Source organism: Chaetodon trifascialis, chromosome 1 (genome assembly GCF_039877785.1).
Source record: "Chaetodon trifascialis isolate fChaTrf1 chromosome 1, fChaTrf1.hap1, whole genome shotgun sequence".
In the NCBI taxonomy this organism is placed as follows: domain Eukaryota; kingdom Metazoa; phylum Chordata; class Actinopteri; order Chaetodontiformes; family Chaetodontidae; genus Chaetodon; species Chaetodon trifascialis.
In genome coordinates this window covers 26,499,189-26,608,251 of record NC_092056.1, presented here as the reverse complement: position 1 = coordinate 26,608,251, position 109,063 = coordinate 26,499,189, and the positions used below count along the sequence as shown (strand labels likewise).

The window sequence follows — 109,063 nt, the reverse complement described above, 5'->3', positions numbered from 1 at the left end:
ATTGACCTTCATGATGGACATTAGAAGAAGCTCTCAGAGCTGAACCTCAAGCTCCAGCAGCTGCTCAGCTCTCTGCTTTCAAATGTGAAATCATTGAAAGTGAAATTAAAGTTGTGGAAGCTCAACTGGAAAGTGGAAACACTGAACATGTTCCTCTTCTGTAAGAAGAAAAGCTGTTGAGACATCTGAATATGCTGCTGAGTGAAAAGTCCTTCAGGCGTTTGGTGATGAGTTTCAGGACATGGAAAGTAAATAAAAGAAACTGAACATGTTTGCTACGTCATTTAATGTGGAACCAGCTGAAGTTCCTGAGAACCAACATGAAATTACTGAGCAGCAGAGCAACAACCTTCTACTCTGAGCAGCTCTTTTCAAAAGTGACTCTTGCAAAGATTCAATTCTGCATCATCATCATCATCATCATCATCATCATCATCATCATCATCATCATCACAACGATCTGACGCCTCGCCAAAGAGAAGCAGCTCCAGTTGTTGCAGAGGTTAGTGTGATATATGTGTTCAATAATTTAATGTGGTCAGTGGTGCCACTAAGGGCGGCCAGGCCACCCCGATCGGTAGATGGAGTTGCCCCAAGTTTACAAGTAGGAGCTCCGACTTTGAGTGGCATTCCATTGTGCTTTTTTTTAGTAGGGAGCTGGAAATTATCAAGTTCCGAGTTGCCTGGAATGCACCGTTCGACTCCCCCTGCCCAAAAATACCAGATCCATCCCCTCAGGCTACTGCCTAGCTAGTATATTGACTTTGATGTGTAACTTCGGTGGAGTGCCTCTTTAAGCACACCACAGCACCCCCGTAGTTATGCCTAACCCATGGATGCAACTGGTGGCAGAAGGGTTAAGTCAGTCCAGGAGGCACAGCTATTCCTCATATAATTCCCTCCTCAGTAGTATTGAGAAGAGCATTTCTTGAAGCAGTTTGAGCGAGTTCCACAAGCTCTCTTTGCTGTTTTATTCTAATAAATAAACAAAGAACATACCATTGGGAATCTTTCAGTTTGAGTTGTCTAAGTAAAGTCTGCATGTTCTTCCCGTGCATGCATGGGTTCTCTCCAGGCACTCCGGCTTCCTCCCAATGCTCATTAGGTTAATTGGTGACTCTAAAATTGTGACTGTGAGTGTGAATGGTTGTTGACAGCTGGGATAGGCTCCAGCCTCCCTTCCTCTTTCTCATTCAGTCTCATTATATTGTAACTGACTTTAAGTGCTTTGGCAGTGTGATCATTGTCCTTCAATGAGTGGGGAGGGACATTTACCTCTGAACAGGCCAACCTTTGATCTCTATAAATAAGACTTGTGTAACAGGGAGTAAAATGCTGCTGCATTGTCAGCTTTAGATCCAATATTAACAAGCTGCAGCGAGGCTTCCCTGCCCTCCACACAGAGGTATTGTTTTATTTTGCTACGTTTTGGTTGTTTAGCTTGTTATTGTAGTCTCCTTCAGATGCATTTTAGTTCAACTATATCAATTTAGGTTCATTTTGATTAAGCTCAGTTTACTTAGTTCCAGCTCATTTTAATCAGGTTTGCTTAATTGTATTTTATTTATACATCTTCAGGAATCTTGAAGTGTTTCATGAGCTCAATTGTGATATTTTGTTCGGTCTCATTAAACTGAACTGAATGACAGAATAATAGCAGTGATACCATGTTAGCCCTTTACGGCTGTGGATGTAGTTTTTTGTTCTGTTTCGAACACAGTGCTGGCCAGCATTATTTGTCTGAAAATTCAATGTTTTGAGATGACTGAGTAAAGTCAGAGGTAGAGAAAGAGGAAATTTTGTTGCAAAAACCACCACTGCTCTGCACACTTTGAGCTTCAAGTGACTGTTGTGGAGATGAGTTTAGACTCATGACAAACGAACTGTGTCTGTGTCGAACATAATTCATCACCACGCACATTCTTATTTCCAGCAGATCAGATTTTCTCCGTCTGTTTTGCACACAAGGTTGTAAAGCATTGCCCTTCAGAGAATTCAGAGCCACACACATCCATTTTAAACCCTCAGATTCTGTTTGAACGGGACATTTGCTGTCATTTCCTCTGTGACACATACGGCTGTTTTGAAAGATTCCCTTCCTGTCTCAGAGTTTGGTAGCAGTATTCTGTCTGTGTCTGAGGTATACTGGCTTGAAATCAATGCACTCTTACTTTTTACAGCTGCATGTTGTTTGGAAGACTTTGTCTGTCAGGCTGAAACTGAAAAATTGTGACTTCATATGCTCTCTATGATACAGGACAAAATGAAGACAGACTATTCTTTGGAGAAGAGCGCCACACGAAGAGCCTCCTTTGTAAGTACAGAATAAACAGCAGCTTCCACCAGAAGCCTCCTGACCTCTTCACATGTTGCTTTCACTGCCTGACATCTTTTCCTCATCCATTGTTTCTGCTGCATCCTGTGTTTCTGTTTTGAATGTGTTTGATCCGCTTACTGAAAAAAGGCTCTCTCTCTCTCTCTGTGACTCTCCCGACCCTCTCTGTTCCTTCCTCTCCTTTCTATGTTCAACCCTGCCCTTCTGTCTCATTCTCTTGCTCTGTCTCTTTTGATCTATGACTCTGAAGGAGGATGGCTGCCGATGGCGAGCTGCATCTGTGACCTCCACTGTAGAAAATACTGATTTGGACAACAGCAGAACGGACAACAGCAAAACAGCCAAACCTTCCCTGTTTGAAAAATACCACCAGAGCCTTCAGACCCTCAAACCCTTTCGCTGCTCCTCATCACAGTTAGTGTCACTGATCACATGCTTAGTCTGTTTTGATGCACTTACAGTCAATATCGGCAACATTTCCAGACAAATACTGTACTTGGCTTGTGGTTACTACATATTTTAGCTATTGCAGAGCTTATTTTGGGTGATATTTCTGTGTCTAGGTCCCACCCTGTGGACAATGCAGGCTTCCTGTCCTTCACAACCTTTGTCTGGATGACCCCCATGATGTGGGACATGTTCAGGGATAAGCTGGACATCAGCTCTCTCGCCCTGTCTCCTTTTGATGTAGCTGAGACGAGCGGAGACAGGTCTGACACTCTTTGACAGGACAGACAGTTTTGAAAAGGATTTATGAAATGCTCTGGAGCTATGACAAATGTGTGCACTGCATCGAATGAGTGTTTTCACTTTAGTGATTCATTCACAAGGCTGACAGTGTTGACTCTGGTTGTGTGTGCTGTGCAGGCTCCACAGACTCTGGGAGGAAGAAGTGGCAAAGGTGGGCCTGGAGAAGGCCTCTTTGGTTCGAGTGATCTTGCGCTTTCAAAGAACCAGGCTGATTTTGTCAGTCATTGTCGGTGTCCTTGCCATGTTGGCGGCATTTCTAGGCCCGGTAATTTTATCTGAATTTTCATATCAACTGCATCAGTGCTTCCTCTATTGGCTGAATCCAATCAATTGTCCTTCATTGTAAATGTGGAGGGAGAAGCATTCAAAACCTTCATTAAATAAAAGTATTACCAGCAAAATATGCTTCAGATAAAAGGTCAAAGAACTCATTATGCTGTGACTGATATATTATTATATATGACATTCTTACATTTATAATATTAATTTAGTAAAGTGACATGTTACTACTGCAGCTGGTCAAGGTGGAGCTGCTTTTTCAGTAGCTACTTATTACTGCATGCAGTTCAGCAGGTTAGTCTATAGGTTCCCAACCAAGGGCTCAGGGGTCTTTGAAAGGGTCGCAGGATAAATGTGAGGGGCCGTGAGATGATTGATGGGGTCTGAAACCAAAAATCCAAAAGGAAATTCTGCTACACAAAGCAGTTTTCATGCTTTTTTTGACCTCTCTCTGCTGTAACTCATTGGTTAAATATTAGCTTCTTAGTTAAATATTCAATATTTTGTCGCCCCCGAGTCTAAAACATGTATTTAAATTAAACTGTGTGATAAGTTAATAGGTGAAATGTCATTTGGGGGGGTGTGCTGTTATCTCATAGACATCTGAGGCATGATAAGATGCACCAACAGGGCACTCTAAGCAACTACCTAAAAGCTGTAGTTAGAGCTGAATCATTGTGATAGTGTGATAGTAATGTCTAATCTTTATGATGCGATTACACATTAGCATGCCAGGCTTACCATCCCTCTTGCTCACCCCATCTTTCCCTATACTGTCATACTGTGCACAAGCCTGAATGACACCTGACTGCCATCAGCATCGCTGATTTGCTGGAACAGTGTTGTGTGGCCTGTTCCAAGCAGGTTTCTTATTTACAGATCCAGGGTGGTGCACAAAAGTCCAATTTATTTATAGTTTTTCAGTGCACAGACAGCGGACTGTGAGGAGACGATAGCTAAATGTCCAAATTCAGCAAATATCAACAGTCTTTCTACAGAATGACTCTCTATTTTCTAGCTTTTTCTGCCAAAAGCTAGAAAATGTTTCATAGGGCACAATGTATTTTTCTAAATGTGTGAAAAATTGTATGTCCTGTATGTTTCTTATCTGCCAAAAGAAAATCTATTCATCAGGTCTCCTCACCTTTAAGTACACTATATGAGTGATTTTTCACACATTCAGAAAAATACATTGTGCCCTATGAAACATTTTCTAGCTTTCGGCACTTTTGAAAGTATTTATTTCGAAGCGGTTCTTCCCACACTTACTTAGGTGTCACAAATGGTAAATTTACAGTTTTTGACAGTAAGCCAGGTATCACAATTGATATCTTCATGGGAAGTTTCACAAAAAGTTTTAGCACTAATAAACCTTTGCAAAGGACAGAGAAAAACTGTACGTGACTCACACCCTGCTGTAGTTGGTGGCCAGTTGGTGTATATTCATGCATGCTTTTGTTAGCGGTAGAAGAGCACAAATGCTGTTATTTTGTCAGGCTTATAAACTTCTCTGTCCTCTCAGGCTGTTATAGTCTATGAGATCCTGAACTACGTGGATCACCCAGGGATGTCCAAAGTGTCCCATGGTATTGGTCTGGCCTTCGCTTTGTTCTCCACAGAGTTCAGCAAAGCCTTCCTAATATCTTTGCTTTGGGCACTGAACCTGCGAACTGCTGTCAGGCTGAAGGGCGCCTTCTCCTCAATGGCCTTTGAGAAAGTGATCTCTCTGCGGATGCACAGCGGCATTTCAATGGGAGAGGTAAAGACTGGGTCACATACTGTACTGCAGATACTATATTCCTATAACAAAAACTTAAAGATATGAATTATATTATATCTAAAATTTAATAAACTGTGCTTAAACTCCATCCACTGAACCAGCTTAACTGTCGTCACACTGAATTTGAGGACTCGGATTGAATAGAGTTGTTATTTTACTTTTATACTGGGAGTAGTAATACTAGTTCTAGTACTAGTAGTCATAGTAGTAGCTTGTACATACCAAACCTGTCTTGTTAGGTCACAGACTCTGGCTTTTAGTTGAGGCAACTTGTCGTGGCAATGCAGTCTTTGCAAATATGAAATCCAGTCTTTCTCTCCCTCTCTCTTCCCTCCAGATGATTAATGTTTTGACCAATGACGGCCACAAGTTATTCGAGGCAGTACTGTTTGGGAGCTTTTTGCTGTCTGCACCGGTCCTCTTGGTTGTGTGTATAATCTACTCCTGCTTCGTTCTGGGCTACACCGCACTGACTGGAGTCTCCATCTACCTCATCTTCGTCCCTGTGCAGGTCTAATAAGTATACTGAATTATTCAGAGTGGTCGCATAGAGGCCATGACATTTTATTTTTTATTTTTACCATGTTATACAATCAACATCCAAATTAATTCATTTCCAACAAGCCTTTGTTCACTAACCAATACTACCAACACTATGTTGTCAAAGGGCATGTGCACATGCAGGCTGAGGGGGCCGGGGTGCTTTGTCTGATAAGCTACGAGCAGGCAAATGTTTAATGCTTTCCATGTTAAATACAGGGTATTTTCTTGAACTTGTTTAACCACAAATATGATATTTGTTCTTTTGCAACTTGTTGTCCATTACCACCAATATTAATATTGTTTTCTCTGCTTTCAGTTTTTCTTAGCCAAGCTCATTAATAAATTCAAATGGAAGGCCATCGAGATAACAGACAACCGTGTTCGCACAATGAATGAGATTCTTAGCAGCATCAAACTTATCAAGATGTACGCCTGGGAAGACTCCTTTGACAAGAAGATTGAAGGTATGAAGTTCACTGGCTGCATGCTGACTGTCTCCTCCTGTGAGAAGTTTTTTTTTATTTGTCTTGTATATCAGATGTCAAGGGTGTCATTTATGCTGTCCCCTTGGTGAAAACACAAAACCAATTTTGAAAGATGTGTACGCCACCTTCCATGTTTCCTCTGGAGATGCTGGAAATGGGCAACATGGAGGGTGAAGATGTTTCATTAAAACAATGTGTTTTCCACACTGGCTTCCACACTAAGACCACTGCTTAAGACACTAATTTACATGTCCAGATGATTAGGATTTATATAGGAAAGACAGGCATGTGTCTGGACACACAGTTGTAGAAATCACAATTTAAAAATAATAAAGAACATTTTCTAGCCTGTACCTTTACCATAAACTTGTGGAGTGAACTCCAGACGGCTTTATGCATTTAATGAGACTCTGGAACTTCAACTGTCTAAACCTACATTTAAATGCTTTTAAGAGAAATTATATATGATAAATATTTCCATAGAGTATAGTACAGTCTTCCAGGTGTTTTTGAATAGACACATTCCCCTAGTTGCTACAGTGGACAGCTCCAGCTGGAGGGGTCTGAAAAGAGTTTTGAAATCAACACATTTACCTGGAGAAGTAAAGATAAACTCTTCTTCTAATATAGGATATTGTCTTTCCTGCAGGCTTGAGGTCAAAAGAGATAACACAACTGCGATGGGCCAGTTACATCCAGAATATAAACATCAGCATCACCAGCATCATCCCCACTATTGCCACCACCATCACCTTCATCATACACACTGTGTTGGCCTTAAGTCTCAACACAGCTGATGTGAGTACCACAGCAGTGCAGCACATACAGCACAAGAACTTAAGCCATCATGCGCAGTGTGACTTGACTGTTTATATGTGCATTGAAAAAGGACATATAACCTTGTCGTTGTTGTGTGTTGTGGGGTAGTGAGCATTCTTCTTTGTTATGACCAGGCCTTTACCACCATCGCCATCTTCAACTCCTTGAGGTTCTGTCTGGCTCTGATGCCCCTGTCTGTTAAAGCCTTGGCTGAGGCTGCTGTGTCAGTTAAACGCCTGAGGGTATACTCCTCTCCTTGTATTTTTACTTCATGGCATTTTCTTCTATCTCTGTTTGTGTTCAGGGTTTGTCAGTCCAACTTGAAATTCCAGCATTTATTGCTGCTGTAGATCTCAAATTCTTATGAAGGCCATATGCTGCTGTTTCAGAAAATACTGCTGATCCAGAATCCAGAGCCCTACCTGATGCACAAGGAGGACAGTGACTCAGCCATTGTGATGAAAAACGCGACACTTTCCTGGACCAAACCAGACAGCCAGCCAGACTCACCACCCAGCACAGCCAATGGGATGAACGAGCACAAAGTGGACGACATTTCCCGGAATGAGAAGACTGAAACTTTGCCAACCCTGAGAAACATCACGTTCACACTCCCTAAGGTGTGCTTTACTACACAGATTACAGATTAATGACTATATAAAGTGAAGCTTATACTGTGTGTGTTATTTCCTCAAGGGCAAGCTGCTTGGTGTCTGTGGGAACGTGGGGAGTGGGAAGACATCACTGATTTCCAGCATTTTGGAACAGGTTGGCTTCTCTCTTGCCTTACACCATGCGTGCAAGTCTCTCACATTACGTCTGCCATTTATATTGGCCTCTCTATGTATTCTTGTTTTGTTTTTTTTCAATGATTGTATCTCTCATCATGATTTAACTGATGCCCTGTAACATGCAGCACTTCTCATGGCTGTCTGCTAATTTTTGTTTCAGATGCACCTTCTGCAGGGCTCCGTCACAGCCAATGGGACATTTGCCTATGTTTCCCAGCAGGCCTGGATATTCCACGGAACTGTTCAAGAAAACATCCTGATGGGTGAACCATTCAACAAGGACAAGTAAGTAATCACAGAAATGATTATCATGGGATACTGCAGATAGAAGTCCCCTCTGAATACGGAAACAATAAGATGTGTTGCTTACTAACGGGATATGTGATGTTTATATGTTACCACTATCGCTTTTTATTGCAGTGATTCAAACGCAATAAAACAAGGTTTTGATAGATCTTGAATGTGAGATAAGATATTTCACGAGACAAATGTTTAACTTAGAGAAAGATCCTCTTGTCTTTGTGAATTTGCATATGGCAAGATTGTCAAATAAGAGCAGAGGTCATCTGTTATCTGACAAATTTATGATGGGAGGCCTGTCTGTGCTGATAGAGAAGGCAACAGCGAGACTGCTGGCCTGTGCGCAGTATTTTTATGAGTCATGTCAGCAGAGAAATGAGAAATGCTACATTTCTGAGCTTTGTATGTTCTTGTCAACTCTCATTAATTCTCATGAAGTACCAGGGAGAGTACAGCCTGAGCAAAACAATTAAAAGCATTATTAAGGTGCTTATTTTAATTAGGCAGTACATAATGAAAAGTAGTAAGTATGTAAAAACAACAGTGACCTCTTCATATGATTACAGTATCTATCAGTATACAGTATATTAACATTCATAAGCCTCTGGGCACAGATGGTTATATTTTCTGAGAGCAGAATCATGTTTAATCTCTTGATGTATTTAAGACAGACATTGTTCCAATATTATACACCATCATTTTCTTGTTTTTATTATTAAGTAAACTGAATTAACCAAATCATGTCATCAAAATGGCTCTGTTGAAAGCACTATTCATGGTACTGTCCCCTGACTGTCCAGAAACTCTGTCTTTCTCCACAGATACAACAGAGTTGTGGATGTCTGTAGCCTCAGACCTGACCTGTCAATCCTCCCATTTGGTGATCAGACTGAGGTTGGAGCTATGGACTCTTTCTTTTTCTATGCTTCTTAATCATTTCTTGTGTAGTGTAACTTTAAATACTAATGCCCTCAGCTTTCTGCTGTTTGGTTGGCAGATTGGAGAGCGAGGGTTAAATCTGTCAGGGGGGCAGAAGCAGAGAATCAGCCTGGCCAGAGCTGTCTATTCCAATAAGGACATCTTCCTCCTTGACGATCCGCTATCTGCTGTCGATGCCCACGTGGGAAAACACATTTTTGAAGAATGCATTAAGAAGGAGCTCCAAGGAAAATCGGTCATACTGGTTACACACCAGCTGCAGGTGGGAAGATGGACACTGTTTTATTATTTAGCAGATAATGAATTTATTAAACTTGACTTTCATCAATCACATGTGCAAACTCCTTTATACATTTAATACAACTTTTAACATTCATAGTAGCACATTTAGAATCATTTTATCATGGGAAACCCCAAAGTAAAAGTAGACCCTCACGCACCAGGAAGTGGTATCTGATTGCTGCTGCTAGTATTATCTTAATCATAAATTATGAGCAGTATTTCTATCTCTAATTTAATTACCAGCATCTGTCAAATGCCATAAATGTATGTGGACATGTGACTGCTGTTTAGACTGTGTTGCTTTGACCGCTGGCCACAATGCTGGGATGTTGATGTGGTTGTGCTCATGTGTGTCTGTCAGTATCTGGAGTTCTGTGATAACATCTTGGTTCTGGAGGATGGTGAGGTGCTGGAGGCTGGAGACCACGAGGCCCTGACAAAAGCCAACGGACGTTATGCTCAGCTCATCGGAAACTACAAGATAGAACAGTCTAAAGTAAAAAAAACAAACAAACACATAAACTACAGTACATAAGTCAGATGTACTGTAGCTCTGCTCATTTATTGTTTTATAATCTCAAAAACAATATAAAACATGGTTGTCTCATCGTTTCAGTTATAACAGGTGAAAGAACATGTCTTTTGCAAGGGCCCAAGTTAATGGTTCATCATCTACTGTAGGAGTTTCAGTGTCAGCAGTATCACTGTGTTTTTGCTTACCATTTACAGACTGCGACAGAGGAGGAAGAAAAGCCGCCCCAAGACCTGGCCCAGCTGAAGGAGGTTGAGCTAAGAGATTTAGGAGACATTGGCATAGTGAACCCAGGTAAGAAAACCAAGGAAAAAAGGTTTGTTTGTAATGATCCAAAATCCCTTACACAGGATCGTTTATGATGTCTCAGTTGAAACTAAGGCTGGAGTTTATTCTTGAGTTTCGTACAAACCAGGAAGATGTGTAGCACATTCTGCCAAACCTGGTGGAAAAAGCAGGTACATAGAGGGAAAGTGGATGGGCTGTAGCATGTAGTTCTGCTGTTTTTTAATTATCTGTCGAGCAAAGTTTGACAGACTTGTAAAAGAGCCTGATAAAACATAATAATACAATAAAAAAAGATCAGTGTGTACAAGGCTTCGCGATACAGTAACAGAGCAACAAACCAGTGGCGGCTCCTAACAAATTTCTCAGGGGGGGCAACTGTTGTGATGATGGCTAACATGACCCATTCAATGATTAAAATAATAAGAAATAAAAGTCAGATAGCTAACTTTACAGTGTTACATTGTATTGTTTAATATGGTTTTCCTGTTCAACCACTAGATGGCAAAACCAGACATGAATTGTACATACTGTACAGTATTTCTGTAAAGCTATATCAAGTTAAATGTCTCAAATACAATAAATTAGGTTTCACAATAAAACACTTCCACCATGGCCATCAACAGATACATTGTCATCTACTATTTTGCCCATGAAATCACTGTTAGCACAGTCTACAATTTATAAGCACCATGGATGCCATAGCAATAATCAAATCAAATTATACTATCATCAAAACTAGAATTAATCAAATCTTAACAGAACATGTTCAGTATATACAGTATTGGGCTGGCAATATGCAATCAATACAACTATTTACAATTCAACATTTGGAGAGCACAACATAACACAACTCACCATTTAATGAAATGATGGAGTTGCAGTTGCTAGCCATGTCGATCTTGCTCTCGCGCGAGAGTCTCCTTATAGAAGGAGCACGCACCAGTGCGTATGAATGTCTGCTGCGAAATGTTTAAATCCGGACAGTCGGGTCCCAAATCCTTCACCCTTTTCTTGTCCATATCCGACCAACGAAAAAATTGAGTCTCGCGTAGAGAAACAATCGAGTTTTCCTTCACCACAGTCGCCATCCTTCCTTCACATTATCCACTAGTCATCTTTTCTCTTCCCTCGAAGTATAGCTGTGGCGCGAATGCTTGCTGATGGACGTCATCGAATTGATGAATTGTCCAATCACGCTCACTTTAAAAAACTGGAAAACAATGCCATTGGTCTGGGCGCACAGAGGTGCGAGGTAGAAGCGAATTTTCATGCGCCAAAGAAAAGCTGTCTCTGCTCTTAAACAATAAAAAAAGTTTGCTAGCTCTGACGCAGTATTACCGGCGCCCTTGAGGAGGAGGGCTTTATATTGAATGGCAAACCGTAATTCCAGCCAAAAGTCTGACACACTTAATGGTTGCTGGCAGTGTGGTGGCTACCACACCATTGCACAAGTAAAAACGCGATGTAATTTTGTTTATTAATTTCGTATTTGTTAGGTTTGATTGATTCATGGTTGATCTTGGTAGATATATAAAAGACTCAATATTTCACGGGAGGGGCGGCACCCTAGCGCCCTCTATTGACCAGCTGCCACTGCAACAAACCTATAAGTCTGACTATCACTATAGTAGCACTTCAACATTTTCTTCATTATAGTCTACAATAGAGAGATGGTGGATTTCTTTCTGTTGTTTTATTCACATTTCTTCCAACTGTTTGTGCTTCCTTTCAGCATTTGACATGTCAGATGAAAGGAACGATCAAATCACAGCTGACCAAATATGTAAGTCTACAAAACTCATTCAGTTGTAATCCTGATGCTGGTACAGGGCCCACCAGTTCAGCTGTAATAGATCCTGTATCTGCAAGGAGGTTGAGCTCATATATGTTCATGTGGGAGTCTAAAAGCTTCAGCAGAAGTGATTGTTGGATGGCTGAACTGCACTGGAAACCCCCTCCCAACCAAGCCCTTCCCACAATGGAACTGGGGAGGGGCTGTGTCATTCAATTTGTTTAATTTTACATACTGATGTGACATTCACACCCGCTCACCACAGTGAATGGCCAGGTGTGTGGAGGTGAGAAAGTAAGCTTCAACTTCTCTCTCAAGATCTCTATTTTCATTCTCTACACAGCTATTTACTTCATGCTTACAACAAACAAGTGCAGTGCAATAGATTCCTTCCATGAGAGAAAACGTGAGCTCATATTTTAACCATGATCACATCTCACCCTCTTGTGCGATGGTGAGCTTTTCACTTTGCTCCGAGTGTGACTGTTTGTCTGGTGTCATATAAATAATTACTGTAGCGGATTTAAAATAACATATTTAGATTCTTCTGTGGTTAAGTGAATTTGCGACACTTTGCATTTACGCTATTGTGGATGTGGAAAGAGTTTGGGCGATTGGATCTTCAGTGTATAGCTGGTGAACATTTACACCTGTATCACATGATGGCACAACCAAGTCAGTCCGGTCACAGGCTGGTGCTAATGGAGGTCACTTTAATGCACTATGATTCTAGAAAATTCTTTTCTTCCCTTTCAGCTACTGTCAGTGATCAGCTGGTCAGTCAGGAGACCTCCACAGAAGGCGCCATCTCCTGGAGGGTCTACCACCAATATATCCTGGCAGTTGGAGGTCTGATACAGCACACATGCATGCATGCATGCATTTTCACAATTCTAAGCAATAATACATAATTCGCAAGCGCCCAACTTGGCTGATGATGTTTGGTATGACTGTGCAGGGTACATCATCGCCTTCTTCACCATGCTGAACATCATCCTGTTAGTCGGATCCACCGCCTTCAGCAACTGGTGGCTCAGTTTCTGGCTGGGGCAGGGTAATGGGGTGAGAAGCATATCTCTCTCTCTCTCACACACACACACACAGTCATGTTTGCATCACGTCAGAGGACATTACATTGATTTACATCCATTTCCAGGAGACTTACCCTAACTGTAACCCTGACTTTAAAGATCAAGTGTGTAGGGCTTCAGAGGATCTATTGGCAGACATGGGATTTAATGTGTTTTCGTTATGTTAGATAAGATAGAACTTTAGTGATCCCACACTGGGGAAGTTTAGATGTTACAGTTGTAATAAAGATGTTAATAGCAAGAAAAGAGACAATAAAATGGGTACAAAATAAAAATTAACTACATTTGTACATTGATACAAGAAGAGTCTAAAAATAGCATTGCCTTGAGTATTTGAATTGCACATAGAAGATATAGATAGTAAAAATATTTTCTGTTACACAGATTTATAGTAGCTATTAGAATGAACTCTTTATATCTACAGAGTTGCACAGCCATGTCTCTACGGTAACCCTGAATGGACAAATCAAAGACTGGCTTTAACGAGCACCTTTCACATTTTACACATTTTTAGCAGCCACCGTTGGGGAGAATGAAGAGGCCGGTGTTCAGTTGGTTGCACTCTGCAGCTTCACTGTCAGATGCCACTAAACCCCACAGACTGGAGCTCCATCTAAACCTAACCTAATCCCAAGTCTACACCCCAAAAATTCATGATTTACATTATAAGACCTTGTGTTTTGTCCCCAAAAGGAACATATGTCCCCAAAATGTGGCTGCATGGACACATTTATGGCTCCATGATATGAGTAATACATGTCCGCACACACACATGCAACTTATTACCAGCCCTGGTTGGTGTGTGAGTGTGTTCTTGGTGGCAGACATGTTGTTTGGACAACCTGAGAGCAGCAAATAGTTCTCTGTGCACAGTCTGCATTCCCACTGAGCTATAAGGTTGCAATATTTGCAAATGCATGGAAATAATTTATCCATCCATCCATTATCTATACCGCCTATCCCTTTCGGGGTTGCGGGGGGCTGGAGCCTATCCCAGCTACAATGGGCGAGAGGCGGGGTACACCCTGAACCGGTCGCCAGCCGATTGCAGGGCCGGAAATAATTTATTTCTCTGTTTTTTTCCCCAAGACTTCACCGATGGCCAACATCTCAGACAACCCGGACCTGCACTTCTACCAGCTTGTTTATGGCATGTTGATGGTCGTCATGGTGCTACTTGCAATCATCAAATGCTTCCTCTACACTGGGGTCACTTTAAATGCTGCCTGCAAATTCCACAACCGCATGTTCAAGAATGTAATGTGACATGGCTGACCTAAAGCCTTCTATATACCACCAAACATTCATACTTTACACGACATGCTACTGTCGCTGTCAATGAGCCACTGATAATGCAGAAGTTTTTGTGTTCCTTTCTCAGATTATCTCCAGTCCCATGAGTTTCTTCGACACGACGCCAACTGGCCGCATTCTCAACCGCTTCGCCAAAGACCAAGAGGAGGTGGATAGTGTGCTCCCCATCCACATGGACCCTTTCTTACAATTTTGTCTGATGGTCACCTTCACCATTATCATCATCTCAGCGGTCTTCCCCGCAATGCTCATCGCTGTGGCTGTTATGGGAGCTTTGTTCACCCTCATTCTCTTGTGAGTTAACACAATAAGTCTAAATGTGATAAAATAGATTTCTACAGGGACTGCTGGAAAATAGGATTGAAGCAATTAATGTTCTGGTATCATTGTCAGTTGTATTGATACACGCTAAGTGAATTTAGTAATATTGTGTAATTTGCAAGAACCAGATTTTCACTGTTGCACATTTTAAGATTTTAATACGTGCAACATTTTCTGTGAATCTAATAATATAAAAAAAAGTTTTTACTTTTACTCTGAATATCTGCTGTGATTCCTCTGCAGTATCTTTCAGAGGAGTATCCGTCACATGAAAAAGATGGAGAACATCAGTCGCTCTCCTTGCATCTCCCTCACCACCTCTACTCTGCAGGGCCTCAGCACTATCCATGCCTACAACACAAGAGACAGCCAAATAAAACGGTGAGAGCCCAGACTTCCTCAACATGAAATACTGCTCTTTGTTCACTGACCTTTCAGGCTTGCTTAGAATGTATGCTCGCCTTCAGTTTCTCTCTGCTTTACATTCATGCAGTGAGACGCAGCAGGTGGTGTTTTTGTCGCAGTGGCGGGTGATTTTGTTCATGAAACCTGACCTGTCCTTTGTTATATTGTAGGTTTAAGTCACTGAATGACATCAACTCGAACCACTTTTTTCTGTTTCACTGTGGCACACGTTGGCTCTCTTTCTGGCTGGACTTCATGGCAGCGGCCATGACCTTGTTGGTGGCTCTGTTTGTAGTGCTCGGTGATGATAATGTCATCAGTCCATCTTTGAAAGGCCTGGCACTATCCTACACCATACAGGTAACTATGGATGGCAAATGAATGAACAGTTTGTTTATATATTTGAAAAGACATGCTCTGAGCAATTGCAGCATGTGTGTTTACAGACTGTGTTTCTTTGTTGTCTAGTTGACAGGCATGCTTCAGTATGTAGTGAGGCAGTCGACGGAGGTGGAGGCGAGGTTCAACTCGGTGGAGCGGCTGCAGGAATACATTAAGGTCCGATTCTAGACTTCTCTGCCTCAGAAAAATAATGACACAGGTTTCCTGGCTACTGCCACCAATCCATCCATTGAGACTGTCCATTAAACTGCTCAGGAGGAGCACCTGATAAGGAGGCCAAAAACTTCCACTCTGCAGTTAATTATAATCTGACACCTCTCCTATCTGCTCACTCAAAGCAGTTATTTATTGTGTACAGGATTGTGAGTCTGAGGCTCCCAGACACATCAAGGGAGCTCAAATCCCAGAAGACTGGCCAAAGAACGGAGCCATCACCTTCAAGGACTATAAGATGAGATACAGGGAGAATACACCCATCGTCCTGAATGGGCTCAGTTTCACCATCCAAGCTAGAGAGAAGCTGGGCATTGTGGGAAGGACAGGCTCTGGTAAGACCCTGACTCAGGTACAGGCAGAGATTAGTTTAAATCAGAAAATTGAATAAATTAAGTTTTAGAATGACTGACTGAAGAAACTATGACTAATTGTAGAAGTATTAGTCATAATTTTAGTTGCAGTCTGATATTCAACTACAGACTGACCAGGATTAGTTGAATATGTAAAATTACATCATAAACATACATGCAGTACAGTAAATCACTCAACCTACAGTCTATAGTGATTATAATGTGAATGATCGAAAACATGGTTTGCAGCAATATCCTCAGATGAAGTGTGTAAATAAAAAAGATTACAAGGCACTATTTTAATCCACGACTGTAGGGTGCTTGGTGAAACCCTGCCTCTGTAAACCATAAGGTTTACAATTCTTAGGTACTCTATGCTTCGTGTGTGCAGGGAAGTCCTCGTTAGGGGTGGCTCTGTTCAGGATGGTGGAGCCAGCAGAGGGAAACATCGTGATAGACGGGGTGGACATCATGGCCATTGGTCTGCATGATCTGCGCAGCAAATTGTCCATCATCCCCCAGGATCCTGTGCTATTTATTGGCACAGTCAGGTAACCTTATCTTAACTCTAACCCCAGAGATCGTAATGCCTAAACACACACACACATTTCTCATTGCTTTGGGTTAGTCACTGGTTAACTAACTGTGATAATGTGTGTGTTTGCTTGCAGGTACAACCTAGACCCATTCAATAACAACACTGATGAGGACATCTGGATGGCACTGGACAAGACCTACATGAAGGACTCAGTATGTCAGCAGTACAATATGAAGCACAGCTCATTAACAGCTTTTTGTTACAGTGTGCAGTCATTTTGTCTTGGTCTACTTGTTTTCATGATACTTTTCCCAAGAATTTTGACTTCAGCACAATGCTTTGAGACACAATGAAAACTGCTTACGATGCATATCTTGAATTGTAATGTTATCTGAAACCTCTCAGTGGAAGTTGCAGAAGTGTTGCAGCTGCTGAACCCTTATTTTCAAACACAATGTTAACTTTAGCAGTGGTGGAGATCCTTTCCAGAACAATTATCAGCATCGTGTATTTAAAGTATCAGAAAAAAGTACAAAAATACGTGTCACGCAGTTATATCATTAGATTAATATTACTCATGAATCATGTGTAAGTAGCATGTTATTATTTTACATACTCCTTGGTAGTTCTTAAAAAAAATCAAAAAATCTCATTTTCATTAACTGTTCATTCATTCGTTTGTTCATTCATTTGAAAAGCAGCTGCAACACAAGCAAAAATGAAGCAGAGTAAAAAATACAGCATGTACTGCTGAAATGTGAGGGAAGGAGAAGTATAAAGTAGCAAAAAATAAGCTATAAAGTAACGAGTGAAGTACACTTCAGTACAGCACTTGAGTAAAGCTAATGAGTGACATCCATACATTTGTTTTGTCAGATCTCCAAACTGGAAGGGAAACTACAGGCACCAGTGCAGGAGAATGGAGAGAACTTCTCTGTAGGAGAAAGACAGCTGATGTGTATGGCTAGAGCACTACTCCGCAACTCAAAGGTTTGTTGATCCATCCGCGCCTTCTGATGCTTATTCTGGTCTCATCTATAACCACAACTAGCCACATATCGATCTGTTGCAACACAAAACAATGTAACTGCACATTATCTCTCTATTCACATTTGCATCAGTTACCTCACCACCACCATTATCTTTGGCCAAGTTGCTTGTTTTGGTATTTTCACTGTTTTCAGTCGTCTTGTTCAGTTCTACATATAAATTTGTCCAGTTACCCCAAACCCCCTCTACCCTATGTCATCTTACCTCTCCCCCTTTGCAGCCAATCTCTTCGTCTACGCTAACTGTCCCTCCTGTTGTCCAACAGATCATTCTTTTGGATGAGGCGACGGCATCCATCGATGCAGAGACAGACACCTTGATCCAGAGCACCATCAAAGAGGCCTTCCAGGACTGCACCATGCTCACCATCGCCCATCGAATCAACACCGTGATGCATGCAGATCGTATTCTGGTCATGGACCAAGGAGAGGTAACGAACAAACACAAATATGCAGAGATAATGTTTGCGAGGTGCCGAACCCACACTTACAATAAGTGTTCTGTCCAACAGGCAGCAGAGCTGGACAGTCCAGATGTGCTGAAGCAAAGACCAGACTCTCTGTTCTCCTCACTCCTGACTGCTACCAGCACTCTGAGCACCTGAACCACAGAGGCCCCGCGACACCCCAGCACCAATAAGCAGTAGTAGAATAGAGGTTATTCATTCACACAATCATATCTTAAATAGTATTGTCATGTTGAAATCTTCATTCCTTGCATCAAGTGCAAGATGTGTTTATCTCTCCTGTCTGCTGAAACAACCACGTGGAAAATGTTATTTCACAAAGTTCCTCATAGGAGTGGATGTGATTTGTCATGAGTGTTGTATTTATTATTTATTGATTTTCTATGTCTCTATTTTCTATGTGCTACCACTTTGCAGCCTACTTTGCACCCTATGAACTCTTGATCTTGTGTGAATACAGACTACATCTGTAATACCTTTTCAAACAACTGATGCATTTTATCATATTAAGGAGCTGTATTTGAAAATATAACTCATGTAACATAATTAGTGATGGGAATTTGTACGTTTCATTTACACTGTGTGCTTTTCACTGGAATAAATTACATATTTCTTGTTTTTCTTGCCTCTTATAATTTATTGACAATGTCACAATTAGAGCTGAGTACTGCCCATTGCTTATTTTTACAGGCTATAGGGCTGCCTTGCACGAACTGTTTTCTTTTTCTTTACTAATTGACCCACCAACAGGAAATGCTGGTTGAACACCCGACAGCGGCTAATGTTTGATAGATTTGCAAAGTCAGTAATTTTGCTGGAAGATCAGTTCATAGAGGAAGTTTGCTACCATAGTTATGGGCTTTTTGAAAGAGAATTTCACACATATGGCATCAAATCCAGCCAGTATCTTATGAGGAGGAGAGTTTTCTGCTGTGAAATCCTGTTAAAGCATGACATTCCTTTCAACTGTGGTTATTGTGTTTCAGTGGCGAGGTCTCGTCCCCAGCCTGCTCTTTCAATCCCTCCTTTATCTCTCCATTCTCCATCCTCTCACCTTCCATTCGATCGGGATACACAATAAACTTATTAAGATATATAATCCTTTCACATGAAGATATAAGAGCATGACTCACTTTTTGAAAAAGCATGTTAAGAGCTAATCTAATGAGCACTTCACACTCAAGCTTGTTTTTGCCGCATAGAAATCCAACTTAGGAAGAAGGTGGAAAATAACCTGCATTATATATTACTCTATTGCTTCGTTTGAATTGTTTACTCTGTAAGGTTGGTGCAACATGCATGAAGTCCAGTTCAGCATATGACAGAGCAAACAAGAATTTTTAGCTACAGGACTGGGGACTCATTAAACATGGAGGGGGGTTGACAAGGCCATGTTTACCACCAATAGTTCAATCCTGGCTGTATGGTTGAGAAAGTGTCACAAACTGGCCCAGAGTAAGTGACAAAAATGGGAATCACACATGACTGAAGGTCTGACAAATGAAGTTATTGTAAACTGAGACCAAAATAAAATACTTCAGTAAGGTTTTTTCCTGCCACACCAACACTCTGCCTATGGATATCATTGAGAATATTATAGGATACTTCTAAACTGCTAAATATTGCATCATATACATAGAGCATCCATACTGTGAGTGAGAGTCAGATATCTAAAATGCCTGCTGCTCAGTGCAAAAAGAACTGATACTGTCTGGGATACGGAAGAGTTAAGAACAAACTTCGTATCTTAGCATATCCTGATGTAAATTCAAGCCAACATTTCTAAATTGAAATTATTCAATCTCAGATCTGTGGCACTGAGAAGATAATGTACGGATAATGTAAAGGAGTTTCTCAGCCAATCAGAAGCACCCTTTACAAGCGCAGAAGCAATCTCATATGAATTCCAGTAATGTTCACAGTGCATCGATCATCTGAAAGTGATCAGGGTCAGAGAATCGATTACCTAGAAAAAGCTTTTAGAAGGCTGATGAAACTGAAATCTAAATCTGTCTTTTCAATACCAATTTACAGTGAACGTGATGTCAGACAGGTGTGTTTTCTGCATCACATAAATCGTCACATCCAAACTGCAGCAGAGGAAGCATGTTGAGGTTGTGGAAAGACAGCTTTCACTCCACTACCAGCCTGCAGGGGGAGACAGAGTTAAACACCCTAAAACTTAACACAAAACTGTATTTTGTGATTCAAATGCAAGAAAACATCATAAAAAACGAGTGAAACCAACATAATTTGTGGTTTGATGCTGTTCTTCCATATCTGGAGTTCTGGTTTAATATCTCTCCCACTGATTCTTTTAGCCTGTTTGTATCCAGATCTTCAGCTGTCATCTGACTCAAGGACACATGATGGCACCAGAGTTTTTCCTCCTGACAGCCCAGTGAGCGCTGAAGCATTTGAAGGGTTCACTTTCAAAGCACATGGTCTGACACTGTTTCATCTTTTTTCTTTTTATTATTGTTTTCATTCTTTCTATTGTGACAGAAAAAGTAACAGAGAAATGATGGTTCAAGGTTCACAAAACGAGAAGCCTTGTGTTGTAGAAAACATTACCACTGAGTGGAATCGCCTCTGTGTGTTGAAAAGTGCTTTTGGAGGAACACATCAGTCTTTCACAGTGATACTAAATTTGCTGCAATGGTTTTGATTCACAAACGAAACATGCAGAGAAAAAAACTCACTCTTTGTTTTACTGTCCTTCATTGTTTGGCTGTTCAATTCAAAGTAAGCATGCACCCATCAACTTACAATCTCTGTAAAAATGTCAGATTAATCATCGTCAGTGAAAAGCATTTGACACCTTCACATGTGTTTGGGACACACATTACAGAATGATGAAGAGCAGCACGCACTACACTGTATAAACACAAAGTGACTATGTTAGTAAAATTAAAACAAAGAAAGGTGTGGACCCTGCAAAAACCAGTCAAAGGGCTTTCGAGCTGTTGAGTTTCACTTAATTAACATGTGGCCTTCGTGGGGGGTGCTCCAATGCTGCACACCCCCTCCCCTTGGCTGTACCCATGCTGTGGGCCACAACTTACAAAGTTTGAACAGGGAATCTAATGTTTTAATGATGTAGAACAATAGGACATGAGGCAAACAATCATAGCATGCAACAGCATATTAGATAGGATCCTAATCGGTGAAAAAGATAAAAGGGGCACCAGGTTTAATCAGTTTTATGATAGATTTACTGTATAACTACGAAACCACTGGAATAAAAAGACACAGGAACAATTAGCTATTTAATCATTTAGAGGCACGTAGCCTGTAGTGCAGTGCAGTGGAAGGGAACCCTACACTTGGTCACATTTTATTGAACATTGGGCACCACAGAGGGCACTTTCTTTTTTTTAGATCTACCATTGAGACATCCAAGAGCGCACTTACGCTGCATTTTTCTCAAACATCATTGATATGAATCGCTCATATGTGAATAATTCTTTGTGTCCAATGTAAAAAAAAACAAAAAACTTTCCTATTACTAATGGAACATACAGCACTTGCACATAACACCAGCTCATGACTGACTGACAGCACATACATGGTATGGTTTCACCATGAAGCCCTACAGAGTGGTGCTGGTTGTGTCATGCTCAAATCTTCAATCAACAGTGTTGCTGAAGTCAAGAGGATTCATTGCTCCAAACAGATCATTTCAGAGGCCTCAGAAACTTGAACCTGTGACCTTTTAACCACAAGCATTCTTCTTCTTCCTCTTCCTCTTCTTCCTCCAGGCCAGGGGTGAATAAATATCAGTGAATCAGTTACTATACTGGTCTTGTGTTTGGACTGAGATGCTGTTTTGTATTTCTCATCCAGCATTTTTTAATATGATGATCACAGGTTTATACAGAGCTACAGTATGTGAGAACTTTCAATTGAACTATCAGACACCAATTTGAAACGTACAGGTGAAGTCACAGCTACACATCTACGACTGAGAAACGTGCACACATTTACTTAGTAGGCTACAATACATAAAACCACACACGCGCGCGATAAATGAACTCATGCGCGTGACGGATGTGGGACGATCCCAAACGCTGGCTCGCGCGCGCACGCTCCGGTGGGAGGAGTTAACCCGCGCGCTGCTCTGAGTTTGGCAGTTTCCTAAATTTAGCGGGTGAAGATCTGCATGTGGCGGCTCGAGACGCTTTGATAGAAAACTGTCCGTGTTTAGAGAATCGTCGGGAGGATAGAGGGGTAAGTGAGGGACAAACTCATCCGTCTTCATGTGTGAAGAAGTCTGTTTACTGTCTGTCTCCTCTGCTGTGGAGACTGAGAGGGAGGGGAGCCACTACACCTTATTATTATGTTGCGATATTCTCGTTAACACACTGAAATTTGGTCAACAACCTGAAATAATTTCAGAAAATGCTCTGTGCAACTGAACGTACAACCGCTTAATGGTGTTAATTTGTTTTTGTTGTGATTTTGTGGCTCAGTGGCGTTACATGTGAATAACGTTACAGTTCGCGTACTGTACATGCTGTGATATGCCTTCATGGAGAGCTTTATAAAACTTTGATTGACTCTGTAACGCTGTAAAGAAAGCCCCCCCGTAGTTAGCTGTTTTTAGCCGGTTAGCTGGTTTCACCATTTTCTCCTTGGGACTCCTCCACTGCTACATCCTGTCTCTCTGGCTGTAAAGGAACTTGCTGGCTTGAGAACAAACCGTACCGTTAGCCCGCATGTCTTCATTTCTAAGGAGGAGAAACCAGCGGGGCTGCTCCAGATGCATGATACTGAGAAGTGCAAGTCAGGCGCACCGTCATTTTGGAATGCCACAGTACAGTGACTCCATCGCAATACATTCATAAAGGTCACTGAAGCCGAAGCTGGTGGACCACCAAAACTTTGGTTTGTGTCAAAAAAGAAAGAGTTTTACTTCAGAAAGCTGTCAGTGCAGCAGCTCCACAACACCAACCCTATGTCTCCTGGAGGACATGAAAGACTACACATCCTGTAGGAAATTACTACGTGAAGCAGAATTAGAAGAAGTAACACCACAAACAACAAACAAGCTGCCTTCACCAAATATCATCTTTATCTCCTACAATGCTTTGTGCATCAGTGTAAGGGAATCTGTGCAGCACTGGCTTGCTCAGATGTGCATATCATTTGTACCTGGAAAGGGTTGTTGGATGCTGTAGTTGTTCCTCTCGAGGACACTGGCTGCAAAATTATCCCTTCCTGCAGAAATCTCTGTGTGACAAAATTCACTGTCCTCGTTTTGTGTAAAACTACATAAAGATCAGCTGAAGCTTTTAATGCACTAAAAACACTGTAACTTTGAGGATACCTACTTGATTTGTCTAACCCAGACTTGCAATACCTTCAGTATTATCTGAACTTTAAAATACATTTTTGTTTAGAGTGAGGCATGGGGATTTGTCCCCCATCACTTACATTAAAGTCTTTTTAAGAGGGGATCTCTTTGTGGACCACCCATTACAGCAACCACTGAGGCTTTCAAAGTACATATGGGAATGGGAATATTGCTTTAAAACAGCCTTGAAAAAACAGGAACCTACAGTTTGTCTTAATATCCATGCCTCCAAAGGCACAAGTTTTGAATCCTGAATTAATGTGTGAGGTTCATTTTTAGTATAGTCTTTGTGTGATGATTCACAGAGATTAATGTAAATAAGCAGTATGGGATAAAGTTGCAATGATCAAATTTAATCTATGTGACACGTCATCTATCCATCCATCCATTGTCTATACCCGACTATCCAGGGTTGCGGGGGGGCTGGAGCCTATCCCAGCTGTCATCGGGTGAGAGGCGGGGTACACCCTGAACCAGTCGCCATTCGATTGCAAGGCAACATATACAAACAAACAACCATTCATGCTCACACTCACACGTAAGGACAATTTTAGAGTCACCAATTAACCTAATGAGCATGTTTTTGGTCTGTGGGAGGAAGCCGGAGTGCCCGGAGAGAATCCACGCATGCACAGGAAGAACATGCAAACTTCACACAGAAAGGCCCTGCCTGACCCGGGGATTGAACCGGCAACCTTCTTGCAGCACTACCTGCTGCACCACCGTTAACACTTTTCACCAGTGAAATTCAATAAATTCGTGGCCCTCACAGAGCATCTCCCTGTGTCATAGAGCTACATTAAAAGCAGCATGAAGATGGTCTAACTTGCACTTCTTATCTGGTGGGCCGGGGGGGATTCTCTAAAAATTGATCGTTTTGGAATGAATGGCTTTATTTATTCGCCTTTCTTCCATGAAGTACGCTCCTTCTGTGCCTCACAGCTCTCAATTTAGCTGTATTTTTTTAGAGGAGGTTGGTCTCAATGTTGGATTCGAACAACCATGTTAAAAGAGATTTTTGTTTTGGGCTGTGGCTTGCTGTTGTATGACAGGGGTCTCAGCCTGTTGCAGTTAGCCGATAAACCCAAATCTGCATTTTCAAAGAGTCCCTTCAGAATGTTAGGGCTGACATCACTGATGCAGGTTAATGTTTTTTTAATAGTCATGTGAAAAGGTTGTTGCAGTGGAGTCAGGAGGGGAACTCTTACCTTTTATCACTAAACTAATATTACTACACCCTTTGGTCTTTGAACATGAGTAAAAGGAAAACCTGAGACTGAATGGAATTTCTATGGAAAACCCCAGTCACTTAAATAGCTACTGTGTAGACTTGTAAGGGAGTCTAATCTGTAGACCATAATTCCACATAAACCAATACTTTAAACATCTGATTGGCAGGTAAAATGAAAATTGGCTGGCCAGTGAATAGACAGAAAATGTCCTGCTTAGGAGCTAAGACCTGCTGCCTTGTCCCCACTCTTTGTTTTCATATTTCATTAGCAGGGCTAGCAGCATGTAGCATCACCTTCAATTATCTTCCCTGTCAGCCAACTGACAGTGCCTGTCTGCTGGCTTTAGTGATTACAGGCTTCAGGGGACAGGTAATGAGGTCATGGTTACACTGTCACCCTGTCAGACTGCTGAGGCCACAAGGAGCATATGGGATGAAAGAGGTCTTCCATCTCCAGTCAGTTATCTCTTAGCAGGCTTACATCCTGGATGCTAGTCTGGAGCATGTTTACTTTCACTTAGTTGCATTGCAGTGTCATGTGTTGATGTTTCTCCTCTCTTAGAGTCCAGTTCAGTTATCATACTGGATGGCATTAAGGATAAAGGATTTCTATCATGAGCCAATAACACAGCCGGGGTGAACACATTCTAAGTTTGTTGTTGCCCATGGACATTTACTTTATGTAAATGCAAAATGAATATTATTCACTTATTTCTACAGTGTAAAGTGTTTTAATTTCTCTGCAAGTCTGTGATTATGAATTTAATGTTGCTCAGACATGAGTATGAAGCTTAGAGCACCGCTCTGCCAAGTGGAGACCAACAACTGAAAAGGGTTTATCAGGTGGCCAGAAACATTTATTTTATTGCAGGTTTAAAACAATTGCTCCCCTCTCATATACAGATGGCAGGGCTACCACCTAGTAGCATTTTCCCAATGTTGAGTGATGGCTTATGTTGCTCGACTGACATCATAACACATTTCAGCTAAAGGCTGAAGGAGCAAATAATTATTCAGGGTCCTGTCCTGAGATACAGGTTTATAACTTTATCGTATTCTGATAATTTAGTAATCCTGGGTTTAGAATAAAACCTGGAGAATCCTGTGGTCTAAAATTTGAAAATGCATTTAACTTAAAAGGTGGCCAAGTCCCATACACTTAATGACATGAGGACATTTTGTGCTGGGTACTGTAAATTCTTTAAGGTACATCACATACTGTATGTTCACAGTCTTATGCATTGTGGGTACATGCACATAATGTGATCACATTAAAACTGATTATGATGTATGTTTCCAGTGTGTACATTTGAAAGAACATAACTTCCATCTTCCCTTGATAGTTAGCCTATTCACAGATGTGACACAAAGGAACCCAACCCATGGCCATCTCTGCATTATTCTGCATGTAAAAACCATTAACGAGGTTGTGAGCATGAGGATAACAGTGGAAAATATTTTAAACATGCATTAATAGACATTTTATTCCATCAGCCAAAATGAAACAAGACACCCTCCAAAGCCTGGTTGTCATAATTGACAAAGGCTGGCTGGATGTTTGACTTTGTTTCATGAGAAGGACAATCAAAACATCACTGTGTTGTAATGTCATCTCGGTGGAAACATTTCTGGGAGGAACTCTGCCCATTTACTCAAATGCACTCGGTCTTTTTGCTAGAGAAATGCAATTGCATGAGTATAGATTTGTTGCATACCATTTTGTTGCTGGCGAGTGGGTCAGTTTTATTTTTTGGCATAGTGGTTACTGATAGGGCTGAGAGTTTATGAAGTCATGACCTCAGTTTTACAGTAGAAATGGTTAGTGGTGTATTTAAACAATTTCCCCTTGTGGATCAATAAAGTATTTTATTTTATTACGAAACGTGTACATGCAAGTTAGCATGTATGAATGTAAGCTGTCATAGATGTATGTCATACATTTCTTTACTTGACTTATGCTGTTTCTAATACATATAAGAAATATGTGACTGAAATTGCATCCCCTCCAGTGTGATGGCTCTTGTTTGAACAGACATCATTTGCATTGTGACCTGGAAAGGCAGTAAGCAAGTTCAACCAAGGTAAATGTGACAGTCAAGATTTGTAAATACACTATAAGCCTCCAAACAAACAAACAAACAAACATGCCATAAAAGATGCTTCATTTTGAAAAAGGAAGGCAGAGTGGTGCTGGCCATCATGGTAGTGTTTGCTGTTTATGCTCACTATCAGTCTGCCTCACTACTCATCAATTTGAGTTATTGGGGTTTTTTTTTTGTTATTGTTTTTTCTAGATTTTCCCATGAAAGTAATCATAAATGTGATGACTGTGATGAATTGGATAGATGTCTGGATAAGTGTTCAATTAGTCAGCGATAGTGAGGAGGAAAAGCTTCTGATTTCTTCCAAGAAGTGAGAGAGTATCACTTTTGTGACACTTGTGACATTGTAGATGTAGAACTTTCCAGCAGTTGAAATCATTGCTGTATGTATATATAGAACGTACCTTAAGTAGTAGGTATATTTTGTGTTTACATTTTATATATGTTAATCAAACCAGGTTACTGTAATGTTGATCACTGAGGTTTGTTTGATTACAATTTCCTAATCTCTGGTCTGTGTGGGTGGAGCATGCGTAGTTCATCAGTAAGCGCAGTCGACAAATGTTGAGGGTTTTTTTTTTTTATTTAATTGATCGTCAGGACCGGTACGCCTACGTCTAATTAGCTGGCTGATTAAGCGTCACTAGGCTAGTGTAGCTGTAGCAGGCAGGCTAACTAGCGTGTGAATGTTTATTGTGTGTGTGTGTGTGTGTGCAATAAACAAAAAAAGGGAGAAAAAAAAAGAGTCTTGAGTTGTATCCGCCGTACTTTTTCTGATTACTCTTCCAGAGGGGAGTTTATTAAGCTGTAGTAGGTAGTTTAGTAAAAGTCTGGACAGTAGAAATAAAACTTGTAACCAGTAACATTGCTGTCCACCCTGTCAGTTCGGTTCCTTTGTGCGGCTGTATGGAGTCCATGTGTTCTCCAGTGGTATTTCCTTTCCCTCCTAGTTTCCCTAATGATAGAATATTTGGAGCCTTGTGGTAAACAGAAATAGCAACACTTCTGAAGGACAGGCTCCTCTTTTTGCACCACGTGCTGAAGAAATAGAGGCTGCACTGTGTGTATGTGTATGTGTGTGTTTTATTGAGTGGCTATTTCAAGTCCTCCGTGACTGACTGACTGACTGACTGACTGACTGACTGACTGACTTAGCTTTTTCTAGTCAGTTACATGGCCTGCTTGAGGCCAAGCTTTTGCAGGCTGCATGGACACATGCGTTTCTTATCCAGCTGTGGCGATGCCTGGCTAAACCAGTGACATGCTGTATCACACACAGCAGAGAAGATGAGAGGTTTAGCTGGCTCTTGTTGCTGTGGAGGCTTGTTGCGTACTTGTTACCTGTCTGTGCTGATACTAACATCCAGACTGATATGATTATGGAACAGCACAGGGTCATTTTAGTTCTGTCCATGGCACTTAAATCTTCACGCTAAAGTTTTTATGACCCACATGGAAGATCCCTCTGCTATTTGATGTGATTATATACTCATCGTATCAGTTTTGGAAAAATGATTCTTGTATTTTCATTACATCCAGGAATATGGTTTCATTTATCACAGATGGTCTTCATGCAAACACTTATGTGCACTTGTGCCTATGTGTGATGACCCATTTGAAGAGAAAAGCAACGTGTTCTCGATGGGAGAAGTGCTCTTAAGAAGTCAGTAATTGCTTTCATTTAATCTCCAGAATAACAGAACTGGAGCATCCTCCTTTGTCAACTAAAGCATAAAACATAAAGCAGTTACAGCAATTTAAACTTCAGATTTAACTGGCCACTTTGTGGCTATTTTCTGTTTTACTTGAAATCGAAAGTAACAGATTAAGATACTAGGACTTTTTTCAGTATCTCAGAGCCTGAGGAAGTCTGTAATATCGTCTCTCCTGTATCTCCCCTCCAAGTTTGAAGTAGAAGAGGAGTTCCTTTTCCTGTCAGAGGACATGCCAAACTCCTTCAGCTAATATCTGATACCTCTTTGTAAAATCACTTATTTTTCCTTCTCAAATTTGTTGCAGCAGTTCTTGCAAACTCTAACCCAACTGTCTGTCAGCACCAAATCAGTTTTGCTCATAGGGCTTCTTTTTCTGGCTTTACTTGATCCATTTCTTTCCCTGGGGATAACTGTGACTAATAACCACAACCATTCATTTAGGTTTTAATGTTATAAAACTGTAGATTTTTAGTGTCATGTCCTAGCCTAAAATGTTCAGAATTGCATTAGGCAACTCTGGTTTTCCTGATTCAAATTACTTGCAGACAGTGTTGAGGGGTCAGGGGGAATATAAAATAAGTTTTATGTGTATCTTTATGGGGAAGTAAGATTGAAATCATGTTTACTGTGTTGAGCAATACCTTCTAGCAGTGAAGGCTTTGGTTGATGTTCTCTCCTGTCCTCTAGCTGTGGGTTCTGGAAAAGCTCCTAATCTGTTGGACTTGAGGACTCTTCCTGCGGGGTCGCCCCAGTAATCAGGCCTGAGCTGGTCCTTCCAAACCAGCCAAACCTCTGGCTGCCTGCCGTCTGACTGCTTGGCCACACACCCGCACGTTTGAAGCTAAAAATACCGCAGAGGAGCTCAGAAATTACACTCAATAAATACAAAAATCAAATAAAACAATTTCCAAATATTAGCCTTGCAATCGACTTCCCTCCAGTCTTATAAAACTGCCTTTGTTGCTCACAGTAAATAGGTTTCCCTCAGCCCTGCCAACTTAAACAGCAATGTTGGGTCAATGGCAGCGTGGTTTGGCTTAATTAAACTCGGTGTTGATTTGTAGAGACAGGGTCCAGACCAGAGAGTGGTTTGGGTCTGCTCAGAGTCCTGACACTGTTCTTAATGGTGCCAACACTTCATAAATGCTGGCTGTACATGAAGACGCTTCCTGACTACAAGAACAAAATATTATCAAATTGAAAAGGTCCTTGTTGATGATATTACTTTTAGAGCTACTGCAACAGCAGGGTGCAGGCACCGCTCAAATATCCTAAAATAAGAAAGCTAGAAGGCATTTTTTGTTAAATCCAATCTCCCGCTTAATTTTGCTTGGTTTTAACATTGGAAAGATTTTGTAGAATTTTGCATATCTGTAGTGTACTGGCAGTGACATTTTGCTGTGTTCTAGAGAAAAAATTCGGACAGATACATGTGTGATATCGGTCAGCTGTCATTGGTTGTTGTAGTTCTTTTCAGTTGGCGTATATGAGATTGAGATCATTTGTTTCCTGAAAATTTGACTGTAGTAAATTTTGGTCAATAACTATTCATGTATGTCAGCAATAACAAGAGGTACCAATTTGGTGACTACAAATTTATTTCAGCTTGCCTTGCTGTAGCCTGGCTGATCATGGCAATGTTTGTTTCCAACAGAAGCACCAAGTGTGATCTCACACGTGGCTTTCAGCAATTATACATGCTAATCCTAGGAGACCCAGCGGATCCCAGCTGTAATGTTTTCTCTTGCCATCAGTTCAGTGAAAGAGAAATAACAGTAAGCAAATGCACACAGTTATGCACAACTTAAGTTTTATTATTCCTCCACAGAAGAGTCTGGATTTCTGAACTTGTACAACCTTTTAATCAAGGAAAGAAAATGCACATTATAATAAGGTTATGTGTTTAGTTGTGTGTGGCACCTACACTGACTTTTGGGCTGATCCATTAAATGATGCTCAAACACTGAACAACTCTAGGCTTGAATAGTAGATGTTAAAAGTTATTAGTTTCATTCTTGACAAAGAACAGATGCTGTGGTAGAAATAATATCTGTAGAACCTTATCAGTCCACTCCAGCAGCTCCACACTGTCCATCTGTATGCTCAGCCTTATGGGAGTGCGCGCTTTGTTCAGACGTTGCAAGCACCTGCTTCTTACCCTTTTGTTGTTCAGGAGAAATGGTTGCCTTAAGTGTCAAATGCTACAAATTCAAGGCTTAACTTAAAATTTGTGTCTGAACAGCATACCATACAAAATTCAGCCATTTGAAATGTATGCTTTGACGTGTCAGTTATTGGTCTCTTTAATCTACTCACACGCAGCGCCTAAAATGTTGGTGTTAAATGCTTTGGTTGTACACTGACACTTACTGGAAATACCACTTGTAAGGAGCAATTTTTGATACTTCTGTGTACACCACTGATGTGAGATTTATAGAGGATGAATGCATGTGGAAAAACTTGTATAATGTCTCCAGCTGAACTCTACTTGTCCTATACATATAACAACTTCAAAAAGAGACCGCTGTTTACCCAGTAATCACAGAGAGCGATGGCAGTATTGGAGTGTGTGTGTGTGTCTGACCTGGTATTGTGGCGTTGTGGGGACAAAAATCTGTTTACAGTCAGATTGTGGGGACCCACCTGCCTTATGGGGACAAAATGCAGGTCCCCTTAATGTAAATCATTACATTTTAGGGTGCAGACTGAGGATAGGATTAGGGGTTAGGTAAGGTTAGGTTAGGTACAGGGTTAGGAACAGGCAAATAGTGGTTATGGTTAGGGTTTGGGTAAGGCTCCAGGAAATGAATGTAGGTCTATGTAATGTCCCCACAAGTTATAAAAACATGTGTGTGTGTGTGTGTGTGTGTGTGGCCGGGGGGGGGGGGGGGGGGGGCGACAGGGTTAGGGAAAGACCCTGAGGATAGAGGCCTCAGATCTACTTAACATCTCTTCACAACATTAAAAGGATGATATTACTTTGCTGAAAGCACAGAATTTTAATGAGAGAAGGAACAAACAAATGTTAAAGAATTCATTATAATATCATTTAGTAGATCAAAAGACTGGGCTGAAGCTAGAGATACTTCTCAGTCATGAAGTTACTGTATGTGGCTCTGCAAACTCATCTGCAGTGAGCATAAAATAGGAGAGAAGCACAGATTGGCTGTGCAGGCCTTCAATACTGTGTATGTGGTGTTTGTGTGACTGCACTGTATGGTTACTTTCTGATACTGTTGATATTACAGTGTTCATCAGTGTATCATCTTAGTCTTTAGCATTGCTGTCAGTACACCTGCAGCAGAGCAGTGCCTCTCTCACCTGTGGGCTGGAGACAACCAGGGGCCATAGAGACATTGAAGAGGGACACATGAGACCGGGGCAAAGTGGAGTGGAACTAAAGTCGAATGATTCTGTTTTACGTTGATACAAGAAACAAACAGGAGTGCCTTCACGCTAGCAACATACTGTAGGTATGAAGTGGCAGGATCTGCTGCTTCAGAAAGTCTTTTCTCCATTCTGTATTTCCATTTCAGGGTTTTCTTTCTTTTACTTATATTTTCAGTGTTACTAAACATAGAGCCACAGAACTCTCCCAGATGATGTAACAACCCTATAGATTTATGTTAAGGCCACTTTTAATTCTTTCTATTTTGTTTCAGAGAAATCTTGTTTTTTTCCCATCAGTTTTTCATGACATACGGCTCTAAATACTACAATACCCATGAGCCTCAGTTGCCATTGCAATGGAGATAAAGTAAGAGGCACAAATAGAGCTGTTTTGAATTCAAAACATTGTGTTGGTGCACTTGGGAACAAAACAGGTGTTGCCACATTCAACCAAAGGTTAACCCACAATCCAGAAGTGAATTGATAAAACCTGCTACAAACTGATTTTCCTTTGGCCACCTGAGGGCAGCTGAAACAAGGTGTGAACACAAAGGCGACATATCATCACCCTTAAAGTTGATATGGTGGACTTAGTAACAAACAGTTGCTTTTTTGCACATCCAGCAGTTACAGAGCAACATTATTCGTTCATTTGGAGATGTGTTTGTGGTCAGCTGGTGAATGTAAATCCAATAGTCACTCTGTTGTTGGTTGTTGTTGTTGGTTGTTGGTCTCTACCAACTCCTGGTAGACAGGTGATGTTTAGGTGCTCAGCTGTTAATGTTCACCAGCTAACTGCTGTTTGGTGCTGAGCAGGTCGACTGTTTGCGATGCATGCAAAATGTTCCCCAGTTTTGCCTTTTACTTTTTATAAAAAAAAAAACTAGATATTTTCCCAATTCTTCAGCTCTTCCACTGCTTATTCAACTGGGACAATTTAGTGCCCAACCAACTGTGACTCACCTAACACTGTCGATGGGAATAAGTGAATGGGAACCAGGGGCCTCTGAAATAGTTTCTCCCACTTTGCAGCTCTATTCTATCCCGATTCAGGTCAGCGAGATTTTTCAGAACACAAACTGAAATGTACAATTGATACATACATGCCTGTCTCCTACATTGTGTCTTTTATGTCTCAAAACTCGCAGCTTGGGTTAACTTGAACCATCGTAATGTTATTCAAAATAATTTTGTCACATTTGGCTTGTTTTTTGCCAACTTCCACAATATTTTAATGGTTGAAACAATGAAATTGGCTATTTATAGATCTGGTCAGAAATGTTCCTTTTAGAAATATTCACATCTAATTTCTTTTATGAATTCTGCAAGGAAACATGCTGTGTATCCTCAGAATCCATGAGGTTATCAGTGCCTTGGTCATAATTATTTGAAAGGCACATGCTAAATGGCCTTGAAACCTTGTGCTTCAGTCAAAGTACAGTCCTTGCTGCATATGTGAATGTGTTTGGGGATCCTTGACATGGAATATTCAGGGAGCTGTTGTGGTTAAGGTTTTTTATTGTCCCAGCAGAGCTGTAGCCTCTTTTACTTGTTATAGATATTATACTTTACATGCTGCATGATTCCAGTTTGAAAATGAGCCATTCAGGCAAGACAGTGTCACTTCACTTCAGTCTGAGATTAGTTCACCTCAGTATCACAGCTGATGGCTTAGCAGGGAAACATGACTGTGGCAGAGAGCAAAAATGCACGTGTCAGTATTCAAAGTTCAGCTGAAGACCAATTAGTGCTTTTTATGAAAGGAACAGAGAGTATGCAGACACAGCCATATTTTACAGGGCAGCTTGTGTTTCAATCTGTGTTGCAGGCATGACATCAGTGTCTCTGTGTTGAGACAGGAAAATCTTATCCCACTGCCACTGTCATAAAAGCAACACAATAATGAAATGACATCACAGTGGGCCAGTAATTAAATGAGCAGACTGCTGTCTTGGAGCTTTTACTAGGCTGGGAGATTGTGAGTAACAGTGCTGCACGCAGGAGAATAGGGTGTCAGTGAATGCGACCTGAGGCTATGGGCTTGTTGATTAAAATTCACTCATTTATTGTCAAGTCTTTTTGGTAAAAGCACACTTTATTTATATTGCCTTGTCATCATGCCTTGACCTAAATGTGTATATACTCCACACACTCACTTAGACTTTTCTACACTCTCATCTCCTTAAAGTGACTCATAGTTGACACAGTAACGCAGCATCTTAGTTTGCTAACTGACCGGGGGAGTTGGCTGGTATGGCAGATGACAGTTTAAGCCATCTAATCTGCCTGGCCTTCAGCCTGGCATTAAATGGTTGGGCTGCTGGTTGAGGGAGATGAGTTTAATTATTACATTTCAGGCAAAAACTCATTAGCTCAGTGACCTGCCAAGCAGCAGAGGCCAGTGTCGATACTCAGGCTGCATGATACCAGAAGCTAGCCTGTCTGACTGTGGGTGATGAATTAATCACAGTCCGCTCCTGCTGTGCCTGGCAGCAGACAACAGCAGCACATGGTTCCCTTGCTCCTGTCTTGCCATGAAAGGCATGTTCCTGCCTCAGTAAGCCACAGTAAAAGACCAAGTGGAACATTTTAAGATTGGCTTTACTTAAGCTCAGGTTTTGTCATTGTGGGCAGATTTACAAGGAGACTCATTTGCAGCTGTCATTGCTGGTTCGAATGAATGTATTCATTTCTACTTATTCAAAGACTGAGCATTGTCCCGGAGTATCATCTGCATAAGAAAATGTTAATTTCATCGTTCTTTCTGCAACTCTGTTATGTTTTTACATAAATTGTCATTTGTTTTTCCCTACATCAAAGAAAACTCGTATTCACAGCTCCGCATTTGGGGAGGGTCGGCTCATTGAGTGCTACTCTAAACAGGGAAGTGTTAAACACTTCAGCCAGTAAACAAGCCGGCTGATCTCACTCCACCTCCCTCGGGGAGCAGGTCCACCTCGTAGCCTGACTGTTTACCATGTATAAGTTCCCCTAAGAACTTTTAGAAAAACTCCATTTATGAGAACTTCAAAGAATGTCCGGGCTTGCCAGGGGGAGGAAGAATCTTCTATCAGTCCGCCTCGTTATGCCTTGAGCAAGAGAGCCTCTCTCGCTCCCTGCTGATGGATATGATGCAAATAAGATGCTGGAGGAAGAAGGAAAACATTGAGCACAAAAAAGGAAGTAGAGGAGAGCAAGGAGATGAGCAAGGCTGCAGGGGAGATAAAGACATGAATAAGGAATGTGATCTGTGTCATCAGTCCTTAACACTTTTGCAAACAGTGATGAAACAGAAACTCTTTCATCCTCCAGCAAATGACCATGAATCTCACCATGGCTGTTTCCACACTGACAACCAGGATCAGCTCCATAATCTGCCAAACCAAAATGATGTTCAGTCTTGCACATAGTGGTTACTTTATTCTACTGGTAGCAGAAGATTGGGGGGTTACCTAGTAGTGCATGATGGGTAACATCAGCTTGAAGCCTCATTGATTCACTGTTGGAGTGACTGGAGCACAGGTCACAGTGGGGTCAACGCAATTAGAGATGAACCCATGGTCTTTAATGAGGAGGAGGGATGAAAGGGTTGCCAATTACTGTGTGCTGCTTTATACTGAAAACAACCTGATGCTGTTAAGACCCAGCATGATTAACCTTCTACAGCTCTGACTTTGTTTATTCTTTACATGAGAAGACATTGAGGGGGTTAATTAGTGCTCATGATGTTAGAATTTGCTATTTTTAGACTTTTGGTTGACCCCATTCATTGGTGTTTATTGAGGTCAGCAGGCCAGTGTTGGAGTGTTCTGTCACGTCCCCAGGTGTTGTCGGTAAAGAAATGAAGCAGATGCAGTAAGAGGTGAAGTGAAGTGTTTGTATCTTCTCTGTCATCGGTGTTCCTGGGTAGGTGGTTTAGTTAAGTTCAACATTTTGGGAAAAAACACTCATTCACATTCTTGCAGAGTTAAAAGAGGATCGCTATCACTGCCTGGACTGTGCGGTAAATATGAAACTGGAGCCAGCAGCCAGTTAGCTTAGCTTAGTGAAAAACTTGAAGGGGGAAACGGCGTGCTTGGCTCTGTCCAAAACTCACAAAATCTGCCCACCAGAACTTCTAAAGCTCAGTGATTAATATGTTATAGCTAGCTTGTTTCATCTTCACAAAAACTGGATTGTAAAAATGTCCCCCTGCTTACAGCTTAATGAGAACAGTGTTCATGTTGACGTGTGTGGGAGGAGGTGGTTGGGAAGGGAAATTGAATGTATTCTCCTTCCTTCACTGTCAGATAGGTCATGAAACAGGAACTGGTTTGTCAGAGTTAACAGGAAGTTGGCAGTGTGGAGGAGTTTTATCTGTGTCTTAGCTGTGTCCAGTCCTGCAGTCGTCATTCTGTGGTAATGAACACTTGTCATCTGCACTAACATGTGGGGATTTCAAGTCAGAGCATCTGAACATTTCCAAGTCTCAAAAGCTACTTGTTATTTGTAGAAGACAGATGGTTTAACTTTAAGTTACTGTTGGAAGGTTTTGGTTACCACCATGGGGTTGCTCAACAACAGCCAGTATCACTCCCACACGGTACACTTCACTTTTCCTAAGAACTGCCCAGATCAATCATAGGTCATGGTCTTCTAATTTTACCATCTGACGAAATGCATAACAACAGTGGTTATGAAGGGATCCTGTATATTAACAATGTATCAATAAGTCAAGTATCAATATTATAGATATATGCTAATATACAAATTAGTCACAAGATTCAAATGTAGGAATTCTTTTAAAGGAATATGGTTACAGCTTTTTGAGAAGTACACTTGATCAAACTGTTGCAGAGTTCGTTGAGGAGATTGATACTACTCTCATGTCTGTACGGTAAATATGAAGCAAAAGCAAGCAAATGGTTAGCTTAGCATACAGAGGGGGAAACAGTTAGCAGGATCTGTCCAAAGGTCATAAAATCTGCCTACTGGTACCTATAAAGCTCACTAATTAACTTATAATATCGTATTAAAGGACCCGTGTTTAAGAGTCAGGGGGATCAGTTGGCAGAAATGGAGTATAATATTTATTACCTTTGAACTGAGCAAGGCTAGCTGTTTCCCCCTGTTTTCAGTCTTTATGCTGAGATTAGACAACCATCTCCTGGCTCCAATTACATTATAGATTCATACATGACACATATGGGAGTGGTGTTGATCTAATCTAACTCCTGCAGGAAAGCAAAGAAACACAAGTCACTTTTTTAAATTGTAAATATCTTAGAGAGGAGGGAAAGTAATGGCGAAGTAATTGACAGCTATTGTATATCTGCCATCAGAAATACTATTTTTAGCAAAGAGAAAAAGAAAACGCCTCAATTTTCTGCTTATTCAAATCAAATCAAATCACACTTTATTTATATGGCACTTTTCATACTTAAAAGCAACACAAAGTGCCTCACAGAGGCTAAAAACAACATAGAAGAAAACCCAGTCCTCCCGCCCCCATAAATACATTCAGAGACATATAGAGACACACACTCACAGACACGCACGCACGTATGCACACACACACCCGTGCACACACCCATACGTACAAGGCAAGGAATAAGCCACCTTTTGGGGCCATCCACACTGAGAAGGCCCCCCGTCCATGACTAGGGAGCACCGCCCAAGACCACCACGACCCAGGCAGACAGGAGGCCCCACACTAAGGTGCAGAAGCCCCCAGCCATCCAGGCCAGAGCTGTCCCCTCGGCAGCGTCCCCCTCAGTAGACCAAAAGCAGTTCCCAGTGTGGGGAGCCCCCATGAGGAAACACTAGAGCTAAAAACCAAGGGACTAAGACATAAACATTGAATGAAATAAAATGAGTAACTGAAATAAATAGTAAATAAACATGTCGTTAGAACATGCAACTAAATTAAGATACAAATACAGATTAAATACGATAAGAAGCCTAATTAAAGGAATAAGAAAACTCAAACAAATCAATTGAAAGCCTGATTAAAAAGGTGGGCCTTGAGCCTCTTTTTAAAGACATCAACAGTCTCTGCGGCCCTGAGGTTCTCCTGCAGGATGTTCCACAATCAGGGGCCATAATAACTAAAAGCTGCCTCCCCGTGTGTTTCAGTTCTTACTTTTAGTATGGTTAAGAGGCCAGTGCCGGAGGACCTCAGGGTCCACGAGCATTGATAGGGTAAAAGTAGGTCGGATAAATAAGAAGGCCTGAGACTGTTAAGACATTTAAAAACTAATAAAGGAACTTTCAAATCTATCCTGTAACGCATTGGGAGCCAATGTAGCGATTTTAAAACTGGTGTAAATATATACAGAATATTGTGCCGTCAGTTACAACATTCACAATTGTTTATGTGTTGAATAATGTTAGGTGGAAACCCATAGGCTCCATTTGCCAAAACAACAATAAGTGACACTCTGCTGTTGTATTGGCATAACAGATATAAAATTCTGTGCAATCCAACCTTGGAAAAGTGTGTTTCAGAGCCTCACAAAGCATGGTCACGCTTCCAAAGATCCACAGGAATTGGATTTCATGGGTGAGATAAAGAGAAGAGTGTTTGACTGTGAGGTTTGCTTGGGGGGCTTAGCTTGGTAAGGATACATCCTTGGGGAGGGGCATATATTTTGAAGTTGAAGAGAGGTGTTGAGAAGGTCAAAACAAGTATACGTTAGAAAACTTCAGAGCTGTGTCAGTGATGTTTGATCATTTTTCAGGCCTTTGGAAATTAATAAAACAAAGAAACACATAACTTTCCAAAATGATAATAAAGAATTTATAAATGCCATCTATTTTTACAAGCTGAGGACTGACAATACCAAACAGACACACTATGATATATTATCTGAAGGCACCTGGAAATTGTCAAACCTTAGCTAGAGACTCAAGAAGGTTCTGTCCTGAATTACCATGAACTTGTTTTCAAACTGTGCTGCTGATTGAATCAGACTAGGTGGGACTTTTCTTTCGGGTGTGATGAAATTACAGCATATAGCTCAGCCTGGTAGATGTTTATGTGAGTGCTGGTTGCTGCAGCCTGTTGGCTCATCCCATGGGTTGTATTGATTTTTGCGTCAGCCAGATAGAGTTTCTGCCATAGTAACATATTACATCTGCATTGATCAGGACAACTTGTCTGAGAAGCACTTGTGCAAGGGGTGTAGAACAGGCTCCGTCATTGCCCCACAGATTTGGCAGACATAGATTTATTGTCACAATGAGAGAAAATTGTCTATAAGCAGTTGGTAAATTTGTATTTTATATGTATTATAGGTATTCTGCGTTTAAGCCTACTTCTGTCACCAACATGAAATTTAATGAAACAAATAATAAAGCAGTCATAGACCAGCATGAGGACAGGATAGATATATATTGTCAGTGACAATCAGAACTACAACAATCATGTATTAAGGAAAATCTGTTGCCTACAATTTACATATATATACCGCTAACTTACAACAGGAAATCTGTTTTTAAGAATGTAATGCTACATGGATTACCCCCTTTTTTATCGACATAGTGAGAAAATGTTTTTAATAAACATATCTGCAAAGTCAGGTATACCAAAAGTATCAGCTGAATGATCACTGACAATGTGTTTTGTTTACAGTATCAGATCTTGCAATACAATATCCATCTGTAGCAACTGCAGCATTTAAGCTTTTTTGGTAGTTATGTTCAGGCACTCAAAGCGTTTGGTGAAGGTTAGCACAGGATCCTGGTCTTGGCTTTATGTTGACAAACCCCACAGGAAAAAAATGTGTTCAGTTCATTAACATTTAACTGAAACCACAACCTCACCCTAACCTTTACTGAAGTGCTGCGTTGACTAAGAATAACCACACACAGGAGTCAGGATGTGAATTCCAAAGTTTCATTTCAATGTCCCACCCTTTGTTCTTGTAATTGTTTTGGACAAATGTTCCAACAGTGGAGCATGCTACAGGCAGCATTATGTTTCTTACAAAATGTATTTGAGAAAACAAACCAGTCGTGGGTACAGGGTTGATGGGATGATAGGGGGTTTATAGGGGACATGAATTGCTTCCTTTATAACAATTAGATTGAATTACATTTGTCAAATCAAATTCAAGAGTGATTATTGAGGTTTTTTCTAAGTTTAATTTAATTTGATTTTCAAATAATCTCAGTAAAAACTGTATGTTTATTAAATAAACATTACATTGATGTGGAACTGTTCTTAATCTACAAAATGAAAAGTAGACATCAGAGTTATGTTTTAAACATTATGCTAAACAAAGACACAGGATGTCATATTTCAGCACACTGCATATTACTTCACTAAATAAAACCAAATACAAAAATTTAGCAATATAACATGAAATGCTTGTTGTCTCCGTTGTCATGGACATAACAGCATTGGAGATTGTTGGAAAGGTTTTTTTTTTTCTCTTTTCAAAATATTTGTGTCTTCCCTTCAAATCATCCAGATTGTAAAACAGATAAATCCTTGTGACCTTTAAATCCCAAATATGCAAGGAGTCTTTGTGTGTTAGAGTGTACCCTCAGCTGGCCTGGCAGGGTCAGCTCTGCAATCACTCAGAGAAGACCATAATACTGTAAAAAGATTTTAGAAAATAACAACTAGGTTTTAAATGCATTTGAACCAACAAGCATTTTCTTTTTAATTTTATTTATTCTTCATTTATCTGTTCTATGAGGCATTTAAGTGACTGACACTCCATAATATTTTGTTTCATCAAATATAGAGGTAATTTAAATCAGCAAATATTCACCGAAAAATATCCACTTGTGCATGACAAATGTATTTATAATGTCCCGTCTCCCAGTCCTGTGAACTGGGTCTGTAGTGGGGGTTTCGGTGGCTCAGCTCTGGGATCCACATGCTGCAGTAATCCAGAGAGGGTTAGGATAAAGCCTGGCTTCGCCTCACTCTCTGCCTCCTCCCAGATCAGATGAGATTAGCAAAGAGCTAAGGAGCTCTGGGGGAAGGCAGGGCTCAGAAACACTGAGGCTGAGCAGAGGAGGGACACAGCAAAGGCAGGTGGGCACTGGGCTCCACGGCATGAGGAGAGAGCAGGAGAGCAGAGGCGAGTCCACTCCAAACTACAGGGCTGAGCATTCATGTTGGTGCACATGAAGGAGTGCTGCTGTCGAAGAGGGTTTGGAGCCAGCAGGACGAGGTGTGTGGTGAAGAAGATGCACTATAATTCTCTTGGTATTTCTCAGTTAGTGTGCTCTTGAGTTCCTCTTGATGTGTTTAATATAAATCTAATGGTCACAGATTTAATTCCTATGCAAAAGACTTTTGAGGCCATGAACATTCTGGAAGAGAGTGTGGGGAAGGGGAACTGAGTGAACCAGTGCTGGTTCACTCCCTGTTAGCAGTGCGTTTGGCTTGGTTGTGCGTTCCAACAAGCACAGTTTGAAGAGTTTGTGGTTGAGAAACTGGTGAGAGAGCGCATCCTTGTTGCTGGACTGGCAAATCCTGCTGCTTGGTCAGTGAACCTTGGTGCACTTCATGCCGCCCTGGTGTCAGGTGAAAAAGAGGCAGCGGAGTGGATTTAGCAGTGAGGAGGAAATTGACAAAAGATTGAAAGGAAAGCTTGCTCATTCATCAAGGACAATATCTATTGTTTAGTCCACCCCCGAGTGCTAAGATGATCTGCCCAAGTACTCACTTGGATTTCTTGATATTTCCAACTGTCTTCGTGCAAAGGAATCTTAGATCTTTTTGCTCTTGTGAACATGCCCTATATGAGTTGTGCAAGTATTTGAATGCGTTTGCTGAATATAACTGTGTTACTATTGATACTTTGATGGCTAAATAACTTGGATTAAGTTGCCTCTGTCTATGTCTTGCTCTTTTTCAGCAAGCCATGCCAAACTGATACTGGAGAAACACAGCTGACAGTGGAATTATGTGTTACGGACTGTCTGCTGAACTCTGAACTACCTGGAGCCCACTGATAATCTTCTTTGACTGTTTGACGAAGTTACTTTGGCAATGGGGAGGAAGAAGATCCAGATCACCCGGATCGTAGACGAGAGGAATCGTCAGGTCGGTGTCATTTCATTTTTACATCTTCGCCAGTTAGCTGTATATTTGTTCAATGCCCCTTACAGTACAGCAATAGAAGCCATGCAGTGTTGTTTTCCTGTTATAGGCATTTCATTGGTAACGGTGCTGTCAAAAATGGCAGAACAAGGTGTCCTCAGGATTCAGGGTCAGCTCTCACATTTAAGGACCCGTATGAGAGTTATGACTTATTTGTTTTCCTCATGAAATCCATTGGGTAGATGACTTATGCACTGTATAAACTCCTTCCCTCTCCCCTCTTCAACTCTTAATTGTTGAATATTTCCTCAGTCTTGTGTCTCTCAACACGCATCCATACAAAAGCTTACTGTGTATCTTTGCTGTGGTAAATCCAGCTAAGATCCCACTCTAACAACGAAGCATTCACTGCTTTTATTCCAAGATCCAAAGGAGCAACAAGTCAAGTTGGAGATGACATTTAAAAAGCAGACAAATATTATTAGATATTTAAGTATAGACAGGTTCATGAACACTTCACGAAGGGATCCCTCATGGAGCCTTCTGCAGATCCTCTAAGGTCTCAATCCAAAGAACTCCTAAAGAATCCTCTAAGCCGTCTTACTTTTGAGAGTGCAGTGGTCACAGCTGGTGACGAGGGCAGTAATTTGGGGTTAGCTAGGTCCGGACGGCACTCTGTCATTAGCAGGGTGGGTCAGTGTTAGGGACACACAGTGGCCTTCTCTCCTCACCGTCTCCTTGTGCAGCCACACTGCTGCCCACTGGAATCTCTCTCTGTCTGTCTCCTCTATATATATCACCCCCAACAGCACAACAAATACCAGCCTGTCTGGACGGAAGGCGCAGGCTCTGGAAATAGGGATGTGGCTGGAAAATAAATATCTAGGATGATGTTTATATTTGATGTTTGGTTGTCTTGGCCAGAGCATTTTTAGATAGACACTGCTTTAGCTGTCGGGTGTGCATCACTGGAGCCTGCTGTATATTTAGGTTCTTGTACTCTATTTTGGGAAGTTGGTTTGTATTCGTTTTATCTGTCAAGTGTTTTCAGTTGGTTTTCCTCTTTTTCAGTCTATCAAACTGTAACACACTATGCAGAATATATAGTAATGACAGTAGTGCAGTTGAAAGGTGAACCAGCGATACACCAACAGTCTTATTGATAGTTCTTGTCACAGAAATCTACTTGCAAGCCATGCTCAGAAATGATGAATAGAATTTCAAACATCATTTAAGAGGTAGCTGTAAAAAAGCAAAATGAAACCAAAAAATGTTAACTGCCCTTGGAATCACAGTGAGAACTGTGGCGTCCATCTTACCGCTATCATCTAATCCAGTTACTGTAATGAGATGCAACATTTATTCAGTGACTACTACTGTTCCAAGCGTTTCTGGAATTGGTGCAAATGTTCAGCTTGGCTGAACATGAACTTGGTTGGCCATCTGATGCAGCCTTTGCTCCCTAACTGGAACATGTGATGTTGCAGGAGCTCCAGCATCTTGGCTGAGGACACTTTGCTCCTCAGACGTTTTGAAAACAAATTAAACTGTTCTGGAGACAAAATATGAAATTATATCTCCCCCATTGGGAAAATATTAAAATTTGAAAAAGAAAATAATACTTTTATGACCAAATAGGAGACCAAATCAATTGCTAGCAGGGCATGTCTTTCTCTATCTGGCTTTCTGTGCTATAAAATATAAAAAGCCACGGTGCTATCATGCATATAATGGTACTCCCTGCAGTTCCCTTGGTAAAAGCCTCCAAGTGGGGCTGGAACTGGAAAGCGGCTGTAAGTCACCAGGTTCAACACATTTAACCCAGTAACTGACGTGCTTTGGCTCATGAAGGCTATGGCTTCCACTCTGCATATATCAGTGAACTGGCATCCAGTGAGGCCCACGTTGAAGAAAGCCTCATTTCTTGCAAGCTGACAGTAGATGTCACAGCAGATTAAGGGTATATCTCTGTGACTTCCCAGTTTGTGCTATAGAATTTAATAAGATGTAAGATGCCATCATATTGAGGAATTTGTTTCTTTGTTTACATCAGGCAGGAGCACATAAGAATAACCTGTAGGAGAGGAGTGTGTTTTTTTCTGCTGAACAGTTGAAATATTGCTTGAAACACCACTGTAGAAAACTGCCAGTCCGTTCAGGAGATTCCTCCTCTTCCAAGTCCAAGTTCCTTGTTTACTGGCTCATTAAATTTACCTTCAGTGAACTGCAAGTTTTGCCAGAACACCAACTTAAACCTTTGGAGAAACTGAAACTGGGAAAACTGCTTTTCGTCAGTCAGCTATGGACAGAGAGTATATCTCCAGACTAGATTACTGTGCTCCACTTCCATGTGTCTTTATTAAGGCAGTGCAGAATTTGATTGTTTTGAGGGAATCTGCATTCCTCAGTATTTATATTTCATGTTGGTAATGCTGAATAAATAAAACTCTTCCTTCATCAACAGTATCTAATACAGTGCCTTTGAGCAATTACCTGAACTACTAACCGCTCCAGTAAAACTGTTCGGTAACCAACAGTAGAAGACTGTGTTTGAGCTGCAGAGCCGTGAGTGTGTGGAAATATGAGAACACGAGGCAGGCAGACAAGGACCAATGAACCTGACACTCAGCATTGCTGGAAATCTTGGAGGTGTGAGAAAGAGTGAGAGTCGAAGGCAGCTTCTAGATATGTGATGACATGAGTCAGGATGCCTGAAGCCATGATGGAGGGAAGGCATGCCGAGATAAACACACTGACTCACTGCAGGGAGTTAGCTGCACACCAAAAACAGGGATGAGAGTGCGTGATCCATGTGTAACCTGTGGGCTGTGTGTGGGCTTTATGCGAGCTGTAAATGGTCCACTCTGAACATTTCATTTTAGCCTTGTGGTACAGGTGCATTTTTGATATTGGGGAACGTGGAGGTTTCAGCAAGCATTGTTATCATTTTCAATGCTGCAGTACAAAATGACACTGTTTATGTTTATTAGTCATATGTCTCAAAGGAAGGTTTGCTCACAGTATATTAACTTTCAAAGAATATGATTACAAACAAGGTTGAACAACGTGATAGTGATCATTAAGGGAGGGGAAACTTTACTTGATTTTTGCTTCCCCCGCCCACATTTCCAACGCATTCAACAGGTAGTGTTGGAGTAGAAGCCAGTTTACACGTTATTGGAATTTATTCTGTTTGGAATTCACTGTCAGATCTCGCATGGGAACCTCCCTCGTACCGCCTCCCCCCTCCTCCTCATGAATGCTGACCTGTCTGTCCTGCTGCCATTGGATGGCTATTGGATTTTGGATGATGACACCACACTGTGAGAATTCATGTCCTTAAAACATTTAAAAGATGTGTTTTCTGTTGAAAGGAGAAACTTATCCTTTTTTTCCTCAAGTACTGGTTTGTTGCATTGGGGAGAAATTTGTCTACAGCACCTTGGTTTCCACCTCTCCTGCATGTGTCCGTTTAGCATTATTATTATTTGTCTTCTACCATGACATCTTAATTATACAAATAATGGAGTCCTCCTCTGTCAAGGACAGCTCATAATATGTCTTAGGTAGTAGCAAATTAAGAGAAAAATGGGAAGAATATGCAGACCAGCTTTCACAATTTTCAAAAAATACAGTTAGGTTTTGCACTGTGTTCTCCCTGCATCTAAACTGCTTGTTTGTTTGTCCAAAATGTGCTTGTGAAAAAGGACTGAGTTGTATGACACACACAAGTTCCCATCAGCTGAAAGGAGCAGAGATTTGAAGAAAACTCAATTAATCCTGTGTTTCTGTCTTTCTAGGTGACTTTCATGAAGAGGAAGTTTGGTCTGATGAAGAAGGCCTATGAGTTGAGCGTTCTGTGTGACTGTGAAATCGCCCTCATCATCTTCAACAGCTCCAACAAGCTGTTCCAGTATGCCAGCACCGACATGGACAAAGTCCTGCTGAAATACACAGAGTACAACGAGCCCCACGAGAGCAGAACCAACTCTGACATTGTAGAGGTGAGTGCAGTTTGATGGTGCCCAGTGTGGTCTTATTTATGTAAAGTCTATGTTTGGAGGGAAAATATCTTCTGCACTATCTTCTGCACTCAAATTCTTGACTTTCCCATCAGGGTCGAAAATCCCTCAATATTTGTTCTGGAGGCTCTCATTCTGTTAGCAACCAGTTAGAGGATCAGGGAAGGAAATAATTGCAGTATGTGTTCTAGAAAGATGACTCTCTAGAAGGCATACCACCAGAGTACTCGTCTTATGTCGTCCAGCTGTAGCTGCCTTCACTGTTGTCCTACTTGTTTTATAATGCAGAGCAATGGAATATCTGCATATCTTGGGGTAATTTTGTGCTGACTTACATGGTGTAACAACTGCATCTCAAAAGACTATCAGGCCTGAATGTGAAAACACAAAATGAAGTTCTAATATAAAAAAACAGCAACAGAAGAGTAATATGAAATAACAGAGAGAACATCTAAAAGAGTAAAAGCAGAATATAAAGAATTAAAAATGGCAAAATAGAATATGAAAAATAGTTGATGATAAGAGTTTTATTAACGTATAAAATAATGTTTTCTTCATTTAAAGGACCAAACATGCCAAGCTTGTGTACAGAGTAGGCGAGAAGTCTCAAACCCCAGCATGAGATAATCTGCCTTGTTAGACGGTGTATCTTGTTCACTCAGGGAGCTGATACAAAGTGGACTGAACTAATAATGACGACTGAGATTTTCATGTCATCAATTTACAGGAAACAGATAAAAACATAGAAGCAGCTGCTAACAGATTGGTCTTCCAACTAATGTAAATCATCCGTGTCACTGTTTATTAAGCAAAACCACACACCAGCCATCGCTGGCATACTGGAGGCATAGATGTTTTCAGCGATAAGATCCAGCCATGCACCCGTTTTGTGGGGTCCTTCAGCGTCATCAGCTAGCTGACGCTGATACTGTTGCATCATGGTCCCTGAACAGCACAATTCTGTCTCTCACAGCGTGTAATTGCTGCTGCCATTAAAAATGAATGGTCATCATGACTCACGTTGTTACTGTTTATGTACACTTCTAATGTGTGTTTGCCTTGCTGAGAGCCTGAATTTACCTCACACACACACACGGCGGTACCAACTGCAAAATGTCAACTTGAAAAGAAGCTGAACTTCCAGAACTGTGTTTATTTTAGAAATGCTTCGTCTCCCTTCCAGAAACAGAAGCTCAGATTGGTGTTCAGATTTGCTTCAGGACAGTCCAGGCATGTTTTCCAGCTGCTTTCTGTCCTTTCTCACTGTCCTCTATCTTACCAAAATTACAGACTCTTAACCCTCTCATGTAACGTTTCTCAAGTGAGATTAGTTATAGGCTTGAAAAAAACAAAACAAAACCTGAAGCCAATACAGGAACACGTCCCTGAAACAGTAAAGCCTTTCCAGAAACCACAGATGTTGAATGCTCAATTCACCCTAGAGATGTAGTGATAGTAGTGGTAAAGGTGTTCATATGCATCATTAATTTTCCCATAATGATTCTTAGTAGCGTTATCGTGTTTGTTCTGCTGTAAACCATAAGCAGACACCTGTGTCAGCCCTGTATTAGCCAGGCTTAATTTGCCTGCTTTGAGCCCTTATTTGTTTCTTTCCCACAAATGTCATGCAGACAGACAAGCCAGCTAAAACAAAGCCTGGAAAGTGAGAGGTTGATCTTTTACATATCGGTCAGTCCATTTGCAACATTAAGCATGAAATTTGACTATGTGTAAAGTAACACCCCACCGGCTGCAACAGACTTCTCATGTCAGGAGGGACGGCAGAGTACTTCTGTGGATTCATTGTTATTATTTCATGGAACTTGTTTGTTGATCATCATCTCTCTGCCACAAATATACGGACAGCTCACACGTTTCTTTGTCTCACAGAGGGCAGTCTGCATGAGTATAACACATACAGCATAGACTATCTATTTTCTTTGTTTGGTAATTGAAGTGTCTTTCAAAGTTGAGTTGAAATGAAAATTCTCTTCATTTAGCTAACAATAACACACTACCACAGCTAGGCATTGTGGGTTTAAGAACATAGTGAATAGTGAACATACCTGGTACTCCAGCAGTAACTGCCTCCCAGCAACAGTAAGTTTTTCTTCCATTTTTAAATGCAACAGAACAGGGCTTGTCTGGAGAGAGGGGGAGTGGAAAGGGTGAAACAAAACATACACGCTTCACTGCGTCATTGGAGTGCTGAAAAAAGTTGAGGCCAGCCCCACTTTGATTTGCAGCTCATCCCAGGGCATCAGTTTGTAACCCGGCTTCCATTGAAAATGCCTTGTATCCTGTCGCTTTGTCACCGGTAGACTGAGCACACCATTAGGTGCTCGGCTGTTGTGTTGCATTGCTGACCTGTCATACTGTGTACTGTATGAAAATGTTAATACAAAACATTTTTCCCCTTTTCAACAAGCCCTCATTGAGTTACTATCCACCATCAGTGCTGTAAAGGAATTTTGGGCTACATTTGGAGAAATAGGCTTATTTTGATTTCTTGCTCAGAGTTAGATGGCATTAGGTGGTATTAACCGCTCTCATCTCGTCTGTGTGGTACCAGCTTAGAAATAGTGCACATTAAACTATGAGAACTAACAAGATGTAATGTGTTAATGAGTTTTGGAGGTGTTGGAACACATATTTTGTTACCTTTTGGGCAGTGTCATGTGGGTCTGAAACAGGCTGCTGGTTGTAATTTTAGATTAACTGGACAGATATAAGAGTGGTTGATGACATTAATGTTGCCAACTTAACATTCTCGCTAGATTTTGCCAACTTTTAAGACCCCTTTACCAACCTTTTCTCAAAAAAGTACCTAGTGACAAATCTCTGCACTTAGCACATCTGAACTCCTGAGAGTCACCAACCTGTCTCTTTGAATGTGTGGTTTTGGGGCTGTGGCTCTCTGGACTGACTGTGTTCAATCAGTGGGGGAGAGCAGCAGCTTCAGTTGACCTTCAGCCACACAGAAATGTAGAGGAGCTGTAAGTGTACAATGTATGTACCTGATAACCAATCAGTGCTCCCCATATTTTGTCCAAGAAACCTCTTCTCTTTTTTTTTTTTTTGCTTTGAAATTATTTGACTATTTAAGTGTTTTATTTTCTCCAAATAGACAGGGTTTCCAAGAGTGAGGTTATTCCACTGTCTGGATCCACTCTGTTCATGATACTTTAGTAGTAGTTCCAAAGACTGTATGGTACATTTAAGTGCATATTGATGAGATGATAGCAACTTTATGGCTTCACAAATATGATGCCATTTAGCATTTTTTTTTTTTTTAACAGGCTTTAGCTACTTTCCATTGAAAATAGTTGGTAACAATGATCAATCTTACCAATTCTTGGCAAGAAAGTGAACATTGAGCTGTTCCTTGAAGCTGTCTTTAACTATACAGTATTCAACATTTGGCAGTGTGCCACATTTGTATTCTACACAGAAACAAAGGTAGGAAGATAGACTAACTAGCTTTCATACAAAAAGCGGAAGCTAGTTTGCTTAGATCCCCATCAGGCGTTACTCTTTGTTCATGGTACTTCACACTCAGTGTTGTGTTTGTACCATGTGATGCAAAGTAAGTAACGGTCTCTCTTTTGTGGGTCCAGTTGTGTTGATGACAGGTAACATACTATCAAAAGCGCACAACAAGGAGTAGTCGTGTAATCTCAACATGGAGTAAAATTTATGCTTAGTTATTTAGCAAAACTGAATTTTCATTCAGTTTCAACTTTAAACTAGAAGTCTTTTGAAACAACCTCAAATGAAGGTTGAAGCCAGGAAGCCATTTTTTTTGTCACGATGATGGTTTGCCAGCTTAAACAACCAGAAAGTCCTAACTAGTCAGCTAATCTCACTGACAGATTACTTTACCTTTGTCATAATACTGAGGCAGGTTTGTGTGCAGCAGACTTGAGTTTCAACAACAACAGAGCAGCTGTCCAAGGTATGCAATGCAGTGATTCCTGCCTGCAGAGCCCAGAGATGAATGAGAACCACAACAGAAAGTGAAAACTACAATACACTGAAAACTGACTCTGTGGCATACAGCAGAGTGGTTGATTTGACTTAGTTCAAGTCAAGTATAATAGGATGCCTTGTAAAAAAGCAGTCTGTTTCTGAAACTGCATGGACTGGCCTTTGAAAGTGTGTGAGCTGAGCTGATCTGCCAGAGATGTGTCAAATCACATCTCAAACACTCCCATGCCTGCCCTATTCTTAGACTATAGGGCAGTTACCCAACTGGAAAAGACTTACTCTAGGGAATGAGGGGGCCTTATTTTATCTTTGATCCAGCCCCAACAGCAACAAGACATCACCCTTACATGTTAAGATACTTAACGTTGTAGCTCATGCCTCATAGTGGCAATGATCCACATGCCTCTGGAGATCCACTAAAGCCGACTTTGACATTTGCGATGATAAGGAGACACACACCCTCAGATCCTCTAACAGACACTTCAAGATAGTCGTCAGTGCCCAGACATGATGTAGTGGGCTAAACCACCATCTGTGGAGCCACATATAGCCTGGTGGGTCTTGGACCAAATCCCACTTGACCCTCCTCTCCTGGGTCGACTCTGTGTCCCTCTGTGCCCTCATACTGTCAACTGTCCATTCTTGAAAGCAGTGAGGGGTGGGGATACCTCTGCACTTGCCTGGGGATGAGTGGAAAGATGGTGGAGCAACTTAGTGATTAAAGAAAATAGAAATAATGATTTGATTACAAGTCATGGATAATTGGTTGAAATAGGAAGCTAAGAGCGATGGATGCTTGAAATGTCCATTTTCTCCTGTGGTATAACAGTAGTATGAATGCAAACTTGACCAAATCGACTGAAAACAAACAACACTTTCATGTAAGTTACAGTATTAACAATATACAGTAATTAATTAAAAAAACACAGTTGGAACATGGTGGGTGCCGTCAATGATGGGGTACTTGAATGAATCACGGTGAGGCTGCAGGCGTACATCAGACAGAAAAGTTTGGGAACCACTGCTTTACAGAAAACAGCTTCTTTCATAGCAGCTGGAACTGCCCCATATTTGTCTGTAAAGCTTCCCGACAATGTTGTGAGAAACATTTAAACAAGCTGGACTCATCACATGACAGGTAACAGCTGTCAGTTAGGTCAAGCAGAGTTTACACCTGAATCAGAGAATGAGTGAAGAATAACAAACACCTGATGCTGAGCTAATAAGAATGTTATCTGTCGTGACTTGACTCATTTCTCCTCACATCATTAATAATGGTTCTTGAGTCATTATACATTGAATGTCATTGCTGGAATGCTGCATTTTGCTCTGGAGTTGTGTCAACTTACTATAATATTTACAATTTATGAATTCTTACAGAGATTGTTCATACCTTCACATGAGGGTATTTTACAGGTTTACAGTGACTCATGCCAGTGTTAGCAGAATTTCTCAACAGGCTCACTGGCAAAATAAGCTGTCAGGCAACAGAAACAAAACTTATAGTGTCTAAAATTGATATTGATCCATCTTTGAGTGAAATTTGTATCAGCCCTCAAGGCAGTCCAAAGTAAAATGATTAGTGCACACCTATAGCCTAAGCGTTTTCCAATTGTTATTGATGTGGGCACATTTCCTTCAAAGTTAATCCACCGAGTGTTCACTTCCTCATATGGTGGGGGTAGATGATGACTTTTGTGTTGGTTCTTGAAGCAAACAACAGAGAAATTGGCACATTGCTCATAATGTTACCTTCAATGTCTTATAGCAAAAAAATATGCTATAAGAATGTAAAAAGTAGTAACTAGATGTAACTTCAGTTCTATGAGTATGTGCATAGCTGTATGTATGTGCATGGATGTTGTCGCAGCCACAGTAAAGCACATTATGGTAATGACTGTATTGCAAAATTCATGTTGTGGTAGAATATGACATTGGTCACGATGATGAAACTGGTATACTGGCCACCCCTATCCTGTTGTAAGCTTGTTGTGATAAAACTCATACTTGATGCAGTGTTTCAGTATAGCAGGAGCAGGGCCGTTCTGTTGAGTGCTAAACATGCTAATTTTATACAACAGAATTATTTGTAAATTATGAGCATGATAATTGGGTTGGTTATAGTATGGCATTATTAATGCATTGCTGAAGATAACTGCAGTCTCTGTTTTGTTAGTGTAAGGCTGGTCACTCTTAGCATTAACTATAAACTTGATCGTTACAGTGACCACCTTTTTAAATTGGCAGAGGCACAACTCTTAAGAGTGCATTGAAAGTTGTGGACATAAGCAGCTTAGCAGTCTTAGCTTTGGTGACTTAACATGTGACCATCTGATGTAGATGAGTTCACAAGCAGCACTGTGACATGAAGTGAACAGAAAGCAGAAAAAAGTTATGTTCACTGTACCAGCCTCTGTTCGTCACATGTCTTTGTTGTTATCTTGATAAATAAATGTCCGAAAGAGTTTGTTTTATTCCACCCGTTCACCGACTGAGTCACTGGCTTTACATTTGCAGTGCACAAACCCACTGCCACCAGTGTAATACTAGTTAGTCTTAGTGTTGCCTATAAACTTGACTCTTACTGAATTAGAACTACCTTTTAGGTGTTGGTAAAGAAAACATTATGTAGTGTCATTTGACTAATAAACAATCACAGGCTTTGCTACAGTCACTCACATAATATGCCATTTTGTACCTTCCCATAATTAGACAAAATGGTCAAAGGGTCCAACAAAAAGTGGAAATTTTAAGCCGGCCAGCTTGATGTTTGCTGGACTGTGGAAATAACCAGGCATTGAGTTGAGCAGGGGTTGAGCGTGACTTCTTTAGTGGTCACCAGTTGTTAAAATGTAGCTTCAGTTCTGTGGTGAAAATAGACTTGTGAGTGTGTGTTTAAAGCTCCCAGTAACTACCAGTGTCTGGGAATGCAGAAGACATGTGGTGGACAGACAGTCAGCTGGCTGGTGTCATGGTTTGTCAGTCCGTCCTTTTCACGCTATGACGTGTAATATAATGAGGAGCAGAGATGAGATGATGGATACCAGAGAAGTGATGTCATCTTCCAGGCTTGCATGTTGTTGGTATGATTTGATTTTATTCATGAGTGACTCCTCTACCAAAGAGCAGGTGCTGTAAATTAACATCCATCAATTCATCCGCCCATGTCCTAAACAAATGATCTAAGCCTAACCTTTCTGAGCCACCTGAACAATGCCAATTTCTTGCTTAGCTTCATTTTTAGTAACTGTGGGAATTGTGTTTTTTAATATGATACATTAAACATTTACTGAATACTTGAAATGTGGAATCACAAAATGTTTGCTATCTGACAGCCGTGAGCCTGGAGGGGGTCATCCGTTTGGTTGTGTGTGTGTGTGTGTGTGTGTGTGTGTGTGTGTCTGTCTGTCTGTCTGTCTTCAGTTAATCTTGTATACTACTGAACCCATCAGCCTAATATTTTATGTGCACATGTATAATCGAGCCCCTCTTGTGGTTGTTGTGATTCACAATTTTTGTTGAACCTTTTTTATTGGCTGCTCTGTTTTATGCTGCCATTGGCTGCTGAGTCCTCGCTCCTCTTAAGTGAACAATGAGAGCCACAAATGATCAACAACTGCTTCAGGTTGAAATCTCGTTTCCGCTGGAGACATCGAATGTGGAGGTCTCTTTAGTGTTGGTGGATTCTTTTGTTTGAGATTTTATATTGCTGGTGTTTTGGAAACTGCCTTCATATTGACTGCCTTCATTCCACTGCTCTCATGCTGGACACACAGTCTGTCCTGCACTCCCTGTTCCCTACCTATGTCTCCCCAGACGAACCTGGTGGAGATCTGCACTCTACTGGGTGCACTCTTCTATTTTTTATATACTAATTGTGCATTTCTTTGGAATCAAAGCTATTCTAATAATATTTTTTTATTAACAATGGCTCACATAACTGTAGTGTAATGTGAAAGGTGTCACTTGTACAGATGACAGGTAATTATCAGACAACTTTGCAGTTTCCTCTCAGCTTTATGACATGTTTCAGTGTCATTTGACTCCCTGTTTTGGTTATACGACCCATGACTTTACTATTTTGGACTCATCAGCCTTGGTTCCTGTCGCAGCAGGAAGCTGTTTCCAGCAAAAAAGAAAAAGCCCTCATAGCCCTGCATAGTGTACACTACCTACCCAGCACCAAAGGACAGACATGCAAAGTTATCGAATAGCTGTTCTGACATTCATCAGATGGTCAGAAAAACAACTACAAATATATGCTAATGTTGGATCTGCGTGTGTATCTGCTGGATATGTAAACGGCAACTGTTTGCCAACAAGTTCATCATATCAGTGTTGTGTCTGCAGCTTGTTTTTGTTGCCCTCAAGAGTCAAAATAAAAAATTTGTTAATGCAAATTTAAATGTTATTATTGCTTTTTAAAAAACTTCACTACCTAGTTGGCTAGGTTTCCTGTTTTTCTGGTTTGCCCCAGTGTACGAGCTGAAACCAGTTTAATTTTATGCAAACTGAACTGGTGTTTGTAATGATGAAACGTTCTGGAATATGAAAAAGTAGCCTGCATCAGCAACCTGCACTGACTTCGCTAAATACAACTTATGTTACATTAGTAATAAACAATATGACATGAACATGATTAACCTGTTGGGGTTGACAATGTAGAATACGACATACTAAATATCTCTGGTGCGCTGAATGGCTGAGTCACATGTGACACCTAGTGGTCAAATTTGGGATTACCGGTCTGATATTTTGCATAATATAATAGTAACTTAATAACTTGTTCTATCTAATGCACTTCACAAACTGAACTCATCAGAAAAAGATATCTGTGACAGATATTTTCATGTTTAAACACTGAAGAGCTTGCAGCTTTATGGGAATGTAGTGTGCCTGACGTTGTTAGCACAGGGGTCTGAGTTATCAAAGGCTGGATACGATGCAAAGTAAAGACATGACACATTACAACAGGAATTACAAGTCGTTGAACCATAAGCAAGATACTGATGCAAATGGCGTACAAATCTTATGACAGGAAGTGAACTCTTGATATGGTGATTTCTCAGTCTTTATCAAAGCCATTGTGGTTTGAGGCTCCACAATGCTGGTATCCTGAACAGAGAGAGGTTTCTGACTATATTGGTAGAAATTTGAGCTCCACATTTTATTTTGACATAAGTTAGTAAATTTTTATCTGTGACAAAAACAATAGGCTGCACGGTGGCGCAGCAGGTAGTGCGCGTGCCTCACAGCAAGAAGGTTGCCGGTTCGATCCCCAGGTCGAGCGGGGCCTTTCTGTGTGAAGTTTGCATGTTCTTCCCGTGCATGCGTGGGTTCTCTCCGGGTACTCCGGCTTCCTCCCACAGACCAAAAACATGCTCATTAGGTTAATTGCTGACTCTAAATTGTCCGCAGGTGTGAGTGTGAGTGTGAATGTTTGTTTGTCATTACATGTGGCCCTGCAATCGGCTGGCGACCGGTTCAGGGTGTACCCTGCCTCTCGCCCATTGTAGCTGGGATAGGCTCCAGCCCCCCGCAACCCCGAAAGGGATAGGCGGTATAGATAATGGATGGATGGATGGACAAAAACAATAACCCTATAATTGTTTTAAATTGTAAACTGTATTATGATTGATGATACATACACACCTCTGTATGAGACGCTCGCTGACATAATGCTTTAGTTGGCCCTTAACGTTGACATCACAGCTTCATGCTGAACCTGAGCCTTTACCATCAGATGAACCTGAATGTAATTCTAACCTGAGCTGATGTTAAGATCAGGTACTTTCCTCTTCAGAGCAGCATTTTTTTTTACCAGGACTGCCTTTCTGTAGATTTTGTCTAAGCTGGACTGCTGACAGTAATGTGATCCTCTCCAGACAGAAGAGTTTGTGCTTGTGAATCTCACTTGACAGCTGTATCTCTGTGGTATTCAGAGATGCATTGGCCAAGTGCCTTTTATTTCCCTTTCTATCCACCCATCACCATAAACACCCAACCAAACCCAAAGTTGTTTCGGGCTTGCTATGAAAATATCTGCTTAATGCAGTCCACTGTGTTTAGAAGACTGGTGTGACTATAGATGAGTAAGTCTGTGATGTGGAGCAGCATGTCTCCAGAGGATGACTACTGATAATGTCTGTACTACTCAGAGCAGCTTTTTGTCTCAAAGCTCATGAAGGCAAACAGTTGTAGAGTAGAATAATGGATGTTCTGTATAGGCAGATGATATTCAGCTAAAGTTTGAATGCAGCGACTGCAAAACCTGAATGCATTTTTCAAAGTTGACACCAATTATGCATTGACTTGAAATGGAGGCCAACCTTATTGTCTTTACCATAATACTGAATATGATTGGCCTCAGATCAGCAACTCTTAGAGAATAACCAGGTAGGTAGTTCAATGTCTTCATCTGACCTTATTCAGACTTAAACTAATTGAATGTCACACCCATTTAGAGCAAAGTCTTCTTATTGCTGTACAGTAACCTAGAGAGGAGATTGACTCATAGACTCACAGCAGATGGAGTAAGCACGCCTTACATTGTACCTGAGACTACCTTGATAGATGTTAGCTGTATTGATGGTGAGTCAAGAGCTGGAGCTTGAAGTGGTGGTAAATTGAATTGGTAATATTAACAGAGACTCAAGAGAGAGAAGAAGAAGAACTTTATTAATCACACACATGCACATTCCATGCTTTTGAAGAACACAATAACACATCATGCACATGCTTCCTTGAAATTCTTCCTCCGCATTTAACCCATCCTGGTCAGTCCTTCCTCCACGGCAGACCAGGAGCGGTGGACTACCAGCCAACAGCGGCGTCCGGGGACCATTAGTCCCCCGGGCATCCCCGGGCGCTATCACCATTGGTCAGGTGGTGATCTTCTTGCATGTTTTTAGTGGGGGTTTTTTGTGGAGGATACCCCAGGTAAACATGCAAACTCCACACAGAAAGGCCACTTTTTCCTTGAGCAGCAGGCACCGAAGGCATGGTGGAGGACATGGGTTTGATTCCTGCCCACAGCAGGAATCAAACCTGGGACCTTCTAGCTGTGAGGTGACAGTGTTACCACTGTACCACCGTGCCATCTAAAAGTTAGTTTAAAAAAAAGAAAAAGAAATGTAAACCTCAAAAAATTTATTATACCATAGATAATTCTTAGGATATGTCCTCTGTGGACAATGAATGCCTCCAGACAGACAGCCAGATACTTAAATGCTTGACAAGCCTGTAGGCTGTTAACAGCCACTCAGATGGAAACAGCTGCTTAAACAAAAGTCCTTGGAAACATTTTTCTAAACAAAACAAAAATATTAAACAAAACAACGAGCCAACCAACACCAGCAACTTTTATTTTAAGGTTGTTGCAAAGCGATTAATGCATTAGAGGAATCTTACCTCGTGGGAAAAATGTGTGTTCCTGTCCTCACTGAATTTAGAACAGCAGTGAAAACCTGACCAGGATTTCATTTCCAGACTCTGCGTGAAGGAAGTATCTGTATACTCTGACCCTCTTCAGGATTGCATCTGGTTGGTTGTCCTTCCTGCTCTTTAACCATAAATTAGATGGGGAGCAACCAGAACCATACACATCCTGTGTTCTGTAATAGCTCTGCTTGTGACATGGACAAATGTCATTATATAGCACTAATGAATACGTTTAGTTCAATCAGTCCCTGCTTGACTCGTTAAATTTGTGAGGCGCTCATCTTATTTTGTTTTTTCCGTATTTTGTCTGATTACTTTCACAAACCTCTTTGTGAGAAAACACTGAACTGATGTGTTTTGAAGCTGTTTGTGCTCTGCAAACGTACTGTATTTTAGACATTGTGGTCTGTAATGAATGACTTTTCCATCAAGAAGAATTCCTGAAAAATTCAAATTGATTTGTAAATCATTTTTAACAAACCGGTTTATTGTGATTTATGAAGTGCTCTCAGCTCTCCACAGTCAGCTTACCGCTCTCTGGAACAGTGTGGCTTCATAATGAATGTCAACTAGAGGCCACTGTCAGCTGTGCCAGTGATCTGTTGATGTTGATGACATTTCTACTTGTTACCAATGCTTTTTGATCAAGCTCTCTAAACTTAATGCGCCCCCCGTGTTTTTTTCACCCACAGGCCCTGAACAAGAAGGAGCACAGAGGCTGCGACAGCCCTGATGCTGACTCCTCCTACGTCCTCACCCCCAACACTGAGGAGAAATACAAGAAGATTAACGAAGAGTTTGACAACATGATGAAGAGTCATAAAATTGTAAGCGCCATTGTCGTTTACTGTTGATTTTCATCTTTGCATTGATACAGATGCCAAATGTCACATTTATGTCAGTCAGTGGGATGGTGTTCATATTCTTGACCTGTCTGTCACTTCCTCTCCAGTCCACAGGCCTCCCACAGCAGAACTTCATGCATTTAGCACCAGGCAGCGTGTCATACAGCTCTGGTGCGGGGGGAGGGGGAGGAGGGGGAGGGGGAGGAGGGGGAGCAACCTCCCAAGCTCTTGCTGCAGCCACAGCAGCTCTGGCTGACAGTGGGATCCTCTCCTCGCCTCACACACACCTCCACAGACACATAAACTCTCCACAAAGACCTCCCAGCACCGGAAACACAGGTGTGTGTGTTCTTGATGATCCAGGGGGGAAGGCAGGTAGATATTTGACTCACTCTTTGCTAACTCATTGTGTGCACACTGAGCTGCTGACAGTCAGTCATGGGAAGCACAACAGTTGGTGCATGTAAATGTAGAGGCTCACCTTTTGTATGGATGGGACTTTGAGAGTATGGGAGGGCCAGCAACTGTGCCAAAAAAGGAAAAAAAAAAAAACACCGCAGGCAAACTGATAACAATTAGGAAAAACAAAGACCAGCAAACAAATTCTGACAACCAACAAAACCAGTTACGTTGGATACGTGTTACTGGTTACAGAACAAGCTGGTGGAAAAAGAAATCAAATAGCAATCAGTGTGTGTGTGTTTCTGTGTCTCTGTGTGTTGATCCTCAGGTGGTCTGCAGGGCAGTTCTGATTTGGCTCTGCAAAATGGGTCTGGACCAGTTGGTATGTATCTCATAGCCATACAGGTCAAGTGGAGTCAAAGCATGCCTCAAAGAGCTGCACAGCAAACAGCAAAAACACCAGCAAAACACACAGCAATGTAAAGGAGTGACATAAAATACTTACAAAGCATTACAAGTGAAGTATTTATGTGGAAGCAAATAAAGGTCATTAATATTCTGAGCTTGTGAAAAGGTCTTCACAAATAATTTCTCAGCCTGCAGTTGTATATCACCTTTTGTGTGCATGTGAAAAAATGATATGCACGAATCTGAATGTGAGAATTTGTCCAAAAAAACCCCAAAAAGGGTTTGCTAATGTGTAATAAAGTTTTGTAACTGTAGAAATATTTTGTGGATATCAGGTGAAAAATGAACACCTACACAGAATTCTATTATTTTGTAGTTTTACAGCCATGACTGAAAAAGAACATAATAAATCTTATGTATGTAAATATTAGCTCCATTAAAGAAGACTGTTAAACAGACTGTTTAAACTGTTAGAAAAGTAACTTTAGAGTAACATTGTGAAGCTAAAGCCCTGCATGCTGCACATGTCTCATATTGGCAAATTGCTGACATTTTGCTAGCTCTGGCTAACGTTACACTGGCGGATATCAGTTCTTCTACAGTTACTACGGCACACTGCCACATTTTCAGCTTAAATGCGACTTAAAGCATTTGAGTTATTCCAGGGATTCACCCCAGAGTCACTTTTACTGCTTTAGGTCGGCTGTTTTTATCTTTACTGTAAGGTCTTCAACCGTCTTTACAAACTGTCCTCATCTTCGTGCTCTTCCTCCTAGTACAGCATGTCTCATATGAACACTGCCATTATGTAATGTCAAGAGCAAGAAGAGATCAATTATTCATTATTTTCTCTTGTATAATATATAGCTGTACTTTCTCTGTTCCAACCTCATAACCTCCCCCCTGTTTTTAACTCATGTTCCAAATCTTTAAATATTTCTGAACTCAGGTGCACTAGAAAGAAAAGAGTGCAAGAGGCTCTGAAAAGATCCCTGGCAAAACGTTTATTTGAACAGGTTGCACATACAGGGCTCCTGGTCCATGTTGGAAGGCTCATAGTCTCTATCAGTCAGTAACTTGTCAGTCAGTTCTTGTGAGAGTTGGAATTTCCTCACCATCATTTCTCAAATGTCATTGTATTTCTACATTTCTGTGCTCAGTGAATGGTTTTGTGGGCTCACCTGGTGGAAGCAGCTTGGGGAAGATCATCCCACCCAAATCTCCCCCTCTCCCGCCTCCTGGGAACAGCCTGGTCGCAACCAGCCGCAAGACAGAGCTCCGGGTGGTCATCCCTCAGTCCAAAGGAATGATGCAAACACTGGTACGTGTGTGTGTGGTGAACAGCAGCATGTCAACAAACTGACAGATATGCAGCTACCTCCTTATCACCATCTTATGAAACTGTGCTTCTGAAACCGTGGTACTTCTCAGCTGCTTATGTACAACTTTTAAGACTTTAAAGTCCGAGTTTATTAGAAATCAGAACTGTTGGTGATGTTTTTCGAGACTGAGGGACGGTGGATGCGGACGAGCACAGGGGAAATAGATGATGCGGATTACCACAGAGCAGCTTTTCACAACAATCTGTCTGACACCATCTGGACCAGATGTTTGGTGACTTTGTAAATGAAGTCATTGTTCTTTTAAAGAGGAAAGGATGTCACTGTTCTGCTCTGAAGAATCCTGCCTATCAATCAATGTTGGCAAAGAATTGCTTGCATAATTTCAGGCATGAGTTGTTGGTGCCATCACCATTAATCCTCTTCATGAGCCGTAGTGCCTTTCAGTGGAGTCAGTTTTCAGTTTTCACTGTGAAAGTGTGAGTTTTGTTTCTCGCCCCAACACATTGTTTGCGTCTTTAAAGGTCCAGTATGTAGGATTGAGGGGGGTCTATTGGCAGAAATAGAAAATGATATTCATATGTATGCTTATATTAGTGTATGATCACCTGGAAATAAGAATCGTTGTTTTTGTCATCACCTTAAAATGAGCTCTTTATATCTACACAGGGAGCAGCTCCTCTTCCATGGAGTCCGCCAAGTTTCACCTCCATGTTTCTACAGTAGCCCAAAACAGACAAACCAAACTCTGGTTCCATAGAGGGCCTTTTGCGTTTTTCGTGGCCAATGTAGGTTGTCCTACACGCCTGAAAGGAGAGGGAAAGGGAGAGGGAGGGAGACAGTTATTCAGGACTAGTAGCACTAGAGGTTAGAAACCCCTCAAGAAACCATCTCTGTAATTAGCCTTTTCAGTTTCTTTTTGGAAAAGAGATGTGTTTTTGCTTTTTCTTGCCCTTTTAATTTAATTTAATTTAATTTAATTTAATTTCAGTATTCATGTGATGCTATCTGAGGTTACAGTTTCACATTAGACAATATTCTTTATCATAGAAATCTACATAATAACTAATGTTCGCTTTGTATACTTAGTATACTATTCACAGCACTAATAGCAGCCTATTGTTCAAGACAATCGACTGATAACTCTCCTGAACATTAACACAGAAGAAATCTGCTATTTTATTACCCTGGTTGTGGCATTTCAAAAATAGTTTTGGTCTATTGTGAAGCCAAAACAGCAAAGGCTAGGGTTGCCACTGTTAATCACATGGATGGACTATTTAGGCCTTTGGGGATATCTTAAGTAACTAAAAGCCTACAGATATTTCAAGTAGGTGGCAACTCATCCACTTTGTTAGAAAAGGAGTGCAGACTCTCTGTGGAAGCTCAAGTCAGATTTACGAGTGTAGACGGAGACTTCAGAGCCTCTTGAGTCTGTCTTTCTTTCTTCAGATTGTACATTCAGCATCTGTGCTGGGTTATTGAAGTTATTGATTTGCCCTTAACTCCCTTACTGTTGCCCTCCCCTCCCACACTATGCTCCGACATGATGTAACGATTAGCAAACAATGGAAACTGAGACGTGTTTTTTTTTTTTTTTTTTTATGGTGACCGGGCGGCTCCAGTATTCTGCTGGCTGTGGGATCCAGCAGACTTTTACATTTTGCAGTGATCCATCAGAAAAATGACAGCATGAGTCCAGCCTTTTGCGACATATGGTGTAACTGTTATGAATAGTATTCATTAAAAAAGTTTTCAGTTTCTTATCATTCTGGTCTGTCTGAGATGAATATTGCTGGTCAGTGGATGACAAATCATTTGTTGTCATCACATTTGCAGTTAGCATGGTCTTTTTCAGTGGTCTGACAGTGTTACATACCAGCTTTTATGGGCTGACACTGGCGTGCAGTTTAAATGCAGCAGAGCCATAAACAATAGCATGCTAATGTTTTCACGATGTTTAAGCCAACATAAGAGGAGAGTAGCTGCTCAAATGACAACATGCATTTATTTCTGCTTTTCATTCACTGCAGTAAACGAGGTTCAGTTGTGGTCAGTCAGCAGCTCCTCTGTTTGATCATTTTGAAACTGCCTTTCACTTCCACCTCCATGCATATGTGTCCATTATGCTTTAAGTGCTGTGTGTGTTTTGCACAAAAAGGCAACAACTCTGAGGTTGCAGATTTGCAGAGTTTCTTTAGAGCAGCATCCATAAAGAACTGAGCAGCTCTGACTTTCTTCACAGGCTGCATTTGTTAACCACCATCATTACATTTTAGCTGGAACTCTTCTCTAGAACTCTCTAGTGTTTGTCACTCGTAGTGAGGGGAATACCACAGATAACACGGCGAAAGAGTAAGGAAACAATACAATGCTCCATGCTGTCACACTGGGTTAACTTGATGACACGTTAGTTCGAGGCATGTTTCGGTTGGTTAACCCACAGTGTGTGTGTGTGTGTGTGTGTGTGTGTGTGTGTGTGTGTGTGTGTGTGTGTGTGTGTGTGAGTGAGTGACTTCATTCAGGGTGATGTCATAGCTGACATTATCAAGCAGGAATGCCAACACCCAGAGAGGAACAACACAAAACTTTTAATTATTCTTAGAAATGTGTCAAGTTAAAGAGCCACCAGTTTTGATTACCAGCAACTTTACTAGCGAGCATGAAGCGTGCCAAACCAACTTGAAGAATGAATTGCCTGCTGGGATTTGGGTTTTTTTGGATTAATTGTTAAAACGCTCAATCAAGTAAATTAGCTCTGAGGTTGTAGCAGTAAACCTGAGTCAGATTTCTTAATGAAACTGCTACCAGTTTAAATACAAAACACTTCATCTTGCAACGATGCTCAAAAATTAACCACATAATTTAGAGGATCATTTTAATAATTTAATTTCAATCACTGTTTACAAAATATGAAATACTGAGTAATGGGTCTGTTTTTTAAAAATGGATTTATGGGTTAAGATTTAGAGATTAACTAAAAAAGATTCACTAAAGACAGTAATGCAAAACATGAGCATTCATCAGCAGCTCGGTGCTCTGTTCAGACTTCTCTGGAGCAGGACGCTGAACCTCAGTGTTCAGGCACACTCTGGAAGCTGGAGGCATGTTGGAGCTGGGAAATGTGGGAAATTAGTAAGTTAAGCATGAGTAGATGTTGCAGATTAATAAAAACTGGACACACAAGCAGGTAAATTTAACATCATGCCTAAAATACAGTGTAAGAGTATTTGAGGTTTGATTTTTCCTTCAGAGGAATTTTTTCTCACTGGCTGTTGATAGACATTAGGGGAAAGTCAGTTTATACTGACACCATGTGGTTGAAATGGGGCATCACAAGCTATGTTCAGTAAAACTGAAATGGAAGTGGAGAAAAGCAGCAGAGAGAAGTCAGAGTTTAATGAATACGCTTAGTGACTGTTTATGTGTTTTTCTTTATTTTCAGAGTAACCAGAGGCTGAGTGGCAGTCAGTCCAGCCAGCCTCTGTCCACCCCAGTGGTCTCCATCACCACACCCAGTCTGCCTCACCAGAGTCTGGCCTACTCCGGCATCAACTCTGCCTACAATAACGGTACCTGATGATTACTAGTAGTTGTACTGCATTGCTGTCATTAGCGCAGCCTGAGGATCCAAAGATGCTGATATGGCTGAAAAAGACATTGAAATGTTACTGTTTTTGTTTATTTTATTATGATAAATTACATGATCATTTATGTGCTGATAAAACTTCAAATGAGAGGACAGGAGAACCAGAATAACACACATAACATGGAATATATTACCCACCCTACAGGTTCAGACATTCTTAGCATTTAGCTACATATGGAAGGCAGCACTCTTGGACATTTTGTTAGGGTTAGACCAACTATATCTGGGTTGTAAAATAATACAAACATATATAGAGAATATTGTGTGCTGTTGTGTTACACATACCATCTCTCTCTTTGTCAGATTACTCCCTGAGCAGTGCCGAGCTGTCGGGCTTCAGCGCCCCTGCAGGCCCCTCTTTGGGCTCCATGGCGGCATGGCAGCAACACCAGCTGGGCTCACTGGGGTAAGCGCCTGACAGTTAACCTTTCTCTCTTCATGACTAACAACAGGTTTTACTGTTTCACAGTTTGATAAGCATTTTGGTATCTTACATACTCTATTTACCCTACTTTCAAGATCACATGATGCACAGTGCACAGAACAGGAGGAGTAATATGTTCAGGGGAGGACAAATGCCCTGAGGAGATTTTCAGAGTCAGACTTGGATTTGACTTGCTAATGAAGAACCAGGTCCGTGGCTGAAGTAATAACCCTGATATGTTGCAGGACAGGTGTTTGTTAGACTACTGATGGCAGTGTCACACTTCAGTGGTGGAGAAAGTTTTCAAAGCCTTTACTTAAATTAAAAAAGTACTGTGACTCTGTGAAAGACACTGTGGCTTTTGTGACCTCTTGTGACTGTTATGGGATAAATGCTAAAACCGAGTGAAGCAGTAGCAAAAAAAGCAAAGATGCAATGTCGTTTATGCAGCAATACCTGACTACATTTTGCTAAAATAGCTAATATTAACCACCATAAGCAACTGGTCAACAGACCAAATAAGGCTGTAGTTAAAGCCCTGAGTGTGCCGAACAGAACAATGGTGCACTGTAATTCTTATGAGTCCAACTTTTCATTTTGTAAGAGCAGGAATGTGTTATCCCCTTCTTTGAAACACTTCATAATGCCATTTTAAAGTCCTGAATTCAAAATGTTACTTAAATACATCACATTTTATAAGATCATCGTGTGTTTTATATGCAAAATCTTAATTTCAGTCTTACTCAATTTTACTGATCAGTCCTGTTTTCAAATAAATGAAATAGAGTTAAAAGTACAATATTTACCTCTTGATTGTTGTGAAAAAGTAGAATAAAATGAAAATGCTCACATACCTTAATTTAAGTGACTGCTTGAGAAATGTGTTTATATTGCAGTACATGTTTCAGTATTGGCCATCTAGAGCGTCCTTTTTGCCTGCACGCCTCTTAGTTTGACCACTAGGTGGCACCATCACTCCGCACAGACAGCCATAAGACATCCTCCTCCTGTGTCCTTCTGGCTGTAGGTCAGGTAGCTCCAATCTCTCCATCAACACCAACCACATCAAAGCCGAGCCGATCTCCCCACCCCGCGACCACGCCAGCCAATCAGGGTACATCACCCAGGCTCATGCCCCTCATCATCATCTCTCCTCTGCCTCATCATCCACCAGAGCAGAGATGGGGAGGTCCCCTGCAGACAGCATCAGCTCCTCCTGCAGCTCCCACGAGGGCGGCAGCGACCGGGAGGAGCAGCAGCAGCAGCGGCCGGACTTCCACTCGCTCCCTGTGAGCCGGTCAGAGAGTCCGACGGTCAAACGAATGCGAATGGACAGCTGGGTGACATAAACCCTAGAGTCACATGACGACACCACGCCAGGGCAAACACAGGAAGGACACTGTTATGCAATGTGGATTTTATTGATGTGTTATTTCTCATTAAGCTATCTCTGTTGGTTTGTTTTTTGGTGGTCGCACGTTCGAAAAGTGTTGAGCAAAATTAGCCTGAACATTTTGGATGCGTCAGAATCATCTCATCACCTTGCAGAAAATCTTCAGTGGTACTTGCCAGGCCGCCCTTTATGAAATAGAAATCATTTAAGCATCACAGACTGATAATGTGGGTCCAATTGCAGTACAATCTGTCCTTTTGTTATCCAGCAGGATGCAGTACGGTGCAGAGGAATCAAAAAGGTGAGCTGTGTCAGTCACTCTGGATGTCTCCCACTGGGTGTCACCCAATTCATTTCTGATCTTCTCAGGGTTGAAATGTTGAACAAGTCCAACATGAAAGCAATAGTCCCTCCACATCATCCCTGCTACTTCTCTTTCTAAAAACACTTATTTATATTAGCCAAAGCAGTACGCTGTTTGTGTGTGTGATTTTATATTGTGCACAGAATAAGACATTATGTCATTCAGAGTTCAACTGAAAGCCATGGACACTTGTTCTTTATGTACTACCAAAATATGTCATTATTGTTTTGTATATACTATCTTTAATATATATCACTTTTGGTGTAACTGTATATTGTTAATCTGTGTGTTGTATCTGCCTGGGTGAAATATGACACCTCCGCCTGGTTTTACAAAAGTAGGTTATATTTTTGTGGATGATAGCCATAAATGCAAGGCATTGTCCTCTCCTTTCTCATCAAATGTCTGTTGGATAAATCTTTTTTTGTGAAGGACACCGTGTTGCACTATCTTGAACCCAGGTATCCAAAAATGTACTCAAAGGGTAAATTCTGGAAACTTATTTTAATGAACTATCTAGCTCTTCAGAAACTGAAGACAAAGATGCAAATAGATTTGATACCATGTGTGATTTGAACCTCAGATAAAGGTTAACTGAAATATATAGCTGCACACAATACTGATGCTTTTGTCATGCAGATTGATGTATAAGCCTGATTCCAAAGAAGATGGGACATTGTGGTCCAAACAGGTGTTTTTGGAGCATTCCACATCTTTCCCAGTCTTTAGTTGCTCCTGTCCCAACTTGTGAAACATCAAATTCAGAATAAGCAGATATGTACAGAGGTGAATGCAGTTGATGAGGTAAAATCTTAAATATATTGTCTTTGTGCTGTTTTCAATTGAGCATATATCAAAAAGAGATAGCACATGATCACATTCTGTTTTATTAATGTTTTACACAGAGTCTCAGCTTTTGTTGGAATCAGGATTGTACATTATTAGAACAGTGGGACAGTGAATCAGTTTGAATTCACAAGAATGCCCATGGACAGGTTGGAGAAATGAAGTATTCTGGTGTTGTTGGAGATAGGGATTTACTGAACCGTTGTGTTACTGAGCAGTAAAACATGATTCTGAGAAAATGAAACGTGTGGGTAAGTATGAGGTAGCACGTGGTGATGAGTGCAAGAGCTGCACCAGTAACCACAGGGGTTCACTCAATGAGTGGAGCATCAGTCATGAACGTGAACAGAAAGAGACAAATGAAAGAAGAGAAAGTTCTGTAAGCTTTTTAAAGAAGAAAGGAAACATCTTGGGCTCATAAACAATTCCAGAGTATCATCAGTCCACTCCTGAAGCACTTTCATGATACCAGCCTTATGAATGAGGCATCTGGTGTGTGGATGTGCCAGCTGCAGACCATAGATGGAAGATGTGACTGTGCAAATCACAACTGCAGAGGAAGCCAGTTCTTGATTCATGGGAATGCAGGAATGAGACCAGAAGGGGAAAACCAGGAGAAAAAAATCTGTTTACAGTCAGTTCTGTTTGAAAAGGCCGACACCGATAGCATCAGTATGTACTGGACTGTTGGTCATTAGCCTGTAATAGCCTGCTGGAAACAGACAGGAACTGTGTAATTCACAGAGGATGTTCTGGGCAAGTCAGATACTGTTTGTATAAAGCAGACCTGGATTCAACCAAGCATGTTCTGTGCAAGAGAAGTGGGACAAGAATAAAATGACCACAACCCTTCAGGAGGCAAGACATGAATGAAGTTGAGATGATGGCTGATGATCTATTGTATGACAAGATGGTAGTGTGTAGAGTTTACTTATGAGAAGAAAAAAGGTCGTGATTTAGTCTTAAATTGGCACCGTTCATTATTATTCGATACCATCTCATGTCAGTTAAAAATTTGGAATCTAGGTCAGTGATTGAAACTAAATCTTACTGGAAAAAATTGAACGTTAGCATCAATTTGTTGATTAACTACATACTTCGATTTAGTCGCATGAGCAGCTCTGAATCTTACAGAACATATCATTTAGGCCCAATTAAGAAAACACATGAAGTGATCAAAGTAATAAAAGTGTAAGAAGTGCCTGCTTTTAGGGAACAGAGGCGCTACAGGATTATACTACATGAAGAGACACCACACCAGCCCAGGCCTCACCCAGTGCACTGAGGTGGAGAACTGGAGGGTGGAGGGATTACATGTACCAAGGTTAATGGGAATGATGAGAGCGAACAGCTGTTTGAGGAAGGGATTAGGTTTATGTGCTCTATAAAGTAGTATAGCAAATAATAAGAAGCTTTTTTGCTGGTGGATATATATTTGAGGACTGCTTGTCTTCAGCTTCACATCTCAGTAACCTCAGAAGAGTGTTGTGAAATGACACCACTGAGTCCTCAAGAAGGATTCACTATTTTGTAGAACATATCTTCATTTTTGTAGCTTGAAGCGACTTCAGACAAACGTACAGCAGGATTTCTTCTGCTCAGCTGCAGGTATGCATGAGTCACTGTCGGACCTGCCAAATGTTACTTCAAGTCAGATCGACCATAAAACGTTCTAGTGTTACATCTGTGAAGTCCAAAGTGTGAAACGTATCTGTCAGACGAGACAACCTGGTTTTCCACCTGAAATGAAGGCTGAGCGTGAGTTTTAACTATCTTTCAGGAATTTATACAGCGCTTTGACTGACACTGAGCTTTAGCTAATATGCTCCGTCCTCCCATCCCACTCAAGTGAGCTGGAATGAGGGCCTACCGGAAAACACGTAGTTTCATTTTTGAAATAAAAGTTGGTAGAGTTGAGTGGAACAAACTTGTATTAAACACAGTGGATTACCACCATAATATCAGGTCAAATATGTTTATTAAACGTGTACAAAACATATTTCGCCTGCACATTATACTCATAGATATCTAGATTCGCTAAAATGCCTCCTTTTTATCTCACTATGTAAATTTTCTGAGAAGCTCTTGGGTGTTGTTTGGCACGCGCGCTGGCTGGCGGATGTTTTATTTTGAAAGTCGTATTGTAAGCGATCCTTTGTTGTGTGTGGCTTGATCTTTGATGCACACGGAGAGGAGGAAGTCTTCTCTCCGCCGCATATTTCTTCGGACGGTGCGTTCTGAGCGGCCACCGTCGTGTTTCTCACACCAGCCATGAGGTGAATGGGAAACTCCCGTCGGAGGTTCTTAGCAGCGGAAACAGGTAAAAGTTGACTTGTTGTTTCCTTTTCTAGGGGGCAAGCAGAACGTGAGCAAGTTTAGTTACCTGTGGGGGTCTTTGAGGTGGGGCTAGTCAGGTGAGTGCTTCTGGCAATACTTTTTTTTTTCTTCTCTTTTTTTTTCTTCTCTTTTTTTTTTTGTAGTTATCCACAGATTTACATGTTTCATGCAGGGTGATTTTTTGAATTTCCATGCCGGTGCGTTATTGAAGCCAAACTAGCCAAACTTTTCATTAACACTAGTTTAGGGTGTCGGTCCTCAGCGGTCCTCTGGCAGGACGCCGCTGGACGCAGTGAGAAGCTTCCTCTTCTGAGTTTGCTGTCATGTTTTCAGCGGGTGGTGTTTGCTGCTCAGTGTGTGCATCATGCCGAATGAAAGAGCAGCGACCTGTCGACTCACTGACTTGGTCGACATACAACAGAATAATTTATGTTTGCAGAGAGGCTGGATGATTTTATTTTCAAGATCTTTTTGAAAGGAGATTGGTGTGATTTAGAGAGCAGCAGGTCACTTTCAGGCAGCGTCCTTGTAGTGGCCTTTTCAGGATTCATTTTTAGGGATGTACTAAATAGCCGAAGTCTAATCGCCTACTCTCACTAACTGTGGAGCCTTATTGAGGTCATAATTCAGTGCGGTATTTACCCCAAGAGCTTCCAGCATGCTGCAGACGCAGAGGCCCAGGCTTGTTTATGTTGCAGTATACACAAGCTTGTAAGCACTTAACTAACAACAACAGAAGTTCGAAATCTGCTGGAACTGCAGAATTTTTGTTCGTGCATGAGCTTAATTTAATTTTTCTCATGTGTGTTTTCCGCAGTAAGCCTTAGTCTTGCACCATATCAAAGTGAAGTAGTTTCAGGAAATAGCCTCTCCTCTTGCTCAGACAAGGCTGTTATGTGGTTGCTTATCTCAGCCCACCAACTGAGAAAACACAAGAGTCAAACAAATTATTGTGAGAAGATAACTGTGCAGAAGGTATTCAAAGATTTTTTTTTTTAAAGAAGGGGCCATCTTGAGCTATAGGCAAGCCCAAAGTGGGGCCCTATAACCTGATATAAATCACTGTATTTGTTGTTTTATTTTATGTGAGGTAAAATTGCTCTTTGAGTATGTAGGGTCTCTAACTGTTGTCCACTAATCAGATGAGCACACCGGGCAGAGTGACACTTTGTGCAGGAAGTCAGTCAGTTATGAACTTGGTATCCTAATGCCAATTTAGCAATATCGCCAGTGGCTGCTCCTCCATTGAGTTTTAGTTTTGGTCCTCCGAGGGAAAAAGTGAGGGCAGCCTTTATCTGTCTGCTTTAGGCCGACAAAATCATTACTTGTTCATCAGTCAGATCTCTAAAATTTAGAGGACCCAATCTGCAAAAGTACTTTCATGTTTAACAACGGATTAACCCAGTATCACTCTAAAATGCTATCATCTGTTATCTGTATTCTATGGGGCATTATGTAAAACCAGTGTCTTTGTTTTTTTCAAATGGTGGTGACCTCGTTTGGGAATGAAAGTAGAAATATGTGCATGTTTCCTTTAAGTCATCGGTACATGTGTCAGCCTGCTCCAGCAGCTGCACTAACGATGGCTCGGGCTTACTGCCTGCAGGATCTCAACAAAAAAATCCTAACCTGCATGATTTATTGTAACAAAAGTTGACAGTTAAAATGTAATTAGGGTGAAATATTCTGACGGTATCTCAAATCTCCATATCCTCCCGACTAACACAACCTGGCCTCGCTCACATGGTGAGGCCAAGGCCTCTCCACGCTAAACAGAGAAACACCACGAGGAAGGAGACATCCTCAGTCTGGCATTCATAAGCCAGTTAGAAAACAGATGCATTTTGTCCACAGTCTAGCAGTCATAGCTTATTTATGGCAGCACACTTCTGGAGTGTTTTTTTCTAGTTAATGTGTTAGTGTCATATCATTGAAACACCTCATCAGTTTATAGCTCTTTTATAGTGTCCTCTGTCCTTTTTAATGGCTACCCTTCAAGGCATCAAGATATCAAGGGTCATTTATTGTCACCACTTTTCCAAAGCGTTACATCTTACAACACTGAGTTGCACAGTGAAAGTAGCTCCATCATGCTGCAAATACATAGAACATGCATGTATTTTTAAAGGCTAATCTGCATACAAATTAGATGCATTATCAAACATATGCTGATTTTTACATTCTTCATTAAATACAGTTATGCGCTTTTTTATATAATAGTTTGTTTTATATAATACAGGTACTGTAGGTCAACCTCTGGGTCATTTTTAGTTTCCCCTTTTCATTTTTTCCCTCTATGGTTGGTCAAGGTTCAGTCATTTTATTAAATGCTGCAACCTCTGCCCCATTGGTTGCTTGCTGATCGTCTGATGAATCATGTTTTTGCTGGCCATCTCCCAGAATTTCTCTTCACGTAAGAGAGCCAGATAAATGGCTGAAATGTCATGCAAGTCAGGTTAGTGAGACACGTTTCTGGAGAACTGTTTGCCTGCAGAAAGGACGGACGCTTCGGCGGCGTCTCCTTGAACTGTGCTGGCTTTGCGCCTGCAGCCTTCACATGTCCACAGATTGGGCTGGCACTGGGCATGTACTGAAACAGGGATGTCATTTGCCATTTAAAGACGATCAGGCTCATATTTTTAAATCAGAGATTGATGGAAGTGTGGTTTGCCCCATTAACAAATTGGGATCACAGCAGGTCTGACTATACCTGGCCAGCTGTGCGGTCTGTGCATTTAGATGGTATTTAAATGGTATCTGTTTAGTCCAGGTTAAGTCTGGCTGACCCCTCTGGCTCGACTGGCGGTTGAAATGAATGTCATGGCCCTCTCAGCTGTATGGCCACCTGGTTGTATATCTCAGTTATATGATTAAACAAGGGCCCTGTTTATAAGCAATGGACTGTTAGTTTCACTGCTTTGAGTCCACGCCTTCAATAATACACAATTTACACTTCATTTTTCAGTCAAATCAAAGTCTCTGTGTGCTGCTTATTGGTGCTTCAGTAGTACTGCACACATGGTTATTATGGTCACTTTGTAAATCCCTCTGACTGTTGTAATGATTCATAACAGATCTTTTAAGGTTACTGGGACTCTTTTATGGCTGTGAGTTCAGTGTACAGCTCAGGTCCATCTGAGCACTGCAGGTTTAATCCAGGTCTCAGTCAGTTCCAAAGTGTGCTTCAGAATAACATGTTAATATATGTGACCATGCAGCAAGCATGCATGAGATTATTTGGCTAAAGCTGCTAGATGCTTTCATATATGTGTGTGTGTGTGTGTGTGTGTGTGTGTGTGTGTGTGTGTGTGTGTGTGTGTGTGTGTGTGTGTGTGTGTGTGTGTGTGTGTGTGTGTGTGTGTATATGTGTATATGTGTGTATGTGTGTGTGTGTGTGTGTATATGTATATATATGTATGTGTGTGTGTGTGTGTGTGTGTGTGTGTGTGTGTGTGTGTATATGTGTATATATGTGTGTGTGTGTGTGTGTGTGTGTGTGTGTGTGTGTGTGTGTATACACACACATACATATATACATATGTGTGTGTGTGTGTGTGTGTGTGTGTGTGTGTGTGTATATATATATACACACACACATATAAAAGAGATGCATGTTGCGTAGTTTCTGGTCTCTACATGGTCGTTCTGAGGTCACAGATGTGTTACTTCTGCTCATGTGGGATCTCATTTCTTTTACTTTTTTAAAGCTTTTAAAGTAAAATGCTCTGACATACTGTAAGTCTATGTAGCGAAACACCCCATCAATAAGATGTAATGGCAACACAAGGGATACAGGCTGTTCACCCTGCAGGCTGTCAAGCAGGTGAACTGGTTTGTCTGCTCTGGCCAATACCACAGTAATTGTAGATGAAAGACGTTCCATTTGTAATGTATGTATGTATGTATGTATGTATGTATGTGTGTATGTATGTATGTATGTATGTATGTATGTATGTATGTATGTATGTATGTATGTATGTATGTATGTATGTATGTATGTATGTATGTGTGTGTGTGTGTATGTATGTATGTATGTATGTATGTATGTATGTATGTATGTATGTATGTATTGGACACTTCAATATTCACACTACCTTCACTGCAGTTTTGTTTTAGTCTGTACCAACATCTGAGGGAAATATCCAGTGAAATGCTCCACGATGTTCACAAGCTGTCTGTGTGTGGTGTTGGCAGGTGGTGTACACTGGGCTTTATAGCTAAGAACAGTGACTGAAGATAAAGCCAAAACGATGGACTGAAAGAGGCTAAAACACTCGGTAGCTCTGAGAGGAATTGCTTGATTTAGGTGATAATTCTTTGTCGTTTGCCACTTTGAGTGACTGCTTTCACTGAACGCAGCCATTTGATCCACTGGAAAAAAAAAAAAGAATATTTATCAGCGCAGCTTTGAAGCAACTACATGTAGATGTTAACAATATGTGTCTTTTAAGGTAGTGTCAAAAAAGACACTGTGACAGGCAGAATTCACTCTGCTACAGCCCACCAGCTTTGTATGTGACTGAGCTCAAAGCGTAACAATGACTTCTCCAGTTTTTGTCCAAGCAAAATGACATGTAATCAGAATAACTGGATTCCAGTTATATTGGTTTTAAAGTGACAGTGAAGGGGAAGTTAGAGCATCTTTAGCTTCAATAATGTTGTGCCGTTGGGTTTACTCGGAAGAAGTCATTAAATCAAATCCTTCAGATGTGATTGGATCACCAAAGTTGGCGTGGTTTAGCAAAGACAGCATAATATGGAGCTTTGAAGCTCTGCAGCTACAAAGGATCCACTCACACCTCCCTCACCTGTGAGCTGGAATCAGGCCTGACAGAAATATCACATTTCCATCTCTATTTGCACATTGTTTTCCATTGTTTGGCGTTTCAGCTCTTTTAATCACGTCTTCTTGTTGCGCCCTCTTCTTCCTCGATGGTTTGATGGCACCTGAGTGGAGAACTAGCGCCTCTAACTGCTTATCTCGAGGCACTTTGCTTCTAATATTCACATAATGGCAGTGAATAAAAAACCCAGCTTTGCATTTTCTTTGACAGATTTTCTGTAGATTTGCTAGAACTGTGTGCTCTGTAGAAACCTGGATAGAAATGTGGCTCGTGTTAGAGATGTTGCAACAAATAGAAAGTAAATCAGGTGTGTTTCCAACAGCTGGTTGAGGCAAATTAACATCACCAAACCAAAAAGACAAGCAGAAATGGACATACTTTTTTTTTTTTTTTTAAATTTTTCCAGTGCTCAACCCAATGAATAGCTCTCATTCTTCACACGGCGTATTTATATTAAACTGTAAACCCCTCATACTAACTGCAGTTCAACTCAAACCGTAACACGTTGTGACACGAAGCATGTTGAAACATTAGTAAACCATGACAACACTGTGTACTTCAGATAAACTGTCTTTCACTTGAATAATGAACAGATCCACAGTCAGGCCCATCAGTGGCCATCATCCTTTTCCTCTGCCCCTCTCTCTCTCTCTCTCTCTCACCCATGCAGTCATCCACCATCTAATCCTTGTATTTGGGTCAGGCCAGAGAATCCTGAATCCAGGCTGCAGATATCTGAGTCATTAGTTTACACATTTTCTCTCAACTATATACAGAGATAAGTGGTTGCAGACTAACAAACTCTTGGCAAAACTACTTCAGCTCACTAACATTAGCTTTAATTGTTCATAGTAATATCCCTTTTGGAAAGAATATCATTCCAGGGAAGCTTTGGATGTAACCTGCACTTTGTTATCTGCATCTGAAATTAAGCGTCACATTTTGAAATGCTTGGAATCTCAAACCGCATTGTCAGTTTCACTCCCTAACATCTGTTTTGTAAACAGTGGTTCTTCTTTTGTCCCGTGATCTGTCACCTCCCCCGACTTCCTCCACTTGCCCCCTACCGGCTGGTAACATGGCAGGTCATCGGTCGCTGTTAATGACAATAAAAAGTCTGAGGCCAGTAGTAAGAGGCTTATATAAAATCAGGCCTTGTCAGAAGCAGCAGGAGCAGCTCTGGACAGGTACTGCTGCTGTTTGTATTGCAGAGATCATTTGGAGCAGTGACAGCTTAAAGCATTAATGACGCATCACAATATGCACAGACCGCTTTGTCTACTCATGGTTTGTTCATTTCTGTTGAAGTAGAGATCCAGTTTTACATAATAAGAGTGACTGTGCATTGGGTAAAGTATGGTTGCATGATAGATGACTCAGCCAAATACACATGTGTGTGTGTACACACACACACACACACACACACACACACACACACACACACACACACACACACACACACACACACACGCAGCCGTCAAGCAGTGGCTGCATTCCAAAAATGGGATTGGACCATCGTCACCAGTGGGTGAAAGCCAACCTCAGATTCACTCTCATTTTGGAACGAGCTTTGTCCGCTTGGGTTTTCCCCTCCCTGTTCTTGCTTTTTTTTTCTTAGCTTCCTCTTGGATGCGTGCTGCTTTTGGTCTGCTAACTGGCTGCTACCATTTCATTAAGTCTTAATCTCACTTGTGTGCTGTTACTGTCTGGAGGCTACACACCCACCACCCAAAGGCCGCAGCCCAGAAACACCGCAACCACAGTGAAATAAGGAGAAATAAGCAAATACAGGCAGAACGCAGGGTCTCTGCAGATGAACACACCACCACACACTGATAGTAGCTCATAAGTGATGATTGAGAGGGATTACTTCTGTACATTGTTTAGTAATAAAATCCTGCATAGTGCACCTTTAAATGATCAAATCTCAACCAGTTTGCAGCCACATCTTCATGGTGTTCACCAGACTGTCAGAGAGAGACCGTGTGATGGACCTTTGAGTTCATACCATTTAAACAAAGGTCACAAATTAACTTCTGTACTCTAATGTGCGAGTGTTATTTCTAATGAAGGGAAATGTGAGAAAACCATTAGCAGTGTTATTATATCAAACACACATTTCTCCCTTCCTACCTGTGCATACGCACATAATTTATGAGAACTGCACCTAGAACACAGCACATGCTAGGCCTGTGGTTTTGGTTGTTATGAGCATCTTAGTTGATGTGTCATTTCATTTTGGTTGCTTGTGGGTGGGATCATTTATATGAAGCGTCACTGCACAATGGCCTGTGTTGAACAAGGGTCCACTATATGAGCTTTCTGCTCGCATGGAATAATCTCTGCTGAGGTTGCATACAGCTGCTTGAAAAAGCTTTTACAGTCATATGTATGCAAATAATGTTCAGGTATTTACTGCTGAGGTGTTCTGTAGTCTTACAAAAGAGTTGTATGTTGTAGTTTGAGTGTTGTATCTGTTGTTTGTAGATTCTGCGTCAGGTCAGGATCCACAGTGATAAACAGCTACATCCAAAGAAGAGAGTAGATGTTGTTGTATAAGAAAATAATTGAATAATGATAATTATGTGACTTCATTTGGCATGCTTGATACAAAGAGACAGTCGTCTGTACATATCACATTAAATAATAACAATTAGCATCCGTTCTGAGGCACTCAGACAGTGTATATAAACCTTAGCAGGATTTTTACATCAACCCAACTGTTGCCAGAAAGCTTTCAGTCTTACTCAATAGGACAGCAGTTTGTAGTTATATGTCCTTTAACTGAAGACATTTTGACATGTCACAGCTGGAAAAACAGTTCCAGTTCATGGCGTTGTGCATGCCGGCTCACTGTCACACTCATGTGGACATGTTAATATTGTTAGTAACACCTGTTTAATTCCTACAGGTCAGACTGTCTGCTGTGAGTGTGAAAATTATGATCTAAATTCTTCTGAATTGGGCACATCATTACAGTTATTAATAAAGTTGGAAGAGATGAAAAATAATTATTTTATGATGATCTTGGGCAGCAAAAGTTCCTCTTTGTAAGAGCTGATAATGTGACAATGACTATTTGCAGTGGTTTCTGACATTACAGTTGGCACCACATTTTTAAATGTCAGGTATTTGTCATGTCGGCACCTGTTCCTGAGTTGAGAACAGGTCACGATTGCTTAAACAGTGAGTTATTTTCTGTAAATAGACTGTTAGAGCCGATGATACAGTAAAGGTCACCTGTGAGAATTAGTGAAGGTGATTGAGGTTTCACTCGGAGTGATGACATATGTCTTAGCAGTGAATTAAAGACATTTAGGGAAAACACTTATTCTCCTTCTTGACTGGAGTTAGATGAGAAGATCAACACCTTGTTAAATATAAAGCTGAAGCCAGAAGAATATTAGCTTTGCTGAGCATAAAGGCAGGTATCAGGGGAGATGGCTAGCCTGGCTAGCTTTAGCACGTTAGTTAACACTGTTTCTTGCGCTGTTGCAGGGAGAGACAACAAGGAAGTCCCGTCATAAAACACAACTTGTCACTGTTCTTTGCTTTTTGTATGGATTAAACAACCAGGATAAAACATTTTAATTTGTGAGCTTTCCAGGTGGATTTACCTTCGGGCAGAGCCAGGCTAGCTTCTTCTCTATTTTCAGTCTTTATTGCTAAGCTAAGCTAAAGGCCACCGGCTGTAGATTTACAGATATGGTAACACACAGATATGAGAGAGGACTTTCTCAGCTTATTAGAATTCTTTCTCAAAATGTCAAACTATTGGTTAAATTCACTTTCAACCCAGTTTTCCTCATGTTTTATATGTCTCTCATTCTGTGGAGGATTTAATTTTAAAATTTTAAAATTTTTAACTAAATTAGAGTTACAGTTAATCAGGAATGTTTTCATTTCCAGATGAATACAGTCATCCCTTAATATTTGAGGGCTGATCCAGACCAAACTGAGCTTCATTTTCTCCTCATATATCATATGACTTACATTTTGCCGAGAGAGAGAGATCAGAATCTGACAGAACTTCCCCAGCCAGTTGTGAGTGTCTGGAATTGCAGAAAAGTGACACGCTTTGATGAATGTGACTGTCATGTCAGTCATAGCTGTACACAGTGACTAACTCCTCTCTGTCTCTGTTTTCTGCTCTAGCTGTTAGTGATGTCCAGATCTTAGACGCAGACTAACCCTCCTTCCCATCATGGACTCCAAGAAGCCGGGCATGCTGCGGCATCTCCGCCAGAAGATGCTGCCACACCTCCGACGAGGCAAGACGAGCCCAAGCAAGTCACACGTCCAGTGCGAACACATCCTGGACCATCGGATGAGCTCCTCTGTTCCCGACATGAGGACCATGAGGGACATGAGGGACATGAGGCAGGAGTATGCACATGTCACCTCCACCTCGCAGCTCCAACAGTGCAACCCCCCCAGCTACAGCAGCCCCTCCTCACCGTTTGTCAAGTCTGCTAGAGGCCCAGGAGCAGGTGGGAGTGGCCTGAAGATGGGAGTAGTTGGTGGAGGAGCTGAGAGGAGTGAACAAAGACTAAGTGTGCCTGTAGTCTGCCCAGACTGGGCTTCCTCTCAGGAGTCATTCAACAGTCTCTGTGAGGAGGAGAAGAGCGCCCCGGAGACGATCTACAGAGCTGTCGGGGGCATGGAGCCTGAGGAGCTGGCCCTGCCGGAGGTGATGACCGTCTACAGCCCAGACCTCCCCTCTGTGCACGTCTCCCAGGACGGCTCACAGGTACAGGTGCTGCGTTTGAAATGTGCAATCATTTTAAAGAAAAAACAGATCAGTCTTCCAAACATCAGCCTTCTATGCAATGAACATTTAGCCTCTGTATGTGTTCCCAAATATTATTACTATCCATTTCATATTTAAGGATTTTGTAGAATCTTAAACAGTGAGCACGACAGAGGAATAAGCTCAGATCATGTTGCTTCCCTGTGACACACAGGTACAGAGAGAGCATAGCTCCAAAGAATTGGCTGCTTTATTGTACATTTCTGGGTGTGAGGAGTCAGGTGTGTTTGCACAGGATAGCCAAAGTTTAACTTGGAGGAGTCTGATGGAGTTGAAATGTAAAATCAATAGTCTACAGCAGCATTTGGCAAACACTGTCTGTGTGTGGTTTTCTACTGCCAAGACAAGAGATTCAATGAGTCGCATCTTTGTGACAGTGTGACAGCGACAAGGATGTGAATTTGAGCGTGGCTGCCACACTGGCACGGTCACATTTAACACATGCTACACCTTATTCGTAGCAATTTGATCTTTTACTGTACATGAAGGTAAGACAACAGATCATTTAGACATTTTTTGGAGGGCATATCTAAACCATTTCATCTGACAGTGTGGGTCACTGTCAAGATACTGTCAGTCATGAGTGTTTTTTTTGTGGCCTAAATGTTAGAGTCACTCAAACAGGATACTCTATATGTAATGCTTGCATATTCAGTATTTCAGGTGTTTAAAGGTCAAAAATGAGGATGTCGTACCTAATGAATGTATTTCACAATTACATAAGACAAGATATGACAAAACATAATGACACAATGTAAACATTGTGTCATTTCCATAGATATTGTCTTGCCAGCTCATGGACAAAAGGTGGCAGAATTTCTAAAGATGAGCAAACATCTGAAACTGCCTGTCTGTTAATAGTTATTTTAATTTGTAACAGGACATCTGTCTGAAATTAATCAACTACTTTTACCTACTTCAAACCATGCTGGTGACAAGCTGGCATGGTTCACAAAGGAGACGTCTTGAGTTTTGATCCTCTCACATGTATTTTTGGATTCTTTTACATGTCATGCTACTTTTGCCTCCTCATAGTAATGTAGCAATATATAGCAACTGCCATTCTGAGACACATATAACTTTTCTGCAGCTTTATTCAATCAGGTAATCTCATTGCACAGCAAATTTTGGCCTTTGGAATAAACTCTCAGTGAGATCAAATCAACTCAATTTGAGTGTACATGTGAGACCATCGAATTCACTCTAGGACAGAGTTAACCTAACTCCTTTCTAGGAGTTGATCTTTTAACCCTTTTCAGGAGTTAAATCTGAGTTAAAACTATATGCCATATAGAGTAAAACAGAACTCTCACCTTGAGTTAATTCTAATGTGAACTCTTTTAAGTGTTAAGATTCAACACTTAAATGTATGTTTTATTTAACACTTATGGAGTTACAAAACATTAAAAAGGATTTAGGAGAAAATGTCTGCAAAAACACACCATAATGTTTAGTACAAATTTTTATTTCACAAATTTGCATACAGTGTGTTCAACAATCCATGCTGCATCCTTACTGGTGTAACAAGTCACATTTTCAAGTGCAAACAAGTGTAAACATACATTACAGCAGTGTTTCTCAATTCTGGTCCTCGGGCCCCCATGCCCTGCATGTTTTAGATGTTTCCAACACACCTGATTCCAGTGTTGCCAGGTGGGAAATGTAGGATTATCACACCAGAGACATAAAATTAGACATAAAAATCATAAAAAATTAGACATAAAAATCGTATTTTGAGGGAAATTATCGTTCACTCTAGTGTTGAATAGCGTCTAACAGGCACTCATGGCTTTGCGTCAGTACGGAATGGATCAGACCAGGTCGGCTCTGTTTCTTCTTCTTTTCTTTTTTTTCATTTCCTCACTCATGGGGCGGGCACAGCGGACTATTCAGCCAATCATTACCGTTGTTCTGAGGCAAGCTCACATTTAGAAAAGCACGATTGGCTTGAAACTTGTCATATGGAAAGAGATGCCTTCAGGGTTCACAAAAAAAAATCCGACAGACAGTTGCGACAGGCTGATTACAACCGATTACAACCACACTTTCACGGAATGGTCAAATTATCGTATATTTGGCCTTTTTTGGGATTATTGATCGTACATCGTACAGAGGGCAAAATTATCGTACAAATTCGATAATTATCGTACACCTGGCAACACTGCCTGATTCAAATGATCAGCTCGTCATCAGGCTCTGCAGTGGCTTGTTAACGAGCCACTCACAAGTCCAAGACTAAACTGGTGGGCGTGGCAACAAAACTGTAGATCACTCAACACCCAGAGAATGAACACCAAAATGTTAGACCAGCAAAGAGTATCCCCAATACAAACTGTAGTTTAACTTAGAAAATAAACTCCAAAAATCTTACTCTTTCACACTTTTTTGTCTAACTCCAGATTATTTCACTCCAGAAATTTGCTGTGTGAGATCAAGATCTCTTGTGCGAGAGAGGCCTGAGTACAGTCAGTCAGTACAGAAGAAAAACGAACATATGTGGACATATGGAGAAATCCATACAAAGAACATAGCATCATATCATCAGAGACAACGTAAGGAATAGAATGAGAGACCTGCATCAAGGGCAGGAAATGCCTTTGTGTTCAGTGAGTCCAGGATATTTAGCTTTGAAATCTGAGTCGTGTCTTTTCACATGTTTGCTATATTAAAGCCCATAGTTCAGTAAATACCTTCTTTAATGGATAATGGTGTGAACAAAAGAAAGCAATAAATCATCTGCACCTGCGTTACATTCCACTCAGTCAGAGGGATTGCGTTCTCATTAGAGGAAAGATGCTGCGCTGAGCTGTCACAGGTCTTCAATCTTCAGCTCAGAGCTTCCCTTTGATAACAAAATAATCTCTCAGAGCTACTTCAGTTTTTTCAAAGTGTTGAAAGACTTTTTTAGTAATTCTTTTCTTCTAACAGTACTGCTTCTGAATTCTCTCAACTATTATTTGCCTGGTTTCACTGTAGCAGCCAGAGTGCAGTATGACAGCTTAATGACTGAACCAAATATGTTGCTGAACAACAGAGCAAAGCGTGAATAATGTCTAAAGGCTTCGTAACACACCCTCGATGGTCTTACTGTGATAACATGGCATTTGGTACAGTAAGCTCTCGGGTTACGCCTACACAATTAATTTTTGAAACCAGTTCCACAAAATCAAGAGATGTACTTTCAACCATCATCACTTGTCCAGGGAAATATTTCAATATCTGCCAGATGGGTTGACTTTCAGGGAAGTATCTCGACAGAAATGTGTGTAGACATGCATGGTAAACATTACGCCTGCTAGACATCAGCATGTTAGCAGTGCCATCGTGAGCATGTTAGCATGTAATAGCACGGTGCCTCAGTACAGCCTCACAAAGCTCCTCGTATAGCTGCAGGCAGTCATTGATTTAGTCAATACTGTACGTTGATTTACATCTAACTATTTACTGCAACATTGCAGCATAACAAAGCTGTAGGCAGCTCAGGTCAAATCAAACTGACTTGACTTGATTTGGCTTACTGTACAGTACAGATAATGAATGTATTGTACACAGTGTGGAAAACCGGGGGCTAATGGGGGCACAGCAGGTCATTTTTCCCTGCGGCCCCAGAGCAGGTTAATCCAGCCACAGTCTCTTGAACTCTCTTGAACTGTACCCTTGAAATTTGTTGGAACTACATCCAAAAAAAAAAAACATACCACAGACTGGAAAATCACCATTCTGCGCTTTATTCCTAAAGCACTGACTTTTTGCAAATGCATTTTTGGCCAAAATCCAGATGCACTTTCTCCTCATTATGCAACCTGTTCATATTATACAGAACAGTAGGTTGCCCAGAGATCTGTAAATAGTGTCAAATATATTAGATAACACTCAGTCCCTCATGGTTTACAGCCTACAGGGAGGTAAAGGCTCAGAATTGTCGGTACAACAGGGTAGAAAGAGAGCAAATTTCCCTGTTCTCCAGCACGACGTTCTGTTCTTTAATGCTGTTCAGTCCCTAGGATACAGGAATTTTTAATAAATGCTCAGAGGATTTGTGCTGGTTGTAGAAATGCCAAAGAGATCAGTTCCTGAACCTTTGACTGATCAGCAGACAAACATTCCTCTTTCATTATCTAGGACTTTCCTCTTCATATGTCACATGATTGACTTTTTAAAAATATCAATCTTTGCCTCCACAGTATGACAATCATGATTTCAACGATCATGTGTTAAAAGACGGGGACAACCAAAATGTAAGTCCTGCTATCCAATTCAGGCATTTGTTCATTTGTATGTGGATTCAGTGTTGCTGAACTGATACAATTTGAATATTATTTACTGTGTTGTCTGCTAAGATTCATCTCAAAGCTAAGACGTGGTGTTGAAAAGGCGGGTGCAGGTGCTTTCATCACTGTGGCTAAAAGGACAGTGCCGTAAAGGGTTTCAGACAGCAGCATTGTGCTTTGGCCGACACACACTCGTGTCAGAGTTTAATTCCAGATTATTGTGCTGTGTTCAGGACATGATGGGACAGTAGGCTGTGTGTGGCTCAGTGTTCAGTTCGTGTCATCCTGGCTTTTGTGGCTGGTCAGGGCTGGGACGCAGGGTGATTCCAGGCTCCTGGGGTTTATTCTCTGAAAGACGTTTGCTTCGGTGGAGAGGCTTAACAGTGATTAAATAACATTAAATGACAGGAAGCATAGAATGGCATACAACTGCATGAAGCCATCCCAAGAGTGTACTTTTTATATTGTGTCAAAAACATTATGTACAAAAAGAAGAGCAATAGACATATAAAGTACATTCCAATATGTGAAAGACATGTGACTTTGAAATGAATAAATGAATGAACAGCAGCACAAAAGCCAGATGTCCCAGTGTTGGTGTTGTGATACAGAAATGTGGACACCGCAATTCATCGTCCATTATTGTTATTCCAAAAAGAATAGTAAACAAAATTAGAACTTTCCCTATTAGCTTAAAGCCTTAATGACAGCTTAGTGTGAGTTTCCAAATTAGTAGCAGAGGAACATAATGTAACAAAATGTGATCCGATACTGTATGAATGTATGTGGTATGTAACACAAAACCAGGTGTATTTCGACATGATATGTGTTTATACTCGCATACAGCTGTCTGGTTCTGAGGGTCTAGATGTAATCAAATGTTCTACTAGTCGTGATGAAAGAAATGGTGATAATGTTTGGTTTGTGTGTCCAGTGTGAGATGGGCAACGAGACTCCGAGTGTGTCAGAGAACAGCAGGTTCCCGCCCAGGTCCTATCTGCTCACCATCAGCCTGAGGGAAGGACGCAACCTGGTCATCAGGGACCGCTGTGGTAAGAGCCTCATCTTTGCACTCGACTACACATAGAGTACACATACTGCATGATACTGCATAGCAACAGGTAAGTGCAACAACGGACATGTCATTTCATGTATGGACAATAGAGCACAGCAGGTCTCTGTGTAATCTGGTCCTTTTTTGCATGCAGAAGGTGGCAGCTGTTACCTTACAGACAAACTTAGTGTGAGTAGAATGGTAACATGTTCAAATGCTGATTCTAGTATTATGCAAACAACAATAAATCAACTAGATCTGCAGCAACAGGGAAGTAAAATGATACGTTACAGGTCAGAAAGAGGACATTGGGCAGATGTAGGAGCAAACAATACTGTGATCAATAATTACATTGCTCACTGATCATTCCTGTCCTAAATCTGGCCTAAGCTTCTAGTTCTTCCCTGGTACTTGCTCATTCTTTTCTGTCCAAATGATTTCTCTGCCTGGATGTTTAGTGAACTCTACGGCTAGTAGTGCATGTGCTTTATCTACTGTTCATCCCTCTGGTGTTAGGTAGATCTGACAGCTACAGCACACACTCCACAGTAAGGATAGTATATACCGTGTGCGGTGTTTCTCACCTTGGTCACATTCTCATATTCTTGTTACTGCTGACACATGGGGTTACAGTTTGTCACCTATGTCATCATTTAACATGCATGTGAGCATTTCTGTCTCAGTGAGTAAGTGCTCCTGCTGTCATGGCCTTTCATTTCTAACAGAGATCACTTAAGTCATGTCAGATCTCACCTTTCCTCATCTCTGTTTTATTTTCCTAAACTTATCAGACTTTGAAGACAGCGTTGTCCAGGGTAGCGTTCTCATGTTTAACCCCACCAGAAAAGCTGTGTCCTCTGCCGGTGTGTGTTTTCACTTGCGCTGGCCTTAGTTTGTGTGCTTAGCCTTGGTTCATTAATGACGGTCAGGAGTGTCTGTTTGATTACACCCTGTGTTACTGAATCCAGGGACACCAAAGACGGGTTAGCTGTGAAGCTCCTGTAACAGCCAGGGCAGGATTCCAAACAGCATATTAGAACCTGTCTGAGCCACACCCAGCATTCAGCACACCAGGCCTTTCACACCGTGCATGCATTTGGATTACCTTTTTTTCTCTCAGGTGCCTTCATATTTACCCAACCTGGCTCTGGGTAAAGATAACACAGAGGATGAAGGCAGGCTCAAAGTGCAGGAGGATTTGGTTTCAAACATTATTGTTGAGCCTATATGGTCTTTTAACAGCAGCGTATAGACCACCTATTCTTTGGTTTGGTCACCTTATATACACTGCATGCAGAGCATATGCTAGCAGCTGTTTGCTGATGGATAGCACTGGTTTGTTGTGTAATTGGTTTCTAATGTAATGCTTCTATTGTAACAGCAAAACCGCACAGAACCAGGCATGATCGCAGAGGGCAGGGATGCAGAGGAGTACAAGCTAATGGCCCTCTGTGTTGGGTAGCTTGCTGCCCTCAGCTGGTCGATTGACAGAGTAGTCCACTGTTTGGTTTTCCTTTATCTTGAAGTGTAAATGACTTGACAGAGCAGCGACAAATATAAGATACAAAGGTGTAAAAACACTTTCATGAAAACTAACAGTAGAAAAGAGAACGCAGTGTTCTGAATCCTGGCTCACCTGTTGCTCTATCTGCATGTGACACAGTTGTCATAAATACTAATAAACATTTATTCACACAGAAGGTTGTCAGCCACCACCACTTTTCACAATGGAAGCTGAAATCTGATTGGTTTTCATTTCAGGAAGTTGTGGTCCCTTCGGTTAGGGAGGAAAAAAACCACATCCTTCATACAGACACATGAGAGATGACACTATGAGCACGCTGATCCTCCCACTTACTGGAAACCAGAAACTAAGAAGTTAAGAAACAAGGGTGATGGCTATCTAGAAATCTAGTTTGGGAACTAGAGGCAGGGTCATTTCTTTTGTTTTTATTACACTCAGTCACGATGACAGTGATGTCGTCACGCTCTGAAATTCAGAAGTCAGAATCATGACCTCTCATGGCTCAGCAGAAATATTTTGTCGTCTATAAACTGGAACAAAACCTTGTGAAAATTTTTTTGCTATCTATCTCTTAATTTAGGTCTAATTAATTCTTTTCGTTCATTTATTTTCAGGCTACATGAGAACTGCATTTTGGTCTGTTACTTAATGTTTAATCCCCAGTAGCAGAAACTGTGTCCATCAAGAACAATGTGTAATGGTGAGGTGTCATTTAAAATGTCTGTCAGTATCAGAAACATCAGTGACTCTTCTGAACTGCATTCTTCATCATCATTTCCAGGTACCAGCGATCCTTATGTGAAATTTAAACTGGACGGGAAAACGTTCTACAAAAGCAAAGTGGTTTATAAAGACCTGAACCCCACATGGAACGAGACCTTCTCCCAACCTGTGAAGGATCTACACCAGAAACTGTACATCAAGGTAACGTAACTGTCGCTTTTTATGAGTTAAACATGTGGGACAGTGACGCTGTTGTGTTAGCCAGACGTAGGGAGAGCACTGCAGTAAAGATGTTAAATATGTTAGATTTGTCATGTGGTCAGTCAGAGCTTCTTTATGCTGTAATGCTCAATGTGTTCGCTGTAGCAGTGTGTGATTGCAGCTCAGGTGGTGCAGCTCCAGAGCCGTGCACGGAGGAAGCCTCATGTGCAGCTGTGTGGGATAAGCCCACGCATGGATTAAACGTTTTATTCAACAACTCTCTTACTGACAGTTCTGCTACCACAACACTTCACCTCAGCTGTCAACTGTCCTTTCAGCCGCCCACCCCTCAAGCTGAATCTTCAAAACATTTCACCAGCGAATCAAATTAACCCAGAAAATTTGTGTTATTATCTAAAGCCGCAGCTAGTCAGTTTCTGCACACCGTTCACCGTAACAGATAACTGTGATCATGGTGTGTGAGGGTCTGCAGACAGTCGTCCAATCAGCCGCTCACTGTTACAATAATGGCGTGCATGACGCCCTATGTATTAACAGTCTCTTGGCATTTGACATGACCCAGGTATACGACCGTGATCTCACCACCGATGACTTCATGGGCTCTGCCAGTGTCACCCTGAGTGATCTGGAGATTGACAAGTGAGTGCGAGGGCGGGGGTATGGTGGTAACTCTGAGTGAGTGGAGGCAGAAGGAGTGTGCACTGTTACACGGCAAGAACTCACCTCTCAAAACAAGAAAAAAAGGTGGAAATTAGGGGACATATTACTTAAAATCAGCAAAATTATTGACTTAAATCGAATTGAAATTTCATTTACCAAGATATGTAGTCACAAAGAGCCCACCGTTATTTTCACAGCGGTGTGGTCAGACTTCAAACAAGTACAGCTTTATAAGCCTGGAGATTCTAGTTTCAAGCAAGAGGTTACTCAGAGCCAATAATACAATCTCAGTAAGATGTTACAATCCTATCCTCTTCAGATAATTGAGGAAATGCTCTCACATAGAAACTGCCTTAGGAGAAGAAAAAAATTGTCTGACAAAAAAAACAAAAAAAACCCAAGACAAATAGATAGATTTCAGCATTTGCATTGTAATGTGTAGCTTTTGTGGCTTTTTTCCCCTTTTTTTTTACATCAGTGTTTCATAGTTCATAGTTTTCATAGTTAAAAATACTTATATACATATAACATATACATATTCTTTAATATTTCATATCCTTTAAATGCTATTTTTCAAAACAAACAAACAAACTATCCTAACCATCATATGTACTGAGTGGGACAGTTTACAGATGGAAAATAAACTTGTCAGTGCTCTCTTGTGGACAAACTATGTAATGCAGGCACTTTTCAAAATTCTGACATTTATGGGCCGCTATGACCCTGTCGCTCAAGTGCAGCTATTCATTTAGAGTATAAGTGGTGAAAATTAGGAGATGCTTGAGGAGAGTTTTCCCCTTCATGGTGAACCGTGCACTTACAATTTTAATTTAATATACAGTAAACTAATGGTTCCCATCTATTTGGCGTGTTACCCTTAAAATGAATGGTGGCCATTTCAGATTCAAATTGTTTTATTTTGCTCTCAAGGTGTAAAATTATCCAGTATTTCACAAGCAAAAGGCAAAGATTAGAAAAAGGTACCAAAAAATGCCAAACATCATTTTGTGTGGCAGAATTGTGCTTATGTGCTTTCCTGTCCTGTCAGTCACCTTGTAAACCGTCAGAATACACAGACCCTTTAAAGTCTTTAACTGAAGCTGAATTTCACTTTTTCTCAGAGTCAATGAGCTGTCTTTGCCTTTGGATGACCCAAACAGCCTGGAGGAGGACATGGGGGTGGTGCTGCTGGACATGAGTCTGTCACACAGAGATGGAGACAGCAAGAAAGGCCAGGTATGGCCAGCTTTCATGTGCATATGCTGCATGTTATCTGGCAGTGGGGTTACTTGTGATGCCTTGCATTTAGTACACATTTCTGTTTTTCTCCAGTGTTTCTGTTTATGTCCGACTAACCACAGTGTCATTTTGTTTTGCACCTAACATGCATGCTCCTGTTGGCAGTGGTGGCCCCAAAAACGAAAACGAAGTATTAGGGTAAGGCATGATGGAGGGAACACACTGGACAGACATACAGTACCTAACATTCACTTAGCAGTCTGTATCTGACAGATCTAAAAGAGGGACTTTATGAACACAATAGTGAAATAAAGAAAGAGAAATGTAGAGCTGCCACCCTGGAATAATAAGTCAGTGGTATTGCCTCCCTCAACACCGTCCAGAGTAGTCAAACCTGAGCTGTGTCTCCTGGCTGAAGGAAGACTGCAGGTTGGTCTGAGTCGTTTTTGTTTCCTTGCACCAGAGGGCAGCAGATCACCACATTCTTTAAAAAAGTGGTGTCTTTTGAAGGAAGTCTGACAAATGTATGCAATGTAATCAGTAATTAGTAACATAATTCTAAGATTAATCATTAAACAAGAGACATTAACAGTCGGTGGTCACTGAGTTCTTACTATACCTACAACTACTTTTTTCATGCCGACTCAACACACAACTTGATTTGTGTGTTTAGAGTCGCCCCTCTGCATAACACTGCTGAACTTGGCAAGAGTGTTTGTGTTTGTGCTGTTACCTTATAGGATACGTCTGCTGACATGCTACATGCAACAAACCAAAGTGAGGGTTAGTCTGGTTTGTGTTCTGACTTCAGCCAAAGATCAGCCGCTGCTGAATGCATGTTTTTTTGTTGGTTTTTTTTTGCCTATCATGCCATTTTCTATACACTCTGCAGTGCATGGATCTCTGAACTCTGAAGTGGGCCAGCTCTTTCTGAGATGCTTGAACCACCACATCTGGCATCTCTGCTCATTCTGAGGATTAGACTGAAAACTCTTCACCGCGTCTGCATGTTTATAGACGTGATTCTGTGTTTGCATTACTGAGCAGGTGTACCTAATAACATGGCCACTGTGTGCACGTTCCCTTGCTGCTTCAGATACTTATTGTTCTCTGCCAAGTGCATTCAGTGCGGTCTGTTAATTGAAACCCGATTTTCCGCCGATGCATTTGCCTTAATTGAATCTAGGTTAAACGTATCTCCCTCCAGTGCTGCATCTTCATGTAAGCTCAGCTAATTGTCCCAGAATATGGCTCCTATTACATATGGAAGAGAGACGCTGCTCTGCATCGTAGCCACTGCAGGCTTTACCTAATCTCTCAGTGAAATGAAGTGAACAATTTTGTTCTCTTTTCACTGGAGAAGAGAGATAATGTGGTCTCATTCAGATGTCTTCCAGGGGTGCTTGTTCTAATGTCCAAAGCACTGATTTGGAACATTTCGCCATCTTTATAAGTACAGGTGACAATTTGGAAGTAGAGGCCCGCTCTGCTCCTGGTACTGGACTGTGTTCTGGTTCCTTTCTTCACTGCGTCTGCATGATGCACGAGCATTGTTAGAAAAGAGATATTCTTGACTTGCTTTGACTGAAGTCTTACATGTCCTGAGTGCGTGCATGTTTTCTGTTTGAATTCTGAGGCTCTGTTTTCCCCTTCTCTCCTTTGTTTCACATCGCTCTCCTGCAGGCAGGAGGCTCGTCTCAGAGCTTTCGTCTCTCAGAGTCACTGAGGAAGAGTCAGCTGTGGACTTCTGTTGTGTCGGTGACTCTGGTCGAGGGTCAGGAGCTGCCGCTGGACACCCAGGGAGGTCAGCTCTTTGTTCGCTTCAGACTGGGAGAGCAGAGATACAGAAGCAAGGTACTGGGTGAAGGACGAATGCTTTTCATCTCCTCCTCCTCCTCTTGAATTGTCTTTGTTATGTGTAATACCTCTCTGCCCCCCCCGCTCCTTTTTTTTAACTCTTTTCTTCTCACCACTCTCCCTATCCTCTGCTCCTTTTCTCCTCCAACCCTAAACACTTTTCTTTATTATTTAACCCATTTCTTTAACCCCTAAAATTATTTTTATTCCTTAATCTTGTCTTGTCATCCCTCCTTTCCTTTAGCCAAGGCATTTTGCTTTGCTCTTTCAATGAAACCACACATATTTTTTAAGCCAAGTCCATTTAAGTACATAGGAGGAGGTCAGAGGTCAGCATCAGCTGTAGACCTGAACTTTGGTCTTGCTTAAGGACTCTTCAGCAGCATGGATGTCGGAGGACATTTTATTAGCATTTCGCACAGTGGCTGTCACAGCTCGCAGTGTTCTAATTGTGTGGTGCATTCTGAGTGTAACACTAGTTTTTCCAGACATGTTTGATCTTTATGTATAAATGATATAAACCTTGGTTCCTCTGGGGATTTCCTTGTTTTTTCTTGTTTCTTAATATATGTCTTTATTAGTATTGTGGTATTTTAACATATCCACAGTATTTCATGCCACACATCTCATCTCTGAGTATAAACTATGTATTTAATTCTACATTCACATTTGTCAGGACTGCCACTGGTGACTTCTACTTAATATCACAAGACAATCATCTGTCCAGAAGTGGAAATGTTAGGCTGTAATGCCCGTATAATCTCTGGTGTGATCACAGATCACATAAAGGACGAGTTCTGCGAAAAGAACTGGAGATAGAGCAGATTTCTGCTGTGGGTCATGAAATGCCTGAGCTGTAATCGCTGCTCATCCTGGCAGCTGGATGATGTCTAGCAGTGATGCTCACTTTCTTGCGCTGCTGGCTCTGTGGGTACTGTCACTGACGATTACCTCGCTATTCTGCAACATCATCCATTACACATCAAAGCTGCAATCTAATGAGCAGCACTGCTCCTTTTCCTTTTCTGTTCTTATATGCAGGCTCAAGTAAACAGTCATTATGTTTCATGCCTTTGTGTTCAGTGGGAATATCTGATGCTGATTTCTGAAGCTGTTTAAACAACAACACATTCACAAACTAGTCTGCTGGAAAATCATATTCACAAATGTGGTTAAAGTATCAGGACATATTGCAGCTGGTTAAATAAAAAATGGAATTAGCTGTGAATAAAAGTCCATGTTTTCTGACATTCAACTGATGCAAATTGACTTTTACAGCATGTTGAAAAAGTTGATTACCATTGCAATATAACAGGGAAATTAGGGTGTAAATTTTTTCTGACTGTGTTAGCTGAATTTGAATTTCTGGCTCATTTCTGATTCAGAATCACTGCAAAGTGTCCAGACCTCAGTGGAGAGAGAGGTTCACTCTAAACCAGTTCTTGGACAGCCCAGACATCCTGGAGGTGGAGCTCTGGTCCAAGGAAGGACGGAGGACTGAGGACTGCTTGGGAACGTGAGTCTGTGTTCAGAACCTGTGTGTGTGTGTGTGTGTGTGTGTGTGTGTGTGTGTGTGTGTGTGTGTGTGTGTGTGTGTGTGTGTGTGTGTGTGTGTGTGCGTGCGCGTGCGCGTGCGCGTGCGTGTGCGTGCGCGTGCGCGTGTGTGCGTGTGTACTTGCCCTTCAAAGCCAGTATGGGAACAATTTCAAAACTAATGCTGTGATTCGTCTTGCTGTAAAACATCTGAATGGTGTGTGCGTCGTGAAAAGCACTGTAAAAGTAAGTATAATGTACTATTAACGAAAAAACAAAACAGACTTTTCAAGAGGAGATTTGACATTTCCAGAGGAGCTGCCCTGATTCTCCACTTAATCATTTAAGCAAAGAACAGTCATTTGTTAAGTATGCAGCCTTTGCGATGTTGCTCCCTCATAAATACATACCGAGTCCTGCTGCATACCTACATACAGCAATAACCAAAGTGAAAAGTGCACACTCACACTGTCAGGATTTACTGTGTAAAGGTTTGTTGTTTATCTCGTGAACATGGCTGTGTGCCCATGTTGCTTGTCCATGTGTGATGTATGTACATTTGAATCTTTACATGACTGCAGCTATGTCTGCATGAGCATGCACCTTGTGAAGGCGTATGTATGTGTTTGTGTGTACAGGTGTGACATTAACCTGTCCAGGGTCCCTTTCAATCAGAGGCAGCTGTTCACACAGACCCTGGACCAGGGGAGAGGACGCTTGGTCTTCCTGCTTACACTGAACACATGCAACGGCGTCTCGATCTCTGACCTCTGTGCTGCACCGCTTGACGAACCTCATGAACAACAGAACCAGCTGGACAACTATGTCAGTACCTGTACAAACAACACGTCTGTCTGCACTGTATGGCTGCGTCACTTCACCCCCTTCAAGTGTCAGCATACCAGACTTTTATTTGACATCAGTAAAATGTTTAACTCAGTACAATCTCAGTTACAAAAATGTTGGGACACATTGTAAAATGTGAATAAATACAGAATATTTTTTGTTTTTTTTGTTTTGTTTTTTTACCAACAACACTTTCACAAATTGTTCCCTCTTTTTGAATTGGGGTTGTCTGAAAGCAGCCGGTGGCAGAGAGATAAACTGAGCTCTAGAGAGAATCTGGGTCAGTCTAAAGCTTGTTAATTAGGTCCTTTACAATAGGCTGTGAAGAGAAAGGCATGTATGGTGGTCTCAGTGATTATAAAGTTCAACCTTAAGTCTGAAGATATTAAAACATGCCTAGATTTTAGAGGAAATTAAGGGTTCAAGATTGGAGTCAGTTGTAAGTTAGTTCAGTCTAAACTGTTCCCAGGATTTGTGCACTACTTCCTGTGATGAAAGGACCAGAGATGGCAGTGTTTGTCCTGTAATGAGAGCATCAGTCACAGAGATGTCTGCCTTGTCAGCGTTTCTGACATTTGATAGATGATCATGGAGAGAAAAGGTCTGTAAGTGTTACTTTAACATGCAGCTGGGTGGCATGGATATAACCATGAAAAGACATGATTGCAGAGAGGGGGAGGAACAAATATTTAAGACTGTGTGTTGGAGATACCATCCCTTTATAATCTGCATTAAATATTGTCATCAAAAGCTGCACTTAAAGTGCTGTGCCTATTTTTCATTAGTCTGTTGACGAACACTCGCCATATATTGCCATAAGCTTTTTCCAAAGCTTAATGTATGAGTAAAGTATGAAAATAAATTTGCAGTGACTTGAAACTTGCTTAAATTGGGAAATCTTCTCCATCTTGGCGAATGTTCAGTTGGATTAACTGTCAAAGTTGGATTTTTGTGGTGCGGCAGTGCAGTTGCAAGCATGTTTTTTTTTTTTTGAGAACAAGCTCTTGTTGATATGAAACGTATTATTTCAGTGCCCTACAACATTTGTCACAGGTCCTTGAAACTCATTTCTTTTCTCGACAGTGGAAAAGTACCCAGCATATCTGGCACTAAAGTGGGAAACGACTGCATACACAGATTAGCACAGGTCTGCTGTGAATGCTGTGGCTCTATTTATTTTCTATGGTGCTGGTGGATGACCTGGCTAGTTTCTGCACATTACAGTATCAACATATTCATATATGTGTATGATGTGAATCTGACATTTAATTAGTGTGAAATCTAATGGAACGGAAGGAACACACGATTAGTTATTAGAGCAAATATTTTATGTCAGTTTTCCGTCCCAGGTTTGTGTTTTTGTCATGACTGTACTTGAATGAAGACGTCTCGCTCATCTCACAAACTGTGTAGTCTTGGTGGCAGAAGGTGCTCTCAGAGTGTTTTCTGGTCTTTCATGTTTCCTGTCTGCTTACTGTCCCCACAGAGTTTGAGGAGGTCCCTGGAAAACCTCCAAGATGTTGGTTTCCTCCAAGTCAAAGTTATCAAGGCTGCAGATCTGATGGCTGCTGATTTAAATGGTGACTTGCGTTTAAGTTATTTCTTTGTTCTGTCGCAGCGGACAGAGGGAGCCCGCTGTGAACGTGGGTTTTTTTTGTGTTCTGCAGGCAAGAGTGATCCCTTCTGTGTGTTGGAACTGGGGAATGACAGACTGCAGACCCACACGGTCTACAAGAGCCTCCACCCAGAGTGGAATAAAGTCTTCACATTGTCAGTTTGAGTCTCCTTTTTCCCCATTAATACTACATTATGTGTGTAGGACCACATGTATGCTGTTTGACAACAAATGGGGACATGCCGTGATGTGTATGGGCTGAGTATCTGACCTCCTCGTTTGTCTCTGCAGCCCTGTCAAAGACATTCATGATGTTCTGGTGGCAACTATCTTTGATGAGGATGGAGACAAGGCGCCAGACTTCCTGGGAAAAGTTGCCATTCCCCTGCTCTCGGTACTCGCTACCTCACTGAGTCCATCACACAGACAATAGACTAATCTATTTGCACTCTGTGTCTAAATTAAAGTGAAGAGGGCGATAACACTCCAGTGGGTTGAAGACTTGCTAAAATGTAATCCAGCATGACTGATGGTCAAGTTCATGGCTGAGTTCAGCACCTGACACCCTTTCTGTCCTGCAGATCCGCAGGGGACAACAGATCACCTTCCCACTGAGGAAAGAGGACTTAGGTAGACTGTCGAAGGGGAGCATCACTCTGGAGCTGGAGGTTATTTTTAACCCCGTAAGTAAAAGTTCAGCCTGCAAAGAGATGGGCCTGGTTCTGTCTGCGTCTCATGGCCTCATGACTTTCTTTCTTTTTTTTTTCTTTTTCAGGTCAGAGCAAGTATAAGAACCTTCAATCCAAGGGAGAGAAGAATCATGGAGGATAATCCCAAATTTTCCAAAAAGGTTTGATCCCCTTCTGATTCATTTACATATTAAATTCTTTTATTTATTTATAATCCGGGGTTTGGGAGTCCTCATTTTGCATTGAGTCGAAAATTTTCTGTACATCACATTGTAATTGTAGCTGTTAAGTTGATCTTTGTTTATAAATGAGTATAAATGATGTGGTTCATCGACAGAACATTAAACAAGCTTTGAGGTATAAGGTATTAGGCTGTAAACAAGGGATTTGAAGACATTTGATTTTATTGATATTTTATAAACAAAACAATGAATTATTTCATCAAGAAAACTGTGGAAAATGTTAGTAGGTTGCAACCCAAAATTCCATAACAGTAAACATTCCAAGTAACCAACAGTGAAGAGGCCAAGGGTCAGAGGTCACTGCTCTTTTGACAATATTCCTGTGATGTTTGGATAATTGAAATTTCAAAGAAAAAGAGCAAAGATAATGAGACAGAGAGATAGAAGACAAGTTGTTTGTTACAGTGTGTGTTGTCAATTAGCTCTTTATGAGCTGAACATGAGCGATTTTTACTTTGCCTCTCTCTAAAAAGCGCTGACTACAAAAGCAAAGACTTTGCTTCGCCTGAATTAGTTGAATCGAGCTTTAATTGACCCCAACTGTGACTGAGCTCTTGTCCACTGTTCTGCTACATTAGTTTGATATACAGTGTGCAAGACAGGGTGCAAGACAGGGTGCCTGACTGTCTGTGCTTCCCACAAAGACTCATTGTTGTCAGACAATATGTTGCTCACTAACGCCAAAATTGGCTTTCGCACTGACGACTCGGATCATAACGTCCAGGCTTTCCTTCTGTTTTAATGTTGAAAGTCTTGGTTGACAAAATCAGGTCAGATTACTGACATTTTTTTCCCCCTGACCACAATGGCTCATTCTGAAAGATACAGTACCCGCTCCTCTCATTAATCCACCAGCTGACTGGATATTTCGTGTTTGGCTTGAATACATTTCTTACAAAATTAAACCTGTAGTCCATGAAAACATCATCAAGAGCCTGTTCATCCACATTTTAAAGATAACAACTATTACATTTATGTGTTTTTCATGTTTATCTTTCAGGCTCTGGCCAGGAACGTGCTGCGTGTTCAGACACTGTACAGGGCTATCATGTTGTCTCTGCAGTACATCAAAAGCTGCTTCCAGTGGGAGAGCGTTCAGAGGAGCCTGCTAGCCTTCCTGGTGAAGTGCTTTAACTGCTTATCAACACACTATCTGCATTTCCCCTCGTTTTCCCTTCCAGCTGCGGAAGACAACCGCAGTCTGGCCAGCCCCCTACTTGAACTCTCCCAGCGAGAATCTTAATCAATGCAGTGTTGGGCTCAGCAGAAACGCAGGCTTGGCCCTGGCTCTGTGTTGGAGTGGCCACTTTCAGTGCTGCGTGTCTCATGGATGCAGAGTTAAGCCTCAGCTGGAGAGAGTAGAGTCCCAGTGGAGTCGAGATAGAGTCTATTTTTGTTCTACTTCCCTGACAACTCATTAACCCTCTGTCCAATCTGTGCTCAGTTTGATTTAGACCCCATTATGGAGACAGAAGTCCAATTAAAAGGCTCTTCAGAGATAAGGCTTATTCTCCATCCTGCCATTGTTGAATACAAGTGTTTAGCAAGTGTGAAGACAGAAACACAAGAGCAGCCTCTCAGCCTTGTCTTTAAAGTGAAAAGTGGAGGAGTTGCTGATCTTTTTGACATTACTCTCTCCCAGATCTAGCTCGATTGAAATGGCATACAGCAACTTGTTCATTAACTATGCAGGCAATCAAGGTCACGGAAAGTTCCTTTTGTTTTTGCAGCTGATGTCCTGCAGATGGCACTGCAGTTTTGCACAGAAGCCAAGGAATTTTTCATGAGTCGGGTAAAGAGATACTGTACGTCAGCCAATAGTACAGTTTGTTCAATTTGCTGTGAAAAATGGGACAGAGCTGTTATCTGTGCAGAAGCCACTCTGTAGCTTTGCGTCGTGCATTTAGTTTTGTAATTCAGGATCACTTGGAGCCAAACCTTGTGTTGTCCAGGATGAGGTCAGGAGTCAGTGCTCTTTAATCAGAAACTGCTTGTCATGAAAATATTTAAGCCATAGTTAATGTGCAGGTACTCACAGTGAAACACTCCTTTTTGATGGCAAACGATTGGTAATAATGTACTTCTGGAATACCCAATCCCTCCTTATAGATGAAATGTTAATTATTAGCGATAATGTTGTTTTGCCTGACACACACAGTCAAACACAAATTATACAAGCATGAACAAGCGCACAACATACACACTCATCCTCCCACTGCATCTCAGTGTTTGAAAGACAGTACCATCTGAACTCGTGTTTTCACACTAACGCTCCCCGCCTTTTCAATCCTCGGTGAGAAGAAACAAATGCCTGCTTAATACCGCCACATGAGAGTAATGGATCAAAGCTTCGCTTGCATGACAGGGCAGAGTGACGAAATACCTGCAACATCTGCAGATTGTCGGACAGCTTTGTAAAAGATGGTGGGACTTGCTGTTCAACGTCTCTTTGTTTTTTTTGGTACTTTTTATTTTGACATGTAACACCAGCGCTGTAAATCAGAGAAAACGATACAGCCTAAATCCAAACAGAACCCCCGATTTCACCGATTTCCCATTCCCACCCCGAGCAAAGAAACAAGAGGAGCCACCAGCGGCTTGCTTGCAAATACAGAGAAAACGAAAAAAGAAGTAAACCAATAATTTTGAGAGAAGGTACAAAACCATTACTCCCCCATGAAAATCAGTGTCATCAGTGTGCTTCCACCTCCTCCTTTCACTCTGTAAAAGAAGTAAATGTATATTTGAGGAAATATTTTTTCTTTCATGTTACACATTATGACAGTCTGTCATGCGGCAACTGCTCTGAACTCTTTCACCTCGTCCTTAAAAGGAGTTTCCTGAGAGGGATTCAATGTCCAATCCTCACGCCTTCAATGATCACGCAAGATCAGGCAACACCTCCAGAGATATAAAAAAAACTGTGCACATGTGATGTTAGCAACATAACAGTGAATCTTGATCCAGAATGAATGGATTTTGAAGCATGTCCACTGCACACGCCCCAGTGCACCCTCATCATTTCCTGAAAGCTGCATAGTCTTACTTTTACTGTTATACTCCACAGAAGCTGGAGGTGTTGTGTTTGTTTATAAGACTAATAACTCGTTGATCACACTGCTGCTTACATATGTTTCCATTAAGACTGAGTGTTTAGCAGTGGACACAGAAAAAGCACCGTTGCTCAGTTCATTTCACTGCTAAAGCCGTACTTTGTCTGTTATGACCATTAGCTTATGGTGGCTAATGTTCACTAATGTCAGCAAACTTTTAGTAGACAGTAAAGTCCACCGTGCTAGTGTTACACTACATTTTAGCATTTAGCATTATCCCATAATTGTTACTTGTGTCCTCAGTGGCTGCTGTTCAGCAGAAGGTACAGAGTTACGTGGCATTAAAACAATGAATGGAGTAAATGATGTCAGTGATTTCTGGGCTCTTGAATTACCGCCGTGCCATGCAAACCCTTCCCCGAGCATTAGTGTGGAAATCCTGCTGCATTCTGAAAATGTGTGACCCTCCAGTTCAGTAGCTCTCCTCACGTTAGTAGCCTTTCATTTTTTCTCTCCCTCTCTCTCTGATCTGGATTGTATTTCCAGAGCCCTTTTTGCTATCGAAGACTGTGTAATGCCACTCAAGCTGAAATGGGCTGCAATTATCACAATCTTTATTGCCCGAGTATACATTTCCACCAAAGCGTGACTTGGCTTTCCCCCTGTCCCGGCTCTCCCAGTCATTACAAAGTCCTCACTAATAAAACATAACCCTTTCAGTGAGGAATTGGTTTCATCTCCTCTCCCAGGCCCTGTTTTGGCTTGTGATAACACAGACAAGAGCATGCTTGGCTTTTTGCACATTAAAGCTGATGGTGGTAGCGGTGGCGGTGGTGGTGGTGGGGGATCTGTCATCTTTTATGTCAGTTGGTGCCTCAGAGGAGAGTGATGTCTTTACCAGATGTTCACTTCTATTTTTATTAGCGTATAAAAACCTGTAAACCCGTCCCCACGCCTTGTGGCTCGCTGCCATTTTGGCCGGCGCTGCCTCTCTGACAGGATTATTTTATAGTTCCATTTAGCCGTGCAATTGAGACATCACAAGCCATATTTCTTTATCCCCTCACCCATTTTACCTGAGCCACGCACAGGTGGAATGTGCATCACAAGTGCCATTAAGACGTTAATGACATATTCAGACAGACTCCCTGTGGCCGTGTGGTCGGCCTTAATGTACACAATGTGAGACAGGCAGAATAATTAGACGTACGTGGTTGCAGGGGGTGGAGGGGGAGTCCAGAGTGGTCACCCTGCGCGACATATGCACAGATATCCATATGAAGGAAGCAAGGCTTTGATAATGGCAGGGTAGCCTTCTTCAGCTTGACCAGTGCTGATATGCACATCAGACCAGCCTTCAGCTGATGGGGATTCAGGAGCTGTAGAAAATGTCTTGGGATGTCAGATTGTTTTATCTTCCCACCCCATTGTGTCTGCCCTTACTGATTCCTGACCTCTGTGACCCTCTGCCTGCAGGTGTTTGTAGTGACGGTGTGGTACTGGGAGTTTTACATGCTGCCCTTCTTCCTGGTCCTTCTCATCTCGTGGAACTACCTCCAGATCCGCTCCGGCCGAGTCAGTCAGGACGTGGTGAGTCCAGAGCAGCTCTGTCAGCCTCGTCCTTCTCCTTCAGCCCGATGTCCTGCTGGCTCACACTCCCTTCTTTATTTTGTAGAATAAAGAGCAGCAACCTCAACCACAGAAGTAAAGAAGTAAAAGCTGGCTTGTTTCCATAGCAACCAGCTGCACCTAGCTACATGATACATAATCATAAAATAACACAACATAAATAAGCACAGAAAACTCAGTGAATAGACTAATGCAACATATCATTCGCTAATTTGCAGCGTTTGTTCCTTACTAACACTGCTGTCTTTTTTCAGCCTGTTTCTGGTTATTGTTCTGAATCTTGCCTCCTCTTCGCTGTAATTGGTCTGTTGCCCTCTTCTTGTTGTGACTGGTCAATTAGAAAAACTTTTAGTCCTCTGCTCTGAAAAGGTCACAATTCATGGTGCTTTTTCCCCACTGTGACAGCTCACAGAAAAAAATGATGTTGCATCTTGTCTGCGCTCTGTACGGAGTAACAGCTGCATTTACTGAATGCAGTGATGGTAGTTCAACACAGACCATAGGTTATAGCAAATTACATACACAGAGCACTGTTCAGACAACAATCTACTTTATTATGTTGTGAAAGCAGTGAAGTGTGTGCTGATTTACAGCCATGTAGGGCTCCAACTAAGAGTTATTTTATTATTGACCAATCTGTACATTTCCCTGGTTTTATTCTATTAATTAATTAATAATTTTTTTAGACGACAGACGTCAGAAAATTGTGAAAAATGGGCACTCACTACTTTGCAGAACTCTTCCAAAACAGAAAGATATTAAACTTACAAAGATATGAAACAATGAGAAATTGATTAAATCAATTATAAAAATTGTTGCCAATTTATTTTGTCAATCAACTAAACCAGTTAATCATTTCAGCTCTACAACCATGCTAGTGTATATACTGTAATACACTAAATATTGTACCAAACAGCATATTGCAAGACCAATTAAAAGTCAAGTGGGGAACATTTTTTATATCGAGGGCCATCCTTCCTTCAAGGTCACACTAAATTACTGAAGACATAAATCACACAAACCTCTAATACGATGACTGGAACTGCTTCTCTTTGGTGAGGCATCTGATGTCAGATGGTGGTAATTATGATGATGATGAGGTTTCTGCTTTTTAGCTGTTAGCTCGCTCACCACAAAACTTACCTGCATAACACTGTTTCTGTCAGAGTGTGGTCTTATGACAGCCGCTTGTTGGGCATCCAAACTCTGCAGAAGAGCATTAACTTTATCCGAGCGCATTTGTATTCTCAGCTCATCCACTTCAACATGTTTGTGTCTGTAATGACTCTTGAGATGAACCTTTTTCATCTCTGTGAGCTCATCGCCGCGAACTACACTGACATACTGGTTTGCCTTTCATTTCAGTGGAGATAATTATATGTCAGTTTCTCTTGGAAAGCGCAACAATCTGCATCTTTCTTTTGTTGACAGTCACCATGATGCACATGGTGAACAGCTACCTGAAAGTTGTGTTCAGGAACGTGTTATTGTACTATTTTGTGTTCTTTTTTAATCACAAAAAGTAAAAAAAAAAAAAGTATATATATATATCTTTTCATATCTCTATCTCTTTTACTGCCCTTTAATTTGCTTGTATATATATATGTATATGTATGTATATATATATATACACACACACACACACACACACACACACACACACACACACACACACACACACACACACACACACACACACACACACACACACTCGCGTGTTCAGGTATATCTCCGTTATTGTCAGAATTGTTTTCAGGCCCTTTAATTTACTTTTAATTTAAATTTGAATTCTAATTGCATAGTGCAACAACAGGCACATGAGAACAGATTTTTGACACATCACAATTCATTTTTAAACCACCTGATTTTCAGCTATGCAGGGGCAGCAGAAACAAGCAGTTTGACAGATCATCACCTTTTAAGTTGAAATGGCAAACTTGTTGAACATGAATTGAATGCTGTTTTTGGTGTCAACCAACTCCTGAAAAAAACTTGTAAATGATCCACTATGTTCACCAGCTATTTGCCAACGTTGTCTTTGAGTTCTTTAGCTGAAAACAGCTGCCTGCTGTGTCCTAAAAGAGCTGCAGAGTCAGGAGAGTCTGTCACTTTGCGCAACGCGTTTCACATACAAGTAATCTTGTGACTGACTGTAGAAAAATACTCATTACTGATGCTTTAACGTATCCAGATGTAGACCTTCAGTAGCCTTGGCTCATGATGAAAAAGCCAACATGGCCTGTCAGTCATCTGTCCTGCAGCGCTTTTGGAGGCTGACCTCAGGATCACCGCAAATCCCTGCACTTTGTCAGATGGAGAACCCAATGAGATAAAGTTTATAATGTAGAAACTCTTGGAATCACGAGAATCTCATGTCTATAATACCGCTCTTTTTTTTGTTTCAGGATAATATGGATTTGGGGGATGAGGATGAGGATGATGAGAAGGTATGTACCTGTGGTGGAGCGTCTGTATTTCTATGCGCTGATGAATAGAAAAGATGTTAGCTTTATTCTTACATGTTGACAAAGGTGATCTATGATTTATGTTGTTAAGCTTTTTATTCAGTACTAAACCTTCTGATGCATTTTGATTCCTGCCAACCGCTAGTTGTATTTTTTTGTAAACTTGTGGTTACTAAAAGACGTTTGGGCTTAATAAAGACCTCACCAACCCGTTTCCACATGTCACAACACATTCATATGCTAATAGAGGGGCGGGGGGAAAGGTTCTGCTGCATTTGGGAAAGTCCCTGAGCTTAACACACCATACAATGCCATCAATATGGAACTAATGACAGCACTTAGACATGCTTTTTCAAAGCTCATTTTGAAAGTTTGTGTTGAAAGTGTTACAATGCTTTTAGGCAATGAAATATTTCTTCCGAGTGACAGCAGTTTATTGTAGACTCTTTGAATGGCCTGCGTTGGCCTGGTGTAAAGTACTTTCCATACTGGCTCCAAGTGGGAACATGACCCCGAAATGGCTGAAGTGCTTTAGTGCATAATGGATATTTGCCTGAGGACAACCTAAATTGTCTTACATGTGGTTTTTGGGACTGGTAGTCACTGTGCATCTGGAATATCCCAGGTTTGATCCCCTCTGCAGCTCTTTTCCCAGGCTAGCCCCCAACGTCTGGATGGCGTTGGGCCAGCAGTCACTCACAGCGCTTCCGAGCAGAAGCAAACGACTGTACATCATAGAGATCACAAAGTGACAAAGACCATGTCTTTGGCCAGTCCACAGTCCCCCAGTAACCACGGCTGCCATGCCACGGACCATCCTCCCAGACCCCGGTCTCCCTGTGTTTGATGTGGACATGTGGTCGAGTCTGTCTGAAGTCTGGCTCTCGCTCCAGAGATTTACTCTGTTTACTTTAAAGCTATCCATCCCTCCAGGGATCTGGACTAGCCTGAGAACAGTACCTCATCTCGTCCGTAATGTGAAGTCCAGTCCCTTTATGAAGAGCCTTTACTTCAAAAAGCCATTTTTAAACTTGCTCTTAAAGAATCTGCCTGCTGTCTTTCTCAGAGACACTCAGACAGTCATTATCAGAAAGTCTTGTGTGAATCAAACTTGTGACCCTGAGAGTGTCTCAGAACATCTCTTTTTTAAGGGTGCAACCAAACTAAATTCCAAAAATTTTTGATATTCCATCTAGTTCCAAATAGTCATCTACTTTTGTTTGTTTTAATTAATCAGTGTAATAAATGATACTTTTAAATTTCTATTGAACCTTTCTTTAACCAGGAAGTATTTTGTTTGATATGGCATATTTTGGTTTGAGTGTGTGTGTGTGTGTGTGTGTGTGTGTGTGTGTGTGTGTGTGTGTGTGTGTGTGTGTGTGTGTGTGTGTGTGTGTGTGTGTGTGTGTGTGTGTGTGTGTGTATATATATAGATATTTGGTATATTTGATATACTCTTTTTCAAGGGTTATGTAAAACAATTGTGCTGCATGACAGCACAGACATAACGCACAATAAACTATGACCAGAAACATCTTTATGAAACAACTTCAATTAATTTAAAGTAAAACTCACACAAATTTGTTTTGGGTTTTTTCCATAATTTCTGTAATGGTTTGTACGTGAAAATGTACTCCCTTTCAAACGTGTATTTATTCTGTATTATTCGGTACTGATAGTACTTTTAAGATTCAAGAATAAGTTAATGAGCTGCATGTCTGACAGTCTGTCACTAATCGTTATAGCAGGGATCGTTTCCATCCAGCACAAACCTTTTATTAGATTCATGAAGACACGGTCTTTTATGTCTTAAATGTGCACTTTTGTTCCACTTTGATTACAATTAGCTGCTGAAAATGATCTCATCTCTCCTCAAATGAAATTCCTTGCCAACACATGCCAAAATAACAAATAGGGAAACACGTCCTTCTTTCCGTCCTGTGTGTTCTGCTGTAGGAGTCAGAGAGAAAAGGGCTGATGGAGAAAATCCACATGGTCCAAGACACCATCATCACCCTTCAAAACCTGCTGGACGAGATCGCCTGTGTGGGGGAGAGGATTAAAAAGTAAGAGTTAAACATCCAGCGTGAAATTACAGCTCACTACAGTTGAATATTTAAATATTCATAAATGTTTATGAGAGATTGTTATTAATTACTACATCTTGATTATTCTAACACATTATTTTGATTGTTTTCTTGTAATTGTGCAGTGCAAAAAAGGAACTCTGTGACATTTTAATGCTGTATTTTATGTGAATTGTTCAAATGACTCTGCAGCGTAAGTTCCTCCTCGACACTCACTTCCTGATGTTTATGATGTGAATTTGTCAGCACTTTCAACTGGTCGGTGCCGTTCCTGTCCAGCCTGGCTTTCCTGGTCTTTGCCATTGCAACAATCATTACATACTACATTCCTTTACGCTACATTGTCTTAATATGGGGTGAGTCTGAAACACTGTTTATCATGTCATCTGTTTTGTGTTTGTCTGCCTCCATTTTAGCTGAGTGCCTCATCACCCCCTAAAATCTCTGCCCACCGTCTATTCTATTTTTATTTCCTTCCCGAGCGTCTTTCTGTTATCCATGAGCTTTACAAGGTCACAGGAGTATTTGCTCCCATACTTTGTGGCCGCTGTGACTTCCTTCCCTTTATCTGTCAACATCAGCTCCTTATAATATTAGTAATGTATGTATTGAAGCATATCCTATTGTTAAAAGCAAGAATATAGTAAGATAATTGTCTGAATGACCAGAGTGTAAAATGTTGCAAGCCTAAAAAGTGAAAGCAAACAATTATACTGTACATAATGTAATATTCCAAGCAATATTGCCTGGACAGCATGTGTCTCCTCTGCAGGTATTTGTTTGTGTGGAAACAAAGAGCGCAGCCACAAGAGACTACTGTTAATGATATGTTGGTGTGAATTTCTGTTTTAGGTATCAATAAATTCACCAAGAAATTACGGAACCCGTACAGCATTGACAACAATGAAGTGCTTGATTTCCTGACGAGGGTGCCTTCAGATGTGCAGAAGGTAAGCCCCGCTGGATCAGCCGGCCAGGAAGCCCAAAATCCCAGAGCCCGCTAGCTTTGCATTTCACTAAAACAACTCCCAGGCATTCATCACTCTTGTCTGTATAATTAGCTTCATCTGTATAATTATGTAGCCCAGTATAATTTCTGTTGTGTTTTGGTCATGATACATCCCTGGTGGAGGTCTGCTGCTTAGCAGCTTTGCGGTGCAGGCTGTTCCCAGGCTGAGACAGGAGACGCTGCTGCTGGTGTCTCCTGTATGAACTCACCAGCCTCAGCAAAGCAAAATATCAGTCAGCACGCTGCAGCTCCTCCAGCTCACATCAACCAAAGTGAGCGAAAATAAGTTTAGCTCATTTAGCTGGTTTTGGAGAATATTTTACATCATTTAATAATAGTAAAATAAGCACTTTTTCAACAAAAATCATCACCAAATTTGCAGGATTTCGCAGTGATGGTCCAAAATGGCTCCCTCATGTCCAGAAGCCAGACACCAGACACACATTTTTAAGTGTGGACTGTTCTCAAGAAGTGTTTGCCTTTTGTTTTTTCCCTGTTTCTCCTCCTGTGTGTGTGTTCTGCTGTGCTGACCTCTCTTCTTCCTTTATTCCCTGTCTTCTCTCTCACCCGAACCCATCTCTCCTCCTCACCCTGTGTCTCTACCCTTTTCTCTCTAAGCTGTTTGACCCCATTTGCCTCCTCCCTCTCCTTCTTCGATGCCCTTGGGCCTCTGGGGTTAGTAGCAGTGACTCTCTGCGGTTTCTCCGCTGACCACTGTTGTTCTGTCTATGTGACGACTATGGTCATCCTGCTCGGTGGTGGCAGGACTTCGTCATACACACACCTCAGTGTTATTTGATTTTCAATAGTGATTGAATCAAAGAACGACACGATGAACAAAAAGTAATGCATCAGTGGTAAATGGACTAATAACTGGTTCTTACTTGCAGGTTCAGTACAGTGAGATAAAGAGCAGCAAGAAGAAGAAAACCTCGTAGAATGTAGGAGGAGGGCGGTCTGTAAACGGGACCTGATGCTGCTGTTTGAAGACTTCCTTCCTAAAAACTGTTTCTGGATGATCTACAGAGTCTTACTTTTTGTCTGTTTTGGTGTGTGTGGTAGGTTTGAATTGGCTGTGTCGGTACACAGCTCAGCACCCCTCAATTCAGCCAGCACCTAAAGACCTTTCAGCCAAAGAAGTCCATACTGAGGACCCTCCAAAGATTACTTTACCACTTTTTTTAAACTAATTTTATAATATTATTTCCGAAGATTGTAGGTGTTTTATTGTATGTACAGTTTTTTTCTTTAAGATAATCACTTAGAAGCTGCTTTGTTTTATATGCCTGGCCCCAGATTGTGTCAGCTGAAAAATCATTTTGTATTCTACTGAATGCAGACATATGTTTGGTATTTACGTGTATATTTTTACATAATTTACATTGACAGATTATCTTATCCACCATTTGAAAAATGGCTAACTTTAAAAAAGTACAACTTGTCATAAAGTGTTTTTGTAGAAAATAGTTATTTTTTTATGTACAAGGTTTTAAATATTAATTATAAATGTCAGGTAACAATTAGTGTTCCAAATTGAGCCTTTCATATGTCCATATACAGCAACATATCATAAAAATCAAAGCAACTCTTATGCATGGTATTCCTTTTTTTATTACATTTACCTTTTAAATGATAAAGAGCTACATGCATAAAGTATTGACGCATTAATTGTACAACAATATGACATATATATATATATGACCATATGAAATATGGATTAATTTTACATGCAAAGATAAGTGCCTAAATTTTTGATTTTATTTTCATTCTTTATAGATAGAGGGATGTTGCATTGCATTGTGTTGTATTTCAGTCTTTGCCATTGAGTGGAATGGGGCCAGATCTGTACTCATGACTTTATTTATTAATGGCAGTCACAGATGAAGACTTTGTGTCTCTCATTTCTGTCACCATTAAATGCACACAATCTCAGTTATAAGTTCTGCCTCTCTGTCTCAGCTCTGTGCTGTGTCTCCTTGAATTCCCCTGCACGCCATATTCATCCTCTCCGTGCTCCTGTGCTGCAGGATTGTGGGCGTCTAACAGCACGGTTTCTGAGCCCCCTCTCTTCATTAGGCTTTCATGAAGCGAGGCAAGGCTGTGCGAGACCTCGCTGGCACCCGGGCTCCCCACTGTGTTGATGGCCCTTGGGCGTCGCCACGAGCAGGAGAACCTCGGCGACCTCCTCTCAGCTGCTGTGACGAGATGCCTGCAGCCAGCATCCTATCAAGCACAGCAGCCAGACAAACCTCCGGTACCGGGCTGCACATCGCTCAGGAGCAGGATTTTAAAACCAGCCACAAGCAACAACAGCCGCACCAATTTAGGGATTGGAGAATTGAAGTAGTTAAGATGTTGGCGTTCAGAGTAATACCTTGGGATTTATGGCTTTTAAGTCAGAGCGCGTGGGCTCACAGTCAGCAGCCTCTTAAATGAGAAACGAGTAAAATTAGAGGAAAACTGCTCTCATGAAATGCAATAAGAATCCCATAATTTCTGTATCAAATGCGATGCAAATGCATTGCACCTGAAAGTATTTGGTGATTGAACTGATTAGATACTAAAGATGTCAGCATTTTGAGTAAGTTTGATGTGTACACACTGGATTGTTTGAGAAATACTTCAGATAACACCTCCCCTGGAGAAATAAACTAAATATCTTTTTTTGCACGGCTCAGTGCAGCATACACATAATATCCTACACGATGCTACACTATAGAAAATAATTTGATGATTTGTCCAATCGTCTTGAGGACAGAGGATGTGGGGAACGTGGCAGACGATGACCTGCATATCTCTTCATCTAGTTACAGTGTTGACTTAGGCATCAATATTAATAACCCGCTGTCAAGGACACTAGAAGGACATCTCAATTTTGACACTTATAGGTTCAGCATGAATATGTATAGGCAGCGAGACGCTTCAGAATTACCAAGTAAAATCACGCTTCACACGTGGGGACTAATGTGATGTGGCACATGCATTCTGATGAGCCCCAAATACAGAGGCCGATTGGTCTCAAAAGACTTGTTATAACTCAATATCTGATGGACCTGAGAATGTTCGTGTGTGTGTGTGTGTGTGTGTGTGTGTGTGTGTGTGTGTGTGTGTGTGTGTGTGTGTGTGTGTGTGTGTGTGTGTGTGTGTGTGTGTGTGTGTGTGTGTGTGTGTGTGTGTGCGCAGAGGCACTGCATATAACTCTCTGAAGAAGGTGTGAATGTGCATTATTATCCATCAACAGTCCTTATTAACACGTTAATAACTATATCCAGCGTGGACCGTGTGTGTGTGTGTGTGTGTATGTATGTGTGTGTGGAGATGGGATGGAG

The 109,063-nt window shown here is 41.2% G+C and overlaps 3 protein-coding genes across 9 annotated transcripts; all 3 read left to right on the top strand.

Moving 5' to 3' along the window:
• The first annotated feature begins 1,361 nt into the window (after positions 1–1,361).
• abcc12 (ATP-binding cassette, sub-family C (CFTR/MRP), member 12) lies at positions 1,362–18,686 on the top strand. The gene is made up of 31 exons (XM_070958925.1): positions 1,362–1,405; positions 2,258–2,314; positions 2,586–2,749; positions 2,899–3,045; positions 3,203–3,350; positions 4,887–5,123; positions 5,482–5,655; positions 6,004–6,151; positions 6,822–6,970; positions 7,126–7,233; positions 7,381–7,611; positions 7,688–7,759; positions 7,943–8,067; positions 8,904–8,976; positions 9,080–9,283; positions 9,665–9,799; positions 10,033–10,129; positions 11,856–11,906; positions 12,672–12,764; positions 12,874–12,977; positions 14,096–14,263; positions 14,388–14,614; positions 14,885–15,022; positions 15,217–15,406; positions 15,515–15,604; positions 15,807–15,996; positions 16,406–16,565; positions 16,686–16,764; positions 17,429–17,542; positions 17,868–18,032; positions 18,114–18,686. Exons 2-31 carry the CDS (start codon positions 2,264–2,266, stop codon positions 18,204–18,206), a joined length of 4,125 nt encoding a protein of 1,374 aa, XP_070815026.1. The 5' UTR covers positions 1,362–1,405; positions 2,258–2,263; the 3' UTR covers positions 18,207–18,686.
• A 3,513-nt stretch (positions 18,687–22,199) lies between these two features.
• On the top strand, positions 22,200–65,988 carry LOC139335471 (myocyte-specific enhancer factor 2A-like). 4 transcript variants are annotated; one of them, XM_070969093.1, is made up of 10 exons: positions 22,200–22,298; positions 41,720–41,907; positions 45,705–45,908; positions 58,046–58,180; positions 58,306–58,537; positions 58,929–58,982; positions 60,169–60,329; positions 63,794–63,920; positions 64,301–64,403; positions 65,449–65,988. In XM_070969093.1, exons 2-10 carry the CDS (start codon positions 41,854–41,856, stop codon positions 65,768–65,770), a joined length of 1,392 nt encoding a protein of 463 aa, XP_070825194.1. In that variant the 5' UTR covers positions 22,200–22,298; positions 41,720–41,853; the 3' UTR covers positions 65,771–65,988. The 4 variants fall into 4 exon arrangements, with proteins under 4 accessions (XP_070825194.1, XP_070825203.1, XP_070825218.1 ...); XM_070969102.1 differs by lacking the exon at positions 22,200–22,298 and adding an exon at positions 40,880–41,029; XM_070969117.1 differs by lacking the exon at positions 22,200–22,298 and adding an exon at positions 40,880–41,029 and having other exon boundaries at positions 65,318–65,544.
• Positions 65,989–69,231: 3,243 nt separating this feature from the next.
• LOC139332836 (multiple C2 and transmembrane domain-containing protein 2-like) lies at positions 69,232–107,119 on the top strand. Of its 4 annotated transcripts, none has more exons than XM_070964964.1 (23): positions 69,232–69,344; positions 78,361–78,955; positions 83,200–83,253; positions 84,221–84,338; positions 86,647–86,789; positions 87,373–87,449; positions 88,592–88,706; positions 88,875–88,907; positions 90,393–90,563; positions 91,952–92,082; positions 92,738–92,924; positions 94,432–94,525; positions 94,613–94,715; positions 94,852–94,954; positions 95,142–95,243; positions 95,336–95,410; positions 96,492–96,611; positions 100,021–100,134; positions 102,579–102,620; positions 104,595–104,704; positions 104,972–105,081; positions 105,578–105,675; positions 106,625–107,119. In XM_070964964.1, exons 2-23 carry the CDS (start codon positions 78,410–78,412, stop codon positions 106,670–106,672), a joined length of 2,694 nt encoding a protein of 897 aa, XP_070821065.1. In that variant the 5' UTR covers positions 69,232–69,344; positions 78,361–78,409; the 3' UTR covers positions 106,673–107,119. The 4 variants fall into 4 exon arrangements, with proteins under 4 accessions (XP_070821065.1, XP_070821089.1, XP_070821080.1 ...); XM_070964971.1 differs by lacking the exon at positions 69,232–69,344 and adding an exon at positions 69,413–69,438; XM_070964988.1 differs by lacking the exon at positions 83,200–83,253.
• The last annotated feature ends 1,944 nt before the right edge of the window (positions 107,120–109,063 follow it).

Excerpts from the sequence above, each read along its gene's own strand:
- LOC139332836 (XM_070964964.1), top strand. The coding sequence starts at position 78,410 with ATGGACTCCAAGAAGCCGGGCATGCTGCGGCATCTCCGCCAGAAGATG. Across the intron at positions 86,790-87,372 it reads ACCAGAAACTGTACATCAAG|GTATACGACCGTGATCTCAC; the intron begins GTAACGTAACTG and ends GACATGACCCAG. Across the intron at positions 88,908-90,392 it reads AACGAAAACGAAGTATTAGG|GCAGGAGGCTCGTCTCAGAG; the intron begins GTAAGGCATGAT and ends GCTCTCCTGCAG.
- abcc12 (XM_070958925.1), top strand. The coding sequence starts at position 2,264 with ATGAAGACAGACTATTCTTTGGAGAAGAGCGCCACACGAAGAGCCTCC. Across the intron at positions 2,750-2,898 it reads TTTCGCTGCTCCTCATCACA|GTCCCACCCTGTGGACAATG; the intron begins GTTAGTGTCACT and ends TTCTGTGTCTAG. Across the intron at positions 3,046-3,202 it reads GCTGAGACGAGCGGAGACAG|GCTCCACAGACTCTGGGAGG; the intron begins GTCTGACACTCT and ends TGTGCTGTGCAG.
- LOC139335471 (XM_070969093.1), top strand. The coding sequence starts at position 41,854 with ATGGGGAGGAAGAAGATCCAGATCACCCGGATCGTAGACGAGAGGAAT. Across the intron at positions 60,330-63,793 it reads AAGGAATGATGCAAACACTG|AGTAACCAGAGGCTGAGTGG; the intron begins GTACGTGTGTGT and ends CTTTATTTTCAG. Across the intron at positions 63,921-64,300 it reads CAACTCTGCCTACAATAACG|ATTACTCCCTGAGCAGTGCC; the intron begins GTACCTGATGAT and ends TCTCTTTGTCAG.